Source organism: Chrysemys picta, chromosome 2, assembly GCF_011386835.1.
Source record: "Chrysemys picta bellii isolate R12L10 chromosome 2, ASM1138683v2, whole genome shotgun sequence".
In the NCBI taxonomy this organism is placed as follows: domain Eukaryota; kingdom Metazoa; phylum Chordata; order Testudines; family Emydidae; genus Chrysemys; species Chrysemys picta.
The window spans coordinates 37,847,251-37,991,429 of record NC_088792.1 but is presented as its reverse complement, the minus strand read 5'-3'; the positions used below and the strand labels follow the sequence as shown (position 1 = coordinate 37,991,429).

General features: G+C 42.3%; 1 protein-coding gene and 1 long non-coding RNA gene across 15 annotated transcripts; one reads left to right on the top strand and one right to left on the bottom strand.

Moving 5' to 3' along the window:
- Positions 1–26,812: 26,812 nt before the first annotated feature.
- LOC135981927 (uncharacterized) lies at positions 26,813–41,982 on the bottom strand. The gene is made up of 3 exons (XR_010599128.1): positions 41,887–41,982; positions 30,462–30,780; positions 26,813–29,265 (listed from the first exon to the last, which is right to left on the bottom strand). It is a non-coding gene; the product is annotated as an uncharacterized LOC135981927 (long non-coding RNA).
- On the top strand, positions 41,981–142,172 carry ARMC3 (armadillo repeat containing 3). Of its 14 annotated transcripts, none has more exons than XM_065586909.1 (21): positions 41,981–42,129; positions 46,129–46,173; positions 50,850–51,081; positions 51,971–52,019; positions 65,977–66,094; positions 70,352–70,477; positions 79,007–79,075; positions 79,402–79,577; positions 80,887–81,081; positions 82,811–82,994; positions 92,502–92,654; positions 92,779–92,884; positions 117,049–117,292; positions 118,491–118,627; positions 121,429–121,597; positions 123,489–123,589; positions 125,091–125,183; positions 127,690–127,782; positions 131,727–131,930; positions 134,518–134,680; positions 138,248–142,172. In XM_065586909.1, exons 3-21 carry the CDS (start codon positions 51,050–51,052, stop codon positions 138,455–138,457), a joined length of 2,622 nt encoding a protein of 873 aa, XP_065442981.1. In that variant the 5' UTR covers positions 41,981–42,129; positions 46,129–46,173; positions 50,850–51,049; the 3' UTR covers positions 138,458–142,172. The 14 variants fall into 14 exon arrangements, with proteins under 14 accessions (XP_065442981.1, XP_065442988.1, XP_065442984.1 ...); XM_065586916.1 differs by having other exon boundaries at positions 66,548–70,477; XM_065586912.1 differs by lacking the exon at positions 138,248–142,172 and adding an exon at positions 135,151–135,563.
- Positions 142,173–144,179: the final 2,007 nt, after the last annotated feature.

Sequence of the window (144,179 nt, the reverse complement as noted above, 5' to 3'; positions counted from 1 at the left end):
CTTGTCAAATCTATTTTTAAACTTTCTCTTTATTTTTTTAGTAGTTTACATTTAACACAGTACCGTACTGTATTTGTTTGTTTTGGGGTTTTTTGGTCTCTGCTGCTGCCTGATTGCATACTGCTGGTTCCAAATGAGGTGTGTGGTTGACCGGTCAATTCGTAACTCTGGTGTTCATAATTCTGAGGTGCTACTGTATTTTCAATTATACTTCAAAATAATCTATATTTACCTTCTTGCTGTTTAGAAATATATTTAGAAAAAAACTCCCGTCTAATACCCCACAAGAGTAAGTTAACAATTTCAGCCATCACAGCTCTGCATAATGTGTTTGGCTAAACTAATCAAAGTATTTTGTTAGCTATCTGCTATAAAAGTGTGAGATGGTTAAACAGATAATGACATAGTAAATTATCCAAAAGATGTCAAATTTTCTTTCCATAGCTTCCAAGTAATCTTCTCTTGTCTATAATTATCTCATGCTTGAGTCTGGTCTTACTCCTACTGAGGTAAGGGGAAGTTTTGCTGTTGAGATCAGCAGGAGAAGAGTCAGGTTCTTTATGAAAAATGTTGTGTAAGCACTATACTAGTAGCAAGCACAGTTACCTATAATATCTGATTTAAACAACTTCAGTTCTTGGCTTCAGTATTTTTGCACCTATCTCTGGTGCCACTGGGGTAATTTGCCCCATTTCTAATAGAGTAATCAAGGACCCTAAAACTTTTCAGTCTGTGGGACAGGTCTATATGACTCCAAAAGAAAATAGCAAAATAGCACACTGCAAGCATTGTGGCAAATGTGCAGATTCATCCAAAAACAAAACATTTGGAAGAAGCAGCACAATCTCTGCAAAAAATCTTCCTATAACTGCAAATATTTGTGTCATTAGAAACCATTGATTTTACCAACCTATTCAAGAGGCTTTTAGACAGGTAGTATTGTCTGGCAGGATGGCTCAAAACATCAGTTTTGTTTTAAAATATGCTTTTACAGAATATTAATTAATACAATATCAATAGAATAGTTTTAAAATACAGTTTTTATGATGTTTGGATTAGTCCCATTAACGTTAATGGAGAATTGTCTGAGTAACAATTGCATAAAAGATGAGTAAAGTCTTCAGTTTGGGTTGGGCACAAAGTTTGGAAAAAAAAAATGAAATTGACAACCAGACCCTGGAGCTTGGGAAACTTGAAATGCAGTGGAATGCAATGAAAATTGAAACACACACTGTAATCATTATTTACTGTCATTGCCATCCCATTTTAATAACTTTTATAAAGCTATAACTTTACTCCTGCTCTGACTGATTTCTTCTACACAATTCATAACATTGATGTCCTATAATTTGCACCTGGCTCCCCATGACTAAAACTCATATCGAACCTAACCATTTGAATACAAAATTACTGTATTGTATTTGGTTTATGTAAGAGACAAATCATTCTGCTTGTTCATGGATGCTGCTCTTGTTTGGTTGGTTTTTATGGCTACTGTATTTTTATTGAAACAAAAATTTAACGTGTGAAAAATTATAACTCAGATGGATATCTGAAAAATGGCCAGATTATTCCCAAACACTTGCCATTCAAAACCAAAACAAAATGAGTAAAGCCACATTTGAGCTAAAAATTTTCATTTAAACCACAATTTTTTCATAAGTGTCTGAAAAATAGGGGTTCATGATGGAAGCATTCTCCTTTCTCAATGATAGTATGGTTTCTTTTCTGAGACACGGGGCTGCATTCATACTGAAGTAGTATCATTATTGCGGCATCTGTGGCTTGATCTTATGAGTTGCTGAAAACTTCCCAAAGGTGTTATCTGTCCTCAACTCCTGCGGAAGGGTGTTCATCTCTTAGGGCTGCTTTAATTTACACTCAGCTTCCTGTGGCTCCCAGAGTCACTGTGGCAGTCAAAAATAACTAACGAGCTCAGCAGTGCTCTGGCTGTGGCCACTCCCCCTGGTCACTTCCCTGATACTACTCCCCAACCTGGGGCATAAGGAGGAGTTGTGGTTCCATGCCACCCAGGAAAGCTGTAATGGAAGGGGTATTATACAGTGGCCAGTTTTGCTGAGTTTATGACTAGGGCCCTACCAAATTTATGGTCCATTTTGGTCACTTTCACAGTCATAGGATTTTAATACAAAACTACTCAAGATAGTTAAGTCCCAGGCAGACTGCGAAGAGCTACAAAAGGATCTCTCAAAACTGGATGATTGGGCAACAAAATGGCAGATGAAATTCAATGTTGATAAATGCAAAGTAATGCACATCTGAAAATATAATCCCAACTATACATATAAAATGATTGGGTCTAAATGTAGCTGTTACCACTCAAGAAAGAGATCTTGGAGTCATTGTGGATAGTTCTCTGAAAACATCCACTCAATGTGCCGTGGCACTCAAAAAAGCAAACAGAATTTTGGGCATCATTAAGAAAGGGATAGATAATAAGACAGAAAATATCATATTGCCTCTATATAAATCTATGATATGCCCACACCTTGAATACTGCGTGCAGATGTGGTTGCCCCCTCTCAAAAAAGATTTTGAGAATTGGAAAAGGTTCAGAAAAGGGCAAAAAATGATTAGGAGTATGGAATGGCTGCCATATGAGGAGAGATTAATACGCCTGGGATTTTTCAGCTTGGAAAAAAGACGACTAAGGGGGGATATGATAGAGGTCTATAAAACCATGACTGGTGTGGAGAAAGTAAATAAGGAAGTGTTATTTACTCCTTCTCATAACACAAGAACTAGGGGTCACCAAATGAAATTAATAGACAGCAGGTTTAAAACAAAAGGAAGTATTTTTTCACACAATGCACAGTCAACCTGTGGAACTCCTTGCCCGAGGATGTCGTGAAGGCCAAGACTCTAACAGGGTTCCAAAAAGAACTAGATAAATTCATGGAGGATAGGTCCATCAATGGCTATTAGCCAGGATGGGCAGGGATGGTGTCCCTAGCCTCTGTTTGCCAGAAGCTGGGAATGGGCGACAGGGGATGGATCGCTTGATGATTACCTGTTCAGTTCATTCCCTCTCAGGCACCTGGCATTGGCCACTGTCGGAAGACAGGATGCTGAAACCTTTGGTCTGACCCAGTATGGCCGGTCTTATGTTCTTAAAAATAATAAATTTCATGATTTCAGATATTTAGATCTGAAATTTCACTGTGTTGTAACTGTAGGGGTTCTGACCCAAAAGAGGGCAGTGGGGGCATTGCAAGGCTATTGTAGGGGGGGTCATGGTATTGCCACCTTTACTCCTGCATTGCTGCTGCTGCTGGCAGTGGCACTGCCTTCAGAGCTGGGCAGCGAAGAGCAGCAGCTGCTGACCAGGAGCCTAGCTTTGAAGGTAGCATCACCACCAGCAGCAGCACAGAAGTAAGGATGGCATGGTATGGTATTGCCACCCTTACTTTTGTGCTGCTGCCTTCAGAGCTGGGCCCTCGGCCAGAAGCTGCCACTCTCTGGCCGCCCTTTGCCACCCTTACTTCTGTGTTGCTGCTGGCGGTGCTGCCTTCAGAGCTGGGCGCTTGGCCAGCAGCCGCCGCTTTCTTGCCCCCCAGCTCTGAAGTCAGCACAGATGTAAGGGTAGCAATACCATGACCCCCTTACAATAACCTGTCAACCCCCTGTGACCACCTTTTAGGTTGGGACCTGCAGTTGGAAAAACGCTGGTCTCCCCTGTGAAATCTGTATAGTACAGGCAGGGGTGAAAGTAACTTAAAGGACTTACCGGTACGCTGGAGTCCTGAGTGGGGGTGTGGCCGCAACCGGAAGAGGCATGGCTTCAAGCGGAAGAGGCTGGGCCTTTCAAGATTTAAAGGCCCTGGGGCTCTGGCTGTGGCTGGGAGCCCCAGGGCCTTTAAATCACCCTGGAGTTACCAGCTGCAGAGGCGGCTGGGAGCCCCAGGGCTCAGGGGCGAATTAAAGGGCCTGGGGCTCCCTGCAGTGGCAGAAGCACCGGGCCCTTTAAATCACTGCCTGAGCCTGGCTGCCGGAGCTCCAGCGGTGCTTTAAAGGGCCTAGGGCTCCCCGCAGCGGCTGGAGTCCTGGGCCCTTTAAATCACTGCTGCGGAAGCCGGTCCAGTCCGGCACAGCATACTGGCTCTTGCTGGTTCCAGACCGGACCGGCTTACTTTCACTTCTGACTACAGGGTAAAAGTACACAAGACCAGATTTCACGGTGGACACCAGATTTCACAGTCCATGATGTGTTTTTCGTGGTTGTGAATTTGGTAGGGCCCTATTTATGACCCCTTTATGCATCTTGAGTAAGGTAAAGGGGCTGAACTGTCTCAGTCATTCAAGGCCCCAGGTTTGCACATGGCCTAATTTACAATGCCACCACTGATCAGTTCTTCTCATAAGCTACCCCTTTCTGAAATCTAGTTGTGACACAGTGGTGATTTTGAATCACATTTGAGCGGCTAAGAAGAACAAGAAACTAACTCATTTCGCCATTATATAATATAGACTGATAGGGTGATTAGGCATGGTTGGGTAAGATGACAAAAATAATTATAGCTCTTTTACAAAAAGTTTTATCAAATGTCTTGACAAGCCAACACTTAAGTGCATTACCCATCTTTTAAAGTTACTGTGACTCTGCACAATACTGATGGTGAGATTGCAAAGTCTCTGGACCACATTCTTTTCTCAGTTGCACTGGTTTGGAAAGGACATCTGGAATTTGCTTCCCGCCTCAGTTTGCCAAAGCCTGTAGTTGGTGACTTTCAAAACCCACCCCTAGACTCACCTGTTCTCCCAAGCTTTCCTGAAAAGGGAAGGAGAGGTGGGAGGTTGTAATAGATGCCAGGTTAGATACCTTAAAGGTGGTTGAGAAGAGCTGTTGTTTTTTTAGGAGCTCTGCTTAAGATTTCTAGATTGTTTATTTCAGTTCTGTTGATGCAGTTTTATTAATGCATTTTGTATTTGATTGAGGTTTGTTTTTTGATCTAGGTATTGCACCTAGCTTTACAATAGATGCACTTGAAATATAAGTAAATAAATAAAAATCCAGAATAACTTCAGTGGGCCTGATTCTGCTCTCACGGTGGTGTTAATCAGAAATAACTATTGAAGTCAGTGGAATTAAACTTGTGTAACGCTATTGTAAATGAGGATGGAATTAGCCCCATTTATTTCAATTGCTTTATATCAGGGCAATTCAGATCAGAGATCAGGACTGCATCCCAATTCCCAAACACCATTCTGCAGCTTTTGCTGCCTAAGACCACTTCAACAAAAAAAAATGAGATAATAACAGATTGCAAAATTAATCTGACACTGAGCCAGTCATATATCCTACATGGTCCTTGTCAAAAGGCAACACAAAGATTAGTCTAAATGTTACTGGTCACAAGGAGACTGGAAACACAGTGGAAATGTAGGTTCTCATATAACTCTAAGGTCTGCCTCATGATTTTAGCCTGTAATGGAATTAAACTACAAAAGAAAGTAAATTGTGCCTGGACTACAGATATGGATCAAGGCGGTTTTAGATTAAGTTCTCTGTATACATTATGATTACTGTGCCATCTGTTTTGTGTTGAAGGGAAATAATATTTTAATGCATGTGTTTATTATAATACATTAAGAATCTTTTTTTAAAAAGAGCTCACACAGGCTTTTCAAAAACATATTGAAAGGGGGAGGCTAAAGACACAGTCTTACAGTGGGAATTGACACTCAGCAACTTGCATGATTGAGCCCTAAAAGAACCCAGTGTTCCTAATATACAGAATCCCACCTGCATCCTGTAAAAAGATACATATCACCATGAGTTTTACATCACCATTATTTACACTGAATCATTAACATTTCTTTTTAAAAATACATGTATGATAAATTATATGGAATAGGGTGTTACCGGAATATACAGTGAAATATTTCCCAGGTAAAAATGTGCCCATAGGTGGATTTTGTAACCAGAATTTGGATATCAGTATCTGTCTAAATAGACAGCACTGTATTGATTTTTTACATATCATAGTTCAGTTAGACTGGACTTAACACAGATAAATATAGCTTTTTGTTTTAATGATGCACTTCAACTACTTGAGTGCTGCCTAAAGTCTTCAGCAAATAGATATATTTTTATTCATTTTAATCTATGGATTTATTCATATGCTTTGGGTGCCTTTAGGGTTCGAGCAATGTGGTTCTCATTTTGTCTCTTATCTTTTTGGCAGTTTCCTGATGAAAGGGATCTTACCACTGCATAGCTCAGTGATTTAAATCAATGGGAGTTAGGTGCCTGTCCGGCTTAGGCACTTTTGAAAATCCCACTGGGCAACTCTTGGCATCTTTAGGTGCCTAAAAACCTTTGGAAATCTGTCCCTTAGCAACTTAATGGGAATAACAGTAGTAATAATTATAATACACACGGCCCTATTTAGTCTTCAAATAGTGATGCATCCCACTAGTTGTATCCCAATCTAGGATTCTGTAGGGTTTCTACATGCTTTCTGGGTCCATTTATTGGACATATGAAAAATAAGTCTCTCTGCACCTTACATGGCCTCTGTGTGTCTTTCTTCTCTGATGTAAGTTCAGCTGTGATGAAATTTGCATATAACACCAAAACCAGAGAGATAGCAAACTCCAGACAGGAAGAGAGAACCGAACTGAAAAGTGACCAAGAGACATAAGAGCAGTAGGAGTTGTGGGCAATAGGGATAAATTCACTACTAATAAATGTGAAGTCCTACACCCAGAGAAAACAAGTAAACAGCACAGGTACACAACAGACAGATGTAACCAAGATGGTGTACCCATAACCTGGGCTTATTTTTCTTGAGGTAACTACAGTGACTACATTGGAATTACCTGTATACAATGGAGGAATGTGAGCCAGTTTAGTCCCTGGCATCACCCCATTGACTTCAGGGGAGTTACAGAAGGATGAATGTGGCCCACTAAGATAAAGTATGCCTTCAGCTGAGGGACTGCATATCACTGTGAGTAGCTACATTTTAGTGTTTACTTTGTACATAACCCGCAGATCAATATAACAACAACAGTAAAGAAATTAGCCCAATAAAATTTATATTATAACAAAGAAAATATAGTTATCACAAACCCTCAGAACAAGACATTTACCGTTAAGGATTAAACTTTAACTGTTGAGTCAAATCAGTTCTCCATTGTGCTTAGCTATTGGGAGTATAATCTGCAAAGGAACGTCCTCAATTTTGGTGATTTGTCATAACAGTAACATTTTCTTAGAACTTGTCTAGACTACTCTTTTAAGATGTTATGTTAATGAACATGTGTTAATGAACATGTTTTAAATATCTAATCTAGCCAAGGCAGCGGACCATATGTTAAGTGGCTTGAAGTACAGATATGGGGAGCTTAGGCTTTAACTCAGCCAGTTTAACATTTAGTCTAGTCAAGTCTTTAATATATTCTTTGAGTTTTGTGTCTAGTAACTAGCAGTTCATCCTCCATTACTGGTGCCCAGTTGTAGCTGTGTTCTTCCTGGTCAAGTTGCAAATTACAGGATATCAGTCATAGCAGTAGATCTTTTAAGACACTAAACGGAAGCACTTAATAGACAATTACTTTCTGTGGACTACATTTGTAGACTATTAGGAACAAGCCTTGTAGATAGGACATCACATTTTGCAGCTGCCTGTGTAAATTTTGTTGTAATGGTTGGTGCTTGATGGAGGTGGTGCCTAGTGGTTAGAGGATGGTAGGGGAATCCACTCCACTGGGCTCTAGGTCAGGGCCCTGTGAGGGTAGCCAAGGTCAGACACCCAGGAGTACTTTAAGAGAGTCCTCCCTGGGCCACTTCCTACCCCTCCACTCTAGAGTTCAAGCTTTTCCCATCTGCAGTCAAGGCAATGCAGAACAAAAACATGGTGCCTTTTGTCTGTCTGGGTTGTAGTGGGTCATTTCCACTCGTCTCAAAGGAGAAGATTCCGTGTCCCTCCTCAGGAGCTCCTGAAGCCAGGTCCTTCTCCCTGCCTGGTCAACCCCCTTCTGAGCTATCTGGGTGCCTCTTAAGCCCCACCGCCACCTGGAGCATGCCTAGAGTTGTGCCTTAACGTTTTCACTACCAGTGAGGTGTTTATACACTCTGTCACCTGAAAGACTAAAGTTATGTACCACTGTGATGGGGTATACAAACCCCACACTGGCCAAGAAAGGGTTGGCTCAGTCAGCTTTGTCCTGCTACACCTGCACTAGGTATCTGGCTTGCAGAGAGGAGCCCAATTCAGTTTGATGCTGACTGGAAAGGAGAAGCCTGGTTGGGGCCAGGAACTGCTTGAGAGACTGCTGCCTGTGGCTGGGAAAGACTGCTGCAGGTGGTGCCCCACCTGAAGAGAGCAGCCGCTGAATAAACAACTTTGTCTTGTTCACCCAATCAGGGACCTACCAGTGGTTGGCTGAGAGCCCAGCAGTGTCCGTGTCACAACCACCTAATGCCAAATAAACAGTGTTGAAACAAAATTCAGGATCCATAGAACAATACTGTGATGAAATGAACCTACCGTTGAAGTGCCCTGACAATCTCTACCAGAGGGAAATTTTAAGCTCTGTGTCCAAAAACACTAGCTCTGGATTTGATTGTCTGCATGACTGGATGTGAAAGAAACATGGTACTGCTCTCTGTCTGGACCTTAAACTGTACAGTGCGGTAGAGCTCACCACACTGCTATATAGTATAGAGTCATGGATTTGGTTCTAACAGCCAATGAAAATGACAGAAAAAGTCCATATCTTTGGTCACTCCTGGGTGGTAGCTCATCTCTGTGGATATTCAAAGAAAGATAGCACAAACGGAATATGAATACAGTCTGAAGTGAATTTATTTAAAATTTCAGTGGAATATTTATGGGAAAATGAATGTATTATGCCCCATATTTAAAAGACAAACCAAAAACTTATCCTACCAGTTAACTTAAGAGATGCTGAATGATAAATGATTGAGTGAACCTGTTTGAAAATAGCCACTGCTGTCTGTCAGTCAAAACATACAAGATACCAACCTCATCAGGAGTAGCAACACATCTGCGTAACCTGTGGCACAACATAATCACCAATTGAAGATGTCAGCTATGACCATTCTCATAAAAGCACGCAAGTGCAGAATTTAACCCTTAATCAAAATCAAGCTTATCATTTTCTTCCCTCTTCAAGCCACATATTGTCACGGCATCCCTCTTTTTGGAACCCAACATTTGTACCCTCTCCCTTATTAGTAAAGCCTTTAAGAAAATGCTCCTTGCCTGGTCATTACAAAGTAGGTGTAAAACTCTACCCTTCTCACTTGAAAGGTGTAAATGACTGCACGAGATGCAAGGCAGTGGAGAATCAGATCGTCTGAGTCCCTGATTCATATTGGTAAGAGCCCCTACAGTGCACAGAATTTGCAATTTATAATAAAGTAGATAATACAAGAATTTTATCTTTATATTACATTTAATAATAGTATCATTTGTGTGATTCAGAAAAGAGAGTTGATATAGTTGTAAAACCTCATGGCTTTGAATAAATTTCTCCCATAGAGAAGTACTGGACAGATGATTCACTAACTATCCTAGAGTTAGAAAATAATTCAGAATGTGAAGACAACAGGTTTAGAGCATGAGAAACAATTAATCATAGAGAAACCAGAAAGAACAGCATGTACCAGAAACCAAAGGACAATTGTCACTATCCCCGGGTATTGACAATAACAACAGGTGCTAAAACATACAATACCGCTATAGTACTATCCAATTTCCTAAACTGGCAAAAAGCTCAGTCAAGTCAAATACTCGATAAGCAGAAGAGTCTCACTAACAGAAGCACATGAGTTATAAAAAAAAAAGGTAGAATGTGTGGCTTGCAATGCCCCATTATGGCCTACCACTGAAGAACTGCAGGTTTTTAGTTTTTGTGAAAGCTTCTTGTTCTGGATCCTATATCCATCTGATCCTGTTATACACCAACTTATACAATGGTTGTGATATGGAAAAACAAACAGTCCTTAATTATAGTGGTCTAAGGATCTCTAGTCTTTTTAATTTCTTTCCTTAACTTTCTTGTCAATGGTATGAATTCCTGTGTCACCTAGCACAGTGCCTAATTAGTCTACCTTTTTCTTGTGAAAGAGAGATTTATCCTTTCTTATCTGGACCCCTGTCAAAGCTTGTTATCGCTTCTTGTAGCAATCTGAGATGCTTTTGTTCTGTTTAATCTGTCACAATAATAATGTCAATATACAGAGCCAATTAACCAAACACTGTCAGATGGTTTCCACAATGTGCTGAGAATGACAGAAGTGAGTAACACTCTAAATGGTAACTTATATCAAGAAATAAACCCTTACTGGTGTTTATGGTTACTAACGATCTTGAAACCTCATCAAGGACTAATTGTTGGTATATATGACTCAGGCCATGTCTACACTACAAACTTTGATAGAAGTTACATCAGCAGGAAGCCGCCATACTCAGTATATCATTTGTGCATGTACATGCTTGGCTTCTTACGTCGGCGCTGTGCATACTCACCAGGAATGCCTGTGTCAGTGCACAGTGTGGTGCACTATGGTAGGCATCCCAGTGTGCAACCCACCACCTTACAGCACATTAGGCTTGGGGGGAAGGATAGCTCAGTGGTTTGAGCATTGGCCTGCTAAACTCAGGGTTGTGAGTTCAATCCTTGCAGGGGCCACTTAGGGATCTGGGGCAAAATCAGTACTTGCTCCTGCTAGTGAAGGCAGGGGCTGGACTCAATGACCTCTCAGGTTCCCTTCCAATTCTATGAGAGAGGTATATCTCCATATATTAAGCTTTTGGCAATGCATGGTTGGGTAGAAACAAGTCACAAAGGGCTGACTGGGAGCAAAAGGTCAATTTCCCAGTATGCAACTGTCCACATCCAATAATGTCACTTGTATCCCATAATTTTTGCACCATTTTAAAAAAAAACATGAACCATGTAGCGTTCTTGCTGTCCACCATCTCTGACAGAAGCATGGAGCTTGCACAGCTCTGAACTATTGTCATAACCATTGCAAGAACCTCCAGCATTTGCAGAGCTGTAAGGAGAACCAAATCAGGGTGGAATATAATGATTTCTTGGAGTAGAGACTGTTGTGGGACATAGCGAGAACCAATTCAAGGTTGTTGGTGACATTCACAGAGCAGTTGCAGATGGTGGAGCACCACTTCTGAGGCCAAGAAACGAGCATTGACTGGTGGATTGCATCATAATACTGTTTTGGGATGACAATCAGTGGCTGCAGAGCATCCAGATGCAAAAGGCCACATTCCTGGATCTGTGTGCAAGCTCACCCCAGCCCTCCAGCACAGAGGCACCACTATGAGAACTACACTGATATTAGAGAAAAGAGTAGTGACCGCACTGTGGAAACTTGCAGCACCGGAATGCTACCAGTCAGTGGACAATCATTTTAGAGTTGGAAAATCCATTGTGGGGGCGGTTGTCATGTAAGTGTGCAGGGCTATTAATTGTATCCTGCTACGCAGGACAGTGACTCTCAATAATGTGCAGGATATAGTGGATGCATTGGCAGTAATGGGGTTCCTGAACAGTGGTGGAGCAGTAGACGGTGTCATATCCCTATTATGGCATTAGCCCACCTTGCAATAGAGTGCCTGAATTGAAAGGGCTACTTTTCCGTGGTTATGCAAGCGTTGGAGGATTACCAAGATTCTTCACCAGCATGAATGTTGGCTGGTCAAGGAAAATGCATAACTCTCGCATCTTTAAGAACACAGGACTGTTCAGAAAGCTGTAAGTAGGGACTTCCTTTCCCAATTGGCAGATTACCATTGGCAATGTTGAAATGCCAATAGTGATCCTGGGTTCTAAGCCCACCTCTTGCTCCCCTGGCTCATGAAGCTGTACACCGGCCACTTCTACAGCACCAAGGAAAGCTTCAGCTACTGGCTCAGCAGGTGCAGAATGACAGTTGAATGCACTTTTGGTAGATTGACGAGACACTGGCATTGTTTACTCACAAGACTGGATCTCAGTCAAAAAAACATCCCAATGGTTATAGCTGCCTGCTCTGTCCTGCATAATATCTCGGAAGCAAAGGGGAACAGTTGCTGCCAGGACGGAAGGTGGCTGTATGAACAGCCGGACATGAGGGCTATTAGAAGAGTTCAGTGCAGAGCTATATGGCTCAGGAAGGCTTTGAAAGAGCACTTTAACAGTGAGCCTCAGTAATGCAATGTGGTGGACTGTGCTCTTTCTGGTTTTGGGGCCTGTTAGGAATTCTGTGGCACTTGGTGTATGTATGAATATCACACTGTCAATGCACCTATTAATTTTGCTGTGCTTGTTGTACTTTTATGATTATTACATTGTCTTTGTCACTGAGCCTATGAACTGTGTCACATTGTACATTAACATGTAAGCGGGTGCTTTCAGAACTGCTGTGTACTCTGCAGCATATGTTGGGAACTAAGAACGATGAATTATTTTCCAAATAATAGAATTCTGTTCGGTAACAAAACCAGTGCAAAGAAAAATCTGTGCAATTTAAAAGCAACTACATAAAAACTTAATAAATTAATGGAACAGAACTTAACAAGGGAAAGGAACATTCACGTCTATTTTACCTACACATACAGCAACTGCGGCTTTCACAGGTCAGTGTATGTGGAGCTATGGTTGTCCCTAATGTTCCCCGAGGTAGAGTGGTAGGGGTAGCAATATGGCCCCGATACCATGTGGAATGTTGAGGGGGGGCGTAGGGAGGTGCTGTCATGGAGTTCTCCATGGACTGCAAAGGAAGAGGAGACTCTGATTGTTGAACCTGAAGGTACACAAGAGTCTGCAGCATCTGTGTTTGCTGCTGAAGAAGCCTCATTATGTGCTGGTGCATCTCCCTTTCCTTTTCCTGCTGGGACTCCAGGGCCTCTCTCTTGTCTGCTCCATTCTTCTCCAGGCTGTCTGCAATACTCATCCTCCAGGTCCTTTGCTCATGGTCTGATGCAGCACTGGCTTGCAGGATCTCATTGAACATTCGCTTCTTTATCTGGCCCAGGTGTTCCACGGGTATGGAGGGGAGACCCCTAAAGGCTGCAACAGCAGCAGGTGCAGATGAAACACAGAGGTGCCATTCAGCCATTGTCAAGGTAGTCACAAGGGAAAGGGAAAGTTAAGATTCAGAACTCCCTTCCCTTGCTCCTCATAAGTTTTAAACAAGACATGCTTATTGACACTTCTGCTTTGGAGCATGGCACCACTCACAGCACCAGCCATGGTGAGTATGGCTCACCGGGATGAGGGAAATTAGGAGGGAATTGCTCAGTTGTATGAAACGGAATATGGCACTGCTATTGTCACCATTTTCCCCAGGCAATGGTGATTTTAGCTGATATCTCACTCCTGAGGGTAACAAAGGCACAAAAAGCACAGCTCCTGCTGGTGTCCCGAATCCGCCCAGCCCCATATGCTGCTAGCCTGTGTACTGCAATGGAGCCTGCTGAAGTTATCACTGACCGGCATGGGAAACTGTCCTACCGTGGAGGAAGAAATAAAGCTACCATCCCTAGAAACCTTTGGAAGAGGAATGCAGAGTACCTCCATGAGTGTTTCATAGAGATCTCTCAGGAGGATTCGAGGAACATCGTTGTGTACATAAACAAACTGCTCCATATGCCCCCCTTGCCTAACTCTACAGGGCAATGAAAAGCAGATAACAGTGCTACCTCTTTTTGTTGTACTGCTATCTCTTCTGGTATGAGTAAATAAGGAAAAGCTGATAGCTGTGTCCTGTTAAGTTGGGGGCACCATCAGTACATAATTTTAATGGGAAATACAATTACACACTTACCTGAGGTTCCTTCCTCAGGTAAGTGTATCGGGGCTTGCCTGTGCTTGACACCTGGGACTGATTGGACTGTGATGGAGTCTCAAATAGGTCCGTGCTTGTGGCGTGGTTGGACCCTTCCTCGCCCCGTTGGCATGTCCTCCATCCTCCTTCTCTTCCTCCTCCACCTCTACTCATTCTCATGGTTCACACCAGGGGCCCGTGACTTGGGCTTCTTGGAGGTATCCATAGTAGTTGTGGGGTGGTGGTAGTGGGGTCTCTGCTAAATATGGCATGCAGCTCTTTGTAAAAGTGGCAGGTCTATGGCTCAGCACCAGATCAATTGTTGGCCTCCCTGGCCTTCTGATATGCTTGACACAGTTCCTTTCCTTTCACACAACACTGCTGCTGGTCCATATTATACCCCTCCTCCCACATTCCCCAGGCAATCTGCTCGTAGTTGTCTGCATTTCTGTGGCTGCTCTGTAGATGTGCTTGCACAGCCTCTTCTCCCTAGAGGCACAGGAGATCCAATATCTCCTGCCTACTTCAAGCCAGAGCATGTAGGCAGCATAGCTAGCTGGGCAGTTGCACACAACAGTGGAGAACTGCTAGGTGTGCTTGCCAAGCCAGACAATCTGGAAAAGGCATATCAAAAAATGGGGGGGGGGGCTTTTGGCAATGGAGTTCACACTTGTGAGCAGAGTGGTCAGTGTCGGGCATTGTGTATCAGCTGCTGGAGGACTGTTAGGATTGACATAAGTAACACAGTGTTTACACTTGCACTGCGTCAATCTCAGTAAATCTACCTGGCTCAACACTGCTCAGGCCTCTGGTGTTACTATGTCAGGGCAATGGGGCATTTGCTTCAGCGGGAGACAAATTTAAGTGTAGACAAATCATAACTAGGTCAATGCAAGGTGGCTTACGTTGACCTAACTTTGTAGTTTAGACCATGCCTGAATCAAAGCCCTGGTCTATACCTGAACATTAGATTGACCTAGCTACATTGCTCAGGGCTGTGAAAAATTCTGTGCCCTGTGCAACATAGTTAGGTTGACCTAACCCTCAGTGTAGACACAGATAGTCAACAGAGGAATTCTGTAGCATTGTAGTTAGTCTCTTCCTATAGAGATGGAAAGAGTTTTTCCATTACTGTAATAAATCCACAGCGTAGCTATGTTGACAGAAGAACCTAGAAGTGTCTACATCAGGGTTTAGGTCAGCTTAACTGCATCTCTCAGGGATGTACATTTTTTACCCCCTTTGTGTTAGGGAGATCTAAATTGTAGGTGTAGATCAGGCCTAAATTACAATAGTGAAAGTTACTCCTGACAATGGAGTAACCAAGTTCTCAATTCTGGGAATTTGGTTGTAAAAGACCAATTATTTAAATTATAAACCCTGCAAATATGAATAATATTAACTGGCTTAAAAAAGGTACAAATGGGACAGGCCATTCTGGAGCAAGAATGCCACTGACTCAACTTTTTGTCTTGGCTCTCATGGCATGTGGCACCAATTCAGATTTGTAAAAGATATAACCTCTGTTTTTGTTTTTTATTTTTTCTGGATCCCTTTTAGCAACGCCCAGTCCTCTTTGAAAACATGCTGTTTTCCTCCAGGATTTTTGAGTCCCTTTCCAGTGTCTCAGCCATTTCATGATAGTGTAACAATTGTTCGAGATTCTTTGGAATGTATGCCACTGTCTACAAAAAAAAAGCAGTGGGGGGGAATAAATTTGTCACTCTTCCTCAGCCAAGAGGATTCCATCTCTGTACTGATCTTAGCCTGTATTCAATACAACCTTTGAGCCTTTCACCAGTGGGGCACACTTATAACGGATGGTTTCTTTCTTACTTGATAGGCACATTTTCTTAAGATGTTCCTTTCCCCTGCAACAATGGCAGATTGCTGTCTTGAGCATTCTGAAATCTTGTCTACACTGGATTTTTTTTTGGCACTGATATAACTATACGAATGTAGCAGCACCAGTGCAGCCCTCTAGCACAGATGCATGGCACACATGCAAAAAGTGACTTACACCTGTACTGTGTAAGACACTCTTTATGCCACTGCAGTGTGTCTGCACTAAGGCTACGTCTGCACTGCACACCTCTTTCAGTGGCGTATAAGGTATGTGTAGTTACACGCTGCAATGAAGAGCAGGCTGAGTTCATGCTCCAGTGTGCAGCTACCCGTGACAGTGAAAGGTTCTGGCAGTGGGGAGGCAGCGGGGAAAAGCTTGGCAGTGGGGAGCTGATAGAGCTTGTCACTGCTGCCTCCCCCTGCCAGAGCCTTTCCCTGCTGCCAGAGTCTTTCACTGTGGTGGGGAAAGGCTCCAGCAGCTTTCAGAGTCTTTCTCTGCCAGAGGGAGCTGCTGGAGCCTTTCCCTGCCAAGGGAAAGTCTCCTTCAGCAATGAGCTGCCACCAGCAACCGGGAGTTGCCAGACAGAACCTTTCCCCACTCCAGGGAAATGCTCCAGCAGCTCTCCATTGTAGGCGCCTTTCCCTGTGGCTGGGAAAGGCTCCAACAGCAGAGAGATGCTGGAGACTTTCTCCACTGCCAGAGTCTTACCCTGCTGCCAGAGTTTTTCCTGTGTCAGAGAAAGACTCCAGCCATAGGGAGACAGAGGGACACTATACTGCTATTTTTAGCAGTGTAGACAGGGGATGCACTGCTTGGGTGAGTTCATACCCATACAGTTCAGGAGTATCTTTACTCACCTAACCAGTGCCTCACCATCTACTTGCTAATTATACCCATGCTAGGGGGGCATATAGTGTATGTACACTACACACTGCTGGCCAGTGGGAGCTGCGGGGGCGGGGGCACCCAGAGTGGGGGGGGCCCTCAGGCCGGAAGTGACGGATTCGTCTCTTACGGGACTGACCGCATTGGCCAATCGCAGTGGCCTGTCACCCCGATTCGCCCTACCCAAGGGACGGCTCTGGTTATGCCAACAGAAGCGCTTTTCTGACAGTAGAGCTACGTCTAAACTGGGCTGTTTTCACACTCCTGACTGACATAACTATGCTGGTAAAAGTTGTAAGTGTAGACCAAACCTAAGAGTTTACAGCGGTGCAGCTGTAAAACCCCTCAACATTTAAGGAGTTTCTATGGCCTCCACCATATCTGCCATTACCCTGGTCCACTTTGTTGTTGTTGCTACTCATGGGATTAGCTCACTACCTAAATGAGCCAGTCTTCTCTTACAGACTATGTTCTTGTGGATGACAGAGATCCCTTTGCAGTGACCAGGAATTGATGCCATTTTTGTTAACTACCTTTGTGGCCGCACAATATGAAGTCTTTTTCTAACTCTTTGTATTTGATCCTGGAGTGCTTATCTCCACACCACTGTATCTCTCACCATTTTAGGCAAGTTATTTCCAAAGCCACAGTGCCTGGACAACATATGAAGAACTGTAATCACTGATTCCCTATCTGTTGGTTATAGGAGGTAAATCTGAAGCATTCTATGCTTTCATTTACATGGGGGTGAAATGTTTCTTCAAGATTGCAACCAGTTCAGCAAACACTGTTGCCCCTCATAAGCATAGGTATCACACATCTCTCACTATATTGTAAACGTAGGCAGGGGACAGGATTTTTAGTGGTTTCAAAGAAATATCAGGTTTGTCATAGGCCAGGGAAGGAATTTCATAAAATCATTGGTTTGAGAGCATTTGTTTAAATACATTTATAATGTATTTACTTCTATTAAGGGGATCAAGGATTGCTCTTTTAGCATTAGACAGCAGAAGCAGAGTGGATACCAAAGTGAAGTGGTGTAAATTTGCCATTTGGGGATATTGCATCCCCAGTTTAGGGCATAGCCAGAGATAGACCCAACAGGAGAATCTTGCATGATGACACTTGCCTGCTGGCCAATGGTCATATTGTAAATCCAGGAGTTCAGAAGAAAAATCAAAATAAGTCCATGAGACTGATTTCTAACTTGAGATGCACATAAACTCTATTCCCAATGTATATGTCCCTGCCCCCTTAATGTGTACTAATTCATAGCTTCAGGAAAATACTACGGGACAATCAGGGTTCTCTCTTTTTCTTTTTTCTTTTTGTTATTGTCATTTCCGTGGCTGCTACTACTACCACCTAATTGGCCATTGCTCAGCAGACAGCTGTAGCAGTGCACATCCAATAACAGAGGCCTTAAGAGTGTAGATCAATTTTTCAGAATGGTTCATTTTTAGATGGTAACATGCAATACCAAACCACATGGTACTTAAGAGATTCAGTGGAACAAGATCAAAAGTGAGAAATAGAATTCTTTATTATGCTTTCACAATCAAAAGCATTGTGTAAAGTTATGCTACTAACTGAATAAGTTTATTTAATATCAGCACAACTCAAGGGACCATATCATTAACTGGTGTCAATGGAAGTAGCTCCATTGAAGTCAGTGAGGCCAATTCACAACAGCTGAATATCTGGCCTAAGCACAGTGGGTTTCATGAATAGCTTTTCATGATTGGAAGTTTGAATTCTAAACTTGGACTGGTCAGTCATGAGAGAACTGAATGCAGTGGTCTGTTTAGTCCTCTCTGAAAGACTATCACAAAAATATCCATTTTGGTATCAATGGCAGTTGCTGGCTGAGATCCAATAGGGCTTGATGCAGGTCAGGAGTAAGGTGCATTGGAAGAATTGCAAGAGAAAACTAGTCATGACTATCCAGCTGCTTTTCAACAGTTTTTCTTTCTCTTCCTCCCAAGAAAGAGACTATTTCTTTATCCCAGGTTTCATAACTGGTTAGATCTATCGGTAAACAAAAGAAATCCCAGATTTCTAACCAGTAGGTTAAAATATTTAGGAATAAAACAACCCCAAACCCAACTCTTGTTCAAATCAGGCTTTTATAAAAGAAAAAGGGGTCAGAATAAAGTATGTGTCTACCTGCCTCTTTTTAAATTCTGGCACAGTGGATGGAAAAAAACCAAGCAATCAACTCAACTGGCTTCCAATAATAGCAAATTATATACAGCTTTAAGCCAAGGTTCTGTTAAACACATCACATCAACTTGATTATCAACAGTAAAATTACATGTAAGTAAAGCTTTCTGAGCTAAGAGTGCACATTAAAAAATGAACAATGTAATTTAGAGAGAGATTAAAGAATAACTGCAAATGTAAATACAAAAATTCTGTTTACTTCAGCAGCATGTGCTGATTGTCTCCACAAGCTCCACTAGCCAGGCTAAGAGAAACACTCTCCTATATAAACAACTCCAGCAAAAACTCACTTTTTTCTACCACATTTGTGGGTCATGGGTGTCTGGGACACCTCAGGGGCACCCCAGGTGCAATGGAATATTAGTGATATATGGAACTGTCAGGCAGAGGGTTAATTAAGTAAGGCCCAGTTTTTTAGATATACTATATTCTTTGTAAAATATCTTTTTATTATTTACCATTTGGGTTTATTTTATATCCTTTTGCTTGAATTACTGTAGCTCTTCTGATCAACACCTCTATCCCTTACCTCTACCTCTTCTTTATACATCCTTTGGGATATAAAATAGACACAGAACACTGAAAAAAAACTATACTGTTATGATGGAGGTTGGGTGAGAGCCAGGTGGGTGCAATTCATGCCCTTCACTCAGGATAATGTAAGAAGCAGTTAAACTCCTTTTTGGAGTCAGAGAGCTGAAACAGTAAGGAACACCCCAAAACACAGGCCATAGACAGGGCTGATCAAAAGCTGAGCTGTGTGGGTGGAAGGGTTTTACTAGGACCTGAATGAAAATGCAGGGTGCTGGGTATTGTTTAGTGGAGGTGTGTGTGTCTGTGAGCAGAAGCTGACAGAGAAGGCAGCAGGAAACCCAGTAGGAGAACAAGAAGCACTGGTAATGTGGCCCTGAGAGCCCCCAAGACCGAGAGAGAGTTTTTTGGGCAGAGTGCTGTTGGAAAGAGACTTGGAACTGTCAGCAAAGAAAATGCCTCCTGTTGGAGTCCTACTGTGTTCAGGGAAACAGGACTTTGTTTATATTCTTTGTAAATAAACAGAATTGCACCAGAGAAATACCTGACATCCTCAATTTCTCTACTTAACAGATACAACTCCTAAGACCCCAAATATTGTCTAATTGCTCTGGTCAAAAGGAGCAACAATACAATATTCTAAAGAACTGGACTTACTTACAGACAGGGTAGAAGCTCCAATGGAGTTCTATAGTGGCTGTGACATCACAACAGGATGCATGTAGGGTTATCACAATAGAATAGGAACCAGCAATCCTAGACCTAAAGGAAAGTTAAAAAAAGAAAAAAAGAAGGATTTTTAGTTCATTTGCTAAAAGCTTCTCTTAGCTTGGTTAGTGGGGACATTCAGTGCACATTATTGAAATGCTAAGGATTTTTGCATTTACATTTCCACTTCACCTTTAACAACTAAGAAAAGTTCAGAAGATGGTGCCTCACTGATAATGTGGTCTTAAAAGAAATAATTTATTAGATTAGCAAATAGATGTAATGTAAAGGTAAATTAGAAACTGAGGCCCATATTTCCCATTTCATGGAAAAAGAGGCAGAAGGAGCAGACATATTCAAAATTAAGCACAAAATATAGACATAGCTACATACTATGTAGCATGTCATGGAATCTGTGGGCAACTAAACAAATCATAGGCTGTATAACTACAAAACAACATTGTACAGAGCCAAACCCCATGGATAGCAGCTTCAGGAGGCTGGATAGCACTGAGCTTCTACATGTGTGTCTACCTGCAGATAAAAAAGGGGAACAGGGCATAATTATATACATCACAAGTTTTGCCAAAACCCTTGTACTCTGCAATGAAAGCCAGACACCATGCCTTGGCCCGCGCCGCTTCCCACAGCCTGGCGCGGCAAACAGTGGCCAGTGGGAGCTGCAATCGGCTGAACATGCGGATGCATCAGGTAAACAAACCGGCCCGGCCCGCCAGGGTGCTTTCCCTGGCGAGCCGTGTGCCAAAGGTTGCCGACCCCTGCACCATGCTGTTGTCCAGAGGCCTGTGTGTGTTTGGAATGCCACTAGCATGTTTATATTTTACCCCAACTAGGCACATACAGCAGCTGAATGCAAATTACTGCTGTTTTGGGCAAGACTAATTTTTTTAAAACTATGTAGTATTTAGCACTGTTCTGATTCCACTGTGACCAAGGCCATAGTATCCACTACCTAGTACTAAGGAAATAAGATAGGGAAACCACAAAAAGTAGATATTTACTGTAGATTGACTGACTGCAGGACCAACAGTCTCAAGAAGAGAAAAAAGAAGTGGCAGGTTCTAGAAAATAATGTATGCAGAACTATGCACTAACAAGCTGTCTGTAGAGAGCAGTAATGCAAGTGAATCCATTGACCATGGAAAAGAGAGAGAGAAGAAAAGGCAGCCCACAGCAACATAATCCACTGGGAGGAAAAAACTATCCTGGTTCAACAATTAAACAAACTCAATCAGTAACAGGAGAAACAGCCTTAAAATATCTCAGCAGGCCAACTGAGTGGAAAGAAGATAAAATAGCAGAAGAAAAGAGAACATCTAATTCAGCAGAACAAACAGAGCTCCAAATCAATTCAGGACAGCTGCACCACAGAACATTCCTGACTGCACTCTGGCAAGACACCTAAAACTACTATCTCCAATTTCTTCATAGCCAGTGAACAGGTAACATTTCAAGAGGCTGAAAACATACTCAACTAATATTCAATAATAAGAAATGAACAAACAAGCTGGAAAAAAATAGTTAAAATCAAGAGCTATGAAAAGTTAAAACATAGATTAGTCAATTCTGATACAATTTCAGGGTCACCACACTAAAACAAACTCCATCTGCTTTGTGCGCTCATCTTCCTCTTTGTCTAGCTTTTCTAGGAGTACAGATGTGAGGTGTGATTGGTTGATAGCTCAGGGCCTATATTCAAGTTGTGAAAGATAGTTTTCCAACCGCAGGATTTTGCACCATAACACACTTCAGAGATAGCAATGCCATCATCTCTGGATTTATTAAGTGGTTGGCAAGCCTTCTCATACTTAATCTGAATCACATGATTTTCCAAAACAAGTGTGTCCTTAAGAGTCATTAGGATCCAAGTGGAAAATAGGTGCAGTATATTGGTTTGTGCTCTAATTTTGAAAATGCCTGTAGAAAGGTCATAAAGACTAAGGGTGGGGAAAGTGTTACATAAGGTGCTTCTGTAGCACAACACAACACGTCTACTGGATGTAGAAACTTTTCAGTCATACAGGATCATTGCATGATCTTACTACTTAAACAATAGAAACTATAGCAGACGAATAATACATTGTATCAGGATAAGAAAATATTTTGGCAAAAAAATCAAACAATTCTATTTAAGAAATACTTAGATTAATAACTTTTAAATACTGCCTTTCTTGCTGAAGAATCTCAAAGTGCTTTATGGGAGCTGGTCAAAAATTTTCAATCAAAAAATTTCCCAACAAAAAATGGGGTTTCATCTTAACCAAATTTATTTGTACTGAAAATATCATTATGACCTTTTAGATGGAAAATTTCAAACTGAAATTTAATAATTTTTCCTTTCATTTCATTTCAAATTGAATTCTTTTTGTTTCAATTTTCAAAAACCAAAACAATTCCAAAATCTTGGATTTTTGTTTTTTCTACCTTTTATCTTTTTTGCCACTCAGTATAATAGAATGGCTGATTCTGAGGCGTTTTCCACTTTTTTCTTTTTCTTTTTCTTCTCCATAACTTTTCAAAATTTTTGTAACTTTGGAAAAGCTACAGAGTAGCAAAAGAAAAAATGACACTCTAACTTTTCCAAATCAGAGGACGTTTTGAAAAGTTATAGAGCAGGAAAAGGAAAAAGAAAAAAAGAAAGAAAAAGAAAAAACCTGATGATTGATCATTTTATTGTTCTCAGTGTCAAAAAGGAATACATATGGGAAAAACAATATTTACTTTTCAAAAAAATATTTTAAATTAATTTTTTCAAAATATAATGTTATGAAAAATTTCCAGCAAAAAATTAAGCATTGTTTCATTCTGAACCCTGCAAATGGGAAACAACTTCAGAATATTTAACACGTTTTTTTCTGTTTTTCAGCCAGCTCTACTCTTTACAGATGGTATAGGGTAAAGGTCACCCAGGCATCACTAAAACACAGCCCCCATCTGGGTTGGAATGTATGTGGCAGCCCTCTGCACCCTCAGCAACAGGTTATAGGAAGCGATGTACAGAATAACTTTTCCAGCTGAAACTACAGGGGAAATTTTAATTATGCAGAATACAACTACTAGAGTTGAAATCTGGGCAGCAGGGCCGTCCTTAGGGGGCACGGGGCCCAGGGCGGAAGTGACGGATTCGTCTCTTCTGGGACTGATCATGCCGGCCAATCACACCAGCCCGCGGGGCCCCCTAAAGCATGGGGCCTGGAGCAGTCATCCCAATTCACCCTACCCAAGGGACAGCTCTGCTGGGCAGGATACATCTGCTCTTGGGAAAAAATGCTATGGGATCTTTAAAAGCAGGAGAGGTCAGAGCTTCTGGGTACATCTCATTTTATAGACCACATGCCCAAAGTGCCACATAACAGTACATTGAAGACTTCATTCAGGACATATCATTTGGATAATTAGTGACACTGCAGGAATTACTGGGTGACATTCTCAGGCCTGAGTAATGCAAGACACCAGACTAGATGATAATAAATTCATAGATTCCAGTGCCAGAGGGGTCCATTGAGATCATCTACTCCAGGGATGGGCAAACTTTTTGGCCCGAGGGCCACATCTGGGTATGGAAATTGTATAGTGGGCCATAAATGCTCACAAAATTGGGGGTTGGGGTGGGGGCTCTGGCTGGGGGTACAGGAGGGTGGGACCGAGGGGTTCGGAGGGGGATCAGGGCTGGGGTTGGGGCATGGGAGGGAATCAGGGGTGCAGGCTCTGGGCAATGCTTACCTCAAGCAGCTCCCAGAAGCAGCAGCATGTCCCCGACTCTGGCTCCTACACGGTTGTGTGGCCAGGCGGCTCTGCACGCTGCCCTGTCCGCAGGCCCTGCCCCTGCAGCTCCCATTGGCCCTGTTTGCTGGCCAGTGGGAGCTGCGGGGGCGGGGGCACCGTGCGGAGGTCCCTGGCTGCCCCTATGCATAAGAGCTGAAGGTGGAATATGCCACTGCTTCCAGGAGCCGTGCGGAGCAAGCCCCCAACCCACTCCCCAGCAGGAGCTTGAAAGCCAGATTAAAACCTCTGAAGGGTCGGATGCAGCCCCCAGGCCATAGTTTGCCCACCCTGATCTAGTCTGAGCTCTTGTATAACACAGACCATAGAACTTCCCCAAAATAATCCCTAGCCATTGGATCGTGTTATATCTTTCTCTGCTAAATAGAATAGCCCCATTATTAAATATTTGTTCCCCACATAGTTACTTACAGACTTATTGAGTTGGTCACTATAAGGCATGTTTTCTCATCCTTTAATCATTCTTGTGGCTCATCTCTGAATTTATAAACATCCTGGAATTGTGGGCACCAAAACTGTATTCCAGCAGCAGTTGTACCAGTGCCAAAAGAGACGTAAAATAACCTCTCTACTTCTGCTCAAGATTCCCCTATTTATGCATCCCAGGGTCGCATCAGCTCTTTTGGCATCAGCATCACACTGGGACCTCATGTTCAGCTGATTATCCACCACGACCCCCAAATCTTTTTTGGAGTCCCTGCTTCCCAGGATAGAGTTCCCCATCCTGTAAGTGTGGCCTACGTTCTTTGTCCCTAAATGTATTCATTTACTTTTAGTCGTATTAAAACAAATACTGTTTGCTTGTACTCAGTTTACCCTGTGATCCAGATCACTCTGAATCCATGACCTGCCCTCTTCATTACTTACCGCTCCCCCAATGTTTATATCATCTGCAAACTTTATCAGTGATCAGAATGGTCCCTCCAGTCAGGAGTAGGCCCTGCAGCTGCACCTGGTCAGTACTCCTGACAGCTTCATGAGTCAGCTTGGCTACCTGATTGGCTGAGGAAGCTAGCAGGCCAGTTCTTAAGCCGAGCAGCAGCAGTAGCTTGCTGGCTGGTCAATTCACATGCTTGTGGATTCTCTGCCCCCTTGTTCTCACCTTACTCTAAGACCTGCTTCTCCCTTGCTCCAGCCTAGACCCTGCCCTGCTCCCAGCCTTGTTCCAGTCCTGTCCCAGCCTTCTCTGACTCTGGAAATCTGATTCTGACCCTTGGCTCTGATTCCTAGCTCTGACACTGTTTTGACCATTGGCTCTGGTGTTTGGACTCTGACCACCTAGGAACTGCTCCCCCTGACACTTCCTGACTTGCAAACCTAGAAAGATGCATTAATATTTTCAAACATCACTGTAGACAAAGATGCTTAAGTTTTAAAATGTGTTATCTCGCCACGGTCAATCCTGTCTCAGTGTTGTTTAAAAACAAATGATAGCCAGCATATTTTAAAACACAACCCCTTTTCCTAGGATAGATGTGTGCTCAGAGGGAAGAGTGCCACCCACTGAATCAACAACACCACTTCTGACTATCTTAAGTGCTTACACAGCCCCCAATTCTTTAGTAGCTGAGGATCTTTAATGGCTTCAGCCTCACACCACTCCCATAAGGTAGGGCAGTAATACTATTTGCATTTTACAGGCAGTGAATTAAGACCTAGAAAGAGTAAGTGATTTGCCCTAGGTTGTACAACAAAGTCCATTAGGGCAGGGGAGACCTGAACCCAAATCTCTAATATCACAAGGTTGCACCCTCCCTACCAGACCATCTGTCTTCTCCTAATTGTCTGTGGAGATCTCCTATACAACTACTGATGAGTACTGATGACTCTGCTTCATTTATGTGGTCTTAGACCAAAAGGTTGCAGCTCAATCACCAAATCCTAAATGTTCATGGTGTAATATTTGTCATCTGCAAACTATGGTGAAATACATCCATTACTTTAGCTTTGAATATATTATATAAATAGAAGAGAATAATACTAAGAGTGGAAATAAATGTTTCAATAATCCCCGCACAGACTCCTGGTGAATGTATAGCCAGGGAGCCTGCAAGGCATGAGCATGAGGAAATCTTATTTTGCACAGCAAAAGAATGAAGGGACTGTTTGTTAATCTGATTTGTATTTCTTTTTGGGAGAAAGAGGGCCATTTACATTGATATTGGCTATTTTAATGCATGAAGTGATATGCCCAGCTGGAGTGCCCAAATGAGGAGTTGTAAATTCATTATTCCATAAATCAGCTTCTTCCTGTCAGAACAGAAAAATTCCTTTTAACAGTCTTTTCAGACTGATATAAAACAAGTAAATGAGAGGATTATTTGTATAACATGTCAGCAACTATATTCTGAAAGCATAAAATATGACTGATACCTCAGAAAAATATGGGAGAATTATTTCCGACACACCATACAGCAAATAATAATTCCAATACTGATGATTCAGGAAATGAAAAATGGCTCCCTCAGCTCTGTGGTCTCAGTATATTTAGAAAGATAATTTCATAAACCTAAACATGTAAATTTTCTAAGACTTATCATTCTTCAAATGCTTTGAGTTCTGGTTTAGTAGTTGCCTATGCACTTAAAAAATCCTTTCAAAATTAAATATCAAATATGGGTTGGATCACAGAAATCCCCTTAGAACAGCCAACTGATGTGCCAAGACTACTTCTGCCCCTGCTTTCCTTGCCAGCTTGGGACTCCAGCACCCTGTCTTGTTGAGCCAGCCATGCCAGTCTGCTACAACACAGACCCAGGGTCTGAGCCACGCCCCCTAACAGCTGTAGGCTTAAACTGAAAGCAGCTTAAGAAGTGTTCCCGTCTTTAACACTCAAATGCTCAGTGGGGTCCAACCCCCAAATAAATCCATTTTACCCTGTATAAAGCTTATACAGGGCAAACTCATAAATTGTCCACCCTCTATAACACTGATAGAGAGAGATGCACAGCTGCTTGCCCACCCAGGTATTAATACATACTCTGGGTTAATTAATAAGTAAAAGGTGATTTTATTAAATACAGAAAGTAGGATTTAAGTGGTTCCAAGTAGTAACAGATAGAACAAAGTGAATTACCAAGTAAAATAAAACAAAACACGCAGTCTGAGTCTAATACAGTAAGAAAACTGAATACAGACAAAATTTCACCCTCAGAGATGTTTCAATAAGTTTCTTTCACAGACTGGACGCCTTCCTAGTCTGGGCACAGTCCTTTCCCCTGGTCCAGCCCTTGTTCCAGCTCAGGTGGTAGCTAGGAGATTTCTCATGATGGGCCCCCTTTGTTCTGTTCCACCCACTTATATATATTTTGCATAAGGCGGGAATCCTTTGTCCCTCTCTTGGTTCCCACCCCTGCTTCTCAACGGAAAAGCACCAGGTTAAAGATGGATTCCAGTTCAGGTGACATGATCACATGTCACTGTAAGACTTCAAGCCTTCATTTCTCACAGGAAGCCCTGCCTGCAAACAGAGCCATCCACAGTCAATTGTCCTGGTTGATGGGAGCCATCAAGAGTCCAAACCACCATTAATGGCCCACACTTTTTGCATAATTACAATAGGCCCTCAGAGTTATATTTTATATTTCTAGTTTCAGATACAAGAGTGATACATTTATACAAATAGGATGATCACACTCAGTAGATTATAAGCTTTGTAATGATACCTTACAAGAGACCTTTTGCATGAAGCATATTCACACTCATTAGCATATTTTCATAAAATCATAGAGTGCAACGCCACAATGTTGTTCCACAAAATTCATTTCAAAGGTTTTTTTTAAGTCACACTTGATTTGTTTCACTGACGCCTGAATATAATCAAATTGGGCAGGATGTTTTCTCAGGTCATTTGTGACCATTCTTAGAATGTATGAAAATTATATTGTAGATTTGTCCAAACCTAAATCACCAAAAGGGATTTTATTAAAATGTATTGTGAACAAACACATTATTACCAATATTAAGTCTTTGCTCTCTAGAAACATCTCTAAGTTGTAGACGTGGAATCTTCTTCTGTTTTCTAATATATGTGTATTGTTTTTGTTGCTTAAGTATCTTTATGAATTTTAGAGTAAATTACTCCTAAATAAACAATTTCTGTCATTTGCAAATATGTCACAATTGTGAGTTTATATTAACTATTGTAAATCTTCTGCACACTACCTTTAGTCCCTACTTCTCTCTTTTGCAGACTTATTAGTTCTTTGCTAATTTAAAAACTCCTTACAAGAATCTTTTTACAAGGTTCAATTAAAAATATTTTTCTTGCAATATTTTGTTTGGTCCAGCAAATGTATATAAAAATCACGAAAACTCTTGTGAAAAGTGTACATGTACACACTGAGTCTTATTGCCCCTTCCTGTTGCAAACACACAAAGGGGTATGCATAAGAGAAAGAAAATCTCTGCAAAATTCACAAGCATGCTGCATGGGCACTGCATAACACAGCCTAGGATTGTATTAACTGTTGCGGGGGGAATCTCTGCTGTGCCTGTGAGGGGTATACAAGGTACTTCTGTTTCCAGACCACCTACTATTGTCCCAGTTTCCCATTGCCTGCCTGGCCTCACTTATGTAAATTCTTCACACTTGAAAAGTGTCCCCCACAAAGTCTGTGGAAAGGGGGAGAAACTGCTGTGGAGGAGGTTTATCCCCTCTCATACCTGTAGAGGGCACCTGGAGCTTTGGGGGTGTGATCAAACCCATTGTTCTGTGAACACACAGAAATATACAGAAACATTTCATCTCCATTCATATGTTCACCATGCTATCAGAACTCTTTACAGCTTGTGCTTACTTATTAAATAAATTATTGATTAAATAAACAAACTGGAAATGAAATAAACAAGTTGAAGATGACTGAATAAGGTTATAAATGTCCATAAGACAATAATAATAGTTAATAGCGCTGTGTAAACTGTAAAGCTTGTCTCTTTCACCAACAGAGGTTGGTCCAATAAAAGATATTACCTCACCCAGCTTGTCTCCATAAAAAATAAAGACTGCCTAGCCCTGAAGATAAGAAAAGTAATTGCCATGGCAATTATTCAGTTCACAGACAAACACCCCAAAGCCATCTCCTTCAATAATCTAGTTTATTTATTTCATTTCTGCTGTGCCCATCACTGCAGTATCTTAAGTGCTGTACAGGATAATACAGATCTACACAGGATTGTCCATAGAAGTTTTCAAAGTGGATTAGGTCCTTTGCCTCTCCCAGGTTCTTGGATGCTCCTTTAACTTTTTTCCTGACAATCTGGATCTTCAGTTAGTTAGAGAATTTCATGAAGTGTAAGTCAGTGCAGGATCTGGTCCCAAAAGTTCAGTATGATCTCCTTTTTCTACTGAAGTGCAGACTAGTTCCAATTTGGCATCATAGTTCAGTTTGGGTAACGCCACAGAAGATGATAATAAGCTCCTTTTTGTTTACCATGTAACTAACTGTAATGTTAAAAGTTGAATGAGACACAATATCATCATTTACTTTTTTATATTTAAAGAAGACCAACCTTTTGTGACAAAAACAGTTATTATTAATCATGTTTATTATGGTTGGGACCAAACGAGATAAGAGCCCAATTGTGCTAGGATCTGTACAATTTGATGAGGGCCATGAATGTGGAACTTAGTTTTTATCTGCAGTCAGACGCTATAAGAAAGGTGGGTAAAGACGAATTGAAGTCTGCACTAAAAGATGGAAGGTAGTCACAGAAGGATAAATAGCACCTACATTTCTGTCTCAGTCAATATCTGTTTTTGTGTATAGGTCAACAAAAGGAACACTATTGTATTGGCCTATTACTATTTCCTAGTGTTAGATTTGCTGATAACTATTAAATTGTTTTGAAGCAAAATGGTGATAATTCTGAATTTTCTCTTAATATTTGTGCCCTTCCTTGGGAACAAATTAAAAATCAATCTGTGATGCTCTGTATCTTGGGGGAACACCCTATATCCCCATGTTCATCTTTATAAAATGATTGTGTAGTATCCAATGCAAAGTTTGTCATGTTGGGTGTCTTCGGAAGGCTCATGATGCACTGAGCATGGTTGTTATAGTGATGTTATAGTAATTGTTACAGTAATGTTATAGTAAGTGTGATGGGTTCGGTCACAGAGACCCCTTTGGGACTGTCACCTGACGTGCTAAAATTACCTCTGAGCCCGTTTTCCCTGCCAGCTTGGGACTCCAGAACCCTGTCTTGTTGAGCCAGACATGCTACCCTGCTGCAACACAGACCCAGGTCTGCTCCACACCCCCAAAGCTGCAGACTTTAACCAAAAACTGCTCAGCAGGTAACCTATCTCCAGCACCCAGACACTCAGTTCCCAATGGGATCCAAACCCGAAATAATCCATTTTACTCTGTATAAAGCTTATACACAGTAAACTCATAAATTGTCCGCCCTCTATAACACTGATAGAGAGATATACACAGCTGTTTGCTCTCCCAAGAATTAATCACTTACTCTGGGTTTACTAATAAACAAAAGTGATTTTATTAAGTATAAAAAGTAGGGTTTAAGTGGTTCCAAGTCATAAAAGGCAGAGCAAAGTAAGTCACCAAGCAAAATAAAGCAAAAACACGCAAGTCTAAGCCTAATACATTAAGAAATTGTTTACAGGTAAAATCTCACCCTCAGAGATGTTCCAATAAGCTTCTTTCACAGACTAGACTCCTTCCTAGTCTGGGCCCAATCCTGTCCCCTGGTACAGTACTTGTTAGTTCCAGCAGACATCTTAGATGGAAAGCAGGGGTGTTCTCATGACTGGCAGCCCCCTTTGTTCTGTTCCACCCCCTTTTATAGCTTTGGAACAAGGCGGGAATCTTTTGTCTCTCTGGGTCCTCACCTCTCCTTCTAAACGGAAAAGTACCAGATTTAAGATGGATTCCAGTGTCAGGTGACATGATCATATGTCCTGTGAGACCCCAGCCTCCATTCTTCCTGGGCTGGCCTAAACGTACACAGAGTAAGTAATTGTAAGTAAACAAAGCCATTTACAACCAATTGTCCTAGTCAATGGGAGCCATCAAGATTCTAAACCACCATTAATGGCCCACACTTTGTATAATTATATGAGTTATACTTGATATTTCTAGCTTCAGATACAAGAATGATACATACATACAAATAGGAGGAATATATTCAGTAGGTTATAACTTCTGTTATGATACCTTACAAGAGACCTTTTGCATAAAGCATATTCCCGTTACATCATATTCACACTCATAAGCATATTTCCATAAAACATATGGAGTGCAACGTCAAAGTAAGGTTATACGTTATAATTTAATGTATATGGTTATGAGGCTGAAAATGTATCCTCATGGCTTAAAGCAAGCCCAGGCAAAAACTCTCCAAGAGCAGAGAGGCAGTTCACACCTCATCAGGGTAGGTATGGGACAAACCCAGCCCAGCCTCACAGGAACAAAGACACTGGGCTAGGCAACAACAAAAGGATCTGTTACATTCTCGAGTGAGTCACTCCCCTTCCTTTGGTCAGTTTGGAACTGCGATGAAGTAATGCTCACCTGACTCTGAAGTGGGGGTGGGGGAAACAAAGCCAAGAGGGAAGAAAGGACATGATAAAAGGGAGAGACATTTGCCATGCTCTCTCTCTCTCTCTTCCACCTACATCTACAGACACCACACCAAGCGACTGAAGCGCTGATCAAAGGGGAGAGTCTGGCTGAAGAGCAACCAACCAGCCTCTGGTGAGAAGCATCTAGGTTTGTAAGGGCATTGAAAGTGTTAAGATTAGCTTAGAATGCGTTTTACTTTTATTTCATTTGACCAAATCTGATTTGTTATGCTTTGACTTATAATCACTTAAAATGTATCTTTATAGTTAATAAATCTGTTTGTTTATTCTACCTGAAGCAGTGCGTTTGGTTTGAAGTGTGTCAGAGACTCCCCTTGGGATAACAGGCCTAGTACATATCAATTGTTAAATTGACGAACTCATACAAGCTTGCAGCATCCAGCGGGAATAACTGGATATTGCAAGATGGAGGTTCCTAGGGTTGTGTCTGGGAATGGAGATATTGGCTACTGTCATTTGGTTGCACAATCCAAGGAGAAGCTTACATGCTAGAGGCTGTGCGTGAACAGCCCAGGAATGGGGGTTCTCACAGCAGAGCAGGGTAAGGCTGGCTCCCAGAGTCAAGGATTGGAGTGACCTAGCAGATCACCGGTCCGGATAACACCAGAGGGGAACGTCACACCATCCCATATAATTGTTACAATGGTTCCCACATTTAAAATGTCCTAGACTCATTTACGAAGAGTTTAATTAACATATTTACCAGCAGTGCATAGGACATCACCTACTGGTAGTTTATGCTGCAAATTACTCTATGGCACCAAAAACACAAAGGAACAAAAACATGTCGTTTTTGGATCAGATCATTTTGGAGCTTTTAGTCCAGTATCCTGTCTCTGGACTAGTGGCCACTTCCAGCTGCTTCGGAGGATAGTGTAAACTCCATAACATACCTATGGAGGAAATTTCTTCCTAACCTCAGACAGTTAGTCATTTTTATTCTAGTTAATGTAATTATGGCTATCATTATTATTAATGTAAATGACTAACTGTTTGATTCCTATTAAGCAATTTGCCTCAGTAATATTTTGTGCCAGTAATTTCCACAGGTTAATTACACATAGAATAAAAAACATCATCAGTTGTAACGCACAATTGGTATAATTAGTATTAAGATAATTAATTTAAAGTGATATTACTGGAGATTATTAAACCTATAGCCAGGACACTGAAGTTATTCACTTTCTGATATTAGATTATCTATAACCAAATCCTGCGAGCTGCTCATGTCCATTCTAATATAGGTGTGCACGCCGCATGCACCGCCGCTGGAAAGTTTTCCCTTCAGTGGTATCCATCGGGTCGGCTCTAGTGCTCCCTGGAATCACGCCCTCATGGCGCGGTATATAGGGATCTGCTGTCCTGCCACCCCTTCAGTTCCTTCTTTCCGCCCATGTCGGTTGCTGAAACTTCTATTTGTCCTTGCACTTGCAAGTACTCTCCCCAGCCGACATTGTTTCCTGTATATAGTTTAAAAACTTAGTAGTTAGTTGTTATGGTTCCGTATTAGTTAGTAGTAATATAGTAGGATCCCACTTAATGGGGTTCTCCCCAATCCCTGGTACTGGGACATGCCTCGGTCTCCGGGGTTCAAGCCATGTGAGGCTTGCCACAAACCTATGTCCGTTAGTGACCCCCCTCTCAGCTTGCCTCAAGTACCTGTATGATTGCTGCAGGATTTGTAAAGGGTTCAAACCCTACATCCAAAAAGAAAGGGACCACAGACTCAATTCCTCCTGCAGGAGGCAGCTCTCTGTCCAGTCTCAGAGCCAAATTATGCCAACTCGGCACTGAGCACCTCTGCCTCGGTGAGAAGGGCACGGGCTTCTCTGAAGGATAGGCACCGCAGCCCGGCCTCTCCAGCACCGAGGAGGAACTCCTCATCTGCGTCCTGGAATTCGCGGCACCGCCAAAGTTCTCTGGTGCAGAGGAGATCTACTCCTTATGGGGACAGTTGGCACCAATCCCGGTAGCCGGTGCCGTGTAAGAAACAATGCAAAATGGACAGTGGATATTCCCCCACTACAAAGCCCACTGGCTGCAAGGAAATCAGCAGAGCTAGAGCTGCGCAGAGCCACTCGGACTCAACAGCAGCCAGTCTGTACCATCAACTCTGGCCCCAGGGAGGGAACCATTGAGTCTGGTGCCATTGGACTTTCCTCCAAGGGAGAGCCATAGAAGCGCAAGACTGGCACTTCCATCTACGCCAGAGGCATTCCAGGCAGCACGGGACCTGATGTCCCTACCGGTACCTCCATCCTCCACCAGGTGTGAACTGGCACTGGAGGCGAGAGTGGCTACGGCACTGAGACCCCAGTTGCTGTCGAAGGGGAAACCAGCGCTGATGCCGCAGCACTGGTCACCCTGCTCCCAGCATTGATCACCAGTACCATCTGGCACCGCTCCCCCATGGTCACTAGGAAGTGAATCCTTGCCCCCCAGACTTGGAGCTGGAATCCTATAGCTCCCACAGGAGCCAGCACCAGTCTGATCACCAGTACCCGATGGCAGATATGGGCCAGAGGTTTCCACCAATGGCCCGGCCGGCACAGTGGCAGATGCCTGTGCAATGGCCATTTTGAACTCCTTGGGCCCAAGGATCTCAGTCGAGGAGGTTGTACTCTGTCCCATCGGAGGGTAGAGCCCCACTATCTCCTCCCACGGTACAGGAACAGGGCCCCGGTATTGAGCCCGGTACCATACCTCAGCGACCAGCACCATGGGATCTGTTAGGTGTTGATGGACAGGAGCAAGGCCCGGAACCAGTCCTTGCATCCTCTTCCTCCTCCCCTGACGAGGCGGTAGCGGGAACCTCGATTGTGCCCACGCAGGATGATCACAGGGAACACCACGATCTACTAAGGAGGGTAGCCCAGAACCTTTATGGTCTTGCCATCACATGAGCAGGTTGTGAAGGGCTAGCCAGGAGATACCAAGCATCAGGGGAAAGTGTGGAGAATGGATCATGCCAAATAGTAATGTTTCTCAGTGCCTCTGAATCATAGCCTCCATTACTGGACCAGAAGACCATCAATTGTCTCTGTATGGTTAGCAGTGGCCTTTTGTTGCAGGGGATTCTGCAGTGTCTGGCCTGCCACTACATCTATGAAGCAGTCAGCTGTGCCGGAGTTGATGAGGGCAGGCAGGTTGGGAATTTTCAGGGGTGCCCCAGGTATGTGCAACTGGACTGGCACCTGCAGGTAGGGAGCCCTCGGGCAGAGCTCCAGGTGTGTTCCAGTCTAGACTGAAGTCTGGGGTTAATACAGGGCAGGCAGAGATGGAGGGACCTGACTCTCTGCCGTAGAAGCAGAGGTGGTGCTGGTGTCATCATTCCTTTTCTCTGGGGGTGAGCCATCAACGAACCACCTTCATCTGCACTGACTTGGTCACAATACCTGGATTGGGAAGTTGCATGACCCCACTTTTTTTCCTCCATTCTTTCCTGTAACCGATTGTCTATATGGATGGAGGCCCAGCAGGGCATCCAGACTCACAGGCATCTCTACCTGGGCTAATTCATTTTTAACTTCTTGCAGCCCCCACTGGAACTGGTCCATCTGTGCTACCTTGTTCCAGTCTGTATCAGTCGTGAGGTGGGTGGAATTGCGCAGCATAGGAGGCTATGGTGCCCTGCCCCATCAGACCATCCTTGGGGCAGCTTCTGCCATTCAAGTTTGGTGTGGATTGTCAAATAGTACTGACATGGCTTGGAAGAAGACTTCCTAGTTCGACAGTACTGGGCTGTCACACTCCAACAAGGGGAAGGCTCAGTATAATGCTTCCCATAACAGCAGGCTGCTAACCAGGCTGACCTTTGCATGATCAGTAGTATAGGACTGAGGCTGCATCATGAACAGGAGGCGGCACTGGTTTATAAAACCCTGGAATCACTGGTGATTAGCATCAAACTGTTCCAACAGATGTACTGGGGAGCAGGGCTGCATGAGCTGTGTCTGGAGTGCAGCGTTCTCAATACACTACTGTGTTACTTGCTCCTGCAATACCTGGTTCTTCTAGGTCAGCTGGATGACCTGGGCCTGCAGAGCTTGATTGTCCACCTGAAGGCAGGCACCCCACTCAAGCATGTTCAGTGCTCCTGAAGTGTTAGCCAGATCCATTCTGCTGGCAGTAGGCCCACTCCTGTGCCTTAAGTGGTCCATGCAAACTGTCACAATGGGATGTAGGTGGTATGAGTTAGTGATCAGAGCAGGAGTTGGGAGTCAGGCCAGATCAGATACCAGGAGGTCAGAGTCTAAGACAGGCCGGAAGACAAACCAGGAGGCAGGTGCCCAGGAGATCTGTAGTAGGCAGTAGGAGCAGGTATAATTGGGGAAGCAGTCTAAAGCAGAGAGAACCCAGTTGCATAGACAATTTCCTGTTCCTGTACTTGATTTTAAAAGAAGCTGTGGATCAATCTGGACCTACATCATTCTGCCAATCAGATTCCAGGACTGGAGTTTCTCAATGACCGGTCCATAAACTGGCACCAGTCCCTGAGATCTCCCTGACACAGAAAGGCACCAAGCCGGTCCCTGGAATCAAAAAGGTTGAGAAACACTGCTCTAGATGAACTATGATGGAGTGGGTGCACAACTGGTTGACAGACCATATGCAAACAGAGGTCAGTCCTGAGTCCAGTACTATTAAATATTTTCATTAATGACTTCTTGGATAATGGAGAGGAGAATATGCTTATAACATTTGTAGATGACACAAAGCTGGGAGAGATTGCAAGCACTTTGGAGGACAGTATTAGAAATCAAAATGACTTTGACAAACTGGAGAAGTGGTCTGAATTCAGCAAGATGAAATTCAGTAAAGACAAATGCAAAGTATTATATTTAGGAAGGAAAAGTCAAATGCACAACTACAAAATGGGGAAAATGGTTAGGTGGTAGTACTCCTGAAAAGGATCTGGGGGTTACAATGGATCACAAATTTAACATGAGTCAACAGTGTGAAAAAAACAAGTGCAAAAAAAGGGTGTATCATTCTGCGATGTATTAACAGGAGTGTTGTATGTAAGACACGGGAGGTAATCATCCTGCTCTACTTGGGCACTGGTGAGGCCTCAGCTGGAGTACTGTGTCAAATTCTGGGTGCCACACTTTAGGAAAGATGTGGACAAATTGGAGATTATCCAGAGGAGAGCAACAAAAATAATAAAAGGTTTAGAAAACTTGATCTATGAGGAAAGGTTAAAAAAACTGGATGTTTAGTCTTGAGAAAAGAAGATTGAGGGGGAACCTGATAACATTCTTCAATTATATTAAGGGCTGTTATAAGGGCCAAAAGTAGGAAAAGAAGCAATGGGCTTAATCTGCAGCAAGGAAAATTTAGGTTAGATATTAGGAAAAACTTTCTAGTTATAAGGGCAGTTAAACTCTGGAACAGGCTTTCCAAGGAAGGCTGTGGAATCCCCTTAATTGGGAGGTTTTTAAGAACAGTTTGGACAAACACCTGTCTAGGTTTACTTGGTCCTGCCTCAGCCTCGGGGACTGGACATGACTTCTCAAAGTCCCTTCTAGGCCTACATTTCTATGATTCTATAATATGTCCATAATATGCAGCATACAAGCCTGGCTTCTTCAGATCTTTATAAGAATGTTAGCATCCTCTTTCTTTTCAAACATTTCTCAGTGTTATCTTCAAATCCATCCCTCGCAATAGAAATGTCACAGGGCTGTCTTCAGCAGATATATTTATAACATTTCCCACCCTTTGAGCTCTGATTGGCTCAGCTATAAGGTGAGTAAACAGGAAGTGTCTTGCCTACAATGAAAACATCCTATACTGCTTCAGAAACAAATATAGAGCATGTCTAATAACCGCCACACCCTATTACTGGATGTTTCAGAGCAAACTGATCTGCCCTGCACTCTGCACGTGTGCTGAGACACAACATCACAATGTTTTAAATGAGCTGAAAATATTTTTGTTTTGCCTATCAGATTGTGTTCTCACACCTTTGTGGATATCACAATAATGGACTCAATATTACTATCATGATGTATGAAAGGTTTAAACACAACAAATGCTGTGTGTGTAAGTTAAATTTTTCTGGGATAAGATAAAGTTTCTATCATGTGTGGTTAATGAACTGGTAGAGGCTGAAATCAAAGAGGAATCTTTACAGGTAAAGCCCCAAAACATGGATCAATCAGTTAATTCTAATAGAACAAGTGTCATCACTTTATTTGCATTGCTTATAGAAGGGATCATTGGACAGCTAGGCCAAAACCCTCTGTGTGCACAACAGGATCTACCATGACATTATCAGGCCTTCATTCTCCTCCCCATGAAAGGTGTCCTGACCAGCTCAGGATAGAAAGAAGGAGCAAGATCACCTTAAATTTTAATCTTAAACCATTTATTGAAATTTTGTCATTCCAAAATTGATACCTATGAAATATTGCAAAGGCTTTTCTACAGGAAAGTTCAGATGAGTGCTCCATAACATCGCTCCTTCTCTTTGGACTTAAAATATCAAACAGGATACACACGGACTACACATAATTTTAAAAATGTTCAAAACAGGTCAAAGACCTGATGATTAATAGTGTGTTGGGGAAGGATTTCTGCAATCTTCTATGGTTGCCCTGGCTGCTGTTGACAAAACTAAGGCTACCTTACTCTTGCACGAAAGCATCCACACAGGGGTTTACAACACTGTAACGTATGTGCATTAACATCACACCTTCAGTGTCACACCATCTAGACAAGCCCTTAATAAAGGTAATTGAGGGTGGGAAAGCCTCCGTTAATTTCTTTAATTTAAAAACCTTTAACTGGTTTTCCATGACACCTACACAAATAGGGGGCAGCAGACATTCACACATAAATGCATCTTATGGGGAAGGAGCAGCATTAGTCACACAATCAGTATCAGAATTGTCAAGCTATGAATAATAATGGTTCATTTGACATTTGAGTCAGCATTACAGTCTGTCCTCAGTGTTAAGAAAATATATGTTTTTTCTGTGGGAAAACTATTTGCTATCTCCTTGTGAAAACATAGTGGAGACAAGGCACTTTAGTTTCACCAAATGCAAAGGAATAACAGAATAATTCATTTAAAAAAATCCTTGATTTTGGCAGTACAGAACACTACACTTGTCAGAATGAAGAACATCCCTGAAATATATCATAACAAAATATGTAACATACATAAAAGGCTATGAAATTCTAATATGTAATTAGTATAAACAATTCATAGAAAAAAACAGCATTTATATATGCAACAAATGAAGTGACAGAACAGTAAAGTGTTTGTGACGGGTTGGATCACAGAAACCCCCTTGGAAACTGCCAACTGATGTGCCAAGACTACTTCTGCCCCTGCTTTCCCTGCCAGCTTGGGACTCCAGCACCCTGTCTTGTTGAGCCAGACACGCCAGTCTGCTTCAACACAGACCCAGGGTCTGAACCGCGTGCCCCAAAGCTGCAGACTTAACTGAAAGCAACTTAAGAAGTGTTCCGGTCTTTAACACTCAGATGCCCAACTCCCAATGGGGTCCAAACCCCAAATAAATCTGTTTACCCTGTATAAAGCTTATACAGGGTAAACTCATAAATTGTTCGCCCTCTATAACACTAATAGAGAGATATGCACAGCTGTTTGCCCCCCCCCGTATTAATACATACTCTGGGTTAATTAATATGTAAAAAGTGATTTTATTAGATACAGAAAATAGGATTTAAGTGGTTTCAAGTAGTAACAGACAGAATAAAGTGAATTACCAAGCAAAATAAAATAGAACACACAACTCTATGTCTAATACAAAAAGAACAGGAGTACTTGTGGCCCTTAGAGACTAACAAATTTATTTGAGCATAAGCTTTCATGGGCTACAGCAGGGGTAGGCAACCTTTCAGAAGTGGTGTGCCGAGTCTTTATTTATTCACTTAATTTAAGATTTCGCGTGCCGGTAATACATGTTAACGTTTTTTAGAAAGTCTCTCTCTATAAGTCTATATTATATAACTAAACTATTGTTGTATGTAAAGTAAAAAGTGATTTTATTAAATACAGAAAGTAGGATTTAAATGGTTCCAAGTAGTAACAGACAGAATAAAGTGAATTACCAAGCAAAATAAAATCAAACACGCAAGTCTAAGCCTAGTATAGTAATAAAACTGAACACAGATAAAATCTCATCCTCAGAGATGTTTCAATAAGTTTCTTTCACAGACTGGACGCCTTCCTAGTCTGGGCACAATCCTTTCCCCTGGTCCAGCCCTTGTTCCAGCTCAGGTGATAGCTAGGGGATTTCTCATGATGGCTGCCCCTTTTGTTCTGTTCCACCCACTTATATATCTTTTGCATAAAGCCGGAATACTTTGTCCCAATCTGAGTTCCCACCTGCTCCTTCTCAATGGAAAAGCACCAGGTTAAAGATGGATTCCAGTTCAGGTGACATGATCACATCACTGTAAGACTTCATTACCCACTTGCCAGCACACAGGTCTACAGGAAGACTTACAATAAAACAGAGCCATCTACAGTCAAATGCCCTGGTTAATGGGAGCCATCAAGATTCCAAACCACCATTAATGGCCCACAATTTTTATGATTACAATAGGCCCTCAGAGTTATATTTCATATTTCTAGTTTCTGATACAAGAATGACACATTTATACAAATAGGATGACCATACTCAGTAGATTATAAGCTTTGTAATGATACCTTACAAGAGACCTTTTGTGTGAAGTATATTTTAGTTACATTATGTTCACACTCATCAGCATACTTTCATAAAATCATATAGAGTTCAACGTCACAGTGTTCTCTTCAGTGTTTGCAGGATGAGGAATTAACTTGCACAAATAAGGATTTTAAATAAATTTTCACTTACAAACGGCTGCGGAACCACGTTACTATAAGTCGAAAATGGTATTGAATATTATAGGAATGTACAACCACTTTAAATATATGACTTCTTTGGGAGAGTTAACAGCGAAAGTATGAAGCTAGCGTGCCCTGAAGACTCAGAAACAAAATGGAAAACTAAAAGAATCCGAGATATATTTATGTATTTTAATTTCAGAACTTTTGGGTATATAACTCATGATTTTTGAATACTTATGGTTGTCAATTTATCTTGGGGTTGTATACCTGTATTTAGTAACAAAATAAAGTAGAAATTTGCCTTTGAGAAGGATTTCACAAAAGATAGCATTGTGCCCTCAGGCCAGATACTGAGGAAACTGGTGGGATTTTCTAAAACATCAAGATGCTTTTAACCTTTACAAATCTGGCCTATGGTGAATATTTGGGAACCAAGTTCTACAAACAAGTGGTGGCGTGAAAAAAGTTGGCTAGAGAGGCAAAATAACCGTTGGCAAAGGCAATCGCTATTGGTGAATCAAAAGAAACTAAGTTTTGACACGAAATCAGTCAGCCTTAATGTCACATGACACCATAGAATACATTTGTACATCAAATACAACCCCCCCCCAAAAAATATTAGAATGAAAAACTAACATATGCCAATACAAACAGGAAGCAGTCCTATAAACACTGTGAGCGATGATTGCTGAAGCTACTAGCAACTATTAATATTTTCGATTACTTGCTATTAAAGTATCACTTAAATAGCGCAATGACATCCATCTACACAGTGGTAACGAAGGTAAATGATGACGTGCTAAGAGTAATAAAAATAATCGTTTAAAAAAGGAATGAAACTCCATTTACAGCGGATTACAAGAAAAGGGCAGGCCAGCTCAAGGAAACGAGAAGAGCAGTTGAGACAAATGTGAACTACTACGAGGCATTATACAGACGTATACATTGATACGGGACTCCTTTCAACACTGATGATTTTAATTGTTGGAGGGGGAAGGCGTCTGTAAAGTGTTTCACTGACTCAAGTCTTCTTTAGCAGCTCAATACATCATATCAGAAAGGGAGGGAAGAGCTGCTGGGCAGGTGTTGGGATGCAATGCGCCTTTGAGCACAGCCCTGGGCAGTGGGTGCACACAGGGCTGCCCAGAGGATTCAGGGGGACTGGGGCAAAGCAATTTTGGGGGCCCTTTCCATAAAAAAAGTTGCAATACTATATTCTCATGGGGGCCCCTGTGGGGCCCGGGCAAATTGCCCCACTTGCCCCGCCCCCCCCGCGGGCGGCCCTGGGTGCATAGCTGCACTGTCCTGTGGAAAGGAAGCAGATGGCTCACCGCATCTGGGTAACTTTCACCCGCTCTGCCCCCCCTGGCTGGGGATTTCCTCTCTGCCCCCTTCTCAACCCCGACTCCTACCCCCAGCCCTGGTTTTACCCCTCGGCCCCGCTCCTTCCCCTGCCCCCAGCTGTTTGTGCCCCGCCGGGAGCAGCGTCACTGGTCGGCCTCAGTGCCCGCGGTTTGTAACCTCGCAGGGAGCCGGGCCTCGTCACAAAGGGGCTGTATATGGGTGCGATCGCACCGGACTCAGACCTGCCCCGCAGCGCACAGCGCTACCTGCCAGCCCCAGACAACCCGAACCGCGAAGCGAAATTCGACCCCTCGACAAGGTCGTGTGCGCATGCGCCACAAGCCTCTGCGCTGCCTCCTCCCTCCCTCCGTAGCCAGAGGGAGCCCCGGGAGCATGCGCCGCAGGCGTGTTCGGCGTTCCCTAGCAACCGTGAACACAACACAGAGGCGGAGAGGGAGCTGCCGATAGGCCCCTGCGGCACCCCTGGGCAGTGGGCATCCCTCGCGCGGGTGAGTGGCACGTTCCCCGCGGGGCTGGGGGTGGCGGGGTGTCTGTCCGTCGGGGTCAGTGGCCGTCAACGCTCGTGTGTGTCATGTGTGGGGGAGGTGTAACGTCTGTCTGCCTGCCTGCCTCCTGCCCTTGCAGTGTCTGTGTGCAGGGGTCTCTGCCTGCTCCCAGCCCAGCTGTCCTTAGGGAGGAGGGGGCTCAGTGCCTGGGTGCGTCTGCTTGCTCCGCACAGCTCCCCTCCTCTGATGGTCTTTGGGCTCTGATTGTACATCCTAGTTTGTCCTGAGATTTCCCCCATTTAAAAATTCGGGTAAATCTGCTTGTGCCAGCATCGCTGGGGCAGCGATGGTTTATATGAGGCAATTTAGGAAAACACTGTATCAAGGCAAGGTCCAGAGACACAGTATCAGGTAGCTGCAGGAAAGGCTTGGCTTGGCTTGGCTTGGGTGGGGTGGGCATTGCTGTCCCTAAATCGAATCATTTTCCAGTCTTCATTAGTAGTTCTCAACAACTGGTCTAGGTCAGCAGTGCTGGCACTTTAGCTTCTGTGACTGGTATTCTAAATTGCCTCTTTCTAGACCCAGTCCAAATCCTGCTGAAGTCAATGTGAGTTCTTTCTATTCTATTGACTTCAAGGGGAGCTGGATCAGACCCTTAACGGTGAGCTCTAGTAACCGGGAGTCTCTGCCTGCTTCCCATTCATTTGTGGGTACTCTGTTCTCTTGGGTGGCTTGTGGTCATGTGCCAACTCCAGGCTTCAAAAATCAAGGTTCAAGGTCCCCTAAAAATGAGTTTTTAAAATATTAATTTTACATTCTTTTTATCTTCCTTCTGGTTTTTGAACTTTTAGGGTTCCCATTTTCAAGCTTTTCTCCACAACCACGAGGGACAGAAATTACTTTAAAAAATAAAGTAAAAGCTGAGATTCTCAGATACTCACATGACCGCAGTAAACAGGGCTTTAAGAAAAACACCAAATGTTGCAATACTTGTGATAAAATCTTAAGAGTTGGAAACATTGTGAAAAACTGTGTGAGAATGCACACAATTGAAATGGGAACCAAGAGGCACTGTTTGTTGCAATCAGGATCTTAGTTAGTAAAGTGGCACAGCTGCCTGAAAAGTTAGGAACCTCTGATTTATATGACCCTTTAAAATGGTTTGCATGTGAGGCAGTGGCAGACACTTCTTGACTTGGGTATTAAAAATATCCTGCTGCTAATGTTCAGAAAGTGATTGCATAACTGCCATGTCTCATTTATTTTAATTCATATTAAAGCAGTTCTTCTTCAAGTCTCTCTCCCTTGGGATGAGGGATTTTGCTGTGTGTCTCAATGTGACATTTAAAATCTCACACATAATTTTTAAAAATCTCCCTCATTCAAATTGTCACAGCTTGGATTCTCCAAGGATATATACTATGTCTGGTGTTATGTAATATGTTAGTTAATGATTTGGAAAAGGGAGAGTACAGTGAGATGGCAAAATTTGTAGATGAGACCAAATTATTTAGTTTAATCAAGATTTAAGAAGATTGTGAGGAACTCCTGAGTGACATAGCAAAGCTAGGTGAAGGTGAAAGTCATTGTTGATAAATGCAAGGTAATTTACATTGGAAGAAATACTTTGAACTTTGCAGTCACATGAATGTGTTCTAAATTATCTGTAACCACTCAGGGAAATGACTTGAACAACGTTGTGGACAGCTCAATTAAAACCTCTGTCAAGGAACTTGGTAGAACCTAAAATTTTATGATGCAACGTTAGAAGTCATTAGTACAAAGTAAACTGGAATTCTGTATTCATTTCTGGTCATCACATCTGAAAAAGATATAACAGACATTGAAGGAGACGAGAGACAACCAACAGATATGATTAGAGGCATGGAAAGACTGCTAAATTAAGAGATTTGGGGTGGGGTGGGGTGGGGTAGGCCTGTTTTGAGAGGTGACAATTCAGAGAGAACAATAAAGAAGGATATAAATAAAATGAATAGTGTATAGAAAAGATAAATCATGTACATACATTTACTCAGCCTTATAATACAAGAAAAATGGGATGGTCTATGAAATTGAAAAGCAACACATTTAAAACTAATGAAATCATGTTTACATAATGCATACTTGACTTGTGGAACTTGTTGCCACAACATATCATGGAGGCTAAGAACATAGAATTAAAAAAGGGATTAAACATTTCTACAGATAATAAGAACATCAACAATTGTGTTAGATTAAAAAAAAAACTGTTATAAACCCTCATGCTTCAAGGAATTAGTAAACCACTAACAGATGCAAGTTAGGAAGACTGATTTGAGGGCAGGTTTCATGCAACTTCATCTGAAGTATTTGGTACATGCCACTGTCAGAGGCAGGATACTAGACTCCATGAACCTGTTCTGATCCAATATGGTAATTTTGTCTGTTCCTAACAAACCCTGTTGTTGTTTTCTTTTTATTTCATTTCTACCCATTAATTCAATTTCTTCGTTTATTAAACACTGACTATGCTTTGTACTATACAAAACAGAGAAAGATACCATTTTTGCCTCAAATATCCTACAGTCTTAATAGGACTTGACTTGAATGTTTTCAGCTGCACATGGACAGGGATTGAGTGACTCACCTACTAATCTCTGTATCCTCATGATAAACATTTTACTTTGAGTTTTTCTGAAAATAAAATGTAGTAGTTCAGTACTTTTTCAATATACTATTTTTGTCACAGGATAAGGTGACATAGAAGGTTGGTAAAGGGCATATGGATCCTTGTACATCTAGGATGCCTGCTCAGATTTGAGCCAAATGGGTGATTTCTGTGTCCAAGGCCCAGATTGGTGTCATGGGCTGTTTGTTGAATTATCTGAAACGAATTAGTAGACGAGATTCGTTCTTAGTGAAAAAAGTCACAATAGAAAATCCTCACAATTGGTATCCAATTTGATGGTTTCATAATCTGAGGGTTCAGTGAGCATGAAGACTGAAATCCCCTCTCACTGAGGGTCTCTCTTCAGAAGAGGTCTAAAGTATGTTTGGGGAACAACATGGAAAAAGGTAACCCTACCAATCACTGTTAGTATTGCCAACTCTTGTGATTTTATCACAAGTCTTGCGATATTGGTGTATTTTTAAGACCCCGGATCCTGGAGTCATGTGAGAATCTCAGCTTCCATGAAAAAATAAACAAGTTTCTAGCCCTTATGGTTATGGAGAAAAGCTTGAAAATGTTATTCAAGTGGACACTAAAGGTTCAAAAATCAGAAGGCAAATAAAAAGAACAGTGTGGTGGAGTTTACAGATGATCCCATAGAGAGATTAAGGAAGGGAAGGAGCAGTATTGTCTCAAGAGGGCCCCCTCCTCCCCAGAAACTACAGCACGTGCTTTCAAGTGGAGCAGAGTGAAGGAGTCGCTTTCTGAAGGGAGGAAGCCAGTTTGAATGAGGAGAGGGTGAGGGCCTGGTGTACCGGGTTTGGGAGGTTAGCTCATACATGGGGGACAGGATGTAAGAAAGCTCAATGATGGAACTTGGAGAAGGAAAGAAAGGGAGTTGCAGGGCTGGCATTACTGTTGGAGCAATAAGAAATGAGACCTGAGATGTAGGCTGGGGCACAGTTATACAGGGCCTTTGATGGTAAAGATGAAAAGTTTAAACTTGATGTGGTAGGCTAGGTTGTAGTAATCAAGGCAGGAGATGACAAGCATTTTAGCTGTTGGGACAGAAAGAAAGAGTTGGATTTCTATAATGTAGAAGAAATACCTAGACTTTATTTAGTCTAATTAGTTTTCATTTTAATTATGTCAAACTAATTAACATGTTGAAAAAAAAGAATACATTTCTGGGTCCTTCTTAGGAAAAGCTTGAAGCTGGTGGCAAAGGTTGCTGTAACACAGCCACAAGCTCTCCTAGAGCAGGGCATTGTCAGCTCCAGAAGAGGATCAAATGATACCTAACTGCTCAGAAGTTATCCTTACATCCTTCTCTCTCTACCCCCTCTCCATAGGAAGTAATTGCCCCCAGAACTGACCTCTGATTTCTTGACAAAGAGGTAAGTTTCATATCTGGCAGTGCTTCTTTCTTATTCCTTTGCTTTGTCTCACAGCTCACTGCTGCTAGTGCTTGCAGGGTCTTAGGCTGTTCCTTCTTTCATTTGAGTTTTAGATAATCGGTGAAGGGAAGCACTGGAGCCAGTTAGTGCTTTATAAGTGCAAATATCTGATCACACCACAGTGTAAGTTTTTGTTTGGTATTAGAAGTAGACATCTGGTACTGTTTAGGAATAGTTAGTAGGATTTGAGAGTGTGTTTGGACACTGCAAATTTCAATGGACCTTTTCACATTTTTCAAAGTAAGTTTTACAGACTATTTTCCTTACAGTTCACTTGTCATCCACTCTTCTATGAATTAGTGGAAAGGAAAACTATTTCTGCACACTCATTTAATCCTCAAGTTTATTGGGGAATGATGCATTTAAAATTCACTTGTACTATGTGTTACTCCTCAGTATAAAAAAGCCAGTTGTCATAGAATACTAATTTTATACTTGGCTAAGTTATTAAAAGCCCTTTTTATGGCCTAAATTCTTTAATCTCAAGTAATTTAGGAAAAGTGTAGGTCTTGTGATGGTAACAGCTTTTAGAATGAGAGAGCGATTTTCTGTATCAGTCTGGTTAAAAGATCCTTTACTAGATTCTCAAATTCAAATTGGTGATACTGCCTTTTTATTAATATAGAGTTCCATCTTTAAAAGGGACATACTGACAAGTAGTTCAGACCCAGAATTTGGCCACAATTAAAGATATAATCTCACTGGAAGGGTGTCTGTATTCTAAATATTTAATTAAAATACATTTATTTTCAAGCTTTTAAAATAATATTAAAAACAACGGAGACTAAAAAATAGTAAGACCATAAAAGAACAGGAGTGTATTCTTTTTAAGTTAGATGTGTTGCATTTTCCTTTCATTCTAACCTTAAAAGGATCTTACTACATAAACCAGTTAGGCAAACTACTTTACAGACTATAAAAAGCTACTGAGTAAGCACACGAGAACGAGGCACTGTATTTTCAGCTGGGGGAAGTTTATTGAACTTTGCATATACTGAAAACTGGAATACAGTTTTTTTTTTAGTCCAGGGGCTGAGCAGTGGAAATTGGCAGAAACTGCACTTCTCACTATTACTTGTTTTCTGGTGTTGCTACTTCTCTTAGCTAACAGCTGACTAAAATGTAAAATCCCTCACTTGTCTTTACGAAGCTTTGATATCACAAGTATGGTGATGAGAGAATGAAATAAAGGTTGGCTGAGTGGGTGCAAGGGTTAGTCAGAAAGCAAAGGGGAAAATTGCTGACAGTTATAGCAACAGGAATGGAAAACAACCTCTGAAATAAATTCACACTACAGCATTTTGTGTGGGAAATCCTGTGCCTTAGGACTGCTCTACTTTATGCCAGCTGCCTACAACCCCCAGGGCTGTTCTGGAAGGCAGGGGATCACCAGGACATAAGACATCCGAGCCTTGTGACCTTTCCTCCATCCATGCTTCCTGCATTCCAACAACCCTACACCACCTGATGACTCTCCACAGTATGGGGAGTCCTTCTGAAACCACATCTTCCTGGTTTAGGTTTATTTACCCTACCAGAGAATCTGGTTGCAAATATCATCAGAAACAATTTAAAAAACATTCAAAATAAGGTAAAGTGACAGACTGTACTCTCATATGATAGGAATCTATGTGTGTGGAATTCTTAGCCTTTATCAGGAGCAAGAAGGTACAGGAGGGAAAGTTGAAAGGGGTCAGGAAGAATGAAGATCAGAAGCAGATAGTTGTGTTGTGGACATATATGGCTGAGGGCATTAGGAAGTCAGAGCCCAAGAATATGCCTACTGTGTGATTATTGAGAAATAGCCATACAGTCATTATGCAGATTGACCAGCCAGTCAGCAAGCAACAGGGATTTGCATTACTGAGGAATAGCCATTAGAACTGGCTGGGAAATTGAAAATTATCATGGGACAGGAAAACATGCTTTTGAAAAACTTCCTGTTCTGCAGCAGGATGAGCCTGAGACCTCTTGAAATTTGTTGTGGAGAGTAACACTTCCACCCCCGGAATTGCCTGGTGGTTATGGTGCTCAAAGGACATGCAGGAGACATGGGGGATTTAGGCTCAGGTCCCTGCTTTGCCTGATTGAATGTTCTACCCAACAAGCTATTATAGTGTGGGTCTCTCAAGTGCTGGAGCTGCTTCACTTTTTATAAATCATTTAATATTCATTGGGCCAGAATAAAAGCAATAGACTCTAGAGCCCAGTAGTCAGGGCATACACCCGTGACTTGGAAGACTTGGGTTCAAGTCTCTGCTCTAAATCAGGCAGAGTAAGGACTTAATTTAGTTCTCCCATTTTTTTGTATCCCAGGTGAGTGCCATAACCACCAGGCTATTGGCGATGGGCTCACTGTTAGCAGGAATTCCATCCTGGATCTGAGAAACCTTCCCAAAAAAGGATTTGTCATTACTCCCCCTTTAACTGGAAAAGTTTGAAGTTTTGACATATCGGCACTTTTGGATGAAAAGCTGTCTTGTCTGAAAATTTCTGACCAGCTCTAATAATTGTGGGTCGGTATCTTTTCCACCTCTGTTTACCCCAATTGACTGAAATAATTCAGTATAAAAATCACATTTTTTTAATTAGCAGAAAGCAAAAGGGATCCATATAGATCATTGCCCAGAGTGGCCACTAAATAAAGGGAGCTTTATGGGAACTAAACTGACAATACCATTTGATGACAGAATATATTGAAACCCAGGATAGTAACTGTAGTGGTGATGTAACTGTCTGTGTAAGGTAATTAAGCTCCTGAAGTGAGGCCAAAGACTGTTAGCCCACTGAATACACAATTCCTTCATACTAAAGCTTGTTCATATGAATCATACTGCTTTTTAAAATTACCAAGGACCCAAAAACTCTTTGAATATTGTAGGGAAGTGTCGCATTACTTGCATATTCATCTGCATTACTTGCATATTCATCTGCATTCTGAGTAAAATCCCATTATAAAATTCTAAGCCCTTGATTCTTCACTGCCTTGAACCTTGTGTAATTATCTATATCTGTATAAAGTGAATGAAAATACTATCAAGTCAGAATTGAAGTATGTTACACTCACTTTGCACAGATGCATATGACTACACAAGACGCAAGGCAGCAGAGAAACAGGCTCTTGATTTTTATTAAATAATTTGTTCTGTCTTCTTAGCCCCTGGAAGAGGAAAGGGAAAATCTTCACCGTCCACAGTCACAGAGCCTGGTCTACACTACGAGTTTAGGTCGAATTTAGTAGTGTTAGATCGATTTAACCCTGCACCCATCCACACGACGAAGCCATTTTTGTCGACTTAAAGGGCTCTTAAAATTGATTTCTGTACTCCTCCCTGATGAGGGGATTAGTGCTGAAATCGACCCTGCTGGGTCGAATTTGGGGTAGTGTGGACACAATTTGACAGTATTGGCCTCTGGGAGCTATCCCAGAGTGCTCCATTGTGACCTCTCTGGACAGCACTCTCAACTCAGATGCACTGGCCAGGTAGACAGGAAAAGCCCTGCGAACTTTTGAATTTCATTTGCGGTTTGGCCAGCGTAGCAACCTGAGCAGCACAGGTGACCATGGAGTCCCAGAATCGCAAAAGAGCTCCAGCATGGACTGAACGGGAGGTACTGCATCTGATCGCTGTATGGGGAGACAAATCGTGCTATCCGAACTCCGTTCCAAAAGACAAAATGCTGGAATATTTGAAAAAATCTGCAAGGGCATGAAGGACGGAGGTTATAACAGGGACCCGCAGCAGTGCCGCGTGAAGCCTACCAAAGAACCAGAGAGGCAAACGGCTGCTCTGGGTCAGAGCCCCAGACATGCCGTTTCTATGATGAGCGGCATGCCATTCTAGGGGGTGGCCCTACAACTACCCCACCCCTGTGCTTCCCTCCTCCCCTACCCTTCCCGGGCTACCTTGGCAGTTATCCCCCCATTTGTGTGATGAATTAATAAAGAATGCATGAATGTGAAACAACAATGACTTTATTCCCTCTGCAAGTGGAGATCAAAGGGGGGAGGGGAGGGCGGGCGGTTGTCTTACAGGGAAGTAGAGTGAAACAAGGGGGTGGGTTTTCATCAAGGAGAAACAAACAGAACTTTCACACCATAGCCTGGCCAGTCATGAAACTGGTTTTCAAAGCTTCTCTGATGCACAGTGCGCCCTGTTATGTTCTTCTAACTGCCCTGGTGTCTGGCTGCGTGTAATCAGTGGCCAGGCGATTTGCCTCAACCTCCCATCCCGCCATAAACGTCTCCCCCTTACTCTCACAGATATTGTGGAGCACACAGCAAGCAGTAATAACAATGGGAATATTGATTTCGCTGAGGTCTAACGGAGTCAGTAAACTGCGCCAGGGAGCTTTTAAACGTCCAAAGGCACATTCTACCACCATTCTGCACTTACTCAGCCTATAGTTGAACTGCTCCTTACTACTGTCCAGGCTTCATGAGCCATGGGAGCAAGGGGTAGGCTGGGGTAGGTGTGACCGCGTGGTGCTGCCGTCTGGGAGAGCAGCCTGAGGCAGAAGCCTCCAGCTTGCATGATATTCCAGGCAGGACTGACTCTCCATTAGACAAAACTTAAAGAAGAGAATGACCTGGAGTCATTCCCATTTTTGTCCAGGCGCCCCTGACCAACCTAACCGAGGTCGGCCAGGAGCACCCATGGGACGATGATGACTGCTAGCAGTTGTATTGTACTGTCCGCAAGGCAAGGCAAGGCAAGGGGATGCTGCTGTGTAGCACTGCAGTACTGCGTCTGCCAGCAGCACCCTGGAGACATACGGTGACAGTGAGCTGAGCGGGCTCCATGCTTGCCGTGGTATGTCGTCTGCACGGGTAACCCAGGAAAAAAGGTGAGAAATGATTTTTTGCTGTTGCATTCACGGAGGGAGGAATGGAGGGGGGCCTGACGACATGTACCCAGAACCACCCGCGACAATGTTTTTGCCCCATCAGGCATTGGAAGCTCAACCCAGAATTCCAATGGGCGGCGGGAACTGTGGGATAGCTACCACAGTGCAATGCTCCGAAAGTCAACGCTATCCTCAGTACTGTGGATGCACACTGCCGACTTAATGCGCTTAGTGGGGACACACAATTGACTGTATCAAATCGACTTCTATTAAATCGACCTAATTTCGTAGTGTAGACATACCCAAAGTGTTGTTATTCCACTGCTAATGAATGCCAGTGTGTGTTTGTAAAGTTGCCTGTCTATATTTGTATGGGTAATTTCTGCAACCATCCATGGAAAAATATATGCAACTAAATGCCCATTTTCATGTGATAAATGGGTGCACAGTTTTGTGCATGCATGTGAACCTAAACCTACAGAAAAGTTAATCCTTAATATATTTCCTATATGCGAACAACAACTACCACTACAACCTGACCTTGTCGTATCACATTGCCTTCCAATCTGGTGTCTCTTTCTTCATCACTTTTCGGAGGTATATTTTGTTGGCATTTAAGCTTCTCCAAATGTGATCAAGTGTTAAGAAGTTTGTTCTGTGGCACAAATATAAAATTGTTGTCTTCAAGGGATGACTTTCAGCCAAAGAAATTATTGTTGCTCCGTGCAAAAGAGTCCTTTAAGATTTGTCTAGACTGGCTAGGTGGGACAAACAGGTGGGAGAGCCTGTCTTAAAAGCTTCTGTACAACATCCCTGGTGAACTAGGTCCTAAGACACACAAGATCACTTGTTTGTTTATTAACTCCTTTTTTTGTTTGTTTGTTTTTAGAATGGGTAAAAAAGTAAAGAAGGAAGTGGAGCCTCCTCCCAAGGATGTGGTAAGTTTATAAAATGCTATGTGCTGTGAAATGAACATATTACACAGTTATAGGCCTCAATCATACCCTTCTTACACAGTCCCTTACTCCCACTAACTTCCGCATGCAGTCTAAAAATGACTCATAAAGAAGATCCCATTTCTGCTTTCTTTGGACGGTATGCAAAACAATGACCAGGCATATGTTGTTTTTATGAAGAGTGTTATCTTTGTCGGGGTTTGTAAACAGTAATGTCTGAAACAATCCAAGCTTCATTTTTCTCTAAGGTCTATATGCTCCCCTCCCATTGTAAACATCAGAGGAAGGGGAAAACCAAAAACTCCATGGCATTCAAACTGTGGGGACTGGCACATTCTCATCTCAATGGGGATAGCTGTGTAGCAGTGTGGATGGCTTTGTTACTGCACAGACCTCAAGGATTTACAGATGTTTCAAGCTCTAGCACTGTGGATTCTGTGTTATCTGCAGTCAGCCTCTGCACATTACTGCCCATTCCCCCTCTCCCTTAGTGACGTGGGTCCTTTAGGAGTCATGTTGCTATTGGCTGTCTCCAGTGGCTGTGAAGTATTCCCCTTTTGGGGGGAAAGATGGGAGAGGTGGTAGAAGCTATGGATGAGAGTTAATGGCACATTGCATGAAAAATCCACTGCATTTTTATGGGAAGCATGCCACATAGAGTGGCTGCTCCCTGGCTCTGCCAGTTGCCTACAGGCTTGCAAAGCCTGGACCTCAGAGTAGTTGTGTGGAGGGGCTTTTATGGGCTCCTGGGGAGGATGGAAGAATGCTGTGTTGATTCCATTACTCCCTCAGTCTTGCTGCTGTTTTGGGGTTATTTCTGCCCTCTTTTCATTTCATTTGCTCCCATATACACTGTGGAAGGGAACACATAGTCCAAACTTAGCTTTTCATTGGTTATTGGTGCCTTAGCAGGATCCCCTTTGCATAGCTTTCTTTTTAGAGCTCGTAGAGTCATCTCTTTCCACTACCCACTGTGGGCCAGATCCAATGTTCATTGAAGTCAATGGGTATTGGCTCAGGTCTTGTGTCAGTAGCCCATCCTTGTAATCTGATGAATTTTGCTTAGTTATAGGTGCCTGCTTCTATCCCTGCAGGATGTGAGTAACACAACTTCCTTCCAAGCTTTACAACCCAGAAACTTGCAGAAACATTGCTTGCTTCCCTTATGGTTAGCAAGTTTTCTAGGAAACAGTGGAATTTTATTGAAAAATGGAAAATATTCATTTAGAGCACTCATCAAAACAGAGTGGCCAATCTGTTAGGGGCTTCATGGTGAATAGTACCTTGATTTCCTTGTACATTTTTCCATTAACGTTTAGATAATAAATTATACATTTATATTGTGGTAGTGTCCAAAGGCCACAATCAGTTGGGGCCCTATTATGTAATGTTCTGAGCAAATATAATAAACAATCCATGCTCCTTAGGAAACATCTCTAAGAAAACCATAATATGGTTTGATGTCTCCACTTCCATTAGGTTTGTACTCTCCGATGAGATGCTAGAAATGTCATCCATCTCAATTACAGAAACCTGTGAACTGCAGTGCTTTAAAATTTCATTTAATTTTTATACACACTATGCATTGGGCAGGTGGTTGCTTATTGAACCCAGTGGACTTCCAGTATTTTATTCAAGCTTTACCTGTCTTCAAGCATAGGACTCTAGTAGTTGAGCTATCCTATACATGTTGTCAAAGTGGAAATTTTACAAGCAACCCATGTAGAATTAGATTAGAATATTGAATTTACAATTTGTAAATTTTGATCTGAAATCAGGCCTGCCTCAGAGAAATATATTGTTATAAAATAATGATTTCTCTGAAGATCACATATGACTCATTTACAGAAATGTTTTGGGCAGGAGTAGTACATCTTTGAACGTGGACTGGAATTGATAGTGTGGGAAAGTCATCTATTTGTTCCCTGGGGGCACTAAGAATAGCAATGCTGATTATGTTGCTACCCTTTGCATTACAGAGGCAAAGGGGGAGGAACAATTTATTATCTGGTACTGTAAATTATTGTAAAAAATATTAATAGTTTCTTTAAGCTTATTCCACTTTGAAAAGTCTCAGGTCTCCACATTTGTGTTTAATTCTTTGTGTCTTTTGGGGACTAACAATCTACATTCTAGAATTAGAATTATATATTCTAGTGATAATAACAAAGTAATAAATTGATAATACAGAAGGTCCAGATAACTTGTATCCATGAGTTTTAAAAGAGCTTGCTGGACCATTAATGTTGCTTTTCAATGTCTTGGAACACTGGGGAGGTTCCAGAGATGAAGAAAGGCAATGTGCCAATATTTAAAAAGGGTAAATGGGATGACCTGAGTAATTATGGGCCTGTTAGTCTTACATCGATCCCGGGCAAGTTAGTGGAGCAGCTGATAAGAGACTTGATTAATACAGAAGTAAATGAGGATTATGTAATAAATACCAGTCGATATGGGTTTATGAAAAATAGATCATGTCAAACAAACTTGATCTCTCCTTTTTTGTTGATGAGATTACAAGTTCGATAGATAAAGGTAGTAGTGTTGATGTAATATAGTTGAACTTCTGTAAGGCATTTGACTTTGTACCACATGATATTTTGATTAAAAAACTAGAACAATATGGCACATACTAAATTGATTGAAATCTGGATATCTGATAGGTTTCCAAATGTAACCGTAAAAAGGGAATCATCATCAAATGGATGTACTTCTAGTGGGGTTGCACAGGGATGGGTTCTTGGCCCTGCACTATTTAACATTTTTATCAATGACCTGGAAGAGAACATAAAATCATCACTGATAAAGTTTGCAGATGACACAAAGATTGGGGAAGTGATAAATAATGAAGAGGACAAGTCACTGATACAGAATGATCTGGCTTGCTTAGTAAGCTGGGTGCAAGTAAACAGTATGCATTTGAATATATCCTTCTTATCGAATGTGGAGCTTGCCAAGCCAATTCGCCGCAGCCTCAGCATAGTGCAGAGCCCTCAGACCCACCATCAAATGTGATAAAAGGGCAATCATCATTGATGAGAGACATTGTCTGTTTTTGACCACTGCTGCATGTGGGATCCTTGTACTGGCTCCAGGTGTACAGGCCTGCCCATTGACCTTGGCCCATTGGAAATTGGTTCAGAAGGGCTCACGAGTGACATGGCAAATCAAAGCTGGGCACACAATTGGGTCATTTATAAGAGACTGATTTCTGATGTCAGCTGAAGACCATTCTTTGTGTGATATTGACATCACAGAGAAATCTGGGTTGGACAAGTTGGCTCATGAAGGGTGCTTCGACGATAGGCACACTCATGGATGGTCAAAGAGGTCGGTGTATATTGGTAGGCCTTGGTTTGCTCTGATCTTCTCAACCATTCTGGCTGTAGCATTCTCACGACGTATGTGTGGAGGAGTGACGTTGCTTAACACCGGGAGACACAATACTGGTGTGGGTCAAATTGTCTCAGTTGCAATGTGCACGGTTGAGTGTAGGTGTGTGTCATACAGAACTTGCAGACACAGGTATCCATCTGCAGGCACAAATGCTGCCCTACAAGCCCAGGTGGCTTCGCCATCAACCCTGACTGCTCCCCCCAGGGAGCCAAAAGTTCCACTCCCATAGAAGTTTAGTGGTGATCGTGGTCAGATCTGAGGTTTCCTAAAACAGTGCTGGCTTCTCTTCTTGCTACACCCAATTGGGCCTGTGTCTGTATTGTGGGGTGTCATGGGGTTCGGCATGCAGTTCAGACCAATGAGGGATTCTGTCATCACTTGCCCTGCAACCCTGGGTGCCTTACAATGCTTACTGCTGTAGCTCCTAGCCTGGGATGCTCACAGCCAGCCACAAGCATATAGGTCAGATCCTGAGTGTCTGCATATAACTGCCGCCCTGGTCCAGCAGCTCTGACCCCAGCAGCCTGCCAGCAATACACCAGTCACACTCCCTAGTCTCTACCAGCATTAGTTACTACTTGCCAAGTGACCCCAACACATTCCCAGTCCCAAATTTTCCAAAAATTAATTTTCAAAGCAATGAATAGATCAAGTTACACTAAATTCAATCTTTGGATGTATGAACTCCCATGACTTCTGCGCTCCTGTGAGATTATACAGAGCTCAAAGCTCAGGATGAAACATGAGAAATCTGGGGATAAAGTGGACACTTTACCTTGTCTGCAATGTCCAGCCCTCTTCTGGGCAGTTCAGAGAAATGATAAGGTTTGTTTGTTCCTTTACAGAGACAAAAGCACATCACAGCTTATTAACTTAACTGGGGTAAATACAACCTTCCCTTCAAACACAGCATTGAGTTGGTTTATAGTAAAAATTAAACAAATTTATTAATGATAGGACATAGGTTAAGTGATGCCAAGTAAAAGAAATCGAAGTAGAGATGGTTACAAGCAAATAAAAGTGAAAACACACATCTAAAAGTCTAAAACTTAATCTACCAAAGTACAGGCTTTGTTTAAGATGATTTCTCTCGTCAATATTCCTTCTTCCCAGCCATGGCTGACTTTCACTCAGTCAGGACCTTCCACAGAAGCACAAGGGGCTGTTTTCCCTTGTCTTTCTAGATGAAAGTTCTTTGCTTAAGCAGGTTTCTCACTTATATTCCATTTCCAGAGACTTCAACCTCCCATGATTGAAGAATCCATCTTTCTCAGCTTGCAAGAGTTCTGTTCCCTCATGTCTGTCTAGTCATGGATGCTAAAGATGGCTTTTGGCTTTGCTTGTATCTTCCAAAGTTCAATGACCATGTTTCAAAAGGCAGGATGATGTCCTGCTTAGTATAGATGTGACATTCCCTCTTCTCTGGAACTGACCTGTTTCTCCCTGTGTTTGTAAAGCCTAATGTCAAAGAGTATCCATAATTCCATATATAGTGTTAATACATACATTTCACAATGATATTAATCACCAATTTGTCATAGGCTTTCACAAAACACTTCTCTCAAACATTTGTAATGCAGTAATATTGTATACAATCAGTTGATTCAATTGCATATCACTTGAGGTTCAGACCCCCTGTTTTTATAGCCCAAATAAAATTTCTCTTGCCTGCTGGAAGCTGTCTCCTTCCCCGCTTGATAGCTTTGTTTACCTAATATGTGAATGGACCTTTATTGTTTCTGCATGACGACTGGCCTAGTCAGAGAAGCAGATACACATTCCTTTGTCTAGAACAGACCTGTTTACCAACTCCCCCTGACATGCCTGGTTTAAGCACATTTTAATCACCATTCCAGCATATATCCATAATTTTAAATTTACACTATGTACCTACATCACACAAGAATATTAATGATCAATGAGTTAGTTTTCCAATGACATATTACATGACAGCTATTAGATGCAGATTGTGACATATGTGAATTGGGATACACTGAACCAGTCAGTCCAGATGAAACTTATTACCTGATACCAGTGAACCCCTTGCCCTCTGATATTGGGATGCTCTTAGGGTCACATGGGTGCAGTGGACACTTTGCCCTGAGATGCCCTGCTAAGGTCAGACCAGTTTCAAGGTCAGGAAACACCAACCCTGATAAGGGGGTCTGGACTGGGCCAGTTGCTTCCTTGTGCCCCTGTTGGATTGGCAGCAGCCGCGAATCCACCCTTGATGAACCTTTGACTGCCGTTATAGCTGCAACACCTGATGAGGCCCATGGTCTATGGGGAGACTCTGGTCAACAGTAGAGTTTCTCAGCTACATCATCTCCCCTGAAGGGTTGGCCAAGGACCCACACAAAGTGACAGTCACCATCAACTGGATGTTACCCAGGGACACCCAGGGGCTGCAATCATTTTGCGTTTCACCAATTTCTATATGTGGTTCATCAAGGGTTTCTCAGGGATGGTGGCCCCAATCACAGTCCCCTTTATAAGGGAGTCTGTTTTTCTTGCCCCCATAGGTGTACGCAGCTTTTGAGTGCCTAAAGCAGAAATTCATCACAGCCCCCATTTTGGTTCACCCCAAACTGGGCTGGCCATTTCCAGTAGAAACGGATGCCTTGAACTTTGGGCTGGGAGCAGACCTCTCCCAAACGGCAGCCTCAAATAGTCAGCTTCATCCTTGTGCTTTTTACTCATACAAGCCCATCCCAGCAGAGAAAAAATGATGACATCCTCGATAAAGAGCTAGTGGGCATCAAAACAGCCTTTGAGGAATGGCGGCATCTTATGGAGGGTACCAGGTTCCCAATCTAAGTCCTCACTGAGCACAAAAATCTGGAATTCCTGAAGATGCTTCAGCACCTAAAGCAACAGGCCCACTGGATTCTCGTCTTCACACGATTCGACTTTGTGGTGACCTACCAACCCAGGACCAGGAATGGGAAGGCAAATGCATTATCCTGAAAGGGGGAGTGTTGTGAACCAGACCCAGAGTTGTGAGAATCCACAATTCTCAAACTGTCAAATTTCATCTCCGGTACCATGACCTGCTCTTCTCCGTACATTCCCTGGTGCACAACAATCCCCTTGCAGTTCAGTTCTACTAAGCCCTAGACAGTGCCAATGCCCAGACTGCCTTGACGTTCACTCTCCGTGATGGAATTCTGTATCGGAAGGGATGCATCTATGTACCCGACGGGTGACCCAGTCTGCAAGTCTGATGAATCTGACATGATGCTTCTCTGGCAAGTCACTTCAGTCTATTCAAGACCCAGGCCCTGGTGTCAAGAAGTTTCTGGTGGCTGGCCCTATGCACTTTGGTTGCAACCTACATTCGGTCCTATGCCCAGACCAATTCCCCCCATGCAAAACAGCTCAGTCTCCTTCATTCAAGATTCATCCAAAATTCAAGAAAAATATTGATAAGTTGGAGGGGGTTTCGAGAAGAATCATGAGAATGATTAAAGGATTAGAAAACATGCCCTACAGTGATAGATTCAAGGAGCTGAGTTTATTTAGCATAACAAAGAGAAGGTTATGGGGTGACTTGATTACAGATTGTAAGAGCCTAAATGGGAAACAAATATTTAATAATGGTTTCTTCAGTCTAGCAGACAAAGGTATAACATGATCCATGGCTGGAAGTTCAAGCTAGATAAATTCAGACTGGAAATAAAGTGTACATTTTTGAAATAGTGAGAGTAATTAACCATTGGAACAATTTACCAACGGTTGTGGTAGATTCTCCATCACTGGCCATTTTTAAATCAGGACTGAATTTTTTGAAATAAATATTTATTTATGGGTCAGACTTGATGAACACAATTCTCCCTTCTGGCCTCAGAATCTATAATTCTATATCTACCACTTCATCACCATAGCTAAATATTTGGGCCAAATTCATCCCTTTTATAGGCAGGCACAACTCTGGAAGTCAGTGGAGTTTCTCCAGCTTTCACCAGGGCTGAAAGTGGCCCTCCCTCTTCACTAGGTGGCTCATTAGAATGTTAACTGTAAATCACCCTTCCGTTCAAAGCCTAATGCCATTGCAAGGTCTGCAACTGCCTATGACAATTTCAAGAAGCCATTCTGAAGTTTCAGGAAAAAGTGAGGTTATGGTTTATTCCCGTATTGTTTATATCTTTACCTTCTAGCCTAACCAAATGTTTATAGAAGCACACAACCTAAAGCTACAGAGAAATCACTCAAGGCTATGTCTAATGCAGCTGCACAGGGGTGTGGGAAGGGAGTAAGAATTCCCCCCTTATGTAGCCTGCATCAGGGAAGCCCAAATCACAGCCACAGCTTCTGAGGGAGTGCAGAGGCTGTGGCTCAGATGCATCCTCCAGGCACAGCTGGGTGGAAAGGGACAAGGAGTATTGTATTAGGTTTTTATTTATTTCCTTTCAAGTTAAAATAAAAAGTGCCCAGACAGACTTTTCGCACCTGCCCAATTATTTAAAATTACAAAACCAAAATCCAAGAAAAATCAGTTCAGAGCTATGGCTTTGCCCCCGACCCTCACATGCGTTGGCCAGCAGAGCTAGCTATGCCCTTGTGGAAGTATGATGGCTGTGTCCCGTGAAGAAGTGTGACAGATGATTTCCTCCCTCTCTCCAAGCTCCTCACTGCCCCTTGCTAAGGGCTGTTTGCTAAAAGCCCCAACTAGTCTTCAGATAGCAGAATATTTTGGAGGGTGGTGTACATACATCTGTTATTGGTTATCAGCTTAATTTGTCATATCTGCTCAGTATAGATGTAGTGTAATAATAATAATAATGCATACATTTTTCACAGTGAGAGTAATTTACTGTTGGAACAATTTACCAAGGGTTGGGGTGGATTCTCTATCACTTACAATTTTTAAATCAAGATTGGATGTTTTCTTAAAAGATCTGCTGTAGGAATTATTTCGGGGTAGTTCTATGTCCTGCGTTATACAGGAGATCAGACTAGATAATCACAATGGTCCCTTCTGGCCTTAGGATCGATCAATAGTTTACATTTACAATATATATAGAGCCCTTTACCCTAAAGGGTCTCAAACCTTTACAAGCTGAAATATAAATGGAGAAGTTAGGGTGACCAGATGTCCCGATTTTATAGGGACAGTCCCAATATTTGGGGCTTTTTCTTATATAGGCACCTATTACTGCCCCCCCCCCCCACTCCCTGCCCTGATTTTTCACTTGCTATCTAGTCACCTTAGTAGAAGTAGAAATGAGGGATATGACATTAATCTGTTAAATCTCCACTGCATCAAAGGGCCCTGATCCAGCAATTGGAAAGGGGTGGGGTGGGACAGGATTGTCTGACTCTCAGAATGGTTATATCCTGTGTGTACCGTATAGCTCTTCTCTATAGGGGTTTCCTATGTCCCAGCACACAGAGATTTTTTTGGTTGGGACAGGGGAAGAGTGAAGGTGTGGCAAGAGATACTTAACTGTCCAGTGGCCATTTGTCAGGCAGGTAGAGTGAACCAACTGCATGGGCTGTTGTAGAGGCCATGGAGTGGCTGTATTGCTGTTCTACAGCCTAGGGAAAAGATTCCTACATAGATCCCCAGCACACTGACCTGCCATTTGGGCTGCACACTGGGGTCAGAATTTGGTTCACTATGCTCATACCTCATAGAGCTGTTGTGAGGATTAATTAATTGCACTACTTCCCATGCCTGCTGCTGGTCACAGCATGAACTATGTGAGGATTACTGGGCCATATTGTCAAGCCAGCTGACCACACTGCTTGATGGTCATGAGCATAGATACGTGCCTTTGCCAAGCAATCCCCTCCTAGCATTCAAGGGAGTTCTAGGGGGCCAGTCCTGCAAACTCTTACTCATGTGAGTTGCCCCATTGAAGCCAATGGAATTAATGACTAGTGCTAAGGACTAGTTCTGTGAGGAGGAGTTTGCAGGATTGAGTCCTAGGAGCATATTTTGCCTTACTTCTGCACATGTACACTGAGGAGAGGGGACAAAAAGCTTCCTGTGCCCTCATCTGCCCTCTTTTAGCACATCCTGCAGTTCAGGACAAGGTCTGAGTGATCTACCTGGTCCTAAGTGATATCCTTGGCTGATGAGCTATGTATATACATTTCAGTGACCTCAGTATTCAGGATTATTTAGCAACATGGACCTCTGATGTATTAGTAGTATAAAAAGGCATGAAAGAGTAGTATAGCAACACAAATAGTAAACGGTTTAAGGTGTGTAATTATATGGTATAAATACTGTGGCGGGTTGGATCACTGAAACCCCCTTGGGACTGCCAACTGAGGTGCCAAGACTACTTCTGCACCTGCTTTCCCTGCCAGCCTGGGACTCCAGCACCCTGTCTTGTTGAGCCAGACACGTCAGGCTTCTCCAACACAGACCCAGAGTCTGAACCATGTGCCCCAAAACTCCAGACTTAACTGAAAGCAACTTAAGAAGTGTTCCTGTCTTTAACACTCAGATACCCAACTCCCAATGGGGTCCAAACCCCAAATAAATCCGTTTTACCCTGTATACAGGGTAAACTCATAAATTGTTCGCCCTCTATAACACTGATAGAGAGATATGCACAGCTGTTTGCCCCCCCCCCAGGTATTAATACATACTCTGGGTTAATTAATAAGTAAAAAGTGATTTTATTAAATACAGAAAATAGGATTTAAGTGAATTATCAAGCAAAATAAAATAGAACACACAACTCTATGTCTAATACAAAAAGAACAGGAGTACTTGTGGCCCTTAGAGACTAACAAATTTATTTGAGCATAAGCTTTCATGGGCTACAGCAGGGGTAGGCAACCTTTCAGAAGTGGTGTGCCAAGTCTTTATTTATTCACTTTAATTTAAGATTTCGCGTGCCGGTAATACATGTTAACGTTTTTTAGAAAGTCTCTCTCTATAAGTCTATATTATATAACTAAACTATTGTTGTATGTGAAGTAAACAAGGTTTTAAAATGTTTAAGAAGCTTCCTTTAAAATTAAATTAAAATAATTTTTAATCTTACGCCGCCAGCCTGCTCAGCCCACTTCCAGCCTGGGGTTCTGTTCACCTAGGCCTGCAGCGGGCTGAGCGGGGCGACTCGAGGTCAGGGCAGAGGGCTGGAATGTGTGTGAAGGTGCAGGGCAGAAGGCTGGGTGTTGGGGGGAGGTCAGGGCAGAAGGCTGGGTGTGTGTGGAGGTGCAGGGCAGAAGGCAGGCGGGGCGTGGGGGGGTGCAGGGCAGAAGGCTGGGGTGCTCTGCTCGTGGGGGTGCTCCCAGCCCCCTGCCCTGAGCGGCTCATCATATCCCTCCCAGACCGTTGAGGTCCAACAATATCCCGGATATGCCCTGTTCCACCCCCTTCCCTAAGGCCCGTCCCTACCTCTCTCTGCCTGCTCTGCGGAGCAGGGAGCACACTGCCACTCAACTCGACTCCGCTCCCCCTCTCAAGGGCCGTCGCCGGCAGGGAGAGGGAGGAGGAGGAGGAGCCGGAATGCACCACGTTGTGGGAAGAAACGGGGGAGGGGGGAGCTTGGCTGCCGCAGGACCAAGCTTCTGCCTCCTGCCCTTGCAGGGGAGAGCGGTGGGTGGGGGGGCTGAGTGGGGCAGGGGGCTGGGACCCCCCCCACCGCTCTCTCCTGTGGAGGCAGGAGGCAGAAGCTTGGTCCTGCGGCAGCCAAGCTTCCCCCTCCCCCGCTTCTTCCCACAACGTGGCGCTTTCCGGCCCCTCCGCCCCTCCTCCTCCTCCTCCTCTCACCGGGCAGGCAGCATGCCACTCAGAATCGGCTGGCGTGCCATTGGTTGCCGACCCCTGGGCTACAGCCTACTTCAGCAAACTGAATACAGATAAAACCTCACCCTCAGAGGTGTTCCAGTAAGCTTCCTTTTACAGACGAGCCTCCTTCTAGTCTGGGTCCAGCAATCACTCACACCCCTTGTAGTTACTGTCCTTTGTTCCAGTTTCTCTGAGGTATCCTTGGGGATGGAGCTAGCTGAAGACGAAATGGAGGGGTCTCCAAGGGGTTTAAATAGACTTTCTCTTGTGGGTGGAGACCCCCTCCTCTCTTTTATGTCCAGCTCCAAGATGGAGTTTTTGAGTCACATGGGCAAGTCACATGCCAAGCATGACTCAGTTTTTACAAGCAATTGTGTTTACATGCTACCCTGAACGTCAGGTAGACTTCTTATGTGGATTGGAGCCTTCCAAGATTCATTGTCCTTTAAGTGTTTCTTGATTGGGCTCTTTATTTGCACATTCCTTTCTCAAGAAGCTGACCAAATGCTTTACTAAGGCTACTTAGAAATCAAGCAACTACACAGCCAATATTCATAACTTTGAATACAACAATGACACATGCATACAAATAGGATGAATATATTCAGTAGATCATAACCTTTAGATAGATATGTTACATGGCATACGTAGCATAAAACATATTCCAGTTATATCATATATACATTTATAAGCATATTTCCATGAAGCCTTATGGGGTGCAACGTCACACACAACATCACAAATATATTTAATAGTATACTAATACTAACACAATATATAACATGTATATTAGATATGCAATTATTTGTGTTTTAAATGCTTTACTTTACTAAATTTTAAATAAAAATACATTTGAGGATTAGAAAATCTTCCTGACTTTAGCAGTCTGCCATATATTAGTCCCTTTAACACAGATGCTCTGACACAGTCATTGAATGTGATATGATTGGGACAGAAGGCTGTTTTCCCAAAGTCACAGAAAATGTATTTTAAAGCCAAAAAAAGCTTATTTTTTGTTCGTGGTTGAATTTTAAAGTCTTCAGAAATGCTTCAGTCTAAATAAAGAACAAAAGGCCTTTTAAGAAATTGCCCTTTCTCAAGCTATGTCAGTTTCAAAGAGTCTATTAAGAGGGTCAGAGCAGCTGGATTTGATGGAAGGTTTCTTTCTGTATGAGAGAGGTCAGAAATGGAAATGAACACTTGTATCACTTCCAGCTGTCTGAATAGAGATCGTGTCCGGGTAATGCTCCAACTAGCATAGATCATGGAGAGCAGGTGTTTAACAAGGGATTTTGGGAGAAGATAGCACAGGAAGGATCATTCTATTTTTAAAAAACTACCGCAATGTAGCAGTGTAGCAGAATGTGCACCAGGGCAAAATCCTATTCTCCATGCAACATGTGAGTACAAGGGCTCCGCAAGGGTGTGCTCTTCAGAGAATTCTCCCCACATGCTGCTCAGTGGCTGCTATTGCAGCATCAGAGTTGCAGAAACCTCTCTGAAAATTTTCACCTCTTCTGCATGTTGAAATCATGTAGTTACTGCTGACTTCAGGACTTTCTGGATATACAAGGAAGTGTGAAGATTTCCCCAGAGTTATCACATATGATGTAGGCCTGGTCTCATTTAAGTCAGTGACTTCAGTGGCGTGTCAGTTGACTTCAGGGGAGCCAGGATTTCACCCATTTTATCAGATGGGTATTTGCAAAACACACTGTGACTGTTGCAACCGCATGTAGTATCTTAGGGGATCATATTGTACTAAGGTTATGTATCACTGTGGGCCAGAGATTGTATACAGTTCCAGAGGGGAGAGTTCTCACAGCTCTTGTAGGAGTCAAAAACAGCGGGGAATGATTAAGGTGAATCACTCAGGTTGTGAACATCTCCAGGAGGTATCCCCTCCCCAAAGAGGCTTGCATGGACTGATTCAAACACTGTTTTCCAGAGACCAACAGACAAAGGGCTTTTGATATAAAAAGATCAGGTTTGAACTTACTCAGGACCTTCTTTCTGACCCAGCAAATGGATAGGGTTGGAAAGACTGTGGCCTAGAAGAGCCCAGTAAATCTGATGGGTGACTTCTGGTATGTTTAGTGTGTTTAAATTGATTAATGTTTTTATTATATTTTCGATGTAATCCTTTTACCTTAAGAATAAGTGTGCTTGCTTAGGAAGAACTTTGTGGCAACTTGTAACTGCTGGCAATATACTGTTTATTCATAGTCCTTGGAGAGAAAGCAAAGCACAGGTGCTGCTGGCCTTTAGGCAGAATGGCTTGCTGCCCAGAGATCTGAGACCTGGCTGGGTGGGATATAGGTGCAGGAGGTGTGGGGATATAGGTGTGGGGATATAGGTGCAGCTACCCTGAAACTGTGATACTCACTCACTCACTCTGCTCAGCTCTGAAGGAGGTTAGTGGTTTTTGATTTGACAACAATCTAGGATCTCTGCTTTTGAAACTATTGCTGGTAAGTAATTTAATAAAACTTTGCATGTGTCATCTGTATAAGTTGTTTCACCGAATTTATAATTTTGTGTTAAATCAGCAATTTTAAAGGTGAGTTTTGCCCTCTTATCTTTCAGCAGAAACTCAATCTGTTATTAGGAAAGATGAAAAAAATAATGTCCTTGAATCCTATTGAAAACCCATTTTAACATATCTAACCGGCCTATAAATCTCAGACTGAATCAAGTCTGATTTAAAAATATATATATAAAGTGGGCTGATGCATTGAACAGTAAGGCTTAGTATGACTCAGAAAATTCTCTTCTCTTTTGTGTTTGTAGTTTGACCCTTTATCGATTGAAAGCAAAAAAGCAGCAACAGTGGTGCTAATGCTTAATTCTCCAGAAGAGGAAGTTTTGGCTAAAGCATGTGATGCCATATATAAATTTGCATCAAAAGGTTTGTCTTTTCATGATCAGTCTCTCTCCACATTTCCTAAGTTTTCTAGACTAGTTGTCTGGCATTTTTATAGTTTCCATACTCTAACTATCCTGCTTGACAGTAAATGCTCCTATTGGAATTTTGTAAAATATTTCTCATGTATTATTTACAGTTATAAGGAAGTCCTGTGTTCTCCATGAAGTTAATTTTTTGCATCTTTTAATAATAAAACTTACCTTGAATGTAGGATAGTCTAAATCTGTTTTATCTTGAGCATGAGATTGTGGCATCTTGCATATTACAATTTGCTATACCGGTACATAATTTAAATTGGAGAAATAGTTATTTCAAGCTTTTGGTGTCTCTGGGGATTTGTTTGTTTACTTGTTTTTGTATTTTGCATTTAATCCTCTTTTCTTTTCTTTTCTTTTCTTTTCTTTTCTTTTCTTTTCTTTTCTTTTTCAAGAACAGTACTTCCATAGTAGAAGATCCTCATGAGAACAACCAGCCTCAATCATTGCTACATGTTTGGGAATCAAACAAGTGTCTAGTATTTCAAATCCCCTAAACGTTCTTGTTAAATTATATATAATCAAGGCACTATGTGTGTGGCACATCAAACATAAATCGGGGCAGTGCCATGTTTTTGTTCTGGGTTTTTACAGAACCTAAAAATGGCCTAACAAAATGAGGTTCTGGTTTTTGACTGGGGCTCCTAGGTCTTATGGTAACAACAATAACAATAATTAATAAAGAAACCCACAGTTATGTGGCCCTGCCTTTCCCAAATTCTCTCCACCAAGTCTAGTCTAATTAGTGTACTGTGGTGGCATCTTTGGTTTAATTTATTTTTATATGATATTCCATCTATTTTATGTTGCCCTAAATTGTAAGGTTTCTGTGTGCTGCAGATTTTTGTATTGACAGAAATTGATGACATTGATAAAGTTGTTAGAGAAAACCTGAAGCTTTTGACTGCTGGCTAGGGAGCATTTGGGGTTTCTGGAATCCTGGAAGGTATGCAGTCTGGGCTTGGTAAACAATATGCAGTTGACACTTTAGGTTCTGAGGAGGAGATGCAGCAATATTTTGGGTAGGGTAGAGATTACTGTAAATTTGAGGAGAGAGGGTTGAATTCCTTGTTCCCCACCCCAACAGCCCTTGACAGCTATCCCTTTGCTCACCGCATCACTGTATCTGCCATCATGTCCAAAAATGACAAACATATTAGTTTGTTGTTTCTGCTAAATTAATAACCTGTTAAATAGTTAATGTGAATGTTCTGCTGACCCCACAGCGGGCTAGAGTGTACTTTTGCAATCAGCCCTTGAATAAGGTGTATCTACACTGCAGTTGGAGATGTCAATTCGGTTCAGGTAGGCATATTTGTGCGAGCTTTAATCTAGCCAGCACAGCTAAAAATAGCAGTGAAGATGCAGCATAGGCTGTACAAGCCCACCCGGAAACCTAGGTACATGCTCACTTTTCTAGCCCACATCATGGTCCATGCCATTGCATTTGCACTATTTTTAGCGCACTAGCTAGATTAAAGCTAGTGCAGGTATGCTTACCTGAGCTGCAGTCAGACCCCCGATTGCAGCGGAGACATATTCTAGGCAGTGGGACTTGTCTTCACTGCAAAGTTAACTCGGGTAATAACTTGAGTCCAATCCACACACATAAAATGGTTCACTGGTGCCGTTAATTTGAGTTGGCTAGTCCAAGAGGGAGTATAGGCTAAAACCTGAGTGAGCGCAACTCATCAGCTCCTAACATGACAACTCTGCAGTATGGACACAGGCTAGCTCCACAAGTGCTGCAAGTCCTCCAGTGCCTTTCCATAGTCCCGTCCTCTCCACCCATGTGCCCTAAAGGGACAGACAAGTTCTTCCACAATTCACTGGGAAATAATTGATGGAGCAACTCAGCTTACTGCAGTGCTAAGAACCACAGGCTGTGCTCCCCAGTAGTCTTAGCACCACACATGAGTGAGTACAGCACCAGTGCAGACACAGCAGCTTGAGTGTTACTTCACAGTGTGGCTGCTCTCACTGGAACTAGGCTAACTTGAGATGAGTAACTTGCGTGCTGATAACGAGTTACTCCTTGAGTGAAGACATACCCCTGATGTGTAGTGGAGCTGCCCCAAGAACAATTCCTTCTCTGCTCCCACTTGCTTGCAGTAGAGTAAGTTATTTCACGCCTTTTAATGGAGCAGCTGTCTCCTCATTGTGTGCCTGGTCAGCTACTCTCGCCAGCACATAATAAGGACAGAGTACTCTCCCCTCCCTCCCTGCCCATCTCTTCTAAGTGGGGATGGTTGGATAAGCAGTTCCTACACTGTCCCCTGTGGCCAGAAGCATAATCTGAGCAGGGCTAGGGAGAGGAGAAAGGGCGGGCTTTACTCCCCTTCCTCTTCTGTGCAGCCAACTAAGGGCTGTGACAGTCTACCTCAGAGCTATTGTTTTAGTCTGTCTGCAGACGCAGGCAAACGCCAATACATCTGTTTTCATTTGATTCACATTTGACAACCATTTTTAAATGAAGGTTTGAATTCTCAGTTTCAATTATGAAGCAATTAATGTGGTTATTTATTTGTATTATACCGGGGCCTGCATATTATACAAGAATATGACTCCCCAGGCTATTTTTGCCTTCTCTGCAGCTAACATTTCCAGGGTCATGTTCCTTGATGGTGCCCACTCCCATCTCAGACGATTTGATACTTTTATTCTGCCATACAAAACTACCCAATGGCTCGTTCCGTTTGTGGCTTCTCCAGAAATGGATTTGTTAAGCTTGCCCAACGCTTCCCATTATAAGACTTGGTTTTCAGTTTTTATAACTTTGCCAGACTTTAACCACTTGGACTGAAATTTTCCATGCTAGATGTCTGTCTCAGGCTGAATCTTGTTTTTACTGGAACTTTCCAAAAGGCATTTCCAAGACCTATATTAAGAGAAAATATATTGTTTTAACTAATTAACAAATTGGTTGTACAGTTTTTTGGTGAAGTTGTCGCACCTCCAGGCTTTGGAATAAGGATTGAAATTTGATGGAGGGAAGTGAGGTTGCCCTAACGTCAGGAATGTGGCTTTGCTATTTCTATGAACAATCACCCAAATTGGACAAGATATGAATGAGCCTTTGAAAAACCTCAGTTTGCACATACCCAGTAGAGATATTATACAACTTGGCTGCTGAATTGTAAAATGATTCTCTGTATTGAGCAAACCCATCCATGCATGGCTCTTCTGTGTGATTGGACTGTGCATGTTCCATCCCCCCAGAGTGACTGAGTATATTGCCTCTGGAGGCTGCAGAGACTGAGCAGTACTCTCCATACAATTGCTATCAGCAGATGGGGTCACGGCAATCCCTGCTGTGCAGAGGATGTCATTTTGCTCCACACCGCATGACCTTGCACGCACCGTACGTGCAAGGTCATGATGCATGGAGGACACCATTTTGCTCTACAAAATGTTGTCCTCTGCACAGTGTAATTTTGTATGTATGGAGTGTGTGTGGTCATACTGTGCAGAGAATGTCAGTTTGCTCTTCAAAATGGTGTCCTCCATGCTGTCTGGGGTTCCTGCAGGAAAAACTTCATTAAAATGGGGTCATGCCAGCAAAACTTTGGGAACCCCTGGGTTAGTGACATGGATCTTGCTTTTTCCTTGCTCTTTTGTTAGGTTGGTGTTGGTGGTATCCCTCCAGCCTAGTGGGCCTTGGATCAACACCTCATTGATATGCATAGGGCAGTGCACAACTTTCAGAGCTGTTGTTTCAGGCTCTCTGAAGACAAGCAGTTACACTTCGTTCACCTTTTCAAACTTTCCTTCACAATCATATGGGCTAGAAACTTACTTTATATTTTCATGAGGAGTCTGAGGCGATCATATGACTTCAAGAGCTGGGGTCTTAGACCCAGGCCTTTAGTGCCTATGCTTTAATCCAGCCCTGGATATGACATCACATCTATGTGAACCACACATTTTTTTATTTACATGTGGTGTATTATGTTTAATACTGCAGTGTTTAGGGCTATAATTCCATCCAAGAATTTTAATGACAGTGTTATGTTAGATTGCTTTATTTTAGATTATTTTGGTACTATTTGAAATCTATTCTGTAATTCAATAAAGAGATTGATGTTAATAATACCTTATATTAATATGAATGTATATTGCATTAGTATTAATTGCTTTTTGTTGCATTCTGGTCTAAGGTATTTTCAATAATTCATATAGGAATTTAAACCTAATTACTGTTTAGGTGATGAAAACAAAGTGACACTTCTTAGTCTTGGAGCTGTGGAGCCTTTATTTAAACTAGTCTCACATGAAGACCCACTTGTGCGCAGAAATGCCATCATGGTATTTGGAATCATGGCTTCTAATAGTAAGAGTCTTCAGTTTTTAATTTTTGTCATTAAATTGTATTTTGTAGGAATACAGTTGATGCAGAAATAGGTGGCGTGAAAGGAAACTTTGATACAAATTAAAACATCCTACTAATGTTTGTTTCTTTGCTAATATGAAAAATACTTACACTAAAAAAAAAAAGCCACAAAGGGCCAAATTTATCTCTGGTGTAACTCAATTATCTGTGATATAGTTAGACCAGAAATGCATTTCACCCCAAACAACTTAATATTGATGTGATAATTAGGTCTACATTCCAATGGCTAGCTACTGGAATTCTAGCATGTCTAGAAAGGCTTGATAACTTCCCTTTTATAGAAAGTAGAGGAAAAAGAATTAGCTACTGCTTACCATCCCCAGCAAAAGCTATTGTTAAATAAGTTATCTAAGAAAATGAAGAAGATATAAGTAAATAGTATTTTTCCAATCCCTTATAAGTTTCCACCCTGCTAGTATCACAGACGATGTCACTTTTTTGTAAGTAACCTGACCAACTTTGTTTCCTGTCATGCCCTATTTAAATCTTTTCACTGTCTGTCCTCTGCCTTCCATACCAAGTTCTAGCTTCTGCTTCTGACCTTCAAGGCACTGCACAGCTCCCCACCTGCTTACATTTCTGCTCTGGTTTCTTCCTACTTTTCCTCTTGGCCCTTTTGCTCCGTATCAAGCCTCTTTCTCACTGACTCCTATTGTAAGCTATTCCCCTTTTCATCATCATGCCTTCTTCCATACTGCCCCTTATTTTTGGAACACACTCCCATTTCTGGTGCACCAACAATTGCCTCAAGGCCGGGTCTGAAGGATCTGCCCCGTAAACATCTAGGTCCTTTCCCTTTATGTAGGTTCGCCTCTAACTGTTTCTCCTCCAGTACAAACATGAACACTGTGACATGTTGATAGGCTGCAACACAGCATCATAATATTATGGTATCGACTGTCTCAAAGAGTAAGTGTCTCAAGTCAGTTCCTGAATCTGTGTTTCCCGTTGGCTGTGTTTATGCTAAGCAAATGGGCAACAATTATAATGTCTTTTAAAAGTCTCTCTCAAAATGTCTTTGTCATAGTTTTTACAGAACCCATAAAAATTACATTTTTTGAGAATCAGATATGAAATTCCCTATGTGTGCTGTGTCATCAGGAAATTAGAAAATGATTACTTTGAAAAACAAATTCTTCAAAGATTATTTTAGGGCAATAAAAAAAATCCTTAATCCTTGCCAAACAACAAATTGTTGTTTATTCCAAAGGTTAGGCTTAGGTGTTTGCTGCCTAAATCTTTGCAATAACTAGTAAGTTGAATAACTTGTCAGAAGCAAGTATTCTTTGATCAATGTGCCTGTGGATGCTCCACATTAAGTATGCATGTACCACTCCACCTTTGGGGTTGGAGATTTTTGATAGCAGTGCCTGATTGACCCACTCATGTACCCTACACATCCTCTTGCCCTGTACTGAGGCTGTATAGTACTCCTGAGGGAATTCTGTGCCAAAAAAAAAAATCTGCGCACAATATTTTAAAATTCTGCATATTTTATTTGTCACTAATAAATGGGGAGGCTCCAGCATGGCAGTGGGGAACACAGGCCACTGGCTGCATGGAGGTGGGAGATCACGCTGCAGCCCTCCTCGGAATATGGAATTGGCGGTGAGGCTGCACCCAATCCTGACACAGCGCAAGGGCCAGGCCTGCCCCAGAAACACCCGAGTGCCCTGCCCCTCCACACCAAGTGCACCAAGATAGCAAGTGAGAGGGACAGAATCTCACATGCACACCCAGCTCTGGCCCCTGATCCAGGTGTGGGGCAAGCAGGCTCAGCTCAGCAGGATCCAAGTGTGGAGGGGATCCTGGTGTGGGGGGATCCAGGTGTGGGGTGAGAGGGTTCTGTATGGGACACTCTGGCTGCAGGCAGCCAGTGGGGGGGGGGTCTTGGTGAATGGGGGAGGGGCTCAGTGGGGGTCTGGATGCAAGGGGGTGGGGCGTGGCAGGGTGGGGATTAGGGGGGCGGAGGGGTGAGGCTCAGCACTGGGGTTTAGGTATGGGAGGTCCGGATGCATAGGGGTTGGGTGGACAGAGGAGCAGCTCCTCGTACAGTTACCCTGCCCCCGGTGGCTGAGGAGCGATGGGGACGGTAAGCAGGGGGGTATGCAGAGCTTCCTGCAGCTGGGGGAGGTTTCTGGAGGTAGGTCTGACCTGGCCCTGGACATTTCTTGCAGGGGAAGAGGAGCCGAGCCTGGCGCAGAGTAGGAGACACCGGCTGGAGCATCTCCTCCCCTCCCACTTCCCTCCCCTCCTACTCCCAGCAGTGATTTATCTCTCCACTGGCTGCTCTGGGTGCCCAAAATGACATGGCCACACTGCTGGGGAGGAGTGTGTGACTGCTGTGGCGGCTTCCCTTTGCTTCCCCATCAGAAAGTCATTTTTCTGCAGGGAAGCAAGGACGCCTGCGGGGGACATGAATTCTGCGTGTGAGCGTAGTATAGGGCTGCATGGATTAACTGCCCTCAGTTCCTTCTCAACTGCCTTCGGCCAGAGATGGAGTCTAGCATGTGTCAATTTACTGTGCACCTCTTCCATCCTGTATTAGTGTTTTAGCTTCTATAATTAGTCCTTGTAGTAGCAGGTTTAGTACCTTATAGTTGTAGGAATATTTGATCTCCCTTGTTCTTTTCTTCAAAAAATGTGTATTTTCTTTTTCCCCGATGGAGGGGCTTGAACAAATTTTCTCCTTTCAGGGATATCAGGCTCCCCAGACTTTTGAAAGGTGCCTCTCTTGTCAAGAAGCAATTCCTTTTAGTGACAGGCACTCCCAATGCATTGGTTGTTTGGAAGACTCTCACATTCCCAGCAAGTGTAAGATCTGCTCTTCTTTTAAAGGAAGATCCCAGAAGAACAGGGAAATAAAATATAGGCTGTTAATGATGGAGCAAGTCTGGAGGCCGGCTGCTGAACAAGGAGCAGAGAACCCCCCTGTACAGGGATCCTCCACTTCTGTCAGTTCCCGTCATCAAGATCATGGTCACCGAGAGCTTCCAAGGGGAAGAAGGCATCAAACCCGCAGTCTCCAACACTCTTTATGAGAGAGGTGCCTATAACCGTGACACTGAGAGCTTCCCACTCAAAGTATAAGGAAGGGAGAAGAGGAGCAGAACAGAGTTCCTCATCAAAGAAGATCCGGTCACTGGAAACCTCAGACCCCCCAGAGGAGTGCTAGTGAGGCTCTGAGTACTTCAGGTACGGTGAAGGATTCTAAGAATTCAACTAAGTTCCATTCCTCAGTATTAAAGGGCTCAGTACCAAAGATTGTTACTACCAAGAGACTGGCTTCAATGGAATCCTCAACCCCCTTGGTACAGATGTCAGTGCCTCGCACAACAGCTTCTGCAACATCATTGGGGTTTGTATTGAGTTCTGTTGTGCTGCCAGTACTGCAGGAATTCCAGTATCTGAAAGACCACCTTGCAATCTCTGGACATCTCTCGGTAGCAAGGTTGACTGGGTCACGGCCTGCTCATGTTTCCATGAGATCTACCTCTTCTTCATCTCCCACTACCCATGAGGAGAGGATGTCACCAGAGATAAAATATATGGAGGAGCATTCTGACTCAGATTCTGAACTTTCTGTTCAAGGCTCTCCGATTTATTCCGGGAGATGTTATTCTCTGTTACAGATGTAACAAAGGCAGGACACCAGACCCCTGCCTTCCAACATTTGGGATGACCAGCGTTGGATACCTCCCCCCATGCCTTATGGTCTTCCTCATTTGCCTTACTAGGATCCCCTTGCAATTTTGAGGGCCCTAAACTCAGTTTCACAGGGAACACAGAAGACTTTTTCCCTGGTACCATCCATCCCTCCTCCCCACTCTGAGCCCGGGAATACCTTTGAGGAGCAAGAGGGAAGGGCAGACAAGGAGGTTACCCCCTATCATCACCAGATGAGGCAGTAATGCCACCACCACCATCATTAGCTGATGAGACAATCTCAGGACCTGATGAAGTGGGTTGCTGACACCTTGCAAATTCCCCTGGAAGAAGTCCTGGATTCCCATCACAAGCTTCTAAACATATCACACACCTCGTATCTCAGCATGGGTGGTATGCCAATTAATGAAGCACTCCTTGAGCCAGCCAGGTTCATCTGGCAAATTACCTCAAGAGGCAATGCCTCCCCCCCATCAAGAGGGCTGATAAAAAAAAATTATGTCTCGGCCAGAGATTCTGAGTTTTTATTTTCTTATCTAGCACCAAATTCTTTAGTCATGAATCCAGTCAATGAAAGGGGAAGGCAACATACTCCAAAACCTACCCCTTATGATAAGGACCAGAAATGTTCAGTTCAGGATAGCTAACCACCAGGCACTGATGTCAAAATATGTCTAACTGAACTACAGAAGCTTAATACTTCTATTGACCATTTACCACAGGAACATCACGAACAGTTCAGAGCCATAATAAAGGAGGGTCAGCTTAGCAAAAACTTCACTGAAGTCCTCACTCAATGTGGCAGATACTGCAGCCAGGTCTATTTCCACCTCCATAGCAATGGTGTGAGCTTCCTGGCTTCAGTTGTCTGAGTTTCCACAGGAGGTTCAATCAAGCATGGAAGATTTATCTTTCGATGGCCATATGCTTTTTGCAGACTTCACGAATGACTCTTACCCTAAAGGATTCTAGAGCAGCTTGCAAATGAGAGGACATTTAGCAGGTCTCAGTTAGCACAAATATCTTGACCTGCTCAATTTTTTGCCTTCTGTAGGCCACCGATACCACTGGTAAGAAGTTGAGGTTTTCAAAGAAAAAGCCTAGAACTACCTTTACAGCTTCATGCCAACCTTCAACATTGTCCAAACACCAGTTTAGATGGTTTGGTTGAGCGTCCAAACCACCCAATGACCAGGTTTTTCTCAGCTGCATGACACAACCCCCTTCCTCAATTTGGACATCTCCTCTGTCCTTTTCAGGAAGCATGAGGGACTATAACATCAGACAAATGGGTATTGGAGGCCATTACTTTGGGTTATACTATCCAAATTACCTCCATCCTGCCCTTCCAACCCCCGTCCCTCTTCAGGGACCTCTCTCACTATCAATTGATGAAACAGAAGATCTCATTGCTTCTAGGAGCCATAGAACCAATCCCACCTCAATACAGAGGAAAAGGATTCTATTCAAGATATTTTCTGATACGGGTTGAAGGCCGTTATTAGATGTCAGACAATTGAACAAGCATGTTGACATCTGAAATTCAGGATGGCATCCCTAACAGCTATAATTCCCTCCCTGGGATTAGGGAACTGGTTTGCGATCCTTGATCTCAAAGATGCCTATTTTCAAATAGGGTTTCACCTATCTCACAAAAGATTTCTTCATTTCACATTCAATCACAATCATTACCAGTACGATGTCCTACCCTTCGGCTTGTCATCTGCCCCAGGAGCTTTCTTAAAAATCATGGCGGTCATACCATTTTGTTTAGGAATAACTGTTTTTCCCTACCTCGACAACTAGCTCCTCAAGGGTCAATCATATTAGGAGGTTTGGTCAGCAGCTCAAACAACAACTTCACTGTTCCAAAGTCTAGGTCTGCATATAAAGCTTGAGAAATCAATATTGACCCCCTACACAACAATTGTTTTTGGAATGTTTCCAGATTCAGTAACAGGCAGAGCTTATCTCCCCCTTGATAGGTTCTTTGCTTTGAAGGACCTTATCCAAAAAGTGCAGCTCAGCCCTCAAGTTCCAGCAAGGACAAGTCTGCAATTACTGGGACGCATGGCAACTTGAGTTTTGACACAAAACACCAGGTTGCATCTTTCATGTCTCCAGGGGTGGCTCAGGATAGTTTATGTACCCAACAAACACAGCTTGAACAAGAAGGTGTCCGTATCCAGCCAGGTCCTACAGTCATTCATCCAAGGTCTGTGCAGGAATCCTGTTCAACCAGAATCCCCCAACAGTCATAATAACATTGGACACTTCCCTCTTGGAATGGGGAACACATTTGGGTCCTCACACAGACCAAGGCAAATGGTCACAACAGGAACAGTGCTTGCACATCAATCTGTTGAAGTTAAGAGTGATCAGAAATGCTTGCCTCCACTTTCTTCCCCTGTTCAAAAACAAGTCCATCAAGATCATGACAGACAACATAGTATGCACGTATTATATGAATCACCAAGATAGATTACCTATTAGTCTTTAAGGTGCCACCAGACTCCTTGTTGTTTTTTCAGGATAGAGTACGTTTCCCCCTCACTCTGCACCAAAGCAGTAAAGCTTTGGAACTGGTGCACAGCCAATCAGATAGTCATCTTGGCTTGTTACTTCCTGGGTATACAAAACAGCATGGTGGATAACCTCAGCAGACATTTCTCCTTAAATTACAAATGGGAGTTGGAATTTTGAGTCCTCAACAAAATATTCCTAGCTTGGGGATTTCCAGAAGTCAACCTTTTTGCCATAGTAGCCAAAACAAAGTGCAGGAAATTCTGTTCCAATGGGGTACCAATCTCTAGGAGAGGCTTTCCTCATTACATGGACAAAACATCTTTTTATGCATATCCTCCAACTCCGTTGCTCTTAAAGGTCCTTATTAAGATCAGACAGGACCAAGCCAAAGTCATTTTGATTGCACTAACTTGGCCAAGATAAGTTTGGTTTCTTTACCTCATCAAACTCACCACTTGCTTTCTGTGATGGCTCCCGATCAAACTGCAACTGTTGTCTCAAGATGTGGGTCAGATGCTTCACCCCAATCTGAATGTTCTGAAACTGCAAGATTGGTTCCTCAGTGGTTCTTGGGACTACAAGTCACCTGTTCATCAAAGGACAAAATGTACTTTTAAATAGCAGAAAGGAATCTACAAGACATCATACGAGAAATGGAGAAGATATAATCTTTGTGTAACCAGCACCATCTTTCTCCTGTCCAGTCGTCTCTTTCCTGAGTCTTGGATTACCTGTTGGAATTGAAAAATTCAAGCCATTCTGTGAGTTCTATCAAGGTTTAGCGGTGACAGCAGCTTTCCGTATGCCAGTAGAAGGTTTCTCAGTATTTGCTCCTCTGACCACAGTGAGATTCCTAAAAGGATTTATCAATCTTTTCCCACAGATTAGAGTTCCTACATCACTTTGGAATCTAAACCTGGTTCTTAATCGTCTCACAAAACAGTCCTTTGAGCTACTAGCTACATGCTCGCTGATACATCTGCCTATGAAGCTGGCCTTTTTCATGACTGTTACTTCTGCTCAAAGGATTGGGGTGATGAGGGGCTCTAATGGCAGATCCTACTTATACATTGTTCTCTCAGAAGAAGGTGTCTTTATCATCCGAGCTGCAGTTTTTACCTAAAGTGTCTTCTGAATTTCATATCAACCAAACTATTCACCTTCCAGATTTTTTTTCTAAGCCTCATCAGTCTGCACATTAGTCTGCCTTTCATATATTAGATGTTAAGAGGGCATTAGCCTTTTACTTGGACAGAACTATGCCATTCAGCAAGACCCCTAAACTGTGTTTCTATTGCAGATAGGTGCTCCCCAAGACCTACCACTCTTTCGCTGAGATTACACTTCCCCCAAGAGTGACTGCTGACTCTACTAGATCAGTCTATATCTCTAGCCCTACTCAAAGATGTTCTGGTTGCTGAAATCTGCAGATCTGCAACATGGTCCTCGGTTCACATGTTTTTTGACCACTATGCTTGAGTTCACGCTGCAAGATCATATACAGTAGGTAACACAGTTCTTTCTTCGGACTGTGTTCCGAAACGCCTACCTTCTTAAAGGGTTACTGATAATGAGTCACCTAAAGTGGAACACCCACAGGGACACAGATCTTGAAGAACTTGAGTTACTGCACCAGGTGAGTAACCTCTCCTTTTCCTGCGTCTTTTGATGGAATATTTAATGAATTTTGGGGATGCGTCTGTAAATCAAAACAACAAAGACTGTTGTCTTCTTTAAAAATTGTATGCACTTTGATACTTGCAAGGCTCTGTCTGTCATATGTTCACTCTGCCCATTACCATCTCACTAGGATCCAAGTTATATATCTCTCCTAGCTATAGCGATATTTATACTACAGCCACTACAGTGGCACAGCTATGACGCTGCAGCTGTGCTGCTGTAGTACCATAATGTAGGTGCTTCCCATACCGAATAAGGGTTTTTTCAGTGATGTAGTTAATCCACCTCTCTAAGAGATGGTAGCTAAGTTGGCAGAAGAAGTCTTCTGTTGACCTAGTTCCATCTATACCAGGAGTTAGCATGACCTGACTATGGCGCTCAGGGCAAAAAAATTTCACAGTCCTGAGCAACATAGCTAGAACAATCTAATTTTTAAGTGTAGAGAAGGCGTAAGTCAGTTTCTCAAGATCATGGAGTAGCATTAAGCAACCTCATTGAGTTTTCACCTTGCTTTTCATTCTGTGCATCAGCTGTATTTCTACATTATTTCCATCTAACCACACAAAAATCTTCATATTTATTTTTCTCTCATTGTAGATGACGTCAGAAAATTATTAAGAGAGCTAGATGTCACAAATTCAGTCATAGCTCGGCTGGCGCCAGAAGGTAACCTGCAGTGCTCCTTTGTGTAAAAATACTGTCAAAAGTAATTTACTTTCATTGTCTGATCAGGCAATTTAATAAAAAGCTTTCTTGTAAGTTATGATTTGTCATAACACATGAGATAAGTGATTGACCTAATGCTTTTATAGCCACAATTCAGTAATTTACTGAGTATTATGATATGTTATGTCGATTGAACAGCATGTTTATAGCAAAGTAAGGTAAGGTTAACAGCTAATGTTTATTGACTTTCAAATAATATTTTAACCCAATGGATGAATGAGCATATATTCTATTGAACAAAACCTAATTTTATTTTCACCCTGTAGAAGATATAGTTGTCCATGAGTTTGCCAGTCTTTGCCTAGCACATATGGCTGTTGAATATACCAGTAAAGTGCAAATATTTGAGCAAGGTGGACTAGAACCACTTATCAGATTGCTAAGTAGCCCTGATCCTGACGTTAAGAAGAACTCTGTTGAATGCATCTATCACCTCGTACAGGTAATTACAGAGACAGATAAGCATTGTATTTTTATTTCTTTTCTAGAGGTTAATCACTTTAAAATATCTGGTTCTATTCCTGTAATATCTAGAATTTATCAATTTATTAAAAAATCACTTAATCTCAAAGGGCCTGAGTCTCATCTCAGTTTCAGCTATAGTTTTACTTTACTATAGCTCTTTTGACTTCAGCTCAGTTACTCTTGATTTACACCAGTGTGAGCAAGATCAAAATCAGACCCCAAAATGTTTGTTGAAATAAAAATCTTGCTTTTTCATTTGGCAAGTCTTTATCCCCATACTAAGGGTTACAGAAATGTCTGTCTATTCAAAACTGCACAAATAGGGTGATTAAAATTGCATCTTGCCTTATTCTTACAAACAAATCCACACTATGATTTTGAACTTATTCCTAAATATAGGTGAAAACTGTTGGCAGGTTTTTTTCCATATGGGAGGCAGGTATTGTAATTGACTACTTTCACAATCCGCACTAAAGTCACCCATATGTTGCTTAGCAAAAGAATGGTACAGTTGTATAGTAGTTCTTTTCAGAGGCTAGGCAAATCAATTCAGTAATGAATTAAATTCATGGTTCTCTTTTTTGGGCCATCAGAACAAGTCTTTTTTCTGAATCATGTTTTGCTGTTTCTCCTCTCATGCTATCTTGCTGACTTCGTTGCAGGGTGTATCTGGATAATTGCACCAGGTGCTTGCTTAAATTGATAAGGAAAATTACACACTGCACAGGTGCAATATGCTATTATAAACAGATTGTAACTACTTTATTCCTTTACTATTTTAATATGGTATAGTATACATTCTTCACTGAGCAGTATAGATATAGATTAGATATATATATGCAAAGGTTGAAATATTAAACAAAACCAGTTTTTTAGTTTTTGAAGCCTAAGAGAGGAAACCAAACAAGTGCTTCAAAGTGTGAAAAAGTCTCTTTTTTGTCAGTATGATAACTTGAAATGCTCAAACTAAATTTCACCAAACTTTTCAAAAAAATCCATATATGGACTGAGATAAGCATCAATATTTTCAGCCTCCTCAACCATGACTAGACATTATAATTAATTCTTTAGTAATGCAAAATTCTTTGGACTGTTTTGAATATTGTTTTGTGGAATACTTATTTCAATTTCCATTTTTAGCCCAAATGGAAAGAGACCTTCAGAATTAAAAGTTGCAAAATATTAGCTCATTAATATATGTTTGAAATCAGAGTTTCTTTGTTCTTTATGTAAAGCCAACAGTTGTGCTATCAATTATACTTACTCAGTTTGGTATTTCACTGCAGGATTTTCAAAGCCGGGCTGCAGTTCGTGAACTAAATGCAATTCCTGCCTTGCTGGAACTGCTGAAATCTGAATATCCAGTTGTTCAATTGTTAGCTCTCAAAACCTTTGGTGTAATTAGCAATGACAGAGAAACCAGGATAATACTGAGAGAAAACCAAGGATTAGAGCATCTTTTTAAGATACTGGAAACTAAGGTACAGTTTATTTGAAATATGAACGATAAATGTAAACTTGAAAAAGTGTGTTTCGGATATTCTGTATCCAATCTTCATCCATGCATCCTACTAAAGAAATGAACTTCATCATTTTAAATTTGTTGTTGTGGGAAGTAAGAGCTGACAAATTGACAGAGTAAACTAAATCCAGAGAAATGTTCATTAATGCTATTTCTTTGAAAAGTATAAACAAAATAAATGTTTGCCTTTTGAATGTTTTGCCCCTTTTAGTGTAACCAGAGTAGTAATAATTCATTTGAAAAGACTGAATGTGGTATGCGTAATCAATGGGTCACTCATGAATGAGGTACTACACGTAAGGATGGCAGAATGGTGCCCAAGAAGAGCAGCAGCCTAGGTAGTTTTTGTCATTGCTGTGGTACTGATCAGTAACATGCGGAGAGATGATAAAGTAAAGGAAGGGTTTCTCTCATATTAACCATCATCTGGGAAGCAGATTTGGTTTTGTTTTTCAGCCTGTCAGCTTGTTCAGATAAAAATAACATCTCATCACATCTAAGTGGTAGTTGGAAAATCATTTTTTTTTTTTACAGCTATACCTGGTGAGTGAGAGGGAGAATCACTAGTTTTCATGCTGAGTTTATTGTTTTATCGTTTTGGTTCTGTTAACACTCTTTTTATAATGACATTACTGAACATTTTTCAAAGTATTTCAAATAGTGGAAGAATTCACATGGCTTAATTTTATGTGACGTTTTCCATTTTCTATATTTTGTCCAGTGCTAGTGCACAGTTTCAGAGCCAATCTTGTTCCCTTAATTTAGTCTAAACACCAGTGATTCCAGGTTCCATTCCTGACTTGGATACTCCACTGCTCCAGGCATAGGTAATGCTGTCCCACTGGGGGCGCTAAGCAGGAATAATCCCCTCCCCAACACATCACATACTAAAAAAGCGAATAGTGGCTCCCTTGAGCTGCTTGGCATCCTAAGTAATTGCTTAGTCTGCTTATGCTTAGCAGTGGCTCTGGCTCTGGGATCTGGAATGACTCACTTGAGCACCTACTGCCTCAGTTTTAACCATCTGTAAAATGAATATAATGATACTTATTTCCCTCGTGGGAGTATCGCAGGGGTCGGCAACCTTTCAGAAGTGATGTGCCAAGTCTTCATTTATTCACTCTAATTTAAGGTTTTGCGTGCCAGTAATACATTTTAATGTTTTTAGAAGGTCTCTTTCTATAAGTCTATAATACATAACTAAACTATTGTTGTATGTAAAGTAAGTAAGGTTTTTAAAATGCTTAAGAAGCTTCATTTAAAATTAAATTAAAATGCAGAGCCCCCTGGACCAGTGGCCAGGACCCGGGCAGTGTGAGTGCCACTGAAAATCAGCTCGCGTGCTGCCTTCGGCACGCGTGCCATAGGTTGCCTACCTCTGGAGTATTGTAAGGCTTAATTATATAGTAAAGCTCTTTGAAACCTTAAGATATCCAGTTCACTCTAAGGGCCTGATCCAAAGCCCATTGAAATCAATGGGAGTCTTTCCATTTTTTTCAAAATTATAACCAAGCTTGACTCCAAGTTAACACAGGTTGTGGAGTCTATCAACATATTTTTAAAAGATGCACAATGGATTTCATTGTGTACCAGAATGTGCAGTAATTAATTATGGTAATTATCTTAGAAGGTAGAAAAGTTAAAGATATTTTAATCCTCATTAGAAGACTTTTTATTTTTCTTACTAGGAATTTAATGATCTTCACGTGGAAGCTCTTGCAGTGGTGGCAAATTGTCTTGAGGATGTGGATACTATGCAACTAATTCAGCAGACAGGAGGTCTTAAAAAGCTACTTTCATTTGCAGAAATGTCTACCATTCCTGATATTCAGAAGAATGCAGCAAAGGCAATTACTAAAGCAGCTTATGATCGTATGTCACTTTTTAAAGTTCTATGTTCATTTCTTATGGAAATCCTGTGGGGGTGAATTTTCAGCCAGCCTGAGGGTCACTTCCCAGCCTGAGGGAATACTAATACTATAGTAATACAATACTAATTGTGCTGGGAAGAAATAATTCCACAAATGAATTGCGGTCGGCTATTTATAGATCGAAAAGCGGCGCTGCTTGGCAGCCAAAGCCCCTTCTCGGTTCCCCCCATCCCCTGTAGCCTTAGCATGCCCCGGGCCCCGCAGCTGTCTTCCCCCTCCTCCCGTCTCCTGAACGCTCCGCCCCCTGCTCCTCCCCCTCCCCTGCTTCCCGCGAATCAGATCTTCGCAGGAAGTCTGAAAAGAAGCAGGGGCAGGCGGGCAGCAGCAGGTAAGCTGGGGCGGGGGGACGCGAGGAGGAGGGTTCCAGGGAGGCGCAACGTGGCCCAGTCTGGCCCCCGGCCGGCCCCAGTGGCTCCGGCCCGGCCTGGCCTGGTTCGGGCCCTGGGGCACCGGCCCCAGTTCCGGCCGAGCGCACTGGCCCGGCCCCGGCCCCAGCCCCAGCCCCAGCGGCTCTGGTTCCGGCCGAGCGCGCCGGCCCTGACCCCAGCGGCTCTGGCCCAGGGCGGCCGGCCCGGCCCCGGCCGAGCACCTCCGAGCGGCGCCGGCCGAGCACCCCTGGCCCCAGCGGCTCCAGCCCGGCCCGGCTCGGGCCCCGGGGCATCGGCCCCAGTTCTGGCCGAGCGGTGCCGGCTGAGCACCCCCGGCCCCAGCGGGCCCGGCTTGGGCCCCAGGGCGGCCGGCCTGGTCCCGGCCGAGCACCTCCGGCCTGGCCTCAAACCCCGCGACTCTGGCCGGAGCGCAGCCCGATTCCTGGGCTCTTGTTAAAGCCGGCCCTGGTCGGGGGATAGGGAGTGGGGGGTTGCATGGGTCGGGAGTTCGGGGGGGCTGCCAGGGAGGGAGGGGTGTGGAGAGGGGTTGGGACAGTCAGGGACGGGGAGCAGGGAGGGTTAGATGGGTCGGGGGTTCTGGGGGGGCTGTCAGGGGGGCAGGGGTGTGGAAGGGGTCGAGGCAGGCAGGGAGCAGAGGAGGTGGGATGGGTCAGGAGTTCTGGGGGTCTTGTCAGTGGGCAGGGAGCAGTTGGATAGGGCATGGGAGTCCCCGGGGTCTGTCTGGGGGCGGGGGTGTGAATATGGGGTGGGGGTGTGGATAAGGGTCGGGGCAGTCGGGACAGGTAGGGTCCTAGGGGGGCAGTTAGTGGCAGGGATCCCAGGAGGGGGCAGTCAGGGGACAAGGAGCAGGGGGGAGTTGGAGGTTCTGAGGGGGGCAGACAGGGGGTGGAAGGGAGTGATTGGGGGTGGGGCAGGGCAGGGGCGGGGCTAGATTGGGGCCCCTCCCCCCCATGTCCTCTTTTTTGACTGTGCAAAATGCTTCCCAAAAGGGAATCTTGGCCTCTGAAAATTTGGGCCTTTATCTTTTATTTAATGATTTTAGATACCTGATATCTCAAGCGTTGTTTGCCAGAAAATATTCCTCATTGGCAGTGGTTAAACCTGAATAGCAATAATTGGGCTAGTTCCCTCTCTTAAACCTACAACTGTTCATCTAAATGTCAGGCAAGTTAGGGTATAAATTCCTATTGCAGGGACATAATAGACTTTAAATGTCCTGCAAATTAATAATCCCTGTGGATTTAGATAGGTTTTTTTTCTTATCTTTTTATAATTATTCATAGCATGGTTCCTATTTTTGCAGACAGGTTTTTTTAATTCACCATTGAGTTCAGAATTATGCAGAACATACTCATCGCTTTTGTCCTTGAGGTTGCTGTTTAAATAAGTCTATACGTGAAAATACCTCTGGTGGGAAGAGTGGAGAGTTACTGCGGCTCCTCTAGGAATGAAAAATAGTGTGGGGTGAGTAAAGTCAATCCCTTAGGTTGTACACACCTCCAGAGAGGTTCAACCTCCCCCTCCCCCGAGGGAGGCTGGCATATGCTAGTTCAAACTGGGTCTCTGGAGACCAACAGACAAAGAAAAGATTTTCGGTATAAAAGGCTGAGTTTAAACGAACAGGGCTTTCTTTCTGACCAGCAAACAGACAGGACCTTCTGTCCAGCAGCGGCCCCAGCCCATGCAGAAGGATCCTATTTGTTTGCTGAAACAAAATGAAGGCCTTGTGTCAGTTCAAGCTCATCCTTTTATACCAAACGCCCTTTCTTTGTTTCCTACTTTCTGGAAAACCCAGCTTGAACTAGTATACACAAACCACCTCAGGGGTGGAACTTCTCTGGAGTTGACAATCTCAGAAGTAATCACCCCCTACAGTTTTAGCTCCCATAGGAGATGTGGTAACCCTCCTCTATGGAGTAGAACACAATCCTATGTAAACCATTCATAAAAGTAATACAAAGGTCCCCAAAGATACTGCATGGGGTTGCAATATCTGTCAGATCTCCCCCATAAAGAAGTGGGTATAATAACTAGGGTGCTTGTCTGGCATCCCAGGGGAACCCACAAGTTTGTTCCCTGGCTGGCATGTCTGCCAATACCTTTTATAACTTCAGACTTCCCCCTTCTTTGTGGCTATCTCAAGTATCAGTTTCTTTTGTTACATGCAGGGGATACCCAGCCCTACTTCTCCCTGTCACCTGCTCCATTTGCATTTTGGCTGACATGGTCCCTTGCAGCTTTGGAGCTAACTGAGGGGTCCAGTTCACCCATTCTGCCTTAAAAGCCATAATATCCTTCCCCAACAGCAAAGAAAATGGAATGTCTGCTAGCACATCTACAACCAATACTCCTGACCTTCCTGGGTCTGTATGGAAGTCTGTGCTGTAGGTAGAGTGAAGGCTGTTACACTGGGAACTTTAACCCAGGTTTCATACCCTGGGAGCATTTGATGGGGTTTCACTACATGGAGTTTAACTATGGTCTTAGCAATCCTAGTATCTCTCCATACAATTATTGTTTCCCCGTTAACTATCATCTTCTGCTTCCACTGGTGATCAGATGAGTGTGCACCCCAGAGCGTGTAGCATGACATGTGGGCAGTAGCTTTGTGTGAGAATGGCTCAACATGAAAATTATATGCCATTGATGAACTGGCTGTGTGACTCCCCCCACCTCCAAAGATTCGGTCGCGCAGTGTATTCTGAGGTTAAGGTGGAGCTGGCCTTCTCAGCACTGGGCCTCAGTGGTTGGATTGGGAAATCTCAGGCAAAATGACCCAGCTGGCCACAGATGGGACACCATATTTCCACACCCATCCCAGGGCTTCTCAGAGGAGGCTTCCCTCCCCTCCTCCCCCCAATTTCCCAGTTACGGTTACATCTCCAGGATCTTTTCTCATTGCCGCAACCTCTGCTGTACCCTCTGTGGCACCATCTCCTTGGTCCCGTGCATGTCCTGTTGGAGAAAAAGGGAGCTCTTCTGTCCCCTTGTCTGTAGGGGATACCCCATCCTGCCTCAGACAGGACAATCTCCAATTTCTTCAGATCACAGGGCAGCATTGTAAATTTAATCTATGTACATTTTGTAAACATATTATCTAATTTAATATACAGTTAGAAAAAAACTCTTCTTCCCCTCCCCTGCCTCTCAGGTCTCCTTTCTTGTATCCTCATCTAATTCTTCTCATAACCTCCTAGTTTGACCAATTGAATATTTACAATTATTTCTATTGCAAATGCTATATGAAAAGAGTGACTCTGCCCCTCCAGTCCACACTATGGATTCATTTTCTCCACCTGTCAATGGAAATTCCACACATGGAATGTCAGTGAGAGTTCTGTACGCTGATGATTGGCACAGTAGATCGGAGAGGAGGAGATTGTGTTAAGACTTTCATTATGTATTTTTCCAGTGTTGCTATTTTATTATGACATTCTGGGGAAAAATGAACAATAAGAATGTAAACACCATTTTTCATAGTCCTGTGACAGGTTTCTGTGTACTGCATTCCAAACAGATTACTTATGTTCCTACGACTACAATATATTTTTATTTCTTCTTTCACACTTACTTCTTGCATATAAACACATACCTCTCTTCCTCCTTTGCTCACCTTTTTTTGCATTTTGGTGTCCTACTGTTCTAACATCTACAATATGACATTCCTAAAGCACATTCTGACAAGAACTACTCATAATATATTATTGTATCATATACAATCTTATATAATTGGATATAATTGTAAGTGATGATGCATCTTCTTGTTATCTTTCTTTACAAACGCAGTCAATGATTTCAATATAAAGGCTTGGTCTCTTCTTCAGACTACAATATATGGCGTAGATCAGTGGTCTCCAACCTTTTTATGACCAAGATCACTTTTTGAATTTAAGGGCCACCCAGGATCTACCTCGCCCCTTCCCTGAGGCCCTGCCCCTTCCCCAAAGCCCTGCCCCACTCACTCCATCCCCCCCTCTCCATCACTTGCTCTCCCCCACCCTCACTCACTTTCACCGAGCTGGGATAGGGAGATGGGGTTCAGGAGGTGCTGCGGGCTCTGGCCTGAGGCTGAGGGGTTTGCAGTGTGGGAGGGGGCTCTGGACTGAGCCTGGGGCAAGGAGTTGGGATGCAGGAGGGAGTGAGGGGTGCAAGCTTGGGAGGGAGTTTGGGTGCAGGAGGAGGCTCCGGACTGGGACAGAGTGTTGGGGTACAGGAGGGGTTACAGGGTGCTGACTCTGGGAGGGGGGTCAGGACTGGGGCAAGGGGTTGGAGTGCACGAGGGGGTACAGGGTGCTGGCTCTGGCAGAGGGCTTGGGGCTGGTTTGGGGTGCGGGCTTTGAGAGGGGGCTCAGGGCTGGGGCTTGGGGTGTGACCTCCTGCCTGGCAGCACTTACCTCGGCGGCTCCCAGTCGGTGGTGCAGCATGGCTGCTACTAAGGCAGGCTCCCTGCCTACCCTGGCCCCACGCCACTCACGGAAAGGGCCAACGCACCCCTGCATCCCCTTTGGGCTGCCCCTCTCTGCAAGCACAGCTCCCATAGGCCACAGCTCCCTGTTCCCAGCCAATAACAGCTGCGGGGACAGTGCTTACAGGCAGGAGCAGCTGCGGGGGGAGACCCCTGCCCCTCCGCCCCCAGAGCCGCGGGGCCAGACTGGCCGCTTCCGGGAGTGGCATGGGGCCTAGGCAGGTAGGGAGCCTATCTTAGCGGCAGCCCCGCTGCGCTGCCGGAGAATGTGATCAACTGGGAGATACTCTTGGATCGACCAGTCGATCACAATCGACTGGTTGGTGACCACTGGCGTAGATTAAACAAGTTAGAAAAATAGAGGTTAGAGAAGAAAATTAAGAATATTTGCCTCAAAACTGTAGGATTTAGGGTGGCTGAAAGTTAGATGAAGGGACGACGTGTTAAACTGGGCTAGTGTGAAACTCTGTCCAATAAATTAGCTCCTAGACATGGCACCAGGGAGAGAGGGAGATGTTAAATACATTGCAGCTAGCCAGATTCATGATCTAAAGTTAACTTCTTAGCTGAAGAAAAGGTGGAACAGTAGCAATTACCAGGAACAGTGTAGGGGAAAATCAGAATCAACAGTATGCAATTGTGTTTTGGGGATTTTTTGTACTGTAAAGGTACTAAACATGCAGCATTTGTAAATTCATTGCATTAGTAATATGCCTAGTGTCTGGTATAGTACTTGATTATTACTCTGATTAAAATGTAAGTGCATGACTTCTTGGGCAGAAATCCAATATAGTGCATTATAGTTCTGAGTCAGCATGTGACTTCATCATTAAAATCTGTTATAACTATACAGTAATCTGCCCTTTGCAGGTTTGGTGAACACAGCTGGATTTTGAGAACATTTCCAGCAGGGTAGAGAAAAAGAATTATGGTCTTGCATTAAAATAGAAAATTGTACCTCTGTTATGATGGTACATGTATCTATTTTCTGACTACAACAGTTAGCTATAAACCAGTGTCAGTTTCTGAAATAAGTAGTGTTGGCAGCTGTCACTGAAGTTGCTTTGTTCCTGATGTATGTGATGCTAGTAAACACATTATTTTTTTGCATGTCATCCTTCAAAAAAGTATTTGCCTTAGCTTTTCTTTGTTGGGAAAGATGTCACAAAAGGGTTACACTGTATGAACAAAGCAACTTAGGTGGCACAAATATTTTATTAAATTTTGGACACCATCTTTAGTTCAGTGCTCTGTTTATATAAGGCCAAACTGGCAGTTTAATCACTGTGCTATTAAAGATTGCTTTGTTGTGCCACAAAATTCTGGATTTAATACAGTTCCTTTGCAGGGCTTTTATTTTGTACATCCAGAGTTATGGTTTATAAGCTTTGACCCTGATTCACTGTTGTCTCACAAATAATGCAATCATTTACATGAGTGCAAAGTGAGAACAAAATGGTTTTTAAATTCTGTAATTGTAATTTAGTAGTATATTTCACCCACTTTGCCCTAACTTTGCTTTGGTATAAATGATTACACAAGGTGCAGCGCAATAGTGTATTGGGCTCTTTGTTCCTAGTTTTGGGGTAAAAAGGAGAAATAGAAGAAAAAAACAAAAACCTAAACAACAAGAGTTAGTTTATGATGGGCTCAGTGCTCAAAAACGGGGTGTTGGTCCTCCAGACTCTGCTAGCTGCCTGTGTCTGATTGCTCTGTGTAGTATTAAATCAATATATTCAAATAATTCCAGGGTCAAGAGATTTATCACTACAAATATGGTGTTGGCATCTGAACATGAGAAGTGCTTTGGTGCAAAATGATGTTGCTTTATTGTACATAATAGGCCCATAATAAAACCCAAATGGACAAGCTCATGCAGATAGAGAGAGGGTCAGCCAGAAATATTTGTCCTTAGAATACAATTGGAAAATAAAACTTAAAATGTTAATAATTTTCTTTATATGTACACTGTAGTATACAATAAAATCAAATCAAAATCTGCTGTTCTAGGTTATTTCTAATTCTTTCTAATACATTTTAAATGGCTATATTTACTAGTTTAAAGGAACTACTGCACAGTATTAATATTCTAAATTTGCCTTCATGTAGGCAGTAAATATCTTTTTTACCTCTATATGAAAAAAATGTTCATCCTTAATCACACATGCCATTTGGAAAAATAAGAATAGCATTTTTAAAAAATACAAAAATTCCATATAGCAATGATGAATTTTCTATATCAAAACAAATTACTGAAGCAAGAAGACCCCCCCCCCCCCCGAGAGCATTATTAGGGATTACAGACTAGTTTGGCAAGCAACAGGTCAGAAGCAAAGTCTATTACCTGTCAAATCAGTCTGTAATCCCATTTAATGCCCTCTGGAGAGTGTTGGCTGTTACACATCAATGCTGTGCCAAGTTTCTTTCTGCTGTTGCTTAAAATTCTCCCAGTACTTGAGTTTTTGTGCATTATACTTTGTAATGTAGATTATGTAGTTTAGATGAGTATAAAATATGTAGAAACTGGCTGGAAAAGAGAAAACAGCTAGCCTTGTGATATGTATGCATCAGGGCCGCCCAGAGGATTCAGGGGGCCTGGGGCAGAAGGACCCCCCGCCGTGGGTCTTCAGGGCACTTTGGCAGCGGGTCCCGGAGCGGAAGGACCCTCCGCCGCCAAATTGCCACCAAAGACCCGGAGCAGAAGCTCCGGGGGCCCGGGCCCCACGAGAGTTTTCCGGGGCCCCCGGAGCAAGTGAAGGACCCTGCTCCAGGGCCCCCGAAAAGCTCTCGTGGGGGCCCCTGCGGGGCCCGGGGCCTGGGGCAAATTGCCCCACTTGTCCCCCCCTCTGGGTGGCCCTGGTATGCATTGAGTCATTTCTGCAGTAATAGGGCTTGATTTAAAATCTAGTTTTCATTAGCTTTATGGTCAAATTGAGAATTTTTTTTAGCCAAACCAAAGTGATCACAGAAGTTCAGTTTTCATTGAGAAGAACAATTTTAAATAACATTAAATAATTTATAAAATGCATTTAAATGTTATAAATAATATTAAAATTATCTTCTTTTTTTCAATTAGATCACAGATTGAGGGCTGCATCTTGCCCTAGGCCCTGATTGAGCAAAGGATTTAAATAGTAGTGGCAAAAATGTCAAAAGTGACCTAGTGATTTATATATCTGTCCCGTTGAAAGTCAATGGAACTTGAGCTCCTGAATCACTTATGAACTTTTGAAAATTTTACCCCATATGCATAACTTTAAGCACATAAGTAGCCCTATTGCTGTCAATGAGACTATTCACAAGCATGGGTTATGCACTTGCTTAAATGTTTTGTTGGCTCTTGGCCCTAGTGATTACAGTGATGAAGAGCAGAAGATCTGCTACCCAGTGCTTCCTTTGCTACAGAGTCCTGCCAGTCAGGGAGGATGCATTCTGGTCTGCGCTTTATTGTTACCCTGAACAGGGCTGCTGACAGCAACATGTATTCTAGCTAGGTGAAGGGAGGGAGCTGGACATGCCCTCTAAACTTCAGATCACACCTATTTGGGGGTAGGTGAGGCCTCCAAGCTTATTGGCCAGCCCTCCTTTGAGTGCTGTGGAAAGCTCCTGTGCTGCTGCTTGTATAATAAGAAGAGATTTCCTATGCACTCCTCCTTGCCCCGGCACATCAGTGCAGCATAGGGAAAGATTGAGCCCTAAGTCTTTTGACATTTTCTTTAAAGCTGCATTTTAATGAAGACCTATGAGTTGCACTTTTTTATCTGCCCTTGCCTTTTGTTTGGTTCATATAACACTGTGACTGGTATGGGAACCATCAAGTACACAGCTTAATTGTTCTTTTACTTGTATATTTGCCTTTAAATTTCATGTACATGACTTCTATTAGCAATAACTGGGGGAAGAATATATCCCTTAATGAGTATGACTGTAGTAAACAGAGAAAACGTGAAAGCTGAATCACTGAGTCTGCACAAATTCTGTGATTTTAAGACTATCAGGAAACAAACTCTCTACTGAATTTGGCTATTTGTGTTTAAAGCTGGTTATTAAAATGCATCCTTTTTATATCCCTTACCATATTTGGGGTCGGGAAGGAATTTTCCTCCAGGGCAGATTGGCTGAGCCTCTGGAGGTTTTTCGCCTTCCTCCGCAGCATGGGGCAGGGATCTCTAGCAGGAGGGTCTCTGCCGATTGAGGTCACTAATAACAGGATTGGGGACTTCAGCAGCAGAGTCCAGGGAAGGGGCGGGGACGGTTTTATGGCCTGCAGCGTGCAGGGGGTCAGACCAGATGATCATAATGGTCCCTTCTGACCTTAAAGTCTATGAATCTATGAAAACCTTTTAATGTGGGTCTCTGCCCAGGAGAGGTGGCAGGTGAGGAACCAGGAGCTAGAGTGAGTGCCCTTGGTGGACCATGAGGGAGGAATATAGGTGCAATTGCCTTGAACTGTGATGCCACACACCAGGCTTTAGTCTCTCATTTGTATTAAAAGCAAGGAACAAATGTGTGAGATCAAATCGATGTCATTTTTCTCATTTGCAATCATATTTCTATGAAGATTAATGCTATTTTTTGTTTGTTTTGTGTAAAGCTGAAAATAGAAAAATTTTGCATGAAGAAGAGATTGAAAAATGCCTCATAACCCTTTTGGGAACTGACAATGATGGTGCTAAAGCTGCTGCTTCTCAAGCTATTTCTGCTATGTGTGAGAATTTAGCTAGCAAAGATGCTTTTGGAATCCAAGGTGAGTAAATTGGGGAGGAGATGGAATTAGCTCCATTAAGCTCCATTTTGTAAGGACCATATTATCATTTTACAGTTTCCCAGGGGTTATTTAAAGCAGCATATGCACAATTATGTTTTTAAAGGGATTCCCCAGCTAGTTCAGTTGCTAAGCAGTGAGAATGAAGAGGTAAAAGAAGCTGCTGCCATAGCTCTGGCTAATCTCACAACAGGCAGTCCTAGCAATGCAAGGTAAGTGTGCAATTGATAAATAACTATATCAAATACTAATCTGGACATACTTTGATTTAAAAAAATTCTCCAGTCAATGTCCTAGATCTCTAGTCAATGTCAGTGGGAGTTACACGCACATAAAAGCAGCCAAGAGGCCAGACTTTAACCTGCTGCAGCTGCCAGGGGAATCTCTTGATGGTGATGAGCTGGTGTGGCAGTTCTATGCCACCTTCATTAGTCCCCAATGTGAGGGATGTGGTCAGGACATCCCTACAGCATGGTAGTGTCCAGCTGCAGAAACTGTTCATTGAGACCCTGAGCAGCCGATGTAAATTACAGTAGCCTTTGGCTGAGCTGATCCATGCACAGATCAAGGATTGGGAATGTAAAGCTGGTTTAAATTTACTTTTCTCGTCTCACACAGTCCTACAGCAACCTTACGTGGACCGGTGAATCTGATCCTAGGTCTGCTATGCAGATCAGAAAGCAATAACTTACATTAAATGTGTATGCAGGATGAATGCTGTGTGACTATAATTAATTACCTGCCAACTTCACTTCTAAGTGAAGCTCTTTTCTGAGTCATAGATGAGCCAAAGAGTAACTTTAGACTCATGAATGGGAGGGCCAAACCCTTCCCTGATACAAATCAGCATAGCTCCAGCTCACCAGCTGAGAATCTGGCCCCTATTTGTTTTATATTCATATAACTAAAAAAAACACTAACCCTTTTTTTAATTTGAAAAAAAAATCCAGCCTGAGATACTGTAATCCATATTCATCCTAGAACAGGGTTTGTTTATTGTTTGTTTTTAGGTTTGTTTTTGTTTCTTGTCTCACTTGTAAAGCACTGAAAGTAAATACATTTAATGGTAATGCAGATATATCTTTAAAATGATGTGAATTTGCTGTGTAATGATGTTAAGGATATTCTAGTCACAAGTGGGACTAATGAGAATAGAACCATTTTATTAGTTATGTATTAGTTCCTTCTTATAAGCCCCCAGAGTGTTAAATCATAAAGCCAACAGCAACATATACATTTTTGTGTGATAAGAACAGCATAGTGGCTAACTTAAAGAGGGGTAGCCACTGGGGAAGAAGCACTTAAGGACTGAGGGAGACTGCTGAGGAGACCAAGGAGCACCCAGCAGTGAGTGAACGGTGTGATTGAACTATAGAGACATTTTGGAGTTAGGCCCCTCCAATTTTATGTCTGCCCTGCCCAGAAGGACCTAAGGCTGTGACAACATGCTGCAAAAGGTCCACAATGGGATGCTACTTGAGTTGAGCCTCTGCAGACTATTTGGACTATAGGGGCCACACGCCAAATTGAAGGGACAGCGGTGGGAAGTAGCCCAGGGCAGTGGACTTAGACTCCTTGCTGGGAAGCGTTGCTTCCATAGGGTCCCTTCTTAAGGACTGAGGCACCTCTGCTAGGGAAGCAAGGGGCCAGAAGTCAGGTGTTCCAATCACAAGGCCACTTGGCCCTCCATGCACCCTATTACAAAATCGGTAGAGAATGAAGGCAGATGCCCTAGTCCTTGCATAAGGAAGTCTGGGCGCAGGGGGAAACACCCTCATGAAAACACCTCCTCCCATAGCTTAATGGAGATGGATCAGCTGCTAAAATGAATGGCCAATCAGAATGCGCATAATCATCATCAGCAACAAGTGTTCCAACAAATGGCCAACCAGCAGCAGCTTTTGATTCACAATTTAGCAGTCCACCAGCAGCAGCAGCAGCTGGTACAGCAGGTGGTCGTGATACTACAGCCATCTGATACAGTGGTAGCAGTGAAACTCAACCTAGCCCTAGCCACTGCCGGTCAGGCTTACCAAGCTGCCACCTAATGACAATCCTGAAGCCTTCCTTGAAATCTTTGAGCAAGTGGCTATCGTGGCCTGATGGCCCCTAAACCAAAGAGCTGTTTTGCTGGCTCCATGCCTAACTGGGATGGCACAACTGTATCGTGCTTTAAAGACCCTGTTGCGGTCCGAGAGTATCATAGAATCATAGAATATCAGGGTTGGAAGGGACCTTAGGAGGTCATCTAGTCCAACCCCCTGCTCAAAGCAGGACCAATTCCCAACTAAATCATCCCAGCCTGGACTTTGTCAAGCCTGACCTTAAAAACCTCTAAGGAAGGAGATTCCACCACCTCCCTAGGTAAACCATTCCAGTGCTTCACCACCCTCCTAGTGAAAAAGTTGTTCCTAATATCCAACCTAAACCTCCCCAACTGCAACTTGAGACCATTACTCCTTGTTCTGTCATCAGGTACCACTGAGAACAGTCTAGATCCATCCTCTTTGGAACCCCCTTTCATGTAGTTGAAAGCAGCTATCAAATCCCCCCTCATTCTTCTCTTCTGCAGACTAAACAATCCCAATTCCCTCAGCCTCTCCTCATAAGTCATGTGCTCCAGCCCCCTAATCATTTTTGTTGCCCTCCGCTGGACTCTTTCCAATTTTTCCACATCCTTCTTGTAGTGTGGGGCCCAAAACTGGACACAGTACTCCAGATGAGGCCTCATCAATGTCGAATAGAGGGGAATGATCACGTCCCTCGATCTGCTGGCAATGCCCCTACTTATACAGCACAAAATGCCGTTAGCCTTCTTGGCAACAAGGGCACACTGTTGACTCATATCCAGTATGCTCAGGTCAAGGCAGCCATTCTTGATGCCTGGGACATTGTGGAAGAGATGTGCCGGCAACACTTCCACAATGAGCGATGCCCTCTGGAACCAAGACCCCACCTGGTTACCCAGAAGCGATGAGATGAGGATGGATGCTCAGGTTGCCAAGCTTGTCCTATTCGAACAGTTCACGCAGATACTGCCCGCTGGAGGAAAACAATGGGTGATGTGACATCATTCCAAAACCCTGACTGACACTGTTTGTTCATGGAAAATTATCTGGTTGCCAGGACCCGATACTAACACTCCACCAGGGACCTGCTGGGACCAAGGGTCCCACACTGCCAAATGATGGAGCGGGCCATGGAAACGAACATCTTGAGGAGCTTCAACCTACTCCCTCCTCACCTGGACTCAGGAGTGGCCTGACGATCAAGAGGCCCATGGATACCCTGGACCAAAAGTGCAGAGCCTTTGACCCACACCTCAGACTGGGAAACTGCCAACCCACTAGAGTTTAAGAAGGGAATATCACAGGTCCCTGAACTAGGGTGTTCCCATGCACAGGGACCTCCCAAATATCCAGAGGAAGGCCCAATCATAACAGCAAAGACCGAGACAAGTGTTTTGCATGTGGTCTTCAGGGCACTGGTTTCGAGTGCCTCTATATGGAGTGCAGCTTTGAGAAGTTTTGGACCCCAGGGGACTGAGCTTGACAAGGAAACCCTACAAAGTTGACCAGATCCATAAGAGTGAATGGACAGACGTGCAGGGCCGGCGCTTCCACTAGGCGACTCTAGGCGGTCACCTAGGGCGGCAGGATTTGGGGGGCGGCATTTCGGTGGCAGGGGGTCCTTCCGCTCCGGGTCTTCGGCGGAAATTCAGCAGCGGGTCCTTCACTTGCTCTGGGACCCGCCGCCAAAGTGCCCCGAAGATGCGGAGCAGAAGGACCCCCACCGCCGAATGCTCAGAGGAGGAGCGCTGCCACCTCGGGTGGCAAAAACCCTGGCGCCACTCCTGTAGATGCGGTGGGGCTTGCGGAACCAGGGTATGCTCAGACCCTGCTGCGGAGCTCGGTGGTCCCAAACCCAGAGTTGACCCCAGGCATCATTCTGTTATGATGTGTGCATAGTGACGTAAAATCTTATCCCCACATTAAAGTGGCTCTAACAGTGGGTGAGCATACAAAGTCCGTAATGGACTGCAGCCCCTCTTACAGATCTCATTAAAAAGGGTGCCCTCTTCCCCTATGCAGCATGACTTCTCCCGCACCATACATCCAAGCTCACACTGGTGGAAGTGGTGTCATAGCAGCAGGGGCAGGTCCATGCTGTTCTTAGAAGTACCGGAATGTCTGGTATTCTGGGAATGCAGGAATAGCCACCCTAATAAAGGGGGATATACATGGTGAAGCCAAGAAACCTGACACCAGCACGAAAAGGGTTAAAGAACGCCTATGAGGCCAGCCAGCCGTGTCCTGTTATAACTGCAGCCAATGCTAGGCATGGAGGAAGAAGAAAAGGCGAGAACCTGGCTCAGTTCAGGGCTAACTGGCAAAGAGGCAGACGCTAGCTGCTTCCCTATAGCATTACTGGCTGTATTATTAGCATTACTAGAAGCCTGGCAGCTGGGGCAGCCATGGGGGAAGAAGCACAGCATCTCTGACCAAAGGAGACTGCTAAGGAGACCAAGATACACTGGGGTGCCATTTCAGATTTTGATGGTAGGGGGCAACATTAACCACGATTCCAGGGGCTACTTAGGCACCTGAAAACACTAGTTTTTTTTTTGTAGATAACTTAGAAATTAGCTGACACAGGAGCACTGTATCTAATTCCTATATAAAGAAAGAAAAATATATAGAAACACCAATTAAAGCCATATTTTAAGTTTATATGTAAATTTAGAACAATCAAGTGATAATACAGCAAGATATTCCCAATCCCACACTTTGAGGTATCAGTTTTGGAACCTTAACACAGATATCTGAAACATAGATTTGATACTTTGTACACTATCTTTGTACAATAATTTATTTAAAAATAAATAAAATCTGCTTACTTTCTCTGTTACTGCCATTAACTACTCTGTTTAATCAATTGTTTTTCACTCCACTAAAATGTATTTACTTAATTCTAACATACGTGATTAAGTTTTTTCCTCTTTTTTTAGGAATGGGAATTTATTCTTCAAATTATTTTGGCATTTATGTTTACCAGTTACAATCATGTGATAATAGTTAATCCTGCCATGAGTGCAGGGGACTGGAATAGATGAGATCCCCTCCAGTCTTACGATTGTATGATTCTATGTACGTAACTCACTAACATTTGACTCCATTATTACTATTAGTATCAGACTTGGAACCACATTTATTTTCATACGAATTTTAAGTTATTTTACAGCTATAATTAAAACACAGTTTGAAAATAAGCAATCTTCATCTGCCCAGTGTTTAAAGTGATATGTTTAGTTAATTTTTGTAATATTTGCACTGCTAAGGTGAGTACAAGCTAAATTTGCATTCTAGAAAGGATACTATTATTTGATTGTATCACTTTAAATAATGAATGACAAAGCACAATATGGTAATAAAAGTAATAATCATAATTACTCCAGCCAGGACTGGTTAGGCATTTTATAACTCACTATTCAAAGAATTAAATTTAAGCATAAAAGAGAAATAAAATTATGAAAGGCACAGAGCAGTCAAAAATAGAATAACAGTACTGTAATAATTAATGAACTTTTGAAAGAATAAAATTAGAGAATATATGTGCATTGCACATTTTGACAGGAAGTACCAAGAAGTAACAACAACAACAATAATAATACAACTGTGTGAGAGAGAATGTGTGTATTGGGGGGAATGTGTAAGAGAGACTGTGTGTGTGTGTGTGTGTGTGTTGAGGAGTGCAAGAGAGAGTGAGTGTGTGTATTGAGGGAGACTGTGTGTGTCAGAGAGTGAGTGTTGGAGGTAGAGTGTGTGTGTGAGATAGAGTGTTGGGGGAGTATGTGAGGGAGAGTGTGAGAGAGAGCATGTGGGGTAGGGGTGTGTTTGGGAGATTGTGAGTGTGTCAGCACACTGTCTCTTTAAGCTGAGCATTCAGGAGCCTGAACACGCCGCATCTCCCACTCCTGAGTCAGAAGCACCAGCACAGACAGGCTCCCTGTCCCCCCACCCCAGCTCAGCAATGACCCACTCGGGCATGGCCACCTCTAGCATCAGGTGAGCTCCTCAAGCTTCCCAAAAAAGAGGATACTGCAGTGGTGGCAGGAGCTGGGCAGCTGGAGAGCAGCTGGCTGGGCACCCAGCTTTGGGACGGGTAGCTATGGGGGAGCTAAAGCAAATTTTGGGGTGGCTATAGCCCCTGCAACCCCCCCCCCCAAGCATCGCCCCTGTTTGTAAAATGGTAACGTGGTATGAAACTCCGGGGAAGGCAAGTGCTCCTCTAGGGGGAACCCTCCCTAAGTGACACCCCTGAAGGAACACCTAGCCATGAGAGAACTGTGTGATTGAACTAGAAAGACATTTTGGACCTCTTTAATCTTACCTCTTACGTCTGAGACTGTGGAAGGAAGCTGGAAGAAGTCCACAAGGGGTGCTACTTGAGTTGAGCCACTCTAGACTGTTCAGACTATGGGGCCACCCTTGAACTGAAGGGACAGAAGTAGGAAGTAGCCCAGGGCAGTAGATTAGACTTTCTGTTGGGAGAGTCCTGATGGCATTTCATCACACAGGGTCCTGGACTTGGACCAGTGGAGAGGGAGGGCTCAGGTCCCCCTGCCACACCTTCTTAAGGACTGAGGCACCTCTGCTAGGGAAGCAAGGAGCCAGAAGTCAGGTGCTCCAACCAGTAGGCCCCCTGGCCCTCCAAGCGCCCTATTACAATATGCAATACTGATTTGTATAACTATGAAGTTCCATAGTCACTTGAACACCAAAATGCCATTGTCAAATAAATTGCACGAAAGAGCCTGTGAAATTTGTCTGTTTATAAAGTGTCCCAGCTCCATGGAATCCATAACACCTCACTAATATAAATTATGCAAAAATCCCAAAATATACTAGTGCTAGTAGAACTAGCTCTTAGTTCACAGGGTGGTTTTAGGCATTATATTTCAGCAAAGTTTTACTATTAATTTATAACATCACTGCCATCTATTGGACACGAAAAGAAATTATTCCATCCTGGACAACTCATTTTAGAACCTATATGGCTCTATTCTTATATTAACCTTTTAAAATATATCTCTATCTTATTGCCTTTCATTTTTATAGGATAACCTAGCCATACTATAGACAATTATTAAAAGTAAAATGAAACTAGTTAGATACACTCTGAGGTAATGTGGGCTTAAACATGTTAAATATACAAGCAGGTAAGGCATAAACTGATCTGACTCTCTCTCCTATCTTGAGTGTTGTTTCAGTATATATATCATTTTATAGTTGTCTTAGTAACGCTGGTTACATTTGAATTTTAAGCATCTACTAGAGTTATCATCAAGGAAGAAATAAGCTCTTAAATAGATTTAAGATTTAACAGCCATGCTAAATCATTCACACTATCCACAAAAATTAGGATATTATCCAAAATGTATATTTTTTATAGTTTGTTGTACATGCAAAATACAGGGTTTTTAGCTAAAGATTTGTTGGGGGAGGAGGGAGAAAAACAGGTTATTGAGGCTGCATGAAAGGTTGAAGAGAGTTGTAGTACACCTCTACCTCGATATAATGCTGTCCTCGGGAGCCAAAAAATCTTACTGTGTTATAGGTGAAACTGCGTTATATTGAACTTGCTTTGATCCACCGGAGTGCGCAGCCCCGCCCCCCCCCGGAGCACTGCTTTACCGCATTATATCTGAATTCATGTTATATCAGGTCACGTTATATCGAGGTAGCAGTGTACATGCATGATTTCTTGTGTGATAGAACACAAGTCCAGGTGACCACTACTGACTTGCTAGGGATCTTCTAGATAATACATCAGGATTTGGGGGATCACAGAACATCATCCCAAGAAGAGCATGGTTACCAGACTAGAGGGTTTAAAAACTTTCATTTTCATTTTAATTTTTAATTGAACTCAGGAGAGCTACTCATGTTGGTAAAATTCTATCCATCTAGGTAACTGTATGGCCTCTATAACTGTAGTATCTGAGCACCTTTTTACTTATATGTATAAGTGTTTGCAGGATCTGGATCTTAGGCTATAAGGTCCAGATCAGGAACTTGCTGCTTGTCAACAAGGCTCATCTAGACCATGATCCAGTGCCCTCTGAAGTCAAGGGGAGTTCCACCATTAATTTCAGTGGGCATTGGATCAAGCCTCTATTGAAATTCATTGGTCTGCTGACCTAGCTCAACTACTGGTCGGTCCATTGTATCTGGACAATGCTTTATGAATAATAGCAAAATGGACCTTTCCTGTGCTGAGAACCCAACCACTGTTTTTAAAGAAGTACTTTCAATATCCAGCGATGATACAGACGACAAGTGTTTAAATATGCATAGCTGTCAAAGGAAGAAACATTAAGTAATCTGTTTGTTTACATTTGGAATGTATGTCTTCATCAGTAGCCCAGCTAGTGCCCTGCCCCACATCCCCATTAAACGGTAAAAGCATAAAACTATATTGTACAGATATTTTAATTTTTAATATGTTGTATTTTATTTGGTGTTCTGTTAAAAGTGTGCTAGGGAGTGCTTGATGGTAGAAGCTATGAGAGAAGGGAAAGTTTAAACAAAGCCCTTGTCTATCTCAAATCATAGATTGGGTCTGACTCACACAAGTTAGATTAAAATGAAAGAGTTATTACCATACAAGATAATCTTTTAGAATTAACATAGAAGTATCAATGTACAAAAATACATAAGAAAATACTTGATCTATTGTTGAGTATGCATACAAATTGCAAGATCTCTTCTGAGTGCTAAATTTTAAAACAGTGGTGTGTGATCATTTATAATATTACAGATTTTATCGTTTTTCCTAGTTTAAATGTCTCTCTTATAACTGAAGTTTGTACTCCTGAAAGAGGAACCTACAGCAGAATTTCACTAGCTGTATTGTATGAAGGTAATATGTCTTAATACTGACCCCTAGTGACAAGCAGAGTGAATTATTTCTTGTGGTATTATTAGGTTTAAAAGTAGACAGATTTTTGTTTGGTTTAGCTGTTAAATATTATTTTTACATTTGCACCCAAAAACTCTATTCTGCTAGGCACTGTACAAAACAAACACAGTTAGTCCTTGCCCTGAACATCTTACTGTTTTAGTTTGGTTTTATTGTTCTTATAGGTGCTTTTCAGAGAGGAAAGAAAGAATAGTCTCTACCCAAAGCAGCTCAGTCTGTGTATAACCACATTGTGATGGAATGTAACTTAAATTGATTTGGTTTGGCTCAATAAAGTCTGTAAAATTGCACTAATAAAGTAGAACTGAAGCAGTAACTTCCATTCAAAACTGGAAAATGCATCACTCTAAATTTTTTTTTTAAACTCAATTGAAATCTAAGGCCATAATAGCTTTCAGAAATGGGTAATCATATGTAGCCTTAAGATGATGTCAGGTGACAGACACAAAAACACCTGAGGTAGAAATTCAAATTGCCTTCCCTTGTGCAGTATAAGAGGTATTACCTCAACCAAATGCTGGGGTTTTTTTTTTCATGTGACGTACAAATGCCTGGCTATATGGAGGAGTCTCTCCTCTTAGATAGGGTTACTGTAGCTGCATTGCTAAACAGCACTGCTTGCTGCAGAGTTCTTTGATGGTACAGAGGAGTTACCCTTTGTTGGTGACTTTTCTGTTTTTGACTCAGTGTTGCTCATCTTCTGATGACAATTCAGCTCTGAAACAATTTAGGGATATGTTGGCGACAGAGAACTCTTTTATGCCACAGAAAATTTGGTCATCTCCTTCCATCCCACCGAAACCATAGAATCATAGGGCTGGAATGGACCTCAAGAAGTCATTAAGTCCAGCCCCCTGAGCGGAGGCATGACCAAGTAAATTTATACCATCCCTGACAGGTGTTTGTCCAACCTGTTCTTAAAACCCTCCAATGATGGGGATTCCACAACATCTCTTGGAAGTCTATTCCAGTGCTTAACTACCCTTATAGTTAGAAAGCTTTTTCTAAAATATACCCTAATTCTCCATTGCTGCAGATTAAGCAAATTACTTCTTGTCCTACTTTCAGTGGACATGGAGAATGATTGATCACCATCCTCTTTATAACACTCTTGACATATATGAAGACTGTTAATAGGTCTCCCCTCAGTCTTCTTTTCTCAAGAATGAACATACCCAGTTTTTTAACCTCTCCTCATAGTTCAGGTTTTCTAAATGTTCTATCATTTTTGATGCCATACCACCCTGAGATACAGGCCTCCTGAGTACCTAATCTGGAGGAGGCATTTGTGTAGTAGTTATACATATCAAAAATGATTCCAAACAGAAAAGAGAGAGAGTCTAAATTGGAAGGATAACGATTATGTACAGACCCTATCCAATGGAATGTGACAAAATCTGTTGTGCCATAAAACCCTCTTTCCATCAAGCCCTTGCAATGTGATCACTGTCCTTGTTAGCTGCAGAGGACTGGGACTACCTTTGGAGCTGATAGATAACAATCCTTAACTGACCACATTGAGTTCCCACTGAATGACAAGAAGCTGTCTCCTTCCAGGCTGGAGACTATTAGGGTTGGGAGTCAAACTTGTTTTTCATATAGCAGTGCAGGGTATATCTACCCCCTTATTACTGCATGCCATTGATAGGCTATTCAGTAATATACATTGAGATATAGTTTCTCATTGTAGTGAATTTTTTTAATGAATTAAAGATGCCAGGGCTTTCTGAATATTACTTTTAAATTTTAGTAAATAATCTGATGAGGCAAATTTTCGGATGCTCTTGCATCTTTCTTACATATGTATTTATACATTGAAAAAACTGTATTAAAAGAACTTTATTTAGGTTGCAAAGCCAAACAGTGACAATTAGGAAATGACAGATTTACAGTTGTCCATGCAATTTTAATTCAGCCCTCTTGTGAATCCATTGTGTGCACTGAATGTTGCAGGGGTCCTGCAGGAAAAAGAGTATGTGTTCATGTAATTAAAGATTTAATCATAATGCATGTGCTCAAGGGCTTAGAACTAAAGTTGCACAGGCAGCCTTAATTCTGGCATTTCCTAATTACTGAGTGCTTGACTATGGAAATTTAATAATGTTCTTTTACCATAGTATTTTATATGTAATCTCTTAGTTTGTTTTAAAGGGAAAAACAAATTCTGTAACAGTCCCTCCATCACGCACCAACAGCAGGTTTTGAACCTTCTGTGTAGCAGCACAGACTACTACCAGTTGAGTTACATTAACTGTTGACAGGATAAGGCTGTGATCCCAGAAGGGAGGATGAGCTGCTAAGGCCAGGTGCTGGATGTCTGAAAGACTGGCCTGGCATAATTCTGTTCCCTTCCCCTGGATCTGGGGAAGCTCCTACCTTATATGGTGCCCCCAAGAGAGGAGATGGACCACCCAGATGCTGGGACCAGGGGGTAGTTTTGGGGAGCCTGGTGTAGCTTTTTCCTCTTCTCTCCTGGCCCGCAATGCTGCAGCTCCTCTGACAGCTCCCAGATGTTCCCATTGCAGTGTCTGTTGCTTCTGCTTAGAATGTTCATGCTACTATCATTTTTCTGAGCAACACAGGCAAGCTAAACATAAATGGAATTTCAAGGGACAAAGAAAAGGCCGTTTTCTAACCAAAGGGCTTTCTCTCTGCTGCATTTCAAAGCCCTTCTGCAAATAATGGAGGTGTTAGAGCTCCTCCAAAAAGAGATGGCAAAATCTTTTATTATGTAAAGAGTGAGGCAGTCTAAATAGGGGGTTCACTACCATCTCCTCGTGTAATATGGATTTGAATTTCAGTATACTATGGTGTTATAATTGAGCTCTTTGTAACTATTTCAGGTAAATTTAATGACAGATATTAGAATGCATTAATGGGCTTCTAAATGGGTCAGCTGTTCCAGTCCCTGCCAAACAAGGGAGCTTAAGGCCCAGGTTGCCTCAAGACTGCTAGGTTTATTGTCTTTTTAACCAGGTACCTGTCACTAACAAAAACAGGAACAGAGTTTTTGGGCCTGAACCAGTGAATGAATATTTCTTGTTTACTGATATCAAAATTGTAAACTTATTATTTGCATTGTGGTAGCATATAGTGGCCCCAATCAGGGAGCAGGGTACATACATAATAAATAAATCAGCATTAATCTCTCTTGTACATCACTGAAAACAATAAGAGTTATTTAAGTGATACTGTACATGGTAAATTAATTTATATTAAGCAATAAGTAAGTTGCTTTTGGAAATTATTATAGGTGAAGATTTTGATAACCATAAGAGACATGTATTGGATATATACTTCTGTGATTAGTTATTCTGATTATATGACAAGACAAACAAAGATTTAACAAAGCACATCATTAAAAAGGAGGAAAAAATAATATATTTTGTGAAGGTTTCAGAGTTCTGCATTGCTGCTGTTTTCTTGGGCTTTGAAGTTGTTTTAGAGTCAGAAATTATGTAATGGAGCTGGATCAGAAATGCCTAGTGTGGAAATGAAGTCATATGATTTGACATATATAGGGCCTGATTTTAAAAAATGAGTTTGTGTAATAAGATGCACATAAATTATGCATAAAATTAGGCAATTATGCATGAAAATTATGTATATGCATGCATAAATGGACAGCTAAGCATCTCACACACAATCATGGTAATTTTGCACACAAATTACAAACATTTTGAAAATGAAGTCCATAAGGAGTTCAGTGTCCCTGTGTGAGAAGTTAGCATTTGATTTTTCTGAGCTGAGAGTGAGTGAAATCCCACTCTTGATGGAGTGCAGCATAAGAACCTATGAAAAGAATAGAACAGATGTAGGGTAGTTGTGGAAGTGGCACAAAATAAAATTACTTTTTAATTTATCTCATGAGTGTCAATAAAACACAGCCCTGCGTAAACAGTGATGTGGAGTTGCGCCCCCTATATGTAGTTCAGGGACAGATTTTGTGAGACACAATTTGTCTCCAAGGTTACTGGTGTACAAGGGGCAAGCATAGTCTACACCCATACTTTTGAACAGTGCTACCTACTTGCCCCATTGTGCTGGGCCTTCTCCGCAATGTGATCTGGGCACAGGAGGCAGAGCCATGAGGCCACCTCCTTACTGTCCTGTTTGGGGTGATATGTGTTGCATTGCAGTTGCTCAGTCATGCTTGGGGCTGCGATTGTCCCTGACTTCCCTTCAGGGGAAGGAGAAGAGAACATCTCCATGGACCCTTCCTTTCACACATACTCACAAGGACCAGGGACTGTCTAGCCTCAATCTTGGAGAACTCCTGTGCAGTCAGTTCTTAAAATAAGTGTACAGGATTCGTAGCTCTGTATTTCATGCCTTTCCTAACCTGTGGTGATTCATAGATTCTAAGACCAGAAGGGACCCATTATGATCATCTAGTCTGACCTCCTGAATAACACAGGCCATAGAACTTCCCTGATCATAGAATCATAGAATATCAGAGTTGGAAGGGACCTCAAGAGGTCATCTAGTCCAACCCCCTGCTCAAAGCAGGACCAATTCCCAGCTAAATCATCCCAGCCAGGGCTTTGTCAAGCCGGGCCTTAAAAACCTCCAAGGAAGGAGACTCCACCACCTCCCTAGGTAACGCATTCCAGTGTTTCACCACCCTCCTAGTGAAATAGTTTTTCCTGATATCCAACCTGGACCTCCCCCACTGCAACTTGAGACCATTGCTCCTTGTTCTGTCATCTGCCACCACTGAGAACAGCCGAGCTCCATCCTCTTTGGAACCCCCCTTCAGGTAGTTGAAGGCTGCTATCAAATCCCCCCTCATTCTTCTCTTCTGGAGACTAAACAATTCCAGTTCCCTCAGCCTCTCCTCATAAGTCATGTGCTCCAGACCCCTAATCATTTTTGTTGCCCTCCGCTGGACTCTTTCCAATTTTTCCACATCCTTCTTGTAGTGTGGGGCCCAAAACTGGACACAGTATTCCAGATGAGGCCTCACCAATGTCGAATAAAGGGGAACGATCACGTTCCTCGATCTGCTGGCAATGCCCCTACTTACACAGCCCAAAATGCCGTTAGCCTTCTTGGCAACAAGAGCACACTGTTGACTCATATCCAGCTTCTCGTTCACTGTGACCCCTAGGTCCTTTCCTGCAGAACTGCTACCTAGCCATTCGGTCCCTAGTCTGTAGCAGTGCATGGGATTCTTCCGTCCTAAGTGCAGGACTCTGCACTTGTCCTTGTTGAACCTCATCGGGTTTTTTTCGGCCCAATCCTCTAATTTGTCTAGGCCCCTCTGTATCCGATCCCTACCCTCTAGCGTATCTACCACGCCTCCTAGTTTAGTGTCATTTGCAAACTTGCTGAGAGTGCAGTCCACACCATCCTCCAGATCATTAATAAAGATATTAAACAAAACCGGCCCCAGGACCGACCCTTGGGGCACTCCGCTTGAAACCAGCTGCCAACTAGACATGGAGCCATTGATCACTACTCGTTGAGCCCGACGATCTAGCCAGCTTTCTATCCACCTTACAGTCCATTCATCCAGCCCATACTTCTTTAACTTGGCGGCAAGAATACTGTGGGAGACCGTATCAAAAGCTTTGCTAAAGTCAAGGAATAACACATCCACTGCTTTCCCCTCATCCACAGAGCCAGTTATCTCATCATAGAAGGCAATTAGGTTAGTCAGGCACGACTTCCCCTTCGTGAATCCATGCTGACTGTTCCTGATCACTTTCCTCTCCTCTAAATGTTTCATAATTGATTCCTTGAGGACCTGCTCCATGATTTTTCCAGGGACTGAGGTGAGGCTGACTGGCCTGTAGTTCCCCGGATCCTCCTTCTTCCCTTTTTTAAAGATGGGCTCTACATTAGCCTTTTTCCAGTCATCTGGGACCTCCCCTGATCGCCATGAGTTTTCAAAAATAATGGCTAATGGCTCTGCAATCTCACCCGCCAACTCCTTTAGCACCCTCGGATGCAGCGCATCCGGCCCCATGGACTTGTGTACGTCCAGTTTTTCTAAATAGTCCCAAACCACTTCTTTCTCCACAGAGGGTTGGTCGCCTTCTCCCCATGCTGTACTGCCCAGTGCAGCAATCTGGGAGCTGACCTTGTGTGTGAAGACAGAGGCAAAAAAATCATTGAGTACATTAGCTTTTTCCACATCCTCGGTCACTAGGTTGCCTCCCTCATTCAGTAAGGGGCCCACACTTTCCTTGATTTTCTTCTTGTTGCTAACATACCTGAAGAAACCCTTCTTGTTACTCTTAACATCTCTTGCTAACTGCAACTCCAAGTGTGATTTGGCCTTCCTGATTTCACTCCTGCACGCCTGAGCAATATTTTTATACTCCTCCCTGGTCATTTGTCCAATCTTCCACTTCTTGTAAGCTTCTTTTTTGCGTTTAAGATCAGCAAGGATTTCACTGTTTAGCCAAGCTGGTCGCCTGCCATATTTACTATTCTTTCTACACATCGGGATGGTTTGTTCCTGCAACCTCAATAAGGATTCTTTAAAATACAGCCAGCTCTCCTGGACCCCTTTGCCCTTCATGTTATTCTCCCAGGGGATCCTGCCCATCTGTTCCCTGAGGGAGTCAAAGTCTGCTTTTCTGAAGTCCAGGGTCCGTATTCTGCTGCTCTCCTTTCTTCCTTGTGTCAGGATCCTGAACTCGACCATCTCGTGGTCACTGCCTCCCAGGTTCCCATCCACTTTTGCTTCCCCTACTAGTTCTTCCCTGTTTGTGAGTAGCAGGTCAAGAAAAGCTTTGCCCCTAGTTGGTTCCTCCAGCACTTGCACCAGGAAATTGTCCCCTACACTATCCAAAAATTTCCTGGATTGCCTGTGCACCGCTGTATTGCTCTCCCAGCAGATATCAGGGTGATTAAAGTCTCCCATGAGAACCAGGGCCTGCGATCTAGCAACTTCTGCTAGTTGCCAGAAGAAAGCCTCGTCCACCTCATCCCCCTGGTCTGGTGGTCTATAGCAGACTCCAACCACGACATCACCCTTGTTGCTCACACTTCTCAACTTTATCCAGAGACTCTCAGGTTTTTCTGCAGTTTCATACCGGAGCTCTGAGCAGTCATACTCCTCTCTTACATACAACGCAACTCCCCCACCTTTTCTGCCCTGCCTGTCCTTCCTGAACAGTTTATATCCATCCATGACAGTACTCCAGTCATGTGAGTTATCCCACCAAGTCTCTGTTATTCCAATCACATCATAGTTCCCTGACTGTGCCAGGACTTCCAGTTTTCCCTGCTTGTTTCCCAGGCTTCTTGCATTTGTGTATAGGCACTTAAGATAACTCATCGATCGTCCCTCTTTCTCAGCATGAGACAGGAGTCCTCCCCTCTTGCGCTCTCCTGCTTGTGCTTCCTCCCAGGATCCCATTTCCCCACTTACCTCAGGGCTTTGGTCTCCTTCCCCTGGTGAACCTAGTTTAAAGCCCTCCTCACTAGGTTAGCCAGCCTGCTGGCGAAGATGCTCTTCCCTCTCTTCGTTAGGTGGAGCCCGTCTCTGCCTAGCACTCCTTCTTCTTGGAACACCATCTCATGGTCGAAGAATCCAAAGCCGATCTATTTCTAGAGCATATCTTGTAGGAAAACATCCAATTTTGATTTAAAAATTGTCATTGATGGAGAATCCACCACAACCCTTGTTGACTCTCACTGTCAAAAATTTGCACCTTATTTCCAGTTTAAATTTGTTTAGCGTCAGCCTCCAGCCATTGGGTCGGGCTATACTTTTCTCTGCAAGATTGAAAAGCCCATTATTAAATATTTGTTCCCCACGTAGATACTTATAGATTAAGCAAGTCACCCTTTAACTTTCTCTTTGTTAAGCTAAATAGATTGAGCTTGTTGAGCACATCACTATAGGGCATGTTTTCTAATCCTTTAATCATTCTTATGGCTTTTCTCTGAACCCTCTCCAATTTATCAACCCTCTTGAATTGTGGGCACCAGAACTGGACACAGTATTCCAGCAGCAATCACACCAAGACAGAGGTAAAATAATCTTTCTACTCCTACTCAAGAGTACCCTGTTCATGCATCCCAGAATTTCATCAGCTCTTTGGCCATAGCATAGCATTGGAAGCTCACGTTCAGCTGATTATCCACCACAACCCCCAAATCTTTTTCTGACTCACTGCTTGCCAGGATAGAGTCCCCCATTCTGTAAGTGTGGCCTACGTTCTTTGTTCCTAGATTTATACATTTACATCTAACTGTTTTAAAATACATATTGTTTGCTTGTGTCCATTTTACCAAGCGATCCTGATCACTCTAAATCAGTTACTTGTCCTCTTTGTTATTTATTACTCCCCAATTTTTATGTCGTGCAAACTTGCTCAGTGATGATTTTATATTTTCTTCCAGGTTATTGATAAAAATGTTAAATAACAGAAGGCCAAGAACCAGTCCCTGCGGGATCCCACTGAAAACACATCCACGTGATGACAGTTCCCCATTTACAATTACTGTACATTGTGAGACCTGTCATTTAGCCAGTTTTTCATCCATTTCATGCATCCCATATTAATTTTATATTGTTCTAGTTTTTTAATCAAAATATTGCGCAGTACCAAGTCAAAGTATAAATATATTACTGCAATACTGCTACCTTATCAACCAAACTTGTAATTTTATTCCAAAAAAAAAAAAGATATCAGGTTAGTTTGACAGTATCTATTTTCTGTAAACCCCTGTTGATTAGCATTACGTACATTACCCTTCTTTAATTCTTTATTAATCGAGTCCCTTATCAGCCACTCCTTGCTCGTGTCTGGGATTGATGTTACGCTGACAGGCCTATAAATACCTGGGTCATCCCTTTTACTCTTTTTAAAAACTGGCACACCATTATGTTTCTTCCAGTCTTCTGGAACTTCCCCAATGCTCCAAGACTTATTGAAAGTCAACATTAACAGTCCAGTGAGCTCTTCAGCCAGCTCGTTTAAGACACTTGGATGCAAGTTATCTGGATCTGCTGATATTAAAATGTCTGACTTTAGTAGCTTCTGTTTAACATCCTCCAGAGATACTAATGGAATAGAGAAAGTGTTATCATCATCATATGATTAAATTATATCATCTCTTTTCCCCAAAATAGAGAATAGAAAAATTTATTGAACACTTTTGCCTCTTCTGCATTATTATTGATAAGTCTACAATTACCATATAGAAATGGACCAATACCATTGCCAGGATTCTTTTTGTTCCTAATATATTTTTAAAACTCCTTATTGTCCCAAACTCTGCAGGCCATAGATTTCTCTTTGTGTCCCGTGGCCTCCCTTATCAATTATCTACAATTCCTAACTTCTGATTTATATTCATTACTGTCAACTTCCCCTTTCTTCCATTGTTTATATATATATATATATATATATTTTTTTTTAATAGCTGACTTCTCTTTCCCTCTAAACCAGTTTTTTTTTTAAACCAGCAAAGCGTTGTTCCTCAATTGTCTATGACTCTATGATTCTAATTGTGAGATTGTGGTTTTTTGGGTATCTTAGTAAGATGTTCTTAAATGATTCCTAATTATCATTCACATTTTTCTAATTGAATTCTTCCTCACAGCTCCAGGCCGAGTCGCAACTTCAAAGTCCTATCTATATAGCTATTTTTAGAGCACTAGTGTAAGCTCTGCTAGCCCAAATTTGTTGACCTAGGTGTGAGGCTTGCTCCACTCACTCCAAAATGCTGTGCAGACATATCCGAAGAGATAAAAGAAGAAACAGGCTATTGAGAAAACCAGGCAAAAACTCCTTGAGTCTAGATTGTAAGCTGTTTGGGTCATGGACTGTCTTTTTGTTCTGTGTTTCTACATCACCTAGCATAATGGGGTCCTGGTCCATGACTAGGGCTCCCAGGTCCTATGGTAATACAAATCATTAAATAATGAACTAATTTGTTAGATAATGTCCTTTGGACTTGTGACAATCTCTGGCATATCACAAAATGGATTTTTAGGATCCCCCAAAACAGTCAGTAGCATTACTAGCCCTTTCCTAACAGATAAAGAAGAACTGATGACAGATTTGGTTTGATTTTAATCATATAAAAATTAATGGTAGTTTAGATACAAGTGATCATATCTTGAGCTGCCCCGCCCCACTCCATAGGCTTTAGAACCTGAGCGCCAGGCCCAAGTCACAACTTCAAAGCTCTATCTATAGAACTATTTTTAGAGCACAAGTGTGAGCCTTGCTAGCCTGCGTCTGTCAAGCCGGGATAGGAGGTTTGCTCCCACACACTCCAAAATACTTTGTAGACATATCCTTTCTGTTGCACCCACAGGATGCCAATAGTATGAATATATTTTTCATTTGATCCACACCAGGCATTGTGTTTCTTCCCTCCATGCATCTTGGAAAAACTGTTCTCATTATGGAAGTGCAGGCCATGGTTTTATCATTAACTTTGTTTTGAGTCTTGCAGTAATAGCAAACCTCTTCGTTATGTATGCAGAATACAGCGGTATCTTGCCCAAATTTATAGCACTTACTTTTTGAGTTCAGAGAGAATTGCTGAGAATTTACAAGTAAATCTGTCAATTTATTTGAGTTAAAATTCATTTTAAAATGGGTCTTTTATGAAGTTTTGTACTTCGTGTCAGACTGTGACTCTCCCCTGTAGTGATATCCTGAGGAGGAAAATGAAAAGAAATGAGTGTCTTTAAAATCAGTTTTATCTAATCTGGGAACACAAACACTAAAATGCATTAATCGTAATTGTATGTTTATAGCATGGCATCACTACAGGGCAGAGTTAAGGTTTTTTGGGGGCCTTAATTCTAGAGTGGGCCAAGAAATTGTTTTTCTGTCCCTGAAATATTTTTGAGAGTTTGAACATTTTTACAATCCTGAATCAGGATGAAAAGTCAAAATGTTGAAAACGTTTGGGAATTGACAAAATGAAAATTTTCAAAACTTTCAAAAGCTCAATATGATTATGACTTTTTTATTTCTAAGACTTTTTTCAACTAATTAATTTAAATTTAAAAACAAAATGTCCTTTTGAAATGAAACATTTTTACAATTTCAAAACTTTTTTCCAACATTTTTTCAAGTCAAGGGAGTCATTGAAACTGACGCTGTTTTGTGAACAGTTTCAGTTTTGATGAATTGGTATTTTTTGAGAAAAAAAAGGTTAGTCGAAAAATTCCTGACCAGCTCTACTTAACTCTGCTTTTCCTTATTTTAACCTGTATGGTTGTCTTTTAATTGTATCCTTACCTCTGAATTTTCAGGACTTACAATTATTTTTAAAGAATAGCATTGTATTAGCTTTAATAAAGCTAGCGCAAATAACAGTAGTAGTGTAGATATGGCAGCACAGGCTAGCTGTGCAACTACAAGCCCACTGGCGACCTGGGGTACATATTCAGGTTCTAGCCTGGGCCGACATATCCACATGACTATTGTTATCTGTTCTAGAGCTAGATTAAAGCCTATTTGGTAATTAAGCCTAATTGTGCAACAATCACACCTTCACTTGTGCCCCAGATCTCCGTCTGCAAAAAGGGGATAATAGTACTCCCCTATCTCATAGGGTGTTGGAAGAATAAATCCATTAAAGATTGGGAGGCACTCAGATACTACAGTAATGGAAGCTGTATAAGTAGTTACAATCTTCACTTATAGTGTAGACATGCCCTAAGTAATTTTCCCAAGGTCATGTGGGAAGGCTATGGAAAAGTAAGGAATTAAATTGAGGTCTCACAATTCCCAGGCTAGCACCCTAATCAAATCAGTGGATGTTGCATACACTCAATTCCTGTTGCCTGCTGGTGTAATTTTTACGGGATTTTTTTTTTCAGTCTATTCCATGTTAGCCTTGATTAGATTCTGGAAGCAGTGAAAACAAAGATACCAAGCTTCAGAATGTATTTTTACAAAAGTGGAATCTGGGATTGAAACTTAGAGGTCTTATGTTCTGAATGAGATTGCTGAGTGGAAAGATCTGCAGTACTCATATATGTTTTTATCAATAGCTTGACACACTTGCATGGCATGAATATTTCTGGTCTACTTGATAATTTTGGGTATATGATTGTTTTACAATTGGGAGAACTACCTGAGAGATTGGTATGGATTTTTGGCGAGATCCATTCACCAGATTCTTGTTATGGCTAAAAGGAGAGCAGCACATCCAGATTTCTATTATTAATATGTTGACAGAAAGTTATCGAAGCTAATAAAAAACTGTAAACTCTTCTGTTGCAGTAACAATGTAAATATGATCTTGTAATAGGGAGCTTACAGTTTTTAAAGAGTATGTATTGCTGTAAAGATATAAAAATAAGAAAGCACAAGGAAAATTCAGATTGCCATCTGCATATTTCCTGTATTAACAGCATTGCCAACTTTTGTTTAACAAACAGATCATCCCAATGTAAAATTACTAAGAAAAAATAGTAAATTGGGCATATGCCTCAAGTCAGTTGATCAACTAGCATATACAAACTTATAAGAAAAAGAATTCAGTTCTTACAGTGATTTCTGCTACTCTGTAATACTGCAAGAACCAGTAACACTGATATTAACAATAAGAAAAAAGGAGAATGCACATTAGGACAGGAGAAATTAGAAATCCAACCCCAGTTTAGCAGAGGGTGGGGATCCCAGAGAACAAGGGGAATAAACTGAAGCTATAGAAAGAATAACCATCCCAACATGTTTGAAGGAAGTAAGATATAGTCCTATCAATCCTTTTCTTTTGTCTAGGGGTACGTCTACACTTACCGGAGGGTCCGGCGGCAGGCAATCGATGTTCTGGGATCGATCCCGGAAGTGCTCGCCGTCGACGCCGGTACTCTAGCTCGGCGAGAGGAGTACGCGGCATCGACGGGGGAGCCTCCCTGCCGCGTCTGGACCCGCGGTAAGTTCGGACTAAGGTACTTTGAATTCAGCTACGTTAATAACGTAGCTGAATTTGCGTACCTTAGTCCGAAGTGGGGGGTTAGTGGGGACCAGACCTTAGACACTTAAGCCTGGTCTACATTAGAGGGGTGGGATCGATCTAAGTTACGCAACTTCAGCTACGTGAATAACGTAGCTGAAGTCAACGTACTTAGATCTACTCACTGCAGTGTCTTCACTGCAGTGAGTCGACTGCTGCCGCTCCCCCGTCGACTCTGCCTGCGCCTCTCACGGCAGTGGAGTACAGGAGTCGATGGGAGAGCGCTCAGGGGTCGATTTATCGTGTCTAGACTAGATGCGATAAATCGACCCCCACGGGATCAATCGCTGCCCGCCGATCCGGCGTGTAGTATAGACATACCCTTAGGGAAGTAAACACATTTTTCCCAAAAGGGCTCTATGGTTAGTTTGTAGCCCAGAAAATGTACACATTTTCAACATGAGCAACTCAGAGCTTTGCTGGGAATCACAGCATTTCTGTCCCATCCAATCCAACTTCTCTCTTGAGGGCTCGGATCAGGAAAAATCAGGATTTTAGTACCTTTATAGGTAATGTCAGCTGCTGCTTTCAGGATTTTTTTTCTCCTGGATGTTAGACAGGGAGATGATAATGATGGCATTGCCTATATTGTCCTTATTTCATGGTTTGCGCATAGCTCCTTTTGTTAGGGATGGTTTCCTAGAAGATTAGATAGGAGTTATTTTACAACTTGGGCTTCCGGATCAAAGTTATTTAAATTAAATAAAAATTAAATAAATTAAGGGAGATATCCTATCTTCTAGAGCTGGAAGGGATCTTGAAAGGTCATCGAGTCCAGCCCTGTGCCTTCACTAGCAGGAGCAAGTACTGATTTTGCTTCATATCCCTAAGTGGCCCCCTCAAGGATTGAACTCACAACTCCGGGCTTAGCAGGCCAATGCTCAAACCACTGAGCTATCCCTGCCCCGTTTAGGATTTAGGAATCCTATAAATTAATATTCTAAGTGTTTGCCTGGTTTTCTAGTATTTCCAACCTTCTTTCCATTCCAGAATTACGATTAACAAGAAACTTTTCAAGTCTGGATAATTCTTCTGCTGTCAAAAGCAACAGAGGGTCCTGTGGCACCTTTGAAACTAACAGAAGTATTGGGAGCATAAGCTTTCGGGGGTAAGAACCTCACTTCTTCAGATGCAAGGGCATCTGTGAGGTGAGAAGTGAGGTTCTTACCCACGAAAGCTTATGCTCCCAATACTTCTGTTAAAGGTGCCACAGGACCCTCTGTTGCTTTTTACAGATTCAGACTATCACGGCTACCCCTCTGATACTCTTCTGCTGTCTTTACCCTTTTAGTGCCTGATTCTGATTTCATTTATGCTAGTATCAATCAGGAGCAATGCCATTGTCATCCACAGGGTTACATTAGTGTAAAATTGGTGTAAGAGCAAGCACAATCAGTGCTCTCAATCTGCACATGGTTCAGTGGTTATAATTTTTTCTGTGTGCTACACCCTAAGATGTCTCAATGTCAGGGATTCCCTGGGTGGCATAAAGCCAGCACAGCAGCCCTCTTCCATTCCCTCTCAGTTTCCCCATCCTTGGGGCAGACGATGATTGAGTTGGCCCACAATGTAATTTTGAGCTGCTACATTTTAAACTATGTTTCCGCTGCAATGGCCTCCCAAGGGTCCCTTCACCTGCTGGAGATTTCTGGAGCTCAGCATGTTTTGACCACGTTCCCCACCTGCCCCCAACATACATTGGGCACTGAGAGGGGATGGAAGAGGGCTGCTGTATTGGCTTAATGCCATCCAGGGAATTATACCAGAAAAAAATATATCAGTTATCGCTTTATGACTATAATCCCCATTTTACAGAGCTAGAGGGTTAAGGACTTGATTTTTCAGAGGTACTGAGCATCTGCAGATCTCCTTGACTGGAAATGGAGTTGCAGGTGTTCAGCATCTTTAAAAATCAGGCCATAGGTTTTTTGCTCTAGGCCTCAGAAGGAATCCATGTCTGAGCTGTCATTAGAACTCAGGAGTGTCTGGCTCTTTGTCATCTGTTCACGCTGTGCCTTCCTCAACTCCACCCAATGAATGAAATGTTTTACTGGTATCAGAGTATTTTTCAGGTTAGGTGCATTTATATACACCTCTACCCTGATACAACTTTGTGCTCGGGAGCCAAAAAATCTTACTGCGGTATAGGTGAAACGGTGTTATATCAAACTTGCTTTGATCCGCCAGAGTGCGCAGCACCACCCTCCCGGAGCACTGCTTTACCACGTTATATCTGAATTCGTGTTATATCAGGTCGCGATATATCAGGGTAGAGGTGTGCTGTAATTCAGAGTTGTACAAACAATCACTGTTGTTTTTTAACATTTTATTCATGTTCTTTTTGAGATAAAATATTGATTTGGTTTGTAAATACCTTAAGTTTAAAATATATATATATTTGGCTTTAAAGTAATAGAGATTTCCCCCACCCCGATTTAACTAGTGCTGTTGCTGAAGCTGAAGGAATCGAGCCATTAATAAATGTCCTGAGTGCTAAGAGAGATGGGACTGTTGCTAATGCAGCTGCAGTACTAACAAATATGGCCATGCAGGAGCCATTACGTCTCAGCATCCATGGTGTTATGAATGCAATTGTAGAACCACTACAGTCTACCAACAGCCTGGTACAAAGCAAAGCAGCACTCACTGTGGCTGCACTTGGTTGTGACGCTGATGCAAGAACTGAGGTAAGTCTTACGTTACCTTTTATCTGCTCTGTGGATATTTATTATATTTACTTTTTTTAAATAAAACTAATGTTTGTGTTTTACTGACTCTGGGACTAACAATTTAATATTTGTGTCTGAAAAAATCCTTTATTTTATATAAAGTAAATCAATTTGTGTCTCCTTAATAGATAAATTCTCATTCAGATAAGCTTAGTTCAGTTTGGCATGAGCACTTGGAAAAACTGAAATATAAAGGACCCTCTGTAATCTTCATTTCATTGCTGAAGATATACATAAAGCTGAATGGACCAAGTTCATCTCCGGTGAAGCTCCAATGATTTCAGTGAGCTTTCCCCCCTTATGAAACTTAACCACCAACTTTCATAAACATTTAAAATTAATTTATCCCCCAAAAGGACCTTTTTGAAGCTCAGGAGCTTCCCCTATTGTTGTTTTACTATCCACCTTCCAGGCCCTTGTGGCACAGTAATTAACCCTCTATTAGGAGAGTTGGACATTACTCTTGTAAACATAATTCATGGAGAAGATAATGAATCCTTTGGTCAATCAGACCCACTAAGTGAACCTGTGCCTACTTATTTATCAATGGCTGTGTTTTGACTCTTCTTGCACATTCACATCCCATAAATAGAAAACCTTCTCAAGGGTCAAGGCAGCTGGTCAGGTCAGGAAATATGGGGCCTGGGCTTATCCATTTATCTGTATCTACATACTTAGAACATATTTCCCCCTGAAAATTTGAATGATTGATATTTCCATGAGTATTTGGAAGATGTACTGGAGCACCCCAGAAGAAAGGGTGTTAATGAGACTATGGCATACATACAAGACAACACAAATTAATAAATATTGTGATGTAAATTAGTTGCCAGGAGGCATCAGAACTCTGAGAATGCTGTACAACTCTCCATGACAACCTTGGGATGTACATTCTGTACAATTTTTAGAGTATAATGACAAAGAGACTGGAGATAGAATGGGTATGTGTATTTTTCCAGCCCACCCTTAAGCTTCTTTTTCTATTTGGAGTGTGCAGTAGATGCAGAAAGCTTGTATCTGGACATTCTGCAAGTCCCTTCCATCCACCCACATAGCTTCTCTTCAGGACTTGAGTGTTTCAGAGGGGCTTGCACAAACTTTCCTCAGTGGGTTGAACGTAACGCTACATGATGAATGTTTTCGTGTCTGTTTTTAGTTAAGAATTGCAAGTGGACTTGAACCACTCGTTAAATTGCTACATTCTAAGAATGATGAAGTCAGAAGAAATGCCTGTTGGGCAGTTATGGTTTGTGCAAGCGATGAACTAACAGCAGTTGAACTTTGCAGACTAGGGTGAGTAGAAGTAGTGTCAGGGTGTAGAGGGCATGGTTTGGATGAAGATGCTAACAAAGCTGCTGTTTGTATATTTTTGATTTTATACCAAAGTTAATTGTGCATTTTTTTAAACTAAATTAGTTTCACGACATAACATTTATTTCAGAAGGAAAGTTATAGATTCTACATGTCAACTATACTAGAAGAAAATAGCTTGAAATGGGGCCTGCCTGCCTGCCTGAAGTTACGGAAGCATTCTCAGTATTGTTACTATGACGGAACTTAATAAAACTCTGTTTAACATTAAAGGTGAACTTATATCAACAAAACTTAGGGGCCACCATGCAAAGGCCATATATAATTGAGATTAGCACTATTGGCCAAATTCAGCCCACATGTGAGGAAGTGCAATCCCATTGAGGTCAACAGAATTTTTATATATTGAGATGTGTACAAAAAAAGTGCCTATCCAGGGTTTTGAGTGCCTTTGTCATACATAAAATACAATCAAGCAAATACCAACAAAATAAATGCAACAGTCTCCCCAGACCTAGGAAGGGAAAAATACCCACCCCAGCTACAAACCAAAAGTATGAAAACCAAACCCTAAAACTCCACCCAGAAACCAACAGGCAGTCACTGCAGCTCACATGGAACACTACTGTAATGTGCTCCTGATGGGAAACTCCACCTAACCAATGAGATACAGCATTCAGCGTGAGCTGCAGTTTCCAAGTTGGTTTAAGGTGTAACCCCACGTAGAGCGCACCAGGGTAAATTTAATCTCAAGGTGACAATGGTACAGATGACAGCAATAAGGTTGCATCCAAATGGTTGCAATCTCCTGACTGGACATACATGAAAAAAACTGTTCTGATCACTTCAGGTTTATATTCTTCTAATAGCAGCTGGGGATGCTGCAGTAATCCCAGACTTCAAATTCTGGCAATGAATGAAGGGCAGATATTGTCTTTGTTACATTTTCCCACTACTTGTCCCGTATTACCAGCAGCATTGCTTCTGTCTTACTTGGATTGAGCATCAGCCAATTAGCCCTCATCCTCATCCCATTCTCAGCCAAATGCTTGGTAAGGAAGTTGATAGCACTGACTGAGTCAGATGAAATAGCCATATGAGGCCTTATCCAAAGCCCACTGAAGTCAATAAAAATACTTCCATTGACCAAATAGGCTTTGGATCAGGCGCATTAAACTGAGTCATCAGTATACAATACTGTAGCCCACACCTCCTTAAACCTCGTAATATATCCACATTGAAGAGGAAAGTGAGGCAAGAATTCCCCATCAGAAAATCATTGGGGCAGAAAAACAATTTCCCACAGTTAACACCTTGAACCTCCCTGATAGGTGGGAATGAAGCTACTGAAGATCAGCTCTGTTTACTCCTGCTAGGGTTCACAGGTGAGTGAACAACAGCTCATGGTCAACAATATTGAAAGCCTGTGCACAGATTGTTAAAGGCCAGGGCAATATGACATGTCTAATTACTCAGAAAGCTGTCTTTCCATCACCTTCATGATAATCTTAACGAAAAATGGAAGATTACTGGACAGTAGTTGGACAGCTTGTCAGCTCAAGTGCCATTAACGAGTAATGGTTGGACAACGGCTTTCCATGTAAAAGCCAGCAACCTGCCTTTCCTAAGGGAGGCGTTGATCATCTCCATCAACAATGCATCCTGTTCTTCCTTGGTGTTCACCAGGCAGGAAGGACATAGGTCTGAAGCACAGGTTGTGGCTTGAAGAATTCCCAGTACTTCTAGTACCTTAGTGAGCATCACTGGCCTAAATTTAAACTGAGAAGTTTGTACCTACTAGATATCATCCTGCACCCACAAAAGCAGGCAGTTCAGTCTGAATCTGTTTGATTTTCTCTGCAAAGGCACTTGAAATTTCTTCTGTGGTTGTCACTTGTACCAGACGCTGTGCAAAAACAGCCTGGATTAGTCAGGTAGTATGCCGCTCAGGTGAAAACTGCTGATCAAAACATAGCAGACTGTGGTAGAAACAGAGAAACTCTTCTTTCACACAGCACAAAATCTTAAAAATTCTTTATTGCACAATTGGTTAGATTCAGCACGAGACTTTCCCCATCAGCACTCTGACCATTTTTCATCTCATTTCAGTGGTCACAAATCATCCGTAAAGAATGGATTTGCACACATTACACAAAGGCTGAATTTTGCTTCCAAGTCCTAAGTAAATGTAGTTGTGCTGAAACATCACAAAAATGAATGCCGTGCAAGATAATTACTCTTTTCTTCCTCTACAAGGACTCTAGAATCTCCATACATCATCATCTGAGTTAGCTGTGTTAGCCAGCAAGGCTTATGGAAGAACCGTAACTCTTCTGTGGAATTGTATATTTGGTTATTTTGTACTATAAAATATACATAATACATAGTTAACTCACCAGGTTCTTATATGAGTTCAGATTATCCTTCTGTTTTCTCTACTTTTACACTCCCCTTATCTTCAAGATCTCTGACACAGTCAACATCCTTCTGACTGAGAACTAACTAGAACTCTCCTTTGTCTTAATGCTTCTACTTAACTGGCTAGAGGAATGGCTTTTGCTTGTGAGTAATATGAAGGATGTTTTTCCTACAGAGACAGAATGCTGCACCCCATTCACAGCCTCCTGCTGACCCAAAGGGCAGGAGGCTAGGATTGAAAATAAATGTGTCTCCAGAATAGCAGTGCAGAGTACCATCTCTGTACTGTGTAGTAATGAATTAATTAGTACTTAATGATGGATTAGTCACATTAATTGAACAATTGTTTCTGTTTTGTTGAACAGTGCTTTAGACATCCTGGAAGAAATTAACTTGTCAACAGGGCGCAAAAATAACTTCAGTGAAGGAGCTCTGGACAAGCTACTTGATAACAACCTTTCCCAAAAATACAGCCAAATGGGGTACTTATCATCCAGTAACATAATTACTGATGGGTTCTATGATTATGGTCAGGTAAATTACTTTAAGTATTATTTAAAAGTCTATGCAGGGCCTGATTTTTCACTCCTTCGGACAAAGTATTGGGTTTATGGCCATGTCATGCCTCCAGAATACAAAGGAGTCATAGCAGGGACCAGGATCTGGTCCCTTGAATCACCTTGCTCCCTTCTCCTGTACTGTGCTGTGCCAACTTGGTGCATTTTAGGTATCAGAGGGGTAGCCGTGTTAGTCTGAATCTGTAAAAAGCAACAGAGGGTCCTGTGGCACCTTTGAGACTAACAGTCCTGTTAGTCTCAAAGGTGCCACAGGACCCTCTGTTGCTTGGTGCATTTTGTCACTCTTTTGATCACCTTCTTTGGCAAATAAACCCACATCTTTTCTCATGCTGTCCCCATATCTGGAATCTTCCCGCTGACCATAAGTGCTTTGCAACCACTGTCTCCTTTCTCGGATCCCTCCTGAGATGCTTGGCTCCTCTCCTGCTCTTTTTCACTACAGTCTGTATAATAAGATTGTCCTCTGAGTGTCACTCTGAAGCCTAGTGTCTGCTGAGTCAGTGTGAAGCAATGGAAACAACAAGCATGGTTCAGAGCTCTTTTTGTTCAGAATATCACCAGGTTCAGTCATCCCTGTGATCAGGGCCGCCGAGAGCGGGTTCGGGCCCCGGTGAAAAAAATTTTCGGGCCCCCCAGCAAAGGCGGACTGGCTAAACAGGGCTGACGAGAGGGGGGGAAGCTGGGCCCCGGACCCCTTCCAGACCGCCGGGCCCGGGTAATTTGTACCGGCTTCCCTCGTCCTCTTGTCAGCCCTGCCTGTGATTCACAGTCTGCTACTGTACAGTTTTGAGTTCACAGCCATTTTTACTTTACTAATTATACCTGTGAGATATTCAGCCATAGTAAGGCATGTATCTATGCCATGCCAAGAGTCCTCGACCATTGAGATACCAGAGGTAACTCAACCAGTCACCACCCTTATTCTACACTTAATTTGCATGGAACAATTCATTGGTTATGTGGGAAACTGCACAGATAGTGTATTACTTGACCCAACTGCCATATCCAGTATAATATCAGCTATTAGTATAATATATTAATCTGCCATCTAAATAACTATGTTGTTTTTTCACAAAAGGAATTAACAGGATGTGAATATAACAAAGACCAAAATGAAAAGTATCAGAGTAGCAGCCGTGTTAGTCTGTATCCGCAAAAAGAAGAACAGGAGGACTTGTGGCACCTTAGAGACTAACAAATTTATTAGAGCATAAGCTTTCGTGGACTACAGCCCACTTCTTCGGATATATGCATCCGAAGAAGTGGGCTGTAGTCCACGAAAGCTTATGCTCTAATAAATTTGTTAGTCTCTAAGGTGCCACAAGTACTCCTGTTCTTCTTTTTGCAAAGACCAAAATGTGCTTTGTTACAGCCCTCTTTCCCATAAAATGGCCTTTCTAGAAGGACCACTCCATACTTTGTCATCTGTTGCTGTCTTAACTGTGGGTGGGATCCTCAAAAATACCCAAGTATGTTAGGAGCACAAGTCCTATTGAAAGTCAATGGGGTTTGTGCTCCTAAATCACTTGAATGCTTTTAAAAATCCAACCCTGGATTGTATGAACCTGTCTTTATTCTGAACTAGTTTTGGATTATATACTAGTATAACAACAATTACAAATGAAATTATTTGTAAAGCAGCTTTTCAATGGCAGGTAAGTGAAGAAGCAACTGATTTTTATGTATTTTATTTTTAAATGTGTTTATAATTTTAAGTTCTCAGCTACATTCTGTTAAAGATTCAGAATCTTAAATGATTCTTTTTAACCTTATTTTTTCAAAATAAGCTTTTTCATTCACCTTTAATAGAATAAAATTTATTTTCTTTTATTCTAATTTTCCTGTAGGTAAAGCCTGGAGTGAAACTTTTGTCTTTGGAGGAACTGAGTATACAAGAGCTTAATGATCATCGTGCTATAATTTTAGTTAATGCTAAACTACCAGAAGTGTGAGTCAGATTTGCTTTGGAAAGATTACATTTAATTAAAATACACCTCTACCTCGATGTAACGCTGTCCTCGGGAGCCAAAAAATCTTACCGCGTTATAGGTGAAACCGCATTATATCTAACTTGTTTTGATCCACCGGAGTGCGCAGCCCCGCCCCCCCGGAGCACTGCTTTACTGCCTTATATCCGAATTCGTGTTATATCGGGTCGCGTTATTTTGAGGTAGAGGTGTAACTTGCCTGTTTCCCCTCTGCATTCTCATAGCCCAACAGTGCTGCAACTTTGACCTTCTATTGTGAGTGAGATCTTTCTAGGTTAACCTTAAGATTGTGCTTCCTTTTTCAGGAGCCAAAGGTTTTGCATTTTATAAACTCCAAATTTTGATATATTTTTATTTAAACAGCACAGAACTGTTCAGTTGAGTTGGTTACATTTAGAAAAGTGAGCCATGAAAAAATTTCAATTTAGCTCCAACTCTCGATGGAGGGGCTCCCACGGATTTAGGAGAGCATGCCATCTGCATTGATTACCAGTCTCTCAAAGTTTAGTACCTGTCTCAGAATTGCAATGAGGCCCATGAATTTGCTGAACTTCTTCCCCAACCAAATTCATGAGGTTTAAAGCAGTATATCCCCAAAAGCAAGAAACAGCCAACCATCATACTCTCTGGTGGCCTTCTACATTTGTGGGGCAGTAATGTCAAAAACTGATGTCCACCTCTTTCCTACTTAAATTAAAGACCACCTAACAAACCCTGATACATTTGAACTCAGGAAATTGGTATTCTGGAAATCATTTAATCTAAACAGTCTCCCAGATTAGAGAAGGCTCTGTCAATGTTTTGTAAATCCCAAACCCTCCTCTCTGTTGTCATCAAGTTGATCTCTGTTATCATGTTTCCTTTTTTAACTTGTACATGATATCATAAAGATCTCTGAGATCACCTATTACAACCTAAACCCCAGTGCTCTTTGCAGGTCCCTAATTCTATCAAATATTCTTTCTTTGCCCTTCTTGTCACAACCCCGTACCCTGGTAGCACCCCGAAGGCAATATACTGTCTAGTTTTCTTTATATGGGTCACAGGATTTTTCACTATTTAGTAATTAATCAAAATCACTAATTACAGGTTGAACCTCTCAAGTCCGGCACCCTCTGTACCTGACAGTGCAGAACCACAGAATTTGGAGGTCAATATTGTAGCAAGTGGGTCTCTTTTTATTTTTATCTCACCAAGGCGAATAAACGGAACAACGCTTGCAACGCTGCCTAGCCAAGGCTTTCCGGCTCTCTTCATACACAATTTTACTGTATTGGCACAAGGAAGTAAGTAGATAAAGCATAAAAAACATAAAATCATGCCAGACCACAGATATTGCTGAACTAGAGAGGTTCAACCTGTAGTATTTTATTTCTCATAAAATATACTTGCTGTGCTTTGAAGGTGGAACAACTCTATTGGCCTATTCTAACAGTATAAAAATACCTTGTATCATTTCAGTTCCCTCAGTGCAGAGGACAAATCACAAGATCTATATTATGGGCGAACCACATCTTCTTCTTCTATTAGAAAAAGTAGTAAAGAAAGAACAAGGTATGACCTTTGGTTTAATTAACAATCATTGCCACTGTGATTGTGCAAACAGTCACAGTTTCAGGGTAACTGCACCTGTATCCCTCCAACCGTGGCAGTGCCCAGTCAGGTCTCAGGTTTCCAGCCATCACCTATCCCACTTGCCTCTGACAGGGTGTTTTAAGGTTGCACTGCTCCCTGCCTTACACTGTGATATCCCCAGCAAGCTAATCTGCCTAATGGCCAGCAGCACTTGTGCTTTGATTTCTCTCTGAGGGCTATGAACAGTGTATTTCTAGCAGTTACAAGTTACCACAAAACTCTTTCTAGGAAAGCACATTTATTCTTAGGTAAAAGCCTTACAGAGAAAATGTAATGAAAACAATAAACAGATTAAAACCCTCTAAATGTGCAAGGAATCACCCATTAGTCTTATGGGGCCCTAGTAGGCCAAAGTCTTTCCAATCGTTCTGCAAGGGTTGGGGCCTCCTGTCAGTTTGCTGGTTCAGAAAGAAGCCCCTGAGTCAGTTTAAACCCAGCTTTTTTATATCAAAAGCCCTTTGTCTGTTGATCTCTGGAAGTCCCAGTTTGAACCAGTAGATGCAAGCCTCCCCAGGGGCTGATACCTCTCTGGAGGTGTTTACAACCTGAGTGAGTCACCTGAATTACCTCGCCCCCCCCCCCACTGTTCTTTGTTCTTGGATGCAACCCTCCCCACCCCACAGAGTTGCATACAATCCTTGGCCCACACTGATACATAAACTATTCATAAACCTAATACAATCTGCTTCCCCAAAGATACAGCATGTGGTTGCAATATCAGTCATACAAGCATCTAAATTCAGACAAGGCTTACATACTGACTGATTTTTAAACAAAACTATTTTTAATGGAATGGAAAAAAATCTCTAAATATATAGGAATGTTTTAAGACACTTTGTCTATTGAAAAATAGAATTTCAGTTGAAATGGGTGATGGACAGTTTCTTAGGAAAATAAAAATGATTAAATGTAATTTTAAGTTTTTGTCTCCAATTTCTATTTCATCTCATAATTACAGCAATATCTATCTATCTGTCTGTCTAGCTGAGAGACAAGATGAGTGAGATAATGCCTTTTATTGAGCCAGCTTCTGTTTGAGAAAGAGAGGCACTTTCAAATTAATCAGAGCTCTTCTTCAGGTCTTGCATATACGTGAAAAAGAGCTTGGTGGAATCTTGAAAGCTTGTCTCTCTCCAACAGAAGTTGGCCCAATAAAAGATATTACTTCACTCACTTGTCTTGCTAATATCCTGGGACCAACCCGGCTACAACACTGCATATCTATCTATCTATCTATCTATCTATCTATCTATCTATCTATCTATCTATCTATCTATCTATCCCCCAATACCATTGTATCTGAACACCTTATAATCTTTAATGTATTTATCCTCACAACACCTGGTAGGTAGGGAATTGCTATTATGCCAGATAAGGGATTGAGGTACAGAGAGACTAAGGGAATTTTTTTTAAAATGACGTAGGTACTTGGGATCCAAGACCCACTGACCTTCAGTTGTTCGTAAATTACTTTTGAAAATGGGACTTGGGACACAATTTTTAAAAAGCACTCAAGTGTCTTAGGAGTCTAAGTGACTTGCCAAAGGACACACAAGAAATCTGTGGCAGAGAAGGGAATTATCTATCTCCTTTTCTTTATCTTTTACATAAATCCCATCCCTGCAGGGTTTGGGGCCCAGTCAATTCCGTGTGGAGTTGCAAGGCTGGTGTGGGGAGGGACACTGTCCTCTGTGCTCCATTGCTATTACCTATATTGCTTTGAACACACAGCTCTGATCAATTAAAAGTGTAGCACAGATTCTGTGTCAGCCAGAAGAAGCAACTCCCTACTGACCCTCTCCCCACTCTGATTTTGAATGGAGCGGGAGAGAAAAATAAATGTGCTGCCTTCCCTCCCTGGTGAAAGGTAGAGGTTTCTACAATCCCGACCAGGAACAGAACTATCCCTTCTGATTCCTCTTTGCTGTGAGGAAGGAGAGAGAGGAACCATAGTCTCAACTCAGGGATTAGGAGCTTCAGTTTGTCAGCTGAAGCTCCCTACTTCCCAGAGACGAGGAAGATGCACCTGCATCCTGCTTGCCTGCTAAGGTTGAGATACCTCATGGATATGTGGGAGGTGCCTTGTCTATGTACGTGCAGGGGTTCAGAATAGCTGAGGCACCTTTGTATAGATGACTTCCTGCAGCTCTGCATGGATTGTGGGAACAGAGAGAAATAAATGTTGGTAAGGGATACATGGAATGAGAAGACATTGGAAAGGGGTAGAGGTTGTGAAGGAATATTTCCAGTTTTTTCTTGGGGATCATCCACAAATCATGGCACCCCTACACTCTATGTAGGAATTTTATTGCTAGAGGCGGTGATTATTAATGTTGCCTATGTGCTGCTTTGTGTGTGTGTGTAAATTGAAATTTACTGTAACAAAGTAAAGAGGATTTGGGAAACTACTTTGTAATTTCAATAGTGCAGTGGTATCTCCTGTGGAGGAAAAACAAGACTCTTCTGGACGATCTCCCTCTTCGCTCAGCAAAAGCAGCACTAGAGAGAAAGGCTCAAGGTATTATAATTTGGATGAAGTATTTTTATTTTATTTTAGAGTTAAAATGCAAACTATTGACAGATAGTAAGTATTGACCATTGAAAGCTAAGGACCTGATTCTCAGGTCTGGCTGAGCTCTGCTTGGTGCAGAACCCAAGGTAGGGCTCAAAGGTGACTGTACCTTCATGAGGAAGAAAAATCTATTAGTATACAGCTCTTTAATCTAGCAGACAAAGATATAACAAGATCCAAGGGCTGGGAGCTGAAGCTAGACAAATCCAGACTAAAAATAAGGCAGACATTTTTAACAGTGGGGGTAATTAACCATTGGGACAGCTTAATTGGAGAGGTGGTGAATTTTCTAGCACTTGAATGATTGTGTTTCTAAAAGATATGCTCTATCTCACCCAGAAGTTATAGGCTTGATGCAGAAACTACTGAGTGAAAATGTATGGTCTGTGCTGTATAAAAGGTCAGACTAGATTATCAGAATGGTCCCTTCTGGCCTTAAAATTTATGAGGAGGGCTACCAGTTAATACCATAATTCTTAATAAGGCAAAAGAAAAGTATTCAAAGCTTTCTGGAGACAGGAGTTCTTGAATAAGGCTACTGGTACCTGGCTGATTATTCTGTACAGTGCATTCTATCCGAAGAATACAGAAATTTGACAATTTTCACAACTTTATTAATAATTCTAAAAGTATAAAATAATTAGGGTCTGTCCTGAGTCCATATTGTCTGGTGTTTTTTTCATTGTTTCTGTTTTTTCTACAAAAGTCCCTGGGGTAGTGGGGATTTAAAAAGTAAGCCAGAATTGCTTACTTGCTGGTGTTATTAGAGATAGGGAAAATTAGTATGTTTAGCTGGATTTCAGAGGTTTTTGCTTCTGATTAAGTTGAATTATGAGTAACTAGCCTTTGAGATGGAAGTTCAAGTTATGTCTCTCTCAGGTCTCGAACTCTTTGAAGAAAGGCTTGATTGTTACAAGATGTGGGGTCTTTTGTATTTTTGTAAGTAAAGAAAGTGTTCTACAATATCTAGTAGTGCCTTTTGAAACTATATGTATGAAGTTTGGAATTTTGTAATCTGGAATTTTGTACAGTTGACAAGTCAGATTATTTTATTGTCCTCTTGATGATTTAGCAGGCTTCTGATGTGCAGTTTTGTCTAAAAGTGCTCATACTGCCTGTAAAGGTGTTAAATGTGTGTTTGTGACACTTTTGGAAATATGTTTGGATGACATATCCAGTAATATATAGATTTTTATAGTTGCCACATAAAAAAGTATATAAATTTCACAAGTTTATCTGCTCTAAACTAATGTTTAGTTTACATTTTTGCTAGAATCTTGTGATTGCCATTCATGATCATATGCATTTCTCAAATCATAAGCTCCAGTGAAGAATGCAGATGTGCAGTGAATAATCAATAAATACATTGACTTCTTATGAAATCTTAATACGACATATCATATAGTAGTTGAGGTTTGTAGCAGCTTGCTTTGTATTACCTGTTCAACTATTTTGTTGATTCCCTGTTTGTTTGTTTGTTTGTTTCTTTGTTTGTTTGAAGTCACAGACTTCTTTCAAGTGAAAACTGTACAGGACTCATAGGAGTTGTTTTGTTTATAAACTACCAACATTGTATGGAACCAAATTCTGTTTAGTTAAAAAAATGCTTCAAAAATGTGTTTACACATATGTTATAGACAGGGCCAGCCTTAGGAAAAATGGCAGCCTGGGCGAACTTGTATTTTGGTGCCCTCCCCCCCCCCCCCCCCAATCACTCCTGGCCTCCATGGTCTCCCTGGGTTTTCACCTCCTCCCCATCACCTTTGGGCCCCGCTGCCTCCCCCAGTGTTTAATTTGTATTGAAAGAGATGCCAGATGCTAGAGCTCAGCCCTGGCACAGCACTGGCAGGGCAGCCTGATACTGGCAGGTGCTGGCCGGGCACCCAGCTTTGAAGGCAACGCCACTACCTGGATCAGCACAGAAATAAGGGTGGCCTGGTATATGGTGTATTGCCACCTTTCTGCGCTGCTGTTGTGGCTTGTGGTGCCTGATGCTCAGCAGGTGGCTCAAGACAGGCTTCGTGCTGTCACATGGGGGCTGCATCTTGCCAGAGCCCATGGCCCTCCTGGCTCACCCAGAGCGCCATTTCAGATTTGACCTGGGGGGTAGGGAAAGGAGAATTTAACCATGATTCCCGGGAGTACTTAGGCACCTGAAAACTCTAAGGTTTTTGCAGATAATAACTTAGGAATTAGCTGACAGGAGCACTGTATCTAATTGTTATATAAAGAAAGAAAAAAAATACAAACTCCAATTAAAGCCACATTTAAAGTTTATATGTAAATTTAGAACAATCAGGAGATAATACAGCAAGATATTCCCAATCCCAAGATTTGAGGTATCAATTCTAGAGCTTTAACACAGATATCAGAAACACACGTTTGATACTTTGTACACTATCTTTATTAGAGATACATAAAAATAAATAAAATCTGCATTACTGCCATTATCTACTCCATTTTAGTCAATTGTTTTTCACTAAAAACATAATTTTAACATATGTGATTAAGGTTTTTTTCCTTCTTTCACTAAGAAAGGGAATTTATTTTTCTAATTGTTTTGGCATTTATGTTTACCGATCACAAGCATGAACGTGACTCACTAACATTTGACTCCATCATTGCTATTGGTATCATAGTTGGAACTGCATTTATTTTCATGCAAATTTTAAGTTATTTTACAGATATAACTAAAAATACAATCTGAAAATAAACAACCTTCATCTGCCCAGTGTCTAAAGTTACGTGTTTAGCTAATGTTTTTTAAACTGGCACTGCTAAGGTTAGTCCAAGCTAAAGTTACATTCTAGGAGGATACTGTTATTTGATTGTACCACTTTAAATAATGAGTGACAAAGCCCAATATGATGATAAAAGTAATAATGATAATTACTCCAGCCAGGACAGGTTAGACATTTGAGAACTCACTACTCAAAGAATTAAATGTAAGCATAAGAGAGAAATAAAATTATGAAATGCACAAACTGGTCAAAAAACTAAAATAACAGCACTTTGAAATAATAAAATTACAGAGAACATATATGCATTGCAGGAAGTACCAACAAGTAACAACAACAACAATATAAGTATGTGTTGGGGGGGTGAGTGTGAAAGAGACAGCATGTGTGAGCTGGGGGAATGTGTGAGCGACTGCGCGCTGCCCCTTTAAGAGCGTGGCACTCACCAGTCTGAAGGAAAGCTCCTTCAGCCACAGCAGCAGCCGCCAGCAGCTCTGTCCCTCTGTTGGTGAGCCCTGTCCTCACACACACATCCCGCTGTGCGGACATGGGGTACATGGGCGGGGGGCAGCACTCCTCCCTCTCATACAGCAAACAGGAAGCTCCCAGGAGCAGTTGGCCGGGGTAGCTCGAAGGCAGGGGGCAGAGAAGCAGGGCTGCAGATGCCAGCCGGAGGCGGGGCACCCCTGCTCCAGAGGCACCCTGTTTATAACGGCACCCTGGGCTTTCGCCCAATTCGCCCCTACCTAAGGCCAGCCTTGGTTATAGAAACCTCTTATTATTATATGCCTACAGTCAGATTGGTAGTGCTTACCACTGCAGATCCAGTAGTACAAACAGTCCTTATAGGGAGAGGTATGCTGGTGTCATTGTAGCTGTCTGGTCAGGGGTTATGTGAGCACAGACATGCAGACAATGCCACTCGGTACCGAAGCCCCTCCTCAGAACACCTTCCACAACTAGTGTTCACAGGTCCTGTGAAATCGCCTCTTTGTGGATTTGGAGGCATTCAGAATCAGGCGAGAAAACTTCCCAGGCTCCTCCCCCCAAAATTGGGTTTCCGGCTGTGTCCCTACACAGAGCCATGCAGCTGGAATTTGGCTCAGAGAGATTATCTCATTCTAAATAAACATCCATTGTTTTCTATTTAAGAAAAGGGAAAGGAAAAAAAGAAGAAGATAAACCAAAAGAAGAAGAAGAGTTGCAAACAATGCCTAAAGTCCAGCAGGAAGTAATTTTTGAAAAGTTACCGTGGCTGCCACCATTTGACTCCATTTTACTGGATTACATTATTGACGCTTCCAAAATAATCCTACCATTAACTACTACCAAAGAACAGGTTGTTACACTTGCACTGTGAGTACTGTATTGTGTCTGAAACAAAATACAAATAAGTAGAGTTGAGTGAGAAACACTTTTTCCACCCCAGGAAAATGTTTGAGAATTTGAAAAGTTTTCCCATCCCAAATTGGGACAATATGTCAAATAATTTTTGTGAACCAGCAATCTGAAAAAAATAAATTCAGTTTGGGTCAATCAAAATGTTTAGTGTCAGTGATTTCAAGATGTTTCTTTTAGATTTTGCCCTTTTTTATTTTAATCTTTTTTTTACTATAATTAGCTTAAATTTCTGGATATAATGTTGTATCAAGCCAAAGAAATGGAGTTTTTCATTTTGAAAATGTCAAAATGAGGTTCTGCCAGGACCTTACCCCTCTGTAGAGCCCCCACGACCCAGAATGGTTCAGGGGAGCCCCCACACAGTCTGGGAAAACTGGGACTCAGGTGGTGCTTGCTCTCCCCCACTATGTGGCCTGGGTATGTCTACACTTAGGCCTGGTCCACACTAAAAAGTTAGGTTGACCCTACTATGTCTCTCAAGGATGTGAAAAATCCACACCCCTGAGCAATGTAGTTAAGCCATCCCAACCCCATTGTGTAGACAGCACTAGGCCAACAGAAGAATTCTTCCATTATCTCAGCTGCCGCCTCTTGGGGAGTTGGATTATCTGTGGTGATGGGAGAACCCCTCCCATCGACACAGGTAGTGTCTACCCAGAAGCACTATAGCTGCATAGCTGCAGCACTGCGGCTGTGATTCTGTAGCTGATTAAGTGTAGATATACCCTCAGGCAGTAAGGACTCTGACCAGACTTGGGGAATTTGGGCTGTATCCAGCTGGAGGCTGGAGGGAAGACTTTTGTGTTTAGTTTTGAACTTTAAGTTAAGAAATCTGACCTAAAGATGGCTGTTGTAAATGGACTGGAAAAATCCTGTGTGGAGTTTATTGGGTGGTCCAAAAAAGGAAACTGAGATGAAGGGCTGCATGCAGGGCTGCCCTGAGACCCCCCAGAGGGTGCTGGGTAGCCGCTCATCTACACTGACATTTGCCACCATCACATAGTCCACTCTGCTTGTCTGTTAGACCCCTTCCTCCAACCTGTGTGTGTCTTAGGCCAGGTCTATTCTACAGATCTATATCAGTATAACTACATCGCTCAAGGGTGTGAAAAATCCACCCTCCTGAATGACATAGTTATATAACCTAATTCCCCGTGTAGACAGTGCTATGGTGACGGAAGAGCTTCATAGCTATTGCCTCTGTCTGGCACCTAGCAAAACTTTGGTTGCATGGAGTCACTTTAAAGCAAGATGCATCATTATGATATCAGAGTAACCTTTCTATGGTTACGATAGAGAGAATTCCATTCTGAACTTTTATTCTCAGGTGCCTGTAAGTTTAGCAAAAATACCTTCTGCCTGAAATTTCTCATGATTGGTTTCATCCCAGAAGTGAATGTTTGTGGAAAATTTTATTAAAATCTGTTCAGTGATTTTTGAAATAACTGTATATGAAGGGGGCAAGGGTAAGAGAAGGGAAGTGTTTTTCTGTTGTAAATATAATTTGGTTTTTTTTCTAATTTTGTGCTTGGAAACTCAAAAAAAGATTCAATTTTCTCCATTCAAAAATTTCTCTGTTTCTATGTGTAAAATGTTTTAGTCCACAGCTTATTGCATTTTTGTTTATATCACACTTGAATAGGCATGAGCAACCAATGAAATTGCAGAATTTTTTTTAGCAGATTTCTCCTATGTACCCTCTGTGCATGGAAGGGAGTACTCCATAAAAATTTGTAAAGCCACTATCTTATCCTATCCACTACCTTTAAATTCTTCCTTAAAACTCACCTCTGCTGTGCCTTCAATGTACCATTGAATTTCATAGGACTTAAGGACATGCCTAAAATACTTAAGTGCTTTGATGAACAGGGATGCACTTGCTGAATCAGGGCTTAATGCCTTGGTATGTGCAGTTGTCTGATAGTAGTGCACTATTACAGTAATTGCATAGGCATTTTTGACCTTGGGTTTCCTTGGTTTGGCCATTAATTTTTATACATAAATTATAAAATACAAATCAATGCAATTACGAATGTTGGCCCTGGTTCAAGAAAGCAGATAAACACATGCATAACTTTAAATTTAATTGGGTTGCTTTCATAAATCAGTGGTCATTAGCTGTGACCTTATTTTTCTCATTTCATATTCTAATGTCTTTGATATTGTTTACTTAAAACAAATGGTAGTGCTGAGAATTATAGTAAATAACACAAATGATTCTATTAACTTCAAAGATGAATCCTAGCTTCTGAACTACTTTATCATTAATTTTATGTAATTTTTGCTGGTTCACTCTTGATAATTGGCATTGTGTTGCTCACCTCCAATGATCTGCATTATCATTTTAATTTATTTAATGGTGAGCATACTTCCAGTACCAGTAACTGAACAATAAAACTAAAGCATAGATAACAAAGGTAATACACTTTTATATGTCAGACAGGTATTGTTTGTATTTACACAGCTTTGTCATTATACCATTAGGCATGATAAGTATGATAGAAATGACAGATTTAATTGATTTTGGTGAACCTTAAAACAGGTTTGTTGCAGATAAGATGGGTGGCCCAATTGAAAGAGACAAATTACATGAATTCAGCTGGGAACTTCATATAAGTGAAATTGAATTTGAACTGAAATGCAATGTCGTACCTATTGGGAAAATCAAGAAAGGGACTTTCTACCACAGGGCTTTGCTTTTCAAGGTATATTAGCATTTACTTTACCACTTAACTGATCTAAAAATACTGATGGAATTACAAGTCTTTATTTTTGTTAAAGGGATAGCACAAACTACAGTACATTCGCTTCAATAGAACCTTCTAGTGTTATATTGCTGTTTATTTGTGTATATATTTAAGTAATTTTCCATTTGGCAAATATTTGATTTCCTTTGAATGAAAGCCAGTATGGCTTCTTTCTGAAAACATCCTTGTTGTTATAAGCATCATTGAACTTGTATTAAGTGATGTCAGCAGAATGCTTGATATAAGGCAAAAAGCCAAAATGTTTGATTGTGACTCAAAATATGTTCCCTTTTCTGTAAACTGTAAAACACCAAATTATGCAGTGCTCATTATTTTTCATGCTGCAAATGTAAATTGTTGCAACAATAGCTTCTAGATGGTGCTCATGTGTAATACATTATGATAGGACATAAGGTCTTTCCTTGCAGTCACAGAACACTTGACAATGTCATGTGCTGTTGGGCAAATATTCATTTTTCCAGTATGAGCTAAGTGAGTGTGCACATAAATAATTCCTACATTAACTGTAATAAAATATCCAATTGAGCAGATAAATTGTCCTGTGGAAAGTACTCTGTCATTAAATAGCAGTATCATTTATATTTAACAATTGATGTTGTATCTTACAGTGTAGAAAAGTTTAGGCTCAAATTCTGATACCAGTGACTAGCTCATGAGTTGGACAGTTCCTTGGGGGAACACTGGGCTGGAGTAGCCTCAGCATCCCCCTGCAATTGCCTCCTTCTGTTACTACAACCATCCCTCCCATTGGGGGAATGGCTAGTGGAATCAATCAGCTCCCCAGCAAACCTCCACCACACATCCACATAATGGGTATGTCTACACTGCAGTGTGCCTCCCAGCCGAGGAGACAGATATGTGCTAGCTCGAAGCGACCTAGAGTGCTAAAAATAGACTGTAGACATTGCGGAAGAGGTAGTGGCACAGACTAGCCACCCAAGTACAAGCCCACCTGACCCATGGATACGAACTTTGGTGGCTATCCTGTGCTGCCACCCATTCTACAACGTCCACACTGCTATTTTTAGCAATCTACCTCAAGCACAGCTAGTGTGCATCTGTTTACCAAAGCTAGGAGCACACTCCTCGCTGCAGTGTAGATACAGCCACAGAATTGGGCTCTGTGGCATTCAGGATATACACCACCTGCGTGTGCCCCCCAAATTTTACTCCTTCCTGCATAGTTAGAAATGGGAACTTTATCCTATTGGAAAAAGGAATTTCTCAGCTTTCCAGTGGATCCTACAACACATGCTTTGACACCTGAAATACTTGATATTTTGGACTTCAAAAATTACCTGAAGTAGGTTTTTCATACATAATAATGTGATTTTAAAGGGTTCTAAATTTTATGTTTTACATCTTTCTTTTCCCTGTGCAGTATGTATGTGCATTTATGGTCCCAAGAAAGCCTGGCTTACTGCCTTACTGGATGAGGGATATGAAAAATAGTCCCAGTACAATTTTTTAAAAACTCTGAAACTAGTTCTCAACCGCTTACACACGGTACCCCCTCTCCCATATAACCAGGACTCTCTCATTCAGCAATATGGGAAGGATAGGGTCTCCCCAGGTTGAGAACACCTCTAAACAAGTACTTTTGTTTATATTTTGGCCCTTTTAAAAATATGTAGCATAAACAAACTAAATAATGGCATGTTGTAAAGATTGTACTAGCATTTGTTTGATGGGATAATTCATGAGCAACCTCCCAGGTATACTGCATTATATGGTGCATCCCACAGTAGAGCAGCTTCTGCCTCCCTTCTGCTGCACCACATACACATGTGGTAGGCCTCAAGATCAGAGCAACAGCTGGCTAGCAAGGGTGCAGAAAGGAAAAAGAGACTCTCCTTGGGTAGCATTGGGCTCCCTGATCCTTTCTGTCTTTCTCCTCCTCCCTCCAAATTGCAGAGAGAGCGTCCCAGGAAGGGAACCCAGAAGTAGTATTTTTGAGGAGGAAAATGGAGGAATGAAGTAGAATAGACTAGAGTAGGCTGAGCTGCTATGTTTTTCACAAGATTGAGGGAAGAGGAAGTGGAGGAGACAATGAGTTGCTGGTCTCTTAATAGGCTGGTAGGCTCCAATCCGTCTTCCTCCCTGCTCCATGTGAAAAATGTTGTGGCGCAGCCTCCCACTTCCTCTCCTGCAAAAACTAAGGCTCTGGGACAGCCAAGCTCCTTCTCGCTGCTCGTTGGAGGAGAGGGTCAGAGAGGAGCAGGGGCCCAGAGCAGCTTGACTGCCAACCCAGGTTCAAGATGCGCAGGTCATGAGAATCCCGCTGCCATCTGTAACAAATTACAAAACTGATTTATTTCATTCACACAACGAGAAAACATCCTTTGGAAGAATTTTTATACTTAAAAAATTTATAATTAGGCTTAGCAGAATTCAATTTTTATTTATAATTTCAACAGATAATATGAATGTTAATTTTGAAGCATTTTTTTCAATTTTTATCAATTTAAATTTTCAGAGCTGTATGAATTTTGGACGGGGGGTTGTCAGATAATAATTACTTAAAGTAGACATTCTTAAAATTAACTTGTGGTATGAAGCACGGGGGAGGAAGGGGACTGCTTCCAATGGCCTACCTAAATGGCACCCCTACACCTGCTCCACTTATGCTGGCATAACAACACGTTTTATACCCATTAAGGTGGAACTCTAAGTTCTCAAGCAGCATTTTTCTTTCTTTGCCTATCTGCATATTTAGATTATTATCAGTGGAAATACTTTTTCATTGGTTTGTGTGTGTGAGGTGATATTGATGTTTGCTGACAATTACCAATAAAAATTCAATCCTCCAAGCCTAATTACAAGATGTCAATTATAGTGTAACGTGCAACAAAACTCAAGTGTTCCACATTCCAGTCATCGGTCACACATTGCAATGGCTTATATCATACACTGGCTGGTCTGAATGTTGAGAGATAAGCTTATGAGTGATGTTGCAATCACAAACCCATGCCAGTTAAACCTTTGTATCAAACATCATCATATGTTCCATGTTGTATACATATGCAGAGCATACATATATATCTTTGTTTGTATGGGTAGATTATTTTAGGGTGTTGTAATTCAAAAACAGCTCCTCCAATATTTTCTAAATTTGTTGAAAAGACTCTGTCTTGGCACCACATGTGCCCTTTCAATTTGACGCCTGGAGGGGTGACTTATAACACAAAATGAGTCCGTTCTTGAAAAGAATTATAATAACTGTATATCACTGCTGCTCTGCTAGAATATGATGGAAATCACATTTTAAAAATGCAGTTTCCCTCCAGGACCTACAGTGAATATTTACTGTTTGAAGAACCCTGCAGGGAATCCAGAAAAATCTCCATTACCAAGTCTCCTTTAGGAAGGCTCTGCACCTTTCAGCTGTTCTCCTGTTTAAGCATTTCCGTGACCCAACGCTGCATTTCACAAACTAAACGTAGTGTGATACCTTTCAGAAACTAGTGATGACTTTCATTAACTCCCTTTTGTTTTCTTTCATAGGTTATAGCAGACAGAATTGGCATTGGCTGTAGTTTAGTTCGTGGAGAATACGGCAGAGCTTGGAATGAAGTTAAATTAGTTGACGATTCTCCTCAAGGAATAACTGGGCTTCTACTTCCTCCTCAAATGTATATTGTAGATCTAATGTACCAGCCAGGCTGCTTAATGAAGCAAGGTAGTGCAGAGGCAGATCACTACCAACGTATTTAATCCTAATGTCAGATCTCTTCAAAAAGAAAGTATTTTTAAAGAGATTTCATTAATAAATTTGTATGAAACATAAAGATTTGTGGGCCCAACTTTCAGTCTTAGGTGCTGAAATTAAAGCACCTATTCCCACATTAAGTTGTCTAAAGAGGCACTTCAGTTCTTAAATATCCATTTTAGGTGTCTACTCTAAATCCTTGTTTGTGATCCAGACTGTGAATTTAGGCATCTCATTTTAGGTATCTGAGTTTGACACGTTAGACATGTTATTCATTTTATTTGATGCTGTATTATAGAATAAAATGTAGAGATCCAGACTGTCAATATTGGTGGGCATAATACTTGACTGTGCATTATCATTTCTCCCAGTAAATGTGTTTAAAGTATTTAAGAACTAAAGGGTCTGTTTTCTTTTCCTTTGTCTCTCTCATCTTCCATTGATGTTAATGGGAGTACACGAGGTGAGGAGAATACAAAGCTAATGAAATAATTAGACATGGTTAAACCAATTTATAATATCTTTTTTGTCAAAATAAGCAAAGTACTAAGAATTGTCTTAGGCTTTGTCTACACCAGCAGTTTTGTCGGCAAAACTTTTGTCGGTCAGGGGTGTGAAAAAACACACCCCACCCCTGGCCGACATAAGTTTCACTGACAAAAGCTATGTCTCTCCCACCGATGTAGCTACTGCCACTCATTGGGGGTGGTTAATTATGCCTGTGGGAAGCTTGGCTGATTGTCAACAAAGTGCTTCCATCAATAACCAGGGTCATCTGCATGTGGAATGCATGCTTTGAGAGATATGATGAGAGGTTTGTATTTGTATTCATGACTGCTGATGAACCAGGACACTACCATTCCTCCCCCACCCTCTGCCCCAACTCTACAGCCATGTGGTGTGATTTCCTGGTGGGCTGTTTGGTAACATTTTCTCTTCTTTGGTTGTAAAGAGAAACAAAATGCAAGTCATTTGAAGTAAAAAATGAAAAATACTTTTCTAGACACGTAGCAAACACATTTGACAAGTAGACACTCAGCAAAACACATTATGGATAACAGACAACTTTGTACACTGTACTTTGACAAGATTTCTGTCAAAAATGTCATTTGTGTGCAGTTGTTTTGGAGGCAGATTTTCTGTCATGCATTTAGTTTTATATGAACTGAATTCTATTGCTTGAAAACTAAATCACCAGGAAGAAATGCCCTTGGCTAGCAAAAATTGACAACAAACCACGTGCAAGTTCAAAGTTGACTCAATACCAACAGAATACGTGAGGTTCCATAGAAGCATTCAAGGTGAACTTTACTTTGAGCTTTTCCTTTATAGCATTTAACTAAATATAACTCTCTGGGTATTTGAAAAAATAAATCATTGCTTTCTCTTGACTATGCAGGAACTCTTCCAGCTAGGTCATCAAACCAGTCAGTCATGGACTGCTTTGGCTGCCTGGAATCCATGCAATTCACAAATGCAGGTTGAGTGATATAGCCTTTATACCTAGACTTCATAGATGGTATATGGAATAGAAATGAGATATGACTGGAAAAAAATAATCCAAAATTCAGAAGGTGGAGAGTAGTCCACAGTATTTAGTATCTTGGGAGTGTCAGAGATACATAAGCTACAGAACTCCTCTTTGAGCTTGTGCAGAGTGAAGAAGAGGCCATGGCTAAGGCTATGATTTTTTCACCGAAGTCACGGAATACGTGACTTCCAGCAACCTCCGTGAATTCAGCACTGTTCGCTGGGAGCTGCAGGGTCCCCATGTCCAAGTGTGCTGGGGCCCCCCTGGAGTTCCCAGTCACCGTGTGCAGCGGGAGCGCAGCTCCTGGCCGCCACAGGCAGCAGGGGCCCCCCGCACCTCCCAGTCGATGCAGGCAGAGGGGAACCCCTGAATCTCCAAGCCACTGCAGGTGGCAGAGACCCCCCAGTGGCTCCCAGCCACCGTGGGCGGCGGGGGCCCCCTGCAGCTCCTGGCTGCCACGGGGGGCAGGGGACCTGAGAGCTCCAAACTGCCGCAGGCAGCGGGGGTACTCCGAAGCTCCGAGCCAGGGGATCCTGGAGCTCCAAGCCCCCACAGGTGGTGGAGGGCCCCAGAGCTCAGAGTGGCCCCCACAGCTGCCCAACCTCTGCAGGCAGTGGGGGCGCACCCCGCATCTGGGCTCCCCATTTTGTCACTGATATTTTTAGTAAAAGTCAGGGACAGGTCATGGGCTTCTATGAATTTTTCTTTATTGCTCGTGACCTGTCCCTGACTTTCACTAAAAGTATCCATGACAAAATCATAGCCTTAGCCATGGCTAATGGCTGTACCACTATTGAAATAGAAGACAAAGCTTTTGCTAGAGCCATGTCCCACTATGACACCAGTCAAACATTTGGAAGTCAACAAATATCCTGGCCAATCAAAATGTCAGTAAATTTAATAGGACATATTTACCTCCTTTCCTAAATTAAAGGGCCTATTTAGGCCTCTTGAAAAATTTCTGTTGAGAAGGATGATTTTAACACCTCAAGTAATTAACAAAAATCTATCTCCAGCCCTGATTTTCATCAGAATAAATGTTTTACTTTGTTTGTAGCAAAGTGGAAATAAATTGAGAGGGGACCATGAGAAAGAAGTGTAATTCTGGGACATAACACAAAGTCACACACACAAACCTTCTATTAATTTTTACTGGAAGGAATTTGGTTTTAGATTTGGGAAATATATGTTCAATATGGAATACAGCTGCATATGGTGAGAAATTAGACTGTACTGATAGGAGCTGGGATTTGATTCCACAACTCTAACTGATTCAAGTGGTCAAAGTAGTACACTGAAGTCAGTGGGGCTGCACATGTGAGTATGAGTTGCAGTGATGCTGTTTGTCTATAAATTGTGAAGTGTTGCTCCATGCTTACAAGTTCTTATGCTGGTGGAAAGGCCCATTAAAGTCAATGGTGTTCTCTGTGGGCAGTTCAAGGTTTTTCAGGTGTGGGATTGTGGCTCAGAGCCAATTCTGGATTATTTAACGTTGTAATAATGCATTGGCGTGGGAAATGCAGTCTTGGTAGCTGCTCATCACTGGATGCTGAACATTTGCACTTTGGGTGGGCTGGCTTTTGGTGGTGAGTGTGATGCCTCTTGAAAGGTGATATGGCAATTGAATCCTCTGTTTTTTCCCTAGAGCAGGTGCAGAGAATGTACAATTTACTCCCAGCAGCAGTGCAAACAGGCCCACATGGGCCCACCAATATCTTTCAACCAGATCTGGAGAAACATTCAGGATAACTGAAGTGTGTTTTATCTTTGTGTGATCAGGGAACAGATGCTATACAAATGATAGAGTTAACACTTTTCAAGTAGTCTCTAATTACACCAGTAATAATATACTATGGCAATGACTGACGTGTGACAATATGCCCCTCTCCCAAGTTGTGTATTCACTTGCATCTCTTTATATTGCTGGTTATCGATACACCTAGAGAAATCCCAGGCTTAAGATATTCCAGTTAATTTTATGTTTTTTTTCCTTGTATTGCTCTAGTCCAGTGGTTCTTAGTCTTTACTGTAGCCTGCACCCCTTTGGTTCTCAAAATATGTTCTCGCACCCCGTAAACCTAAGAAATATGTTCTCACACCTCTTAAACCTAGATATATTTTTGTTTGTATATCACAGTAATCATTAAAAAATGTATAATGTTAATAAATACATAGGTTTGATGAAAAAAGTAGTTATACTTACGTGCCTGTGCTTAATTTGTGTTTTCGATGATTTACCTTCTAAAAAAATCTGGCATGTCTCGCACCCCCAGAAAGGGTGTCTTGCACCCCAGGGGATGCGTGCACCCCAGGTTAAGAACCCCTGCTCTAGTCCCTGTTCCCCCCACCCCCAAGAGATCTTTCTGAGTCTCTCTCAGAGCTGTAGCATATTTTTCAACATGAGTGAATTCATATGACCACAGTTCTCCACTCAGTCAGTACAGCGGGAATTCCATGCAAACACACATGCACTGTTTTTATTTTTCAGATTTGTGACTCTAGCTCTTTACACTTCCAGGATGTCGTCTTTTCTTGCTGTTTTTATTGATACAAATACTCCAGGCATTATCAGCTTCCTCTCTTCCACTTTCTACACACCTTGGATGGAGGTTAGGGAGCAGCTACAAGGGAAGAGAACCAAGAGATACATGTCTCACACGGTAGCTGTGCTCCTAGTGTGGGGGGAGGTGATCTGGAAGCACTGCAGAGGGACTCGTTCTATGCACAATTGCCTATAACCAACAAAAATTGAAGTAGTTTCTCCCTTTAGGCTCTGTAGCATCTCCAAGCTGTGTTCCCAGAACTCCCTCGTCTTGTGGGGTGAATAAGGAGGCAACTTAGGGAGATGAACCAAATGGATTTCCTAGCATACTTTGACCCCTCCTATCACAAATTTTTCTGCAAGAAGATTAGGCCCTGCCTGAGTAAGGAGTGTGTGGTGTTTGAATGGTGACATATGAACTCTCTCAGACTTGAAGGTCTTTCAGGTTGTACCATGTGTTATTGGACCATACATTTTCCCTAGGATTGCCCCTTAGGTCCTGATTTGACCTTGCCCGTCTCAACATACCCATGCCTCAGATGGATACCTCCAGTAGCGCTGGGTATGAACTTTCTACGATGGGTAGATAAATCTTTACCTTGAAAAATAAAAGCAAAAAATTAGGGGGAATAAATGGTTCCCTATAGAGGATCTTTGATCTCTCGAATTCCCTGTTCATTCACACTCACTGTTAGTACATTTCTGAATAAGGGCTTGTCTCTCTAGAACAGGGGTTCTCAAACTCCATTGCACCGCGACCCCCTTCAGACAACAAAAATTATTACATGACCCCAGGAGGGGGAACAGAAGCCTGAGCCTGCCCAAGCCTCACTGCCCTGGGGGGGAGGGGAACCAAAGGCGGGGGGGGGGGGGGGGCAAAGCTGAAGCCCAAGGGCTTCAGCCCCTGGTGGGAGGGCTGTAACCTGAGCCCTGCCAGCCAAGGCTGAAGGCCTCAGGCTTTGGTTTTGGCCCAAGGCAGTAGGGCTTGGGCTTCAGCCCTGGGCCTCAGCAAGTCTAAGCCAGCCCTAGAGACCCCATTAAAACAGGGCCGCCCGGGTGGGGGGGCAAGTGGGGCAATTTGCCCCATGAGAATATAGTATTCTATAGTATTGCAACTTTTTTTTATGGAAGGGGCCCCCGAAATTGCTTTGCCCCAGGCCCCCTGAACCCTCTGGGCGGCCCTGCATTAAAATGGAGTTGCGACCCACTTTGGGGTCCCGACCCACATTTTGAGAACCGCTGCTCTATAGAACATGTTATTGTGTTTGACATCATTGCAATAAGTTAAGTTGGCTTACACCATCCTGACTGGACAGCATAGACCAGGACAAATCACATTCAGCATCATATCAGCTAACTTGACTCTTCACAACTGTGTTCAGACATGATGATATTTTCTAGTGGAGCCAAGCTCTCTGGGAAAGAAGGCAGAATGTAAAGGATGAAAAAGCCATTGGGTAGCGTTCAGCACAGAACTGTCCAAATTCATTCTTGGTGTGACCCCACTGAAATCAGTTATGCAAGGGAAGAATTCAACTCAATATGTACTTTTTTACCATTTACTAACTTTAAATATGGGCTTGGGAAGAAGGGGTGGGGGCTCTTATCCTATTTGGTGAAAAGTATACAGCACCTACAAGGAGTGTGAAACCTG

Bases quoted from the DNA above. Each gene is read 5' to 3' on its own strand.
- ARMC3 (XM_065586909.1), top strand. From the start codon at position 51,050: ATGTCGTCTGCACGGGTAACCCAGGAAAAAAG. The intron at 51,082-51,970 runs GTGAGAAATGAT...GTTTGTTTTTAG, and splicing joins CGGGTAACCCAGGAAAAAAG to AATGGGTAAAAAAGTAAAGA. The intron at 79,578-80,886 runs GTAATTACAGAG...ATTTCACTGCAG, and splicing joins GCATCTATCACCTCGTACAG to GATTTTCAAAGCCGGGCTGC.